We start from the raw sequence: 121,658 nt of genomic DNA on the forward strand, positions 1-121,658 counted from the left end.
TCACGCTGGGTGGGCCTTAATTGGCCCCCCCACCTAAAATGGCGCCACACCCCCGATCGGGGGCGCCGATCGGAGGTGCCCCTGTGCGCGCCCACACTTTAACTTCACCCCCGACGGGGGGGGAAATCCGGCCCAGTGTGTGTGTGTGTGTGTGCGCATGTGAGTTATTTTTAAACTCACATAAAAGCTTGCTGCTGGAAATATTTAATTGGGACACTCATGCTGAGGGAAAGCAAACACTCACTTCTTACAAACAAACATGCTGATCACAAACAGTAACAGATAAATTCTGTTCATAACAAGTGGAAGCAACTTGTGAAAAGTCTCCAAGCCCAGGTTCCCTTTCTCCATCCATTTCATCTTGTGGCCCAACGCATTTAATAGGTGGATGTCCAGTTACCAAATCAGGCAGTAGAAGACATTCTGTGAATCACAACTGTTTTATTGTTAAACTATAGTTCAGTACAATTATCACTTACCACTCCTCCCTTCTGGATCCTCTCCCCCCACATCCAGAAGCGACTCCCCGCATCCAGAAGCGATCCTCTCCCCCCCACATCCAGAAGCGATCCTCTCCCCACCACATCCAGAAGCGACCCTCTCCCCCCCACATCCAGAAGCGATCCTCTCCCCACCACATCCAGAAGCGATCCTCTCCCCCCCCATTTTCCAGAAGCAATCCTCTCCCCCCCGACATCCAGATGCAGTCCTCTCCCCCCATACAGAAGCGATCCTCTCCCTCTCCTCTCACCCTCCTCTCCTCTCACCCCCCTCTCTCTCCCCCTCCCCCTGTCTCTCCCCAGCTCTCCTCCCCTCCCCTCCTCCCCCTCTCTCTCCCCCCCCTCCCCCCTCCCCCTCTCTCTACCACAGGTCCCACAGATTTCTCAGCAACTCACCCGGACATCAGTGTTCATTGTGAGTTACACAATCTCCTTTAAACTCTGTCTCCCTTGTGAGGGGTTGCAAGTCTTCACTCCTCCCTTTTGAAGATCTAGCCTCATAATTCCCTCCAAAAAGTCGCTCTGAGTCGAACTGCTTCAACAACTGTCACTTCCCAAGGTTTCAGCCTCATCTCCTGAGATTCCGTTCCCCTGGATTCCCATGTGCGCACTCCAGCACCAACTCATAGGCACAACTTCAGCTCTTCAGCCATGCCGAGCAGAATACCACCTCTCCAAAGGATTACCTTTGCAGCAACAACCCAAAGCACGGAGTCACCAATTTTTCACTGCCTCTTCAGCTCTCCCGGGCTTCTCCCTAGCCCTCATTGCTTGGAACCTGCCATCCCAGCACCTCAGAGCTAAGAGCAGCACTTCTCCTGCTGCTGGCTCCTTCTCCGACTTAGACTGACTGACCCTTGAACTGCTCTTCGTTGAACCTTGAACTGATCTGGGTGACCTATCAAAACACTCCGAGAGGGTCCCACCATTGTTACTCGAAAGGATCAAATGTAACAAGTGTTGGAACGTCCTGTATTGGAACATCCTGTATTGGAACATCCTGTATCCTGAATGTTACAACCTCTGCAGATACTAGCTTCCAAAACGCAACGAGACAAAAAAAAAAATCGATACCTTGACAATAGTAATATGTTCCCTTAAAAAGTAGTGTTCTTCGAGTGCTGGGCGGAGCCACAGATAAAAACATTTTTATGATGCAGAACAACTTGTTGCAATAAGAAGAACCTCAGCCAAAACGCATGTATCCGATTTAAGGCATACGATTGCATCTCTTGTGGGGGTGGTGGGGGGGGGAGGGTTCTGACAGATTATCCGCTGTAAATTTTGTCCACCACGGTCGTTATGTTAAAATGCGACACCACACTCTACCTATGAGCTCTGTTGTCAGAATACACAACACCCAAATATAAACACATTTTGAGGAAGCAGCCAACAGACATCTTGCGGCTCAGTGTCTTGTTTACACAAATATTGGACAGAAAATGTGAAGCCAGCCTTGAAACCCCTGTGTCTGCGCACAGCGCAGCAATAAATAAAGATCAACTGTAGGATAAAAGCAGCCAAAAAAAAATCGACAGCACCATAACTAGACACAGTGCACATTGCAAGAATTTGAATTACCCACCAGCCATATGAATATGTTCATATCTGCCTATCACTCTACCTCTACAAGTTGTCCTCCTTACTGATCTGGGAGCTCATCTTACTCATAGGCACAAATGTTTTTGGCCTGCATTATCTCCTTTTTTAGTGTCCTCAACTATTCCTAGCTTATCATGTCAGCCATGACTCAATTGATAGCATGTTTGCCTTCAAAGCATAAAGCTGTGGTTTCAACTCCGACTCCTGGCAAGCCAAGTATAAGTCTAAGTGAACCCTCCATTGTAGAGGGTGCTGCGTTTGGAGTGAAATGTTAAACTCTCTGACCTCTCAAGTGGACGTGAAGGATCCCATGGCACCATTTTGAAGAAGGGCAGGAGAGCTCCCCACCAGGCCTGGCCAATATTTATCCCACAGCCAACATAGCAAAAAAAACAGGGGGAGTTTATCTGATCATTATCATACTGCTGGTCGTGAGACCTTGAGCTGCGCAAATTGGCTGCTGTCTTCTCTATATTATAACAATGACTATATTTAAATGGCTATAAGGCACTGTGTAATGATGTACAGCACTTAATTGAAGTTATGAAAGGCCATATATAAATGCAAGTCTTTCTTTCTGTAAAGTACCTTTGTCCTCGGTCTTTCTTTAAGCCTTGTGCCTTTTTAAAGGACTATTTATTACTTTTTTCTTCCTGGCCTAGTTTGCAGTAATTTCCCCTACTTTTTCCCACAATCAGTTTTAAAGCCTGTTCCCTTTCTTTCTCAATTTCTGCTAGTCTTTTTTTCCGAACTTGCATTTTCCCCCTGCTTTATTCTAGTCACCAGCCCAACACCTCACTTCTCAAACCACCCCAAACATTCGCTCCCCCCATTATTTGAACCACCCATTAATATCTCACAAGTTATCCCTTGCCATACTCTACTTCAAGTAGCAGCCAGAGCTCAAAAATTTTCAATATATTCTTCCTAATTCTTGCAATAAAACACATCTCCTCCCTTCCACTTAATCGCTCTCCCACCCCCTTTCCAAATTAAATTGTCGCCCACAAACAGTATCGTCTCACCTATCATCGCCAGATCCACTTCCTCACAAAAGGGTTTCCCGCTCTCATTCCACACGACAGTGTTACAGGAGGTCATCAGTAAACATTGTGAGTGTTAAGGATGCATGGAAAACACAGGCTACTCCTTTCCTGCTGTAGTTTCTCACAAGATATTCCTGCCTCATCCCCAAGAGTGGCAGCCATGGATCTGCCAACCTACAAAACTTCAGACAGTAATTGGCCTCTAATTGACCCTGGGATGTACAGCAATGGCACTAAATCGAGTCCAACCCAATATCCAGCCCTCTCACCCCAAACACTGCCATTTGGCTCCCAATAATTGTGCTCCGGAACACAAGCTGTCAAAGTGCCTCGAATTTTGTCCTTCTGTTTTATCCAAAGCTTGGTTGCTGGATGCTTAAATTCTTATACTTGTTAACAACTTCAAAATTCTGACAGGTAACAGGTAGTCTTTTATTCTGAATGTGCTTTTCTCTTTCTCTCCCCATGTTGATTCTCTCTCTCCCCTAGTCCCCTCTCTCTCCCTTTGTTTAAAAGCAAAGATTCTAGATCGAGATGAACGTGACAGAAAATGTGTAAATTTTGTAAAGTGGTGTAATTTAAGTGTAATATTTAAATTCCAACTGGCAGGGTGACTCTGATTGGTCAAGGCATTTCCCTGGAGAACGAACCAGAGAATGGCTATCACCTAATTTGTTTGGTTGAAAGAGGCACAATGGACGTACATGCTCTTTCTGTTTGCAAAGGACAGGGCCCTGTGTATTAATATTTGTAACTTCTAACAGGCGTAAATAAGCCATTTTACGAGCCCAACTGATAATCTTTGTGGCCTGGCTGGTGCATTCTTCATGGCAATGCCTCTGCCAATCAGAATCTACTTGCCAACCAATTAGCACTCTCTTCTCATGCAGTATAAATTGTTATTCCCTTTACATTTGGTATACTTGCGAATTGTCCTGACATGTGCAAGATGAAAAGTTTCGATAATATATCTTTTTTCAGCAATACTCAAGTTCTGTACTACCAAATGATTATTTGTGCAATATTTATAAGATATGTAAATAAACTTTATCTGATATATGTAATGTTTAATTTAATTGTTTCTTTTCTTGCCTCTCTGCTCTTCCCAATAAAAATTATTTTTTATTTGTTTGTTCACGGTGTGCAGGTGTCACCGGCTAGGCCAGCATTTATTGCCCATCCCTATTTGCCCTTGAGAAGGTGGTGGTGAGCTGCCTTCTTGAACCCCTGTGGTGTAGGTACACCCACAGCGCTGTTAGGGAGGGAGTTCCAGGATTTTAACCCAGGGACAGTGAAGGAATGGAATGGAAAGGAATGGAAATATATTTCCAAGTCAGGATGGTGAGCGGCTTGGAGGGGAACTTGCAGGTGGTGATGTTCCCATGCATCTGCTGCCCTTGTCCTTCTAGGTGGTAGAAGTCACGGATTTGGAAGGTGCTGTTGAAGGAGCCTTTGTGAGTTGCTGCAGTGCATCTTGCAGATGGTGCACACTGCAGCCATTTTGTGCCAGCGGTAGGGGAAGTGAATGTTTAAGCTGGTGAATGGGCTGCTTTGTCCTGGATGGTGTCAAGCTTCTTGAGTGTTGTTGGAGCTGCACTCATCCAGGCAAGTGGGGAGTATTTCATCACACTCCTGACTTGTGCCTCCTAGATGGTGGACAGGCTTTGGGGAGTCAAGAGGTGAGTTTGAAAGTTTGAAACTTACAGCTACAGTCAATGTCTCTTTCAGTTAATTCACTAGCTTTTCACAATTGAGCACACATCATCAAGCTGAATAGCAAGGTATTCCCGTACGAAAGTATTAGGTGGGTTCACTATATTTCCCGTGCATAAATTGAGCTGAGCTGGCGACAATCAGTGTCAACTCTTTCCGGCTGGGAAAAAGACGCAACTGGTAGCAATCTGGGTCAACTGTTGCCAACTGGTCCCGATTCCCGTTTGGCTACTGCTCCGGCCATTCCGGCGAGCTGTTTTCTCATTCTGGGCGAGCGATGCCATCTTTAAAAAGGAACTGCTGCGACACAAGGAGTTACCGACAATTTTGTGACTATTTCAAAAGCAAAGGAGAAATGAAACTGCAGAAACAAGCTACAATTTGATTTGTACTCGGTTAAGGAAATACAGCATTCAATCTCACCCGATCAAATAATCACATCGCGTTCAGAAGCAGCACAGCGATTTCGGTAACTGTGGAATTAGAACTGGAGAACTTGCATGGTTGACAGTTTTGCATTTATGAAGGATACTGGATAAGATGGTAAGTGCATTTAAGATTTCGTGATGACAGTAGCTCCTCTTCCAGCTGGGGTTCAAGTACAATTATAAACTTATTTTCCACTGCTCTGCAAAGTTCCACTTGCAGACAAAAATGGGGGAAATGGCTTTCCAGCTTTGACTTAGCTTCAAAAATTCAAAACCAAAATTATTGAATGAAATAAGTTCATATATTTATTATTTTACTTTACATTCTCCTCCCCCCTTTCCTTCTTCCTATTTAGAGTAAGGTCTCTGCTTTGTTCAGCTTCATGACCGAGACCTGACAGATGTACCAGGGTGGTGCTGAACTAGCCAGTTTTCCATTCCGTACGGCTTTAGGGGGTCCTGTCCTTCACTCCTATCACTCTATTCTGTCTCAATGGGCTGCACAGTAACATATGCCAGCTTACTTCTCCATCTCCAACCTGTCCTATGTATTACAACATGCCATGGACAATGCTACAGCGTTGACATTGAAAGTACAGGAGGGAAGCGTTTATTTTTAAATGACAAAAACATAGATCCACATAGGGAGAAAGCATTTCCTTTTGGGAGACAGAAGTCGCTGACAGCTGTGGCCTCTGGAGGCTGACAGTTTGGAAGGGCACCACGGGAAGAGGCAAGCAGGAACGAAAAGCTCAGCTTGGCCGAGAAGGGGGCCCAGAGAAAACAGAGGCCAGTGAACCATGCACCTTCTCAGCCCAGAGTCTTCCTCTGCAGCAAATGCGGCAAGAGACTGCCCATGCCAGAGCGCGCTCCTGAGCCACATCCAGGTGATGCTTAACACAGAGTTAACCACTGCAGCACAAACCACCCTCTTAGGAAACAGAAGGCTGCCACAGATTTCCATTGGTACAGGTGTCCAGAATAAGGGGGCCTAACTTTACAATTAGAGTTTGGTCATTCAAGAGTGGAGGGGTGTGGGTGATAAGTGGAGTTTTCTAAAACCCCAAAGTCTCTCTGCCCCTCTAACTCTTTTTAAGTTTTAATGTACAGTATCAGCATTTTATTCTTCTTCCTAAAATGCATCCCCTCATATTTCAGATCTATGACAGGTAGTATTATTCGTAATAATCCTACCCAAACAGCTAGATGTAGTAGATTAGACACGCTTAACCACACCGTCCTCCTTAAACACCTCCCCGCCCTCAACCCGCTGAGTGGGACTGGACTTGTATCGTTCCATCCTTATCTGTTCAGTCATAGCCAGATAATGGGTTTATTTTCCTGTTCCCTTATCTTTACCTCTGGAGTGCCCAATGATCTACCCAGGCCCCTGAATGGCTCCTCCACCACTCGTAGGATTATTGAAAGCAGGGTCAAATAGGCATCCCTTTCGTACAGGCTGCAAGTAACAGCAATGGTGTTGCAGGACACACTTCCGTCATTTGCAAAACACCAACCAATTAATCTTCGCAGATTTATCCTATACACTTTCACTGGGCAGATGATCCATCATTCTGTGCTCTGTTTTTTTAAGTGATGTTGGGTGAGAAATATATATTGTCCAGGACACCAGGGATAACTCCCCTGTGCTTCTTCGGTTTAACGTCTCGACTAAAAGGCAACACCTTAAATAGCGCAGCACTCCCACAGTACTGCACTGCAATGTAATGCTGCCGTTAGCTGCTTAAAACTCTTGAACGGGACTTGAACCCACAATCTTCTGATTCAAAGTGAAATGTACGATCCACTGAGCTATGATTGACAGAAGGAAGCTAGCTGCACAGAAATGCTGTTTGAGTATAGGAGCAAGGGTGCCTTGCTGCAGCTGTACAGGGCCTTGGCGAGACCACACCTGGGGCAGAATTTTCACCTCAGTGGGCAGGCGCACGCCCAACCCGCTTGAGCGTGAAATGACGTGCGCTGACGTCGGGCGAGCATCCCAGCGTCAGCGTGCTACCATGCGATATTTCGGCCAGCGGGCGCACGGAGAAATCAGCAGCGCGCCCGCCGATAATCAAAAGGCCTGTTAAGGCCATTAAAGTCATAACTAAATTACATTTCTCGCTGCCCGTCCATCCAACCTTACGGTCGGCGGGGCTAGGCGAAAGGGCCAAGCGGCCTTTGCACTTTTTGGAAAACCACATCCACGGGCGGGATGAGGTTTACAACAGCAAATAAAAATAAAATTTAAAAATTTTAAAATTTAAATAATAACATGTCCCTGCTCATGTGATACAGTCACGCGAGGGGACATGTTTTATAACATTTTATGTGCCTTTATTTATTTTTCTGAAAACCCTCCATCTCCCCGAGGCAGCTCTGTGCCTCAGGGGGGTTTACAAGTGCGCACTTGCCCACATGCGCAAAGGTCACGCTCGCACTCCCCCACCCTGCCCGCACAGGCAGCGCTGACTGCTGCCACTCGCGTTCCACAATGGGGCAGGCCTTAACCGGCCCGCTAACATGGAATCGCTGTCCGACACCGATCGCGAGCGGTGGTCAGCTTCCCGACCGCCCCCTCCCACCCCCCCCGCCAAGCCCACCCGACAAGGGCTAAATTCTGCCCCTGGAGTATTGGCCAGAATTTTTAGCTTAATGGGCGGGCGGGCAGCCGATCTCTGCCGCCGAAATGATATTATCATTTGCTGGGGCTCCTGGCCTGCCCACCAGCAAGGCATTTAACCAGCTTAATTATCCTGTCAATGGCCTCAAATGGCCATTGACAGGTCGGCGGGTGGACAGCTGATTTCACTGTCCGCCCAACTTCCTCACTATTTAAATGGACCGGGGTGACATCGGGGGTTCCTCTAAGTGCATCATGGGGTATGGGGAGAGAGTGGGAGTAGGGCGTTGAGATAGAGGATCAGCCATGATCATATTGAATGGTGGAGCAGGCTCAAAGGGCCGAATGAATGAATCCTGCTTCTATTTTCTATGTTTCTATGCTTGTATTAGATAAAGCATGAAAAAGATATATAATTTTCATTTTGCTTTCTGACAGGATATTTGCAAGAATTGCCTGAGAGAAATACTGCTTGTCCTATTCAATTGCATCCTTGTTTGGTGTCGCTTTCCAATTTACCTGCCTTGTGATAGTGTCCAGTTGTCCAGAATGTTTGACTGTAGCAACAGGGGTTTAACGTCAGTGCCAAGAATCATATCGGAAAATGCAACCACCTTGCTGCTGAACTTAAATCGGCTTCAGGAGATCAAGAACCAAGATTTCTCTGGTATCCCAAACCTTGAGACAATTGACCTGAGTTCCAACTGCTGTCCTGGGAAACTCCGCTCACCTGGTCAAGAATGCAAATTAACCATCAAATCTGAGGCCTTCCTTCACCTTCACAGGTTAAAAAGAATCGACCTTACAGGAAACAGTCTAACGAGCATCCCACCATTGCCTGCAAGCCTTAGAGTCTTGAGCTTGGTGCTCAACAATATAATCAACCTGCAATTTAGCAATATCTCCAAGCTGGTAAACCTGGAAGTTCTAAATGTTAGCGAGAACTGTTATTACCGAAATCCATGTAACAGCTCATTCACCATTGCGGAGGGCACCTTTAAGAACATGCACAGGCTGCGCATACTAGAGCTGAACGCCAATAGCATGATGGTGGTGCCCAGGGACCTTCCACGGTCTTTGACAAAGCTGAGCCTCTGTGAGAATAAAATCTCATGCATTTCGTCAGACGACTTTAAAAATCTCACTCATTTGGAACATCTTCTTCTGGCATGGAACTGCCAAAGATGTGATCATGCTGCCCAACCCTGTTTCCCTTGCAAAGGCAACAAGTCTATTGAGCTGGCCCCTGACGCCTTCCTCCACCTTAGAAAACTGAAGGAGCTAGTCCTCAGAGGCAACTCTCTTAGGTGCCTAGATGACCGGTTATTCCAACCTCTAGAAAGTTTGACCCAACTTGATCTATCAGACAACCTTCTTGCCCTTGAAATTCCAAAAGCCACATTTTTTGCAAACTTGCACAAGCTTGAGGTTCTCAACTTAATGTATAACTATGAGCCGCTCAGAACCTTTGAAAGTCTGCTCCTACCTCCTTCTTTTGCGCATCTGACATCCTTGAGAAAATTTCAGATCGATGGGTACTTCTTCAGCAAGTTAGATAAAGATGGCATATGCCCTTTACTCAAACTTCCCAATCTTAGGTCAGTAAGCTTCCGCATGAATTTTATACAGGAGGTTGACTTGAAACTCTTCAAAAACATGAAGACAATGAAATATATTGGGCTGTCGGAAAACAAAGTGTCTTTTCCACTGCAGAATTCCAACCACTTTGGTGGTGAAAATGACAGACTTAACACGGACCCCAGCGACTATCAGCAGAGGCGATTCCCTGAAAGAAGGGATAAATATGAGAATATCGAGATGGCCGGGCCTGAAGCTAAGGCTTCTTCTGAGACCTTTTCTTTTCAAAAATGTTCCTCTTTTGGAAAGACCTTTGACTTATCATCCAATAACATTGCAGATATTAAACCAGAAGCTTTTGAGGGGCTGGAAGACATTGAATGTCTTTTGATGTCTAGCAATTATTTGACACAGGCTTTAAATGGCTCACAGTTCAACAGATTGAAAAAACTGAAATATTTGAACCTCGCTCACAATAGAATTGATTTTTACTATGACACGGCATTTACTGAGATCCCAATGCTTGAGGTATTAGATCTCAGTTACAATAGCTACACTTTTGAAATGAAAGGTATGGGACATAGTTTCAATTTCATCACAAACCTCACTTCTCTTACGAACTTGAGTCTAGCGCATAACAAAATAGCGAAACGGGTGTCAAGTGAACTACGCAGCAGCTCTTTGAATATGTTAAACTTTACGGGGAACATGTTGAGCACCATGTGGGAAAGTGGAACAAACACGTACTTGAAATTTTTCTACAACCTTCAACATCTAACGTGCCTGGACATCTCGAACAATATGCTGAAGACAGTGCCTCCGGAAGCAATGGTTCAATTCCCGCCAAGCCTGAAAAATCTTTACATCAACAACAACCTGATTGACTTTTTCAACTGGGATAATCTAACCGCGCTGCCAAACCTAGAACTTCTAGACTTAAGCAATAACTTGCTTCACTCTTTACCCACAACACCATGTCACTTTCCCAAAACATTTTTCAAACTTATCTTGCGGTACAACAAGATAGCAGAACTTCACAGCGAATTTTTCTCTAGAGCCAAAGCGATGCGTTACCTTGACTTAAGCTATAATTATATAAAGATATTGCATGAAAACAGTTTTCCCTCACAGTTACTGGGAAATTTGCAAGAGTTAGCTCTGGGCAACAACCCTTTTAGCTGTATCTGTGACGCTGACTGGTTTATCCACTTCATCGAAGACACCAATATATCATTGCCACATCTCACCACGAGTTGGAAATGTGAGTTTCCAGAGTCGGAAGAGGGAAAGAGCATCCTTTCAACAGATCCCCTTTCCTGCCAGAAGGTTTACGGAAGTGTAAGCTTTGTCTTGTCTTTTCTGGCAACAACGATTTTCACAGTCCTACCGATATTAAATAAGTTGTTTGGTTGGGATTTTTGGTACACCTTCTATCTCTGTGCTGCCAAATTAAAAGGCAGTGCAACGAAGGACTCAGGAAGTCTGCAGTATGATGCATTTATAGTTTTCGACACCACATGCAAAGCAGTAGCTGAATGGGTCTATCACGAGCTTGTTGTCAATATGGAGAAGAAAGGACCATACAGTTCCAAGCTTTGCCTTGAAGAGAGAGATTGGATTCCTGGCATGTCATCATTACAGAACTTATACGACGCTATCTACCAAAGTAGAAAAACAATCTTTGTACTGACAAACTCTTACTTTGTAAGCGAACAATTAAGGCAGGCCTTCGTTATTGCACATCAGCGGCTATTGGATGAGAAGGTGGACGTCATTGTCTTGGTCCTTTTGGATCAATGTTTGAGGAATTCAAAGTATCTGCAGCTGCGCAAGAGGTTGTGCAAGACCTCTGTCTTAAGATGGCCCCACAATCCACGTGCAGAACCCCATTTCTGGCTCAAATTACAGAAAGTATTGACCAGAGACAACAGGTTACAATATGATCCAAATTTCAGTGAGAGCTTTTTATCCTTTGAATGTAGTTTAAAAAGCGTCTTTGTCACAAAGTGGCAAAAACTTTAATTTGAAGAACAAGAAAGGACAAAATATTTTGGTAACCTCAGCTGCAGCAACAGTGCTAATAAATCTAGAAATTCTAGACTTAAGCTACAATGTACTTCACTGGTTGCCCACAAAATAGTGCCCCTCTCCCAAAACATTTTCCAAACTTGCCCTGTGAAACAATGGGATAACAAAACTTCCTAGAAGTTTACTCTTTCAATACTGTCTGGGTAAATGGAACCAAGTCACCAGACATTACTAGGACAAAATGAGTCACTTCCTGCACATCTCCCATGGGTGACACAGGTTAATAATTCACTTCCTTCATAGCCCTAAGAGGTGCATAGAGTCATGGAAATGTTAAAATAAATCTTGTTAGAGCTACTGTTACAGTGGCAAAACTAAGAGAGAAATGGAGGAAAAGGAGATAATCTGAAGAACTAAAGACTTGATGAAAAACACAGCTCCAGAAGTATTATATTTAGCATGATTTTCATACTGATTTTGTAATTATAGGTTTAACTTTAAATTTTTAAAACTACTGCTGAATCAAGGTTGTTTTATTGTTGCAGTAAGGTTTGTTTCATATCCTATTGTTGGACAGGGAATTTAACAACAGGCCAATCTGGGATTCTGTAGGTGTTGGTTCTGTCCATAACTCTACTGAATATTCACTCCAACTTTTTTGATAAAACTACCAACAGGAGGAATTTCATTAATCCATGGGGGCTTTGACCTAAACTGTCAGGAAGATATAATAATGTTATTGGAGTTTGTTGTAAAATAGTAGTATCTGTGTCTATATGTCTCTGTGTGTGTGTGAGATGTAATTGGATTAAAGGCAGCTGGTCTGAAGGCTTTGATGCAGTCATGGTAAACATGGGGGAGGTTTAGAATGTAAGGTGTAAAGGGATATTTGCATTTGTAAATAAACCAGACTTGATTGTTTTCAAAGGAGGGGTGAAATGTGTCACCTAGCCAGGTGAAGTTTAGAAACAGTGTGTTTATTTTTCCCAAAGATTACTGGTAAAACTTAGTGCTATGACAGATTTTTATTATCAGAAAGATGAAGTCCAAAGACATAGTTAAACAATGGGAATTTGCATTCAAAGGGGAAAATATGTATAAAGGAGTGAAGGCTGTGTGTAAGGGTAGGCATTTTAAGATCTTACAAGTGTGTGAAAAGCCTTCAGCATCTATGCCTCAAGCTGCTGTCTTCAAAGAACTGAAATGAAGAAAACTCACCTTGAATTCGACTTGTTCAGGGTGTCATGTTTCTTTGCCTGGGTCTTTTAAAAGCTATGTGTCTTACTGTTGCCTTAATGAAAGTATAATTGGGAGTTAGATTAAGCAGGGGATTTAGAAGTTATTACAGTAGTAATTTGTAAACATATGTATGTGTTTCAAAATAATTTTTCTTGTTAATAAATGTTTAATCTAGTTTTGTAAAAAGCTATAAGACTTGATGGTCTTTTTACTACTGAATTCAAGGCACGCACCTCGAAATGTATACAAATTGCAGAACAAGTTGTGGCAGTTATTTCAAGGTTCCCTTTGGGATTTGAACAACTCAGCATTTACCATCAGCTGTGCCATAACAAAACCATGTGACACACAAAGATCTATAGGGGTAATTTTGACCTCCGGCAATAGTTTCATTGAATTCAATGGTGATGAAATGTCAGGAGAGGTGCATAATGGCTGGCTGAATTAATGACACCCATTTCACACCAAACCCCCAAAGTCAAAATGGCCACCTACCTGTCAGTAACCTTGCCCCTGATTACCACCTCCCTTAGACAGCCCAATTGAGATAGAGAACTCATTCAGAACTGTTGGTCTTATCCCTCCACAGCACACCCTAAGCCACTCTGGAAAGAGATCTTTGTGCATTTTAGTCTTATTACATAGTTTGAATTCATTGTTTTGTAGTTTATTTTGTCATCTTCTGTTTGCTTTTAATTCTTATGTCAGCTTGGCTTAGGGCTCTGCTATATTATCCCAGCACCTCGCAGCATCAAATTGTCCTTAAAGTATTGCTAAACAGAGGGGACATGGGGAGGTTCTACTAATTTATCAGGCTCATCTCTTAATGTGTCCAATTGCATTTGATTTTGAATATATCCCTATTATTGTCAAATGAAGGTCCCATTCCTAGGGAGCCTACTTGGAATGGACATAGAGTAAACAATTCCGGGTGCTTGCTCCTGGCTGAATGTATCTGATTGATGGCTTCCATGCCCCACAGAATTCATATATTCACAGAGAAATCACCATAGATGAAGAAATGGTGCACGGGTTCCTTGAGGAATCAAAGTAGGAATCCGATGTGAAATATAATCACAGATTATTTTTATACAGATTATTTTTGTGTTGAAGTGTTGCTTTGCTGCATTTATATTCAAAGATGGTTATCATTAGCCATCTCTTCATACTTTTTTGTACTCCTTCTAGGATATATAAAATTAAATTAACAAAGTCAAATCCCTGCCTGATCTCTCTCTCTCTCTCTCTCTCTCTCACCCCCTGTCTCTGTGCTTTACCCTGCTCACCAAATGGATTTTCTACCATCTCATCAACATGTCAAGCTGCAGAATTGAATGATTATATCAACTGAGGCACTGACAGTCCACAAACTGCAGTCTCACTGGTATATACCCATAGGAATCGTAGGAACAAGAGAAGGCCACTTAGCCCCCCACCAAGCCTGTTCCATCATTCAATTAGACCATTGCTTATCTTACCTCCATCTGCACTCCCCTCCATCTCAGTTTCATATCGCTTAATATCCTTGCCTAACTAAAATCTTCTAATGTTACTCCTGAAATTTGCAGTGGGACCCTCAGCTGCTTCTTGAGGGGAGAACATTGTGGATTTTCACTGCCCTTTGTGTGAAGAAGTGTATCCAGATATCGTGCTTGAATGGCCCAGCTCCAATTTTAAGGGGCTGGCCCCCTTGTACTGGACATATTCCTCCCCCACCGGCTCCGCCCGAGGAAATAGTTTCACTCTATATCTACCCCATCAAATACTTTAATCATCTTAAGTACCTCATTTTGGCTTGATAGTCACAGGAATGAAATAACTTAGGTATAAAAGGGAGATTAGAGAAACTAGGGCTGGATTTTCATTGTTGGGATCGGGTTGGAATGAAGGTGGGCGACAAAAAAAAACGTGAGCCGACGTTGTGCCAGGACGTCCCGCTTCCGTTCTCGCCCCTGCCGATTTTCACAGGGACGGGAGGAAAGCCGGGGAGGGGTGGGGGTGGGGGAGGGGGGGAAGGGAGGGGGGAGGGGAGTGAAGTCCCCCACATCGATAATCGGACGCCTTCAGGTGATTAAGTCGCTGCTCAAGAGTTTGCCATCTAAGGTCTTGAAATTTTGGCGGGTGCGGGTGGCATTTGGTAGCTGAGCAGCTCCCGCCCGTCAGGCGCGGGGTTAGCATCAAGGACCGAGTTATATTTAGTTGAAAATAGTGGAAGTTTGGAAGAAAATCAGTTCAAACGGCAATGAAATGTTAATAACGTTGATATTCCCCTACCCTCGCAGGCTCCAGCTCTCTATCTACCCCGGCCAAATTGAAAATTCAGACTCTTTCTTCTTTTTTTAAGACCACACACAAAAATGGCAGCCACAGCAATGGGCCTGCTTCCCTGGTGTGCCGCCTCTACTCCCACCCACCAACCGCAGCCCCCTGCCCCCTCCACCCCCCCCCGGCCGCCACTCCCAACCCCTCACCAATTAACCCGTCGCCTTCAATAGAAATCGGAAACTTCCCCTGTTTCCCGTCAGGGACAGTTTCACGACCCGGAAACGAACCCACCTCCTATATCCTGCCACCCCCACCCCCCCCTTGCCAAAGATCCACCCCCAGGCAGGTTTTGATCTGAGCATAACGTGTAAAAATGGACTAGGTTATTTCCAGTAGTTAGTGAATTGAGCAAAGATGCAAAGTGTGAGGATGGGCAGGAATTCACAGAATCACACAGTGCAGAAGAGGCCCTTCGGCCAATCGAGTCTGCACCAACACGTGAGAAACACCTGACCTACCTACCTAACCCCATTTACCAGCACTTGGCCCATAGCCTTGGATGTTATGACGTGCCAAGTGCTCATCCAGGTACTTTTTAAAGGATGTGAGGCAACCCGCCTCCACCACCCTCCCAGGCAGCGCATTCCAGACTGTCACCACCCTCTGGGTAAAAAAGTTTTTCCCCACATCCCCCCTAAACCTCCTGCCCCTCACCTTGAACATATGTCCCCTTGTGACTGACCCTTCAACGAAGGGAAACAGCTGCCCCCTATCCACCCTGTCCATGCCCCTCATAATTTTGTACACCTCGATCAGGTCGCCCCCTCACCCAAGTCTATCCAACCTCTCTTCATAACTTAAATGTTTCATCCCAGGCAACATCCTGGTGAACCTCCTCCGCACCCCCCTCCAGTGCAATCACATCCTTCCTGTAATTGATTCACGGGTGAGGCTTTTGTTAGGACACAGATTGCCCTATCAGAAGCAGTGATAGAAACAGCAGCTTTGAAAAGGAAAATGCACAAATAGGTCAAACAGGATAAATAAATATGAGGGTGTATGGGGAAAGGGGAAAGGAACGGAGGGCTAGCAAGGACGTGATGGGCTGACTGTCCACCTGCATATAAAATGCTCTGGGATTGAATATTCGCAGAGGTTCTCCTGATCACTCAGCAGAACCCCCAGAGAAACAGCATTCAATTCGTCCTCCCAGGTTCTCAGCAGATCAGCAACAACAACAACAATTTGCATTTATATAACACCTTTCATGTAGTAAAACTTCCAAAGGTGCTTGAGGGGAACATCATCAGTCAAAATTTGACACTGAGCCCCGTAAGGAAATATTAGCACAGGTGATGGGAGGCTTGTTGAAGATGTGGGTTCTAAGGAGCGTCTTAAGGGAGAAGAGAGAGAGAGAGAGGGAGAGAGGGAGAGAAGAAGTGGAGAGGTTTAGGGAGGGAATTCCAGATCTATGGAGTCAAGGTAGCTGAAGGCATGGCCGCCAAAGGCAGAGAGTAAGAAAACCAGGAAGCACTAGAGGCCAGAATTGGAGCAGCGCGGTGTTACTGAAGCAGGGTAGGTATTCGTAAGAACTTCTGTGGAAATTCAACTCACTTCACTTCAACTTTTTGGGGGGGCGGGGGGGGTCCCCAGAGATGAAACCATCTGAGCACAAAAATACATCTGGGGATCCCAGTCGAAATGGGGGAACTCCCCCAGTGCACGCCACAGTCCCAGTCCCACGGTCCCAGTCCTACATTCTGCCATCAAGGATGATGATTATTTCAACAGATACACGAGAACAACAGATTTACAAAAAATATATTTTATTTCAGTTGTGAGTAAAGACACTAAAGGCAAAAATCAAATACTTTAAAGTTCAAAACCAGAAACTTGGGACAGAAGGATTCTCTTTGCAGGATATTGAATTAATAACAAACCAAGCAAATATAAAGACAGACAAGTTTTTAACAAAATTTAGAATCTGGTACAAAATTCAGTGTCTTCTTTCCATATTAAAACCATTATACTGGTTCCTGCGAACCTTATAGGACTGTTCAGTAATAATTCAGTGCCCAGTCTGGTAGTATTTCAGAACAAGCTCGTTCCCCGAATGGAATCTGTCTCAATCCTACTCACATCCCTCACCCGCTCCTCTCTCTGTGACGCCATCACCTTTAAAACATCATGGGCAGAATTCTCCCCCCGTCCGGGGGGGAGGGTGGGGGGAGTTCAGGCGTGGGCGGGGCCAATTAAGGCCCGCCCAGCGTGACATCTGCCAGGAAGCGCTATGCGCTCCCTGTGCGGGCGGGGGGAGGGATTCCCTCAGCCGAGAGTGCGCTCTTGCGCGCACGCGCACGAAAGAGCCCACTCATCTCCCTGAGGCTAAGTGCTGCCTCAGGGAGATCGGCGCCAAATTCAAAAATGTTAAATATAGAAAAATAAAATTTCCCTGACACTGTCACGTGAGTTGAGACATGTCCATCACTTTTAATTAAACTTTTATTAAATTTTTAAAAACCTACATGAAGCCTCATCCCGCCCATGGATGAGGTTTCACGCTTTCTCTGAAGCCCGCCAGGGCTCCCGGGCCTGCCCGCCAACCTTTAAGGTTGGACGGGCAGGTCCTTTAATGAGTTCAATTACTTTTTAAATGGCCTCAATTGGCCATTGACAGGTCGGCGGGCGCACAGCTGATTCGGCTGAGCCCCCGCCGACCCGAAAATTGAAATGAGGCGGGATGACGCCGGGAGTTCTGCTCAACGTCATCCCGCGTCATTTTACGTGTCGGCGAGAGGGCTCCGCCCCCCCCCCCACCCGCTCGCCGACCTCAGTATCCTGCCCCATGAGTCTAGAAATTGTGCTGAGATGCTAAGAGGTGCAGAGAGTTAAGTGTCTGTCAAATACTTTTGCCAACTATTTTAATGGAGACATTACTCCAGTTGAAAAGGATGGGTTAATGCTTCTGAAATGAAAGGTGCAGCCATTTCGAGCAGGCTCAGGGTTCACAAAATAACCAGCGTCATTTCCAAGTTTAGGATTTTACGTCAGTGATGATAAAGTTGCTAAAAAAAAAAACCCTTTATCAAATGTCGGTTTGTTCTGATGAAAGATCGTTGATCTGAAACATTAACTCCATTTCTCTCTCCACATGCTGAGGTGTTTCTAGCATTTTCTGCTTTCGTTCCTTTATCATATGAGTCTGGCAGCCACTGTTTTACATGGTAAACACTCACTTAATAATGTCTGAGTATTGCAACAGGAGTCACAATTAAGTAGGCAGCCCAAACCTTAAGCCAAATCCTTCAGCTTAATGTCCTGCCCTGGAAACCCAACTCCAATATGCTTCACAGCGCATTATCATTGCTATTCCACTGGACACTCAAGAATGTAACATTAAGCATCTCACTTGATGTCAACATTATCTCCATGTTTAGAAGTGACACTGAAAGGGTGTAGTGTGTTGGTGTAGCGATGCACACTGACACCACAGAAAATATAGGAATTTCAGGACCACCAAGGTCCACCTAGTTTGGCTTCTACCATCCTGGTAGTTGCATGATGCAATGATAATGAAGTTAGTCATTAATCATAGTAACCAATCTATCAATTGGTCTACAAGAGACCTCGACAAGATGCAATGAAAATCGCCAGTGATAGAGAGTTTTGGGAACCATAGGACCAAAGCCACTGGTTCCTCCAAAGCACACTACACTGGCCAAACGTCACATCTCAAATTGCTGTATCCCAAGAACATTATGGTGTGGTTAACACCAACAGCTCCTCACAGGGAAAGTTCCTGATTCACAGGGTTTATGACTTAGGCAGCGGAGATGGAGAGGAAACAGACAATTTGTCCCAGGTCATTCTCGTAGAAGTCCGGAAGTGGAACAACTTAACCAGCCTGACGCGGGAGTGACACGCATGGAAGGGAAAGTGGGGAGGGGGGAATGGAAAACAAATAACACAATAATCGAACCACAGACCGAGAAACCAAAAACTCCATCTAGTTTCTCCCAATTGGGCTGTAACAATTCTGAGGGTCTGTCTGTGAATTCTGTGGAGGGCGGTGTGAGCTTTGCAAATCGCCTGTCTCATGAACACAAGAGTGGTCATAGGAGTCAAACACTTGCACAGGGACATAAGAACATGCCATTCAGTCCCTCAAACTTGCTTCTTCAATCAGTTAGATCAAAGTTGATCAGCTTGGTTTGATACATGATTTTAAAGAATGTATTACCTCATTTTTAAAGTCTACAAAAAGACATCTCATGAACGTATAATAAAGGGATATACAGCATCAAGTCTCCATGTGAACAGGGTGTTCAGACAGCCAAACACTCATGTCTAATTTACCTCTAGTAGCAGCTAATCAAATTGCTCCACTTGATTACAGGACCATAAACAACATCGTAAAAAATAAATCTATTTTCATAAAGGTAATTATTTTTTGTTTGGAATATATTGCAAGAGTTATGAAAGATATATTTATACAGCAGTAGAGCGACACAACATCACGACATAGGTCACACTTAAGAAACAGTATATTCTATAAGTCTACAGTTCAATGTATCTGGTTTTTGTGTGTATCACAAGAGCACAGGAACAGGAGCAGGGGCCAAGCCAATCAGACCCTGCAGCCCGCCCTGGCATCGAAAGAGATCGTGGTGGATCCCCATCAGGATCAGGACCATCAGTGCCGAGGGAATGGGACACTTTGCATTTCAGGCACCTCCCCAATGTCGTCGCCAGTCACTCCTCGTTCCTTCAACCCCGCTTTAACGAGGCCCCTCAATACCGCCCCTCAAAATGGGCGTCCCTCCGTGGTCCATCCCCCACACCAGTCACGGTGGAGCCTCTTCCGAGTGAGATCGCAATGTAGTGATATGAGACGAGCTTGGCTCAGTTAATAGCGTTCCACACTTCGGGATCAACAGGGGGAGTTTCCACCTCCGACCAAGTCTTGAGTGTGTAGTTTAGAATGATTCAACAGTACAGTAACAAACGTGGCGTTGCATTCTTGGAGGTACTGGCCTTTTAGGTACCAAATGAAGATCCCTCTGCTTGTTCAGATGGATGTTAAAGCTGCCATCGCATGATTTGAAGAACAATGAACTGTCCAATGCCCCTGCCCAGCACCCACCCCTCTCCACCCCACTCACTCACGAACTCCACCAGAAAACTAGGCTCATCCACAACTGATCTTGTTGCTGTTAATGAAAAGCCGCTGGCTCGTTTGCTAATGAAGGCAACAGTCACCGTATTCCAGCGGGAATTAACTTGGGTCGATTTTCATGTGGCCAAGTTGGCGATAGGATCAGAGGGGCGGAATTTTACGGCCCCTCCCACCAGCGGGATTTTAAAGGTCCCGCTTAAGTCCATGGATTTTGAATGGCTCGCCGCCCTTTTACAGCCCCACCCACGGCCGCCTCAGGACCGTAAAATTCCAGCCCATAGGATGGGTGCACAGAAGGAGGCCATTTGGCCCATCGCGTCCGTGCTGGCTGTCTGCGAGAGCAGCTCAGCTAGTCCCGCTCCCCCCGCACCCGTGACCCCTCCTCGCCCCCTCCCCCTCCCCTCACCCCCCCTCCACCATCTTTTCCCCGTAACCCTGCAACTTTATTCTCTTCAGATAATTATCCATTTCCCCTTTGAAAGCCTTGACTGAATCTGCCTCCACCACACTTCTCAGGCGGCGCAGTCCAGATCCTGGCCACTCGCCACGTGAAAAATGCTCTTTCCTCACGTCGTTGCTCGGACTTCCTTTAGCCAATCAGAAGCAGCGATGCCCCGAAAAGGGGATCCATAGGTTTACCGCCTCATTATCGCTGGCGCTCCCAGCTGCAGCCATCTTTAAACATCGAAGCATCCACCTTTTTGAGGAACGGGGCTTCTTATTACATGCCTGTCGGGGTCTAAAGGCGTACAAGGGACACGCATTGCCATTTTAGGACAGAATTGAGCAACGGTTTGAGCCACGCCTGTTCTTTTTTATTCATTCACGGGGATGTGGGCGTCGCTGGCCGGGCCCAGCATTTATTGCCCATCCCTAGTTGCCCCCTTGAGAAGATGGAGGTGAACTGCCTTCTTGAACCACTGCAGCCCATGTGGTGTAGGTACACCCACAGGATTTTGGCCCAGCGACAGTGAAGGAACGGCCGATATATTTCCAAGTCAGGGTGGTGAGCGGCTTGGAGGGGAACTTGCAGGTGGTGGTGTTCCCACGTATCTGCTGCCCTTTGTCCGACGGCACAGGCAAAAGAGGCCCTAGGGAGAGGGGACAATTAGAATCATGTTGGTGGGGGGCCAGGAGCAGGAGTGCTCCCTCCAGACCCCCACAAAAATAATGATACAATAGGCCAGGGTTTTTAGAAAGGCAGGGTTTCCCTTCCCACCATCTGAAGTGTTGGCGGAGAACACGTCCTTGCCGATACTGCCTGCCCAATAGCCACTTGGCGCTACAACGAGTGTTAACTGGCTTTGGGCAGGACTTCTGCCTCACTCGGAAGGGAGTCCCGCCTCAGAGGGCTGCTGGCTAATCTGATTGGCTGGAAGCTCTCTAGTCCCTGCAGCGCCAGAAGCTGTAGTGGACAGGACGGGGACTGCATGCAGGCCCCGGAGCCTAAGTCCCAGGGTCCAGGACCAGCTAAATGGGGTGGGGGTGGGGATGGGAGGGGAGGTGAGGCCCAAGGGGGTGAGCGGAGGAGGGTGGGGATGTTGGTGGAGAATCCGGGAGGGAGGAGGAGGAGGGAGGATCTGGAGGGGCCGGACATTGGTGGGGGAGGGGTGCGTGGGGAGCGCCCAATGTTAAAAGAAGGCTGCTGAAAATGGCACCTCCCCCCCCCCCCCCCCCCCCCCACCTCCCCCTTCCCCTTCCCACCCAAGGTCTGAACACCAGCCCTTTTCGAGATTCCCGCTGACCCTGAACCCTTCCCGCCAGCCTGAAAACTGAGGCTGGGCAGGAGACGGCCGATAAGCGGTCAATAATTGACCACTTAAGGGCCTCAATTAGGGGAAGGGCAGGCAGGGCGGCCTAGGCCTCGCCATCCCAGCATAAAATTGCGGCGAGGTCACGGGTGTGGGCGGGAGCCCGGTGGGGGGGCCGTCTGAAAGATTTTACAGTCAGCCCCTCCCACCCCCGCTCCCGCTCCCGTCCCCCCCACCACCCACAACCCACCGGCAGGGGCCCGTAACACTCTGCCCAAAAAATAAGTTTATTCCTGCCCCTCTGCTACCTTAAAACCACAACACTCCCGCCCACCCTGCCCCCTCCTAGCTGTGGGCTTGGGCAACGGCAACAACAATTTCCATTTATATAGCACCTTTTGACAAAACAAAACTTCCTAAGCACAGTGTCACGCCGGTCCGAATCCAGCAAGCCCCCAATGGGGAGATGCCTGCGGCTCGCTGATTCCGTTTAAATATGAGGGTTCGGGCCTAGTAAAAAGGCTTCAGCCTCTTCAGCCCCTTCCCTGAGGCCCGGTGGAGTGGTGAAGCCTACGCGTCCTGACCAAGGGTGAAAATCTCCCCCCGACTGTGTGACATTCTGGTGTCAGAGAAGGCTTTATACGAAGGTGAGTCTGTGCATCTTTCTTTTCACAAGATTACAATAGGAACGGGTGCAGGCCATTCAGCCCCTTGAGCCTAGTCTGCCATTTAAGTGGATCAAGGCTGATATCTAAGTCAATATCCTTTGATAGCAAAAATCTAGCTCTGATCTCGGTTTTAAAATTATTCCGGAAGAATACAATCTTTTTTTTTTAAATCAATAAATTTCTAAGTTCTTGTCTCCACCATCCCACATAGTCTAAGTGCTGATGACTATCACAAAAACCCACCCTAACACAAGTCGAAGGTTTGCCTCACCCGGGTCTCTTGTGCTGCTTTCAGGTTGACAAGGAAGCAAGAGTTTTCTTTAAAACGTGACCTCGCCACCCTCGCCGCCCTCGCTGCTGGCTGGACAGCCCAGGATTACTCTCCAAGGCCTGGCCACTGTTCTGCCGGTTTAGTTTGGTGGGACGTATTCCCCACTGACCCCCGTCGCCCTCCCACCCACCCTTCCACCAACCTGCCACCAACCCCTAGTCCTCACCATCACCCCCCCACCACCACCCCCTCCCCAAACTGCCACCAACCCCTAGTCCTCACCATCACCTCCCCACCACCAACCCCTCCCAAACCGCCACCAACCCCTAGTCCTCACCATCACCCCCCCACCACCAGCCCCTCCCCAAACCGCCACCAACCCCTAGTCCTCACCATCACCCCCCCACCACCACCCCCTCCCCAAACCGCCACCAACCCCTAGTCCTCACCATCACCCCCCCACCACCCCCTCCCCAACCCACCACCAACCCCTAGTCCTCACCATCACCCCCAGCGCCTCACCCCCCCACAAGCTAAATCAGGCCTCAAGTGATGTCGTCGGAGCCTGGCCTGCATATTTAAAGTAATTCCTCCCCCACCCCGATTTCCGGCAGGTGTCCCTCTTACCTCAGCATTGACAGCATTTCCCATACCCACTACCCCCTGGAAAAAGAAGGGCCACATGCAGATGGGGACACCGCCGCCTGTGAGTTCCCCTCCAGGTCCCATACCAATCCTGGTCTTGGAAATACGCTGCTGTTCCTTCACTCTGCCCCCACCCATGGGTGTACCTACACCACGCAGACTGGAGTGGCTCGAGAAGGTAGCTCACCATCGCCTTCCCAAGATCAACCCACTATGGTGGCTGGTGGAAATTAAATTCCATCGATAAATCTGGAATATAAAGCTAGTCTCAGTAATGGTGACCATGACAACTATCATCGATTGTTGTAAAAAGAAAAGAACCATCGGGTTCACTAATGTCCCTTTAGGGAAGGAAATCTGCCATCCTTACCTGGTCTGGCCTACATGTGACTCCAGACCCACAGCAATGTGGTTGCCCCTCATGAGTGCCCCTTGAAATGGCCTAACAAGCCACTCAGTTCAAGGGCAATTAGGGGATGGGCGGCAAATGCTGGCCTCGCCAGCGACACCCACATCCCATGAAAGAATAAAAGGGGGGGGGGAAAAAAACACAAGGGGCAGAGATGCCCGCATCCCACGAATGAATAAAATACACTGCTCAGAGGAGCAGGAAGAAAACAGAATGGGAGCAGCATGAGAGCACGGTCAGTATGGTTAAGTCCCACAGATGATTTTCACCGTAGAGCTGGAAGAAGGTTAAGTGGGTTCCTCACAAGTGCATATATAAAGTATTAAGTAGCATCGTTAAAGTGAACACGGAATGACAGTCAAATGGCCAATGGGACAAAAGGGGCATAAATTTAAATGAGTGACTCATCCATTTGAAGTCAATGCATCAGGAAAAGCAATGTTTACTCGAATGAGTAATTACTTAGGCAGACATCTTCCAAGTGAAATAGCGGAGTCCAAGACATTGGGACCATCCAATATGCAACTGGCTACTAGGCCGGTTAGTTTGAATTTTTGGACAGACAAGCTTTGATGGGCCAAACTGCTTTTTCCACCCTTGGCTCTTATCCAATGCACTTATCCCCATCACCACAAACATCATCACTGCCAAAGCTGTGGTGTAGCAATCACTGGTACCGTCAGCTCCCGATGAACCTCGGTTATCTAAATAGATCCCTCTTCCACACCCAGTGCGTAACAATATTACTCATTCCAAAATGTATTGGAAAATGAGACTGCTCCAATTTGAAGTGATAGGGCCTTACAGCCCAGGAGCAGGCCATTCAGCCCTTTAAGTCTATACCTGTAACAAAAACAGAAAATGCTGGAAAAACTCAGCAGGTCTGACAGCGTCTGTGGAGAGAAAGACAGAGTTAACGTTTTGAGTCCGTATGACTCTTTGTCAGAGCTACAGAGAAGGAGAAATGTGATGAAATTTGTACTGTTTAAGGGAGGGGTGGAGCAGGTGAAGTTGGATAGAAGGCCAGCGATAGGCAGAGGCAAAGGAGAGATTGACAAAGATGTCATGAACAGAAGGACAAAGGGGTGTTCATGATAGTGGTAAGGGCTAAAGGAGGTGCTGATGGTGGCATTAAGGTCAGAAAGCAGAATGCAGCCAGGACCATTACCATTAACACCCCTCTGTCCTTCTGTTCATGACATGTCAATCTCTCCTTTGCCCCCACCAATCGCTGGTCTTCTGTCTTCCACTCCCCTCAAACAGTACAAATTTCATCACATTTTTACTATTCTTTAGCTCTGAAGAAGAGTCATACGGACTCAAAACATTAACTCTGCCTTTCTCTCCACAGATGCTGTTAGACTTGTTGAGTTCTTCCGGCATTTCCTGTTTTTGTTCCCGATTTCCAGCATCTGCAGTATTTTGCTTTTATCTTAAGTCTATAGCGGGATTCTTCCTCCAACTGGTCTAGTCTCACTGTCCTGCTCATCTGTCACGACATCAATATTCCTCCTTTACGAGCATCTTCCCGATTCGCTTTGTCGCTAAGTTTCACCCTGCATCAAGCACAGTCTGGCAGCTAATTCAACATTCTAACCTGGGTATGGGTAAAGAAATGTTTTTATTTTATCACGCGCCCCCCCCCCTGCCCACCCCCGTTTTGAGTTCATGTCTGATTTTCTAGATTGGCGTTCCCTCCCCTGAGCGGTGCAGAATCTTTTGGAATGGATATTAGCAGAGGATGTGCACACACACCCTGGAACAACAGTGTAAGAACTCCCAGAGAGGCCTCTATCCACACACATACAGGGTCACACAGATCGTATGTATATGGGCACGGCGCACATACGAGGTGGGAGCTGCGTACTCCTTGCGGTCATCGTAGATGTCGGGAGCTTGAATTCAAACCCCCCCCTCCATTCACCTTAAAGTGCCAGCTCCAACATTATGGTAGCGTAGAGTTGCCCGATTTAGAGTGCATTTGTACAGGGACAGACACAGGGACACGTGTGCCAGCTGAGAATCAAATATCACGCTCACACTGTAAAGAGTTTTGGCAGCGCACAATCATTGGCATAACAGCAGTACCAATATTAGTGGGGTGGGGCGTGGGGGCGGGGCCTGAACGGATCGGACATGCGGCACAGGGGTTTAGGTCCGTTGCAAGACTAATAGAGGGTTAGCTGTCCAGCATGTACCCCAAACCCTGGCCAGCCCGCCCTGCACTGACAGCATCTCTGGGTGACAGGTGGGTCGCGGCTCTCGAGACGTCGGTCCCTGTGCCAAGAGATTTGTGCTGAAAAGGGAACTGGGGTCTGGAAGGTCGAGTCTGTTCAATCCATCCCGACAGCTCCATCACCCCTCCAGGGCCGATTGGATTCGAATGCGTCCGGTCTGGCCTGCGGTTTACAGCTGTAAATATCTCCTCCGGCGTCCCTGAGCTGGGTTCACGGTTTCTGCAGTGCCATTGACGAAAGTACCGGTGTTGACAATCCATCCATGGAGGCGACGGGGATGTGGATCTGTGTGTTGCCCGCTGAAGGAAACTGAAAGAGAAGAAGCCATTCATGACGTACTTACGCACACGGACACAGGAGGAGGCCATTCAGCCCTTCAGCCCTGTTCTGTCATTCAGTGAAATCAGGGCTGATCTATTTCTTAACTCTACCCACTTGGTTCCATAACCCTTTATACCCTTGGTCAGTGATCTCAGATTTAAAGTTGTAAACTTCCGTTTATTATGATGCTATTTTTCTTGTCCACTTTAGCTTCCCAACCCTCACGCCGCACTCCTCACATCATTAAATGGCCAAGCAATTGGCCTACCCTTGGCCGTCTATCTGAGAGCTGGAAGGTCAAGTGGTGCATGAAACAATCCCGGACAGAGTTCCTGATCGATTTTCCTTCCTTCCTTGGGGGTTTATGTCCAAACTTGCTGCCTTCCCTTGCTGCAGGATGAACTTTTGCTCTTACGTGTTGTGGCAGTGTGTGCCCACAGACACTGAGGCAGTGCCCGTGGGCACACACTGGTGGCATAGCTGTGATGTCATCGGTCCAGTAAATCCAGAAAGTCCAGGCTAATGCTCTGGGGACATGGGTTCAAATCTCAGGGCTTCTAGTGGAATTTAAGTTCAATTAATAAATCTGGGATTTATCACCAATTCTTGTACCCTCTAGGGAAGGAAATCTGCCATATCTGGTCTGTCTTACATGTGACTCCCAGCAATGTGGTTGACTCTTAACTGCCCTCTGAAATGGCCTGGTGCCAATCAGTTCAAGGGCAATTAGGGATGGGCAACAAATGCTGGCCTGGCCAGCAATGCCCACCTCCCATGAAAGAATAATTTCTGCAAGGTATCTCTTCATCTCTCAGTTGTAACTTTGGCAGAAACTGGGAAGGAACAGCTGAAATGGCTATTAGCACCGTCTCTCCAAACGACCGCCAATCTTACACAGAGTTACTCCCAGAGTCCTGTAGAAATTCTACCCTATAGAGTTCAGTGTTCAGCCTTACCTGGAACGAGAGTTTGGCAGGGCTCATTGGGGCTATCGGGCTAAGTGTGCTCCAGAAGTGAATGGCAGACGGCAAAGCATTTGGTGTCAGTATTATTGGAGTCTGTCAAAAAGAGAATAAAGGTTATTCGGTAAAATTAAAAACAGTTGTCATCATGTTTTGGCACCTGTGTCGGCATCTAGCATCCCCACGTCAGGTCTAGGGTAGGCCAGGTGCAGAATAAAGCACCTCCACCTGGCCCCAACAAAGATACCTTACCTCGAGGCTACATCAGCATTACATTCCCTTTCACAAACCAGACATCCTCTGCACTCTCTATGACTGCAGGTTCCCCATGTTTATTACCTACCTGCCACAATGATAAAAATTATTGGAATGTAGGGAGGGCGACAATCAGTTCTCAAATCTATTCTGCCATTTAATTAGATCATGGCCAAACTATATCTTAACTCCATCGACCCACCTTGGTTCCATAACACTTAATAACCTTAAATCTAGTCGTTTGGTAGTACAGAACTCGAATATTGCTGGAAAAATGCCATTTTGTTGAAGCTTTTCATCTGGTACTCATCAGGACAATCACAAGAACACCAGTGTCAGAGGAAGCAACAGCTTTATACTGTATGAGAAGGGAGTGCTGATTTTCACACAGTATCAAGTTGTTTCTTCCCCTGACATCTTGCGACTGTCCTGATGAGTGCAAAACAAAAAGTTTCGACAAAATGGCATTTTTCCAGCAACACTCAAACCTTAAATCTATCAATTTCAGAGTTGAAATTTTCAGTTGACCCACACCAGATCCGACAACTTAGAGTTCCAGATTTCCACTTACACCTGTGAAGAAGTGTTTCCTGACACCGCCCCTGAATGTCCTCGCTCTTATTTTAAGGTTATACCTCCCTTGCTCTGGGGCTGAAATAGTTTCTTCCTAACTTTCTTATCAAATCTATTAATCATCTTAAAAGTTACGCCATGGGGGACCGATGTGATCTTCCTTTTCATGAACAATATCTTGCTGTGTAATTGCAGTTAACTTTTGTCTGAAGACGTCAATTGTCAGAGGGCCGTCCAGTGTGCTGATGGTATCAGCCAGTTGCCGCCCCTGTTCTACTCCTGTTGGCTGTGACTTGGTTGGTAGAACACTCAGTTATGAGTCAGGAGTTTGCGAGTCGAACTAGGATGTAAAATCCAGGCTGACACGCCAGCGCAGTACTGAGGGAGTGCAGCACTGTCTGAGGGGCCGTCTGCCGGAGGCGACGTTAAACTGAGGGGCCGTCTGCCCTCAGGCAATGGATCCCATTGCACTGTTGCAAAGAAGAGCAGGGCAGTTCTTCCCAGTGTCCTCATGATGTTTGTCATTTAACCGATATGACCCAAAACAGATTGTCTGGCTCTTATCATGTTGCCATTTGTGGAGTCTCCCTGTGCGCAAATTGGCCGCTGCATTTCTTGTATTACAACAGTGACCACACTTCAAAGGGATTGTATTGGCTGCAAAAACACTTTGGGACATCCTGAAAGATGGTATATAAATGCATTTATAGCTAACTAGGAATGAAAGAGTCATGGCAACATCTAAGGATGCCCAAACTCTCCTTAGAATAAAAAAATCCTGGCAATAATCAGGTCCAGAGTGAGCACATATCATTACCAATGAAATCAGCACCCTGCGAGTAGGCGACTGATGCCACAGAAATAATACACATTTCCTAATCTCCCAGTGATACATTACAAGTGATACATGGCTCCCAATCTGACTTTGTTAATGAAACAAAGCAAAATTTCAACTACTTCTTTCTTTCTTCTGGAATTTGGGAGGGAAAAAAAAAAAAATCGATTAACCCACCCAGAAAATTCCAGGAATCAACAGTGAAAAACTATTAGCTGGTTAGTGGCAAAAAATCTGATTTTTCACCATCCCAACTGACCTTTAAGGAACTGATTGTGTCGCTGTAAAATATTTCCATTGAAATGACCCTATTGCCACCCTGTGGAGAAAATAATAACTGCAGGCAGCATTCATTAAAGGGCCGTGCAATGATTTTTAAATCAGAAACAATGTAATAGAATCATACAGCACAAAAGGAGGCTATTTGGCGCATTGTGCCTGTGTTGGATCTTGGAAACACCTATTTAATTAGTCCGGTTCCCCTGCCAATTTCCCCATAGCCCTGGAATTTTCTCCCCTTCGAGAATTTATCCAATTCTCTTCTGAAAGTTCCTACTGGATCTGCTTCTGCCACCATCTGTGGATGTGCATTCCAGATCAGAACAACTCACTGCAGTCCCTTCAATTTTACTGGATCTTTTGCCAATTATCTTGAATCTGTGCCCTCTGGTTACTGACAGCTCTGCCGCTGGAAACTCTCTCGAAAAGCTTCAGAGGTTTGAACTAAATATCCCCTTAACGTTATCTGATGTGAGTAATATCAGCTTCTCTAGTCTCTCCCACACAGCTGAAGCTCTCCACGCCAGTGACCGGTCCACTAAGTCTCCTCTACACCTTCTCCAAGGCTTTGACATCCTTTCCTAAAGTGCGGCGGCTAGAATTGGACACAATACTTCAGCTGAGGCAAAGCCAGTAATTTATAAAAGGTTGACCATAAATTTCTTGCTGTTGCATTCTACCCATCTATTTATAAAGACAAGGTTCCCTGGGAGCTCTTTTTTTTTAAAACCAGCTTCATCAACCTCCCATCGTCTTCAAAGATGTGAACGTCCCCACCCCCCAATCCCCCTTATCACCCCCCAACCCCGCCCCCCCGCCCCCAGGTCTCTGTTCCATCACCCCTTTAAAAATTACTAAGCAGGCTTGCTGTATAATGCTGTGGTAATTTGGTACAGTGGTAACTAAAATTCAGATGCCGTCTACGCTAAAAGAATTTGGGTAGCTTTGAAGTGATGTCACTGTTATAAATGCAAGCAGCAAAGTTGCACACAGCAAGATCCCAGGAGCTGAAATTCAATATACGAATTAGGAGCAGGACGAGGCCACTCGGCCCCTCGAGCCTGCTCCGGCATTCAATAAGATCGCAGCTGATCTGATTGTAACTTCAACCCCACATTCCCGCCTACCCCCCGATAGCCTTTCGTCCCCTTGTTAATCACGAACCTATCTAGCTCTGCCTTAAAAATGTTCAAAGACTCTACTTCCACTGCCTTTTGAGGAAGAGAGTTCCAAAGACTCACAACCTGCCGGGGAAAAAAAAATTTCTCCTCATCTCTGTCTTAAATGAGCGACCCCTTATTTTTAAACAGTGACCCCCCTGGTTCTAGATTGTCCCACCAAAGGAAACATCCTCTCCACATCCTCCCTGTCAAGACCACTCAGGATCTTAAAGGTTTCAATTAAGTCACATCTCACTCTTCTAAATTCCAGAGGATAATGACCAGAATGGTTTTTTTTTTGGGTGATGTTGGTTGAGGTTTAAATGCTTCCCAGGGCACAAGAGGGAACCTCCCGACTCTTCTTCAGACAGCGCCACGGGATCTTTTACTTCCATCTGAGAGGGCACGCAAATTTTAGGTTTAAGGTCTCCTTCCAAACACAGCAGCTCCCATGGCGCAGCACTCCCGCGGTACCACACCGGGGCGCCAGCCTGGATTTGGTGCCCGAGTCTCTGGAGTGGGGTTTGAACCTGCGGCCTTCCGACATGGGAGCGGGGAGACTAACGACTGAGACCCGGCCAGAGCCATTTTAGAAGGGCGTCTTTTACAATTAGTTCCAGATCCCAGTCGGACGGTGCGATGGGGGGTTGTAACTCCTCTTTGTAGGGGTGGGGGGAGGTGAGTTAAGATAGGATGTATCGTATCTCTAACCTGTATTGCTATTTGAAATGGTATAAAATTAAGGTTGTACCTGAACGTGCTGGGCAATCACTGTAGGGGTGACAGCACTGGAGGCGGGAAAAACCACCGTGTTCAGAACGCCAGCGTTACTTTTATCTGGAGGGGGACTATTTCGGGCAATCAGTAGCGTGGCAGGCAGCTCGAGGTCCTTTGGCTTCTTGGGTTTTGGTGGTTGAAGGCTGCCATTGTTTTCTAACCTCTCCTGACTGGGACTTGGCGCCTGAGGCGAATCATCACCGGCAGGTTTGGCGCCAAGGACGACACATTCAAACTCTTCAATGGCCTTCATCTTCACCTTGAAGTCCCCCTGGTGGAGGCTCCCGCCGCACGTTTCCATGGCAACGTCGCCACCAACTTGCTGCTGCTGCTCCTCCCCCTCCCCCTCCCCCTCCTCCTCCTCCTCCTCCTCCTCCTCCTCTCGGCGTTTAACCTCAGGCTCCTCGGGAAGCCTCTCGGGCCCCCGGGCTTTCCCCTCGAGGCCTGGCGTTTCCACAGCCCGCGGGGGAGAGTCGCTGGCCTCCCGGGACCGGTGGTGGTTGCTGCTCTGCAGCGACTGGATGGTGAAGGTTGAGTATAGGCCGGAGCGCATGTACTCGTTCCGGGACGAGATCCTGGTGGTGGGCTTCAGCTGCCTCTGCGAAGAGAGGCCTTCATCCTTCGGCCTGCTCGTCGCCCACTCGCTTTCCGCGGCCTCGTACTTCTCCGACTCCATCGCCAGGCTGTCCGGCAGGGACACAAACTTATAAACAAACTTCTGCCCGTTCACTTTCTTGATGATGTTCTGGAAAACAAATGATTTTGTGACAAAGTAAAATCACAAGGGACAGTGGGGGGTGTAAGGCCTTGACTTTTGTACCTTCAGTCAAGATGGGAAAGAGGCTTCAACTCAATATTGTTTGCTTCACCCAAAGTTAAAATGACACACCCCCCTCCTCCCCCCTCCCCCAATTTGTTGCTTTAAGGACAGTTTATAAATTCCCAAATTTTCTCCCTTCCTAGGGGCTCTGAGCCTTGCTTTGGGTCAGTTCTAGGCATGCTGATTATCTGTTATCTCACCAAGTGGGGCACTCTGCCTTTACCGCAGAGACTCATAATGGCACAGGAGGAGGCCGTTCAGCCCATCGAGTCCATGCTGGCTCCCTGTACGACACACCAAATCGGTCCCATCCATTGCCCCTCTCTATCCCCATAGTCCCGCATGGTTTTTTTTTTGTCCCTCGAGTGCCCACCCAATTTCCTTTTGAACTCATTCATCGACTCTGCTCCCGCCGCCCTTACAGGCAGCGAGGTCCAGTTCACTACCACTCACTAGTGTAAGAAACGTTCTTCCTCAACGTTTATTTTTTATTCATTCGCCGGGGGTGGGGGCAGAATTTTACGCTGATCGGGTGGGCGCCCAGCCCGATCGGACACTTAAGAGGCCAATTAAGGTCATTAAAGGCGCAATTGCCTCTGATTTTTCGTGGTCTGCACATTTCTTTTCCTGATTTTAAAAACTTGATTTCATGCTTTTCAGGTCTTCAGCTCCCTGAGGCAGCTCTCTGCCTTCGGGGAGCTTTCTGTCAGCTCACGCCCGCGCCCGCGCCCGCACTGACATCAGTGGCCTCCCTCCCCCCGACCCCACCCCGACAGCGCTGAGCTCCTCAGCACACGCCTCATGCTAGCCATTAATTGGCCAGCCAGCGTCAAATCGCGGTTGGGGGGGCCGATCAGGGTTGGCCCCAGCCAATCTGGACCCGCCTAAACCAATCTAAAAATCCTGCCTGGGATGTGGGCTTCGCTGCATTTATTGCCCATCCCTAATAGTCCTTGAGAAGGTGGAGGTGGTGGTGAGCTGCCTTCCCGAACCGCTGCAGTCCATGTGGTGTAGGTACACCCACAGCGCTGTTAGGGAGGGAGTTCCAGGATCTTGACCCTGCATCTCCAGCCCAAAACCTTAAATCTATGTCCCCCTAGTCCCTGTACCATCAGCTGCTGGGAACAGCTTCTCTTTGTCTATCTAAACCTTGTAACCCTCCCAGATCTCTCCTCAACCTCCAAGGTGAACAATCCCAGCTTCCTATCCTTGTAGCTAAAATCCCTCATCCCTGGAACCATCCTAGTAAATTTCCTCTGGACCCTTCTCAAGGGCTCTCACATCCTTCCTAAAAAAAGTGTGCTGACCAGAGCCAGATGTGACACTCTAGTTGTGACCTAAGCAGAGCTTAATAAAGGTGCTGTGCTCACCCAACCTCCACTCATGTTTACTTAGCAGTAAAGTTGACAGCTTAACGACCAGGGGTTGGGATCCCTGTCTCGGTGTTTTTTTAAACTCCCTAATCGGCTGAGGTCCATTTTGACATTAGAGCAAGATGCCTTGGCTGAGATCTGTTCACTCAGCACATTTCCGGGATCAAATCCTGAGACCCTCCCATGCTGCGATGCTCTGTTTCGTCCTCGGGGGCCACACTTACTAGTTGAAGCACGGGAGGTGCCTAAATTCTGGAATTACCCTGGGAGAAATGGTTTCCATGCCAAAACGCAGAAGGAATGTAATCTCTGTGCGCCGGGAGCAGAAAGCGGTGAGGTGATGAATGAGACAGAGACGGGCAGGAAGAAGATGGAGTCAGGGTTAATTTGCTGGAAGTATAATTATCAAGTAAGCCAATATTTATTGAGAATGAAATAGAACAAGCATCATCTGTAAGGGTCAGACCAGCCAATACTAGGGCCATTACTTAGAGTGCAAGGGCCCATTGTCGAAGTTGTACTTCCAGGCTAAGGAGACCTCTGTCCCAGTCAAGTGTAACTATTGCACCTTAAAATGAGATTAAATTTGGTAGCTCATCTTCTCAAAGCAGGAGTATGGTGCAATAGTCTCCACTTGCCTGGATGAGTACAGCTTGCTGATCGACACCATCCAGAACAAAGCAGTCCGCTTGTTCCACACCCTGTTCACCGCCCTTAAACATTCAGTCCCTCCACCACTGGCACACAGCGGCAGCAGTGTGTACGATATACAAGACGCACTTTAGCAACTCCCATAGGCTCCTTCGACAGCACCTTCCAAACCTGTCACCTCTACCAGCTAGAGGAATAACGACTGTAAACGCAGCAGAACACCACCCCCTTCCAGCCACACACCATCCCGACTGGAACATATATTGGCCCTTCCTTCATTGCCACTCGGTCAAAAGCCTGGAGTTTTCTATCTAACGGCACTCTGGGAGTGCCATGGAAGCTGGCTCACCACCACCTTCACAAGGGCAGCTGGAGAGGGGCAATAAATAGTGACGTTGCTAGAGATATTCACATGCCTGAGAACGAATTTTAAATATAAATCATGGAGAAAAGATAAGGCTGAAGCAATTGCTACAATCTTCAGCCAGACGTGCCAAGTAGGTGATCCATCTCGGCCTCCTCCGGAGGTCCCCAGCATCACAGATGCCAGGCCTCAGCCAATTCAATTCTCTCCACGTGATATCAAGAAACAGCTGAAGGCAATGGATACTGCAAAGGCTATGGGCCCTGACAATATTCCAGCAATAGTACTGAAGACTTGTGTTCCAGAACTTGCTGCGCCCCTACTGATCCAGTACAACTGCAACATGGGCATCTACCTGGCTAAGTGGAAAATTGCCCAGCTATGTCTTGCAGACAAAAAGCAGGACAAATCCAACAAGGCTAATTACCGCCCCAAGAGTCTACTCTCTATCATCAGTAAAGTAATGGAAGGGGTCATCCATAGTGCTATCAAGTGGCACTGGCTTAGCAATAACCTACTCACTGATGCCCAGTTTGGGTTCTGCCTGGGCCACTCAGCTCCTGACCTCATTACAGCCTTGGTTCAAACATGGACAAAAGAGCTGAACTCCAGAGGTGAGGTGAGAGTGACTGCCCTTGACATCAAGGCAGCATTTGACCAAGTGTGGCATCAAGGAGCCCAAGCAAAACTGGAGTCAATGAGAATCATGGGGAAAACTCTCCACTGGATGGGGTCATACCTAGCACAAAGGAAGATGGTTGTGGTTGTTGGGGGTCAGTCATCTCAGTTCCAGGACATCACTGCAGGAGTTCCTCAGGGTAGTATCCTCGGCCCAACCATCTTCAGCTGCTTCGTCAATGACCTTCCTTCCATCATAAGGTCAGAAGTGGGGATGTTAGCTGATGATTGCACAATGTTCAGTACCATTCACCACTACTCAGATACTGAAGCAGTTCATCTCCAAATGCAGAAAGACCTGGACAGTATCCTGGCTTGGACTGACAAGTGGCAAGTAACATTTGTGCCACACAAGTGCCAGGCAATGTCCATCTCTCCAACAAGAGAGAATCTAACCATCGCCCTTTGACATTTAATGGTATTACCATCACTGAATCCCTGACTATCAACATCTTGGGGGTTACCATTGACCAGAAACTGAACTGGACCAGCCATATAAATACTGTGGCTACAAGAGCAGGTCAGAGGCTAGGAATCCTGCAGCGATTAACTCACCTCCTGACTCCCCAAAGCCTGTCCACCAATCACAAGGCACAAATCAGGAGCATGATGGAATGCTCCCCACTTGCCTGGATGAGTGCAGCTCCCACAACACTCAGGAAGCTTGACTCCGTCCAGGACAAAGCAGCCCACTTGATTGGTACCACATCCACAAACATTCACTCCCTCTGCCACTGTAGCAGCAGTGTGTACCATCTACAAGGTGCACTTCAGGAATTCACCAAGGCTTCTTAGACACCACCTTCCAAACCACTGACCACTACTATCTAGAAGGACAAGGGAGCAGAGAAATGGGAAGATCACCACCAGAAAGTTCCCCTCCAAGCCACTCACCATCCTGACTTGGGAATATATCGCTGTTCCTTCACTGTCGCTGGGGCACAATCCTGGAACTCCCTCCCTAACAGCACTGTGGGTGTACCTACACCACATGGACTGCAGCTTTCAAGAAGGCAGCTCACCACCACTTTCTCAAGAGCAACTAGGGATGGGCAATAAATGCTGGCCCAGCCAGTGAAGCCCACATCCCGTGAATGAAAAAAAAAGACACATGCTAAATGTCATTGTGTTTTACCAACTTTGTTCCATAATGTTGGGTGATTCTAAAATTGTCTGCTAGGCCCATGGCTGGTTTAAGCGAAGCCAACTCTAAATACAGATTGCTCTTACCTTGTCGTAGTAATATCTAAGCGCCCGGCTCAGCTTATCGTAGTTCATGTTGGTTTTATTCTTGCGCATGCCCCACAGCCGCGCCACCTCCTCTGCATTACGTAGTTTGAACTCCCCATCTTTCGAAGTCCAGCAAATGAGGTCGCTCTTGTTCTCGTCCAAGAGCTGCCGTAGAAACTGCCACAAAGTTATCGAGTTGTCCATCGCTGAGCTGCAGGAGAGAACCAATCAGTGAAACCAGAGGCTCCATATGAGCTATAATACAAAGAGAAGCAAAAAAAATTACGTCTGTGCCTATAATACCTTGCCTCCTGTTGTCACATTTTCTGACAATAACACCCCTGTCTGCATTTTGGAAATTCTCATGTAAACATATCATGGCCCCGCCAGTTGACCCGTAACAAAGTGGTTCAATTTTGCCTTTCCTAGTTTGTAAATTTGCAATGAGATTCTGAATCTAATCCAGGGATGTAAATTTAGAAACAGTAGGAATCCTGACTCTAATGCCTGGGGCATTTGCCCACAGCTCCATATCAGCTGTGTTTGAGTTAGTAGCACTCTTGCCCTCTGAGGCAGCAGGTTGTGGGATAAAGTCCTACTGTAGGTCCTGAGCAAGGCTCACAGTCCAGTACCTAACTGAGGGAATGCTGCACTGTCGGGAGTGCCGTCTTTCAGGTGAGAAGTTCAATTATGAGTCCTAGTCTGCCCTCTCAGGTTGATATAAATGATCTCATGGCACTGTTTTGAAGGACAGCGGGCGAGTTATGTCCTGGACAATATTTACCCCTCAATCAACATCACAAAAACAGATGATCTGGTCATTAGCATATTGTCGCTTGTGGGAGCTTGCTGTGCGCAAATTAACTGCCATGTTTTGTGTGTTATAACAATGACCACGCAAAGAGCTTCAGGGTGACCTGTGGTTGTAAAAGGCGCTATATAATTGCAAATCTGTTTTTTCATCTTAATTCTTTTTAACAAGCTCGTTCCTTTGCTTCAATCAGTTTCTTATCCATTCCCAAATTTTACCCCTTCAATCCACACAATTTATAGCTTAACAGGTGGCCTTTTATTCAGAACTCTGTGAGACGGCTTTTGAGAGTCAAGATACAACACGTCATGAGATGTTCCATCAAAACGTCACTTCCTCAAAAAAGTCAGGGTGGTTAGTCGGGCTTTTCCTATCTAAGGGGTTATCATAATGACCACTGGTGATAATCCATTATTTAAGTTGGCATTGATGTTAGAATGGTGAGTAATTGTTGCCTGAGCTTGATTGTCAATATTTTGAAAACGAGCAATGTGTTAGCTTGTATTTTACCTATTGGGAATCTTCCCATCATTCATCCATTTATAATGTCTTTTCTCACCCCTCCCTTCCCGCCTCAACCCCACCACCACCATCTTCATTGTACAGAGACATATCCATTCCCGTGATGTATAAGTCCCGGGCAAGGTCACCATTTGTTGCCGATTCCTACTTTCCCTTTCGGTCTTCCTCAACAGCTGCAGTCCATGTGTTGTAGGAACACCCAAAGTGCAGCTGGGGAGGGTCTGCCAGGATTTTAACCCGGGACAGTGAAGGAACGACGATATAGTTCCAGGTCAGAAATGTGTATGACCTGGAGGGGAACATGGAGGTGGTGGTGTTCACATGGTGGTGCCCGTCCCCCTTGTCCTTCTAGGTGGTAGAGGTCACAGGTTTGGAAGGTGCTGTCAAAGGAGCCTTGGTGAGTTGCTGCAGTGCATCTTGTAGATGGTACACACTGTGCGTTGGTGGTGGAGAGATGCACTGTTTAAGGCATAGTGGAAAAGGTAATAATTTGTAACAGTGGTCACCATTCAAGTGACCATCAGGTCCATCGCTGATCACAATATACCCACTGTGTGTATAAACTGGGTAACTGTCTACCAGAAGATTTTAGTAAAGCAACACATGCCCAGTAAAGATACGTTCACTACCTTTCCACTAGCTAAGAGCAAACAAGGGCCAGGATTTAACAACCCTGCCGCAGCGCCTCCCACTGGTGGGTGCCGTGAGCCATTTACAACTCCATTCAGTTCGGCGGGACTGTAATACCCCCGCTGGGCGAGAGGGGGCGTACAATCCGAGCCAAAGGGTTTTTTTTTGCATTTAAACCTCTCCCTGCCCCAAACACTAAGCACACTCCCAGATAGTGTGATGGCAAATTGGGGGGGTGACATTGACTCAACTCTCCTCTCTCGCTGTGAAATGGCAGAGTGTGGTCATTTCATGCTCCAACAGGTTTCACCTGTGATCGACCAAGTAGCATGATCACGCCACCAACCGTGTGGTCACGTAACCACGGAGAAACCGAAACAAGGGTTGCGCCAACGCTGAAAGCACAGTCCTGCTGGGTGTTGGCAATGCTTCTTGAGCAAGCTCCGTTGAGCCTGCTAGGACATGTTTTGAGGGATGGGGAGACTAAACGCTTTTCGGGACGTACTGAAGCACAGCCCGACATTCACGCAAATCCGGGAGGTCACAGAAGCGATCCGACCATCGTGACACCCGCTAATCTGACGGGAAGGGGAGGCAACTTTGTTGTCCATCACACTGTGGCCAAGACAACGTCAACAGCAATGGCACCAGGAACAAAGCAACCAAGGCATGCACCACATGCACTGGAGGAAGCCCCGTGCCTCTTGCCTGTATCATCCAGCCCTGAGTGGATCCCAAGAGATCAGCAACTTGTCAGCAACAACTTGGGAAAGTGAAGTTGAGGCAGAAGATCAGCCATGATTATACTGAATGATGAAGCAAGCTTGAGGGGCCATATGGTCCACTCCTGCTCCTAGTTCTTATGTTCTTTAGACAATCATCTTCAATATGGCAGGGCAACCGATCATCCGTTGGGAGGTTGCCAACCCTCCAGGGTTAGCCTGGAGTCTCCAGGAATTGAAGGTCAATCTCCGGGACACTGTACAACTCTGAAGAATAATCATCGGGACATTTAAAAAAAAAACGGTCATTTTCTTTGAACATTTCTCTTTACCAGGTACCAGGTGGGGGAGAAAGGCTGTTTTGGCTGACAGTCAATCATCATCCAATTGGGTAATGAGTCTTTTTGCTTTCCAATTGGTGTAAGAAAGCAGTTCGTCACGAGGATGGCTGACTAATGGCTGGGGGGGTGGGGGGGGTGGGGGGGGCAAGTCATGTGGTGAATCCTCAAGGAATACACTTAATCGCAGTCGGCAGCTCTAGAATGGGTTGCAGTACACTGTGATGTTATGACGACTCACAACGTTACCATGGTGATGCAGGGCTTGTGGGGAGAAAGGCGGGAAGAAGACAAGTTAGACGTTTCCAACATGGCCGCCCTGACGCATGAACATTCTACCAGTGACAAACAACCGGGTCTGAAAACCTCACCCAGACCCGCTACCCAGTCTCAGCCACTGCATTTCAGAGCTGCCAGGACTAAAAAAAAAAAACAGGTTCATCATCGGAGGAAAGCTGTCAATTTAAAGCAGAGAAATGCAACAAATTACAGAAGCTGAGCTTTCCCCCACCCAGGGAATTGCTCTAGCAGAGGGAGCGAATAGCCAGCACTCTGAAACCTCCGTGCATATTCCCCAATGCTGGCTGCGATGATGGAGTAGTGATCACACTGTACTAGTTGCTGTAACTGCTATAAACCAGTCACTTATTTCTAAACGTGCAGCAGGTTTATTGACAAGAGTTTTAAAATAGCTCTGCAATCACTAAATGTTTGCACCATGTTTATCCCAGCTCTTGCTGCTAGTAAGCTTCTGTGTAAACTTGTTTACTTTGCGCTGAATCCACACCCAGGCTTCACCAATCAAGCACAGTGAGCATAGATCAGTAACCAGACTCACATAATTAAACACAGAACAATTGAACACTACACTGTATCTGCTGTAAACCTTTCACGATATGACTATGTGCGTGTGTGTGGTTTCTTTTTTTTATTTATTCATTGCCCATCCCTAATGGCCCTTGAGAAGGTGGTGGTGAGCTGCCTTCTTGAACCGCTGCATTCCCTGTGATGTAGGTACACCCACAGTGCTGTTAGGGAGGGAGTTCCAGGATTTTGGCCCAGCGACAGTGAAGAAACAGCGATATATTTCCAAGTCAAGATGGTGAGTGGCTTGGATGGGAATTTCCAGGTGGTGGGGTTCCCACGCATCTGCTGCCCTTGTCCTTCTAGGTGGTACCAGTCGTGGGTTTGGATGGTATAGTCTAAGGAGCCTTGATGAGTTTCTGCAATGTATCTTGTAGATGGTACACACTGCTGCCATTGTACGTCGGTGGTGGAGGGAGTGAATGCTTAAGGAAGGGATGCTAATCAATCGGGCTGCTTTGTCCTGGATGGTGTCCAGCTTCTTGAGTGTTGTTGGAGCTGCACTCATCCAGGCAAGTGGGGAGTATTCCATCACACTCCTGACTTGTGCCTTGGAGATGGTGGACAGTCTTTTGGGAGTTAGGAGGTGAGTTACTCGTCGCAGGATTCCTAGTCTCTGACCTGCTCTTGTAGACACAGTATTTATATGGCTAGTCCAGTTCAGTTACTGGTCAATGGTAACCCCCAGGATGTTGATAGTGGGGATTCAGCGATGGTAATGCCATTGAATGTCAAAGGGCAATGATTAGATTCTCTCTTGCTGGAGATAGTTATTGCCTGGTACTTGTGTGGCGTGAATGTTAGTTGCAAATTGTCAGTCCAAGCCTGGATATTGTCCAGTCTTGCTGCATTTTAACATGGACTGCTTCAGTATCTAAGGAATTGTGAATGGTGCTGAACACATTGTGCAATCATCAGCGAACATCCCCACTTCTGACCTTATGATGGAAGGAAGGTCACTGATGAAGCAGCTGAAGATGGTTGGGCCGAGGACACTATCCTGAGGAACTCCTGCAGTGATGTCCTGGAGCTGAGATGATTGACCTCCAACAACCACAACTATCTTCCTTTATACTAGGTATGACTCCAACTAGTGGAGTTTTCCCCCTTATTTCCATTGACTCCAGTTTTGCTGGGGCTCCTTGATGCCACACTCAGTCAAATGCTGCCTTGATGTCAAGGGCAGTCACTCTCACCTCACCTCTGGAGATCAGCTCTTTTGACCATGTTTGGACCAAGGCTGTAATGAGGCCAAAAGCTGCGTGACCCTGGCGGAACACAAACTGAACGTCAGTGAGCAGCTTGTTGCTAAACGAGTGGTGCTTGATAACCCATCCCTAATTGCCCTTGAGAAGGTGGTGGTGAGCTGTCTTCTTGAATCACTGCAGCCCATGTGGTGTAGGTACACCCACAGTGCTGTTAGGGAGGGAGTTCCAGGATTTTGACCCAGCGACAAAGAAGGAACGGCGATATTTATCCAAGTCAGGATGGTGAGTGGTTTGGAGGGGAACTTCCAGGTGGTGGTGTTCCCATGTGTCTGCTTCGAGATGGTAGTGGCCGTGGGTTTGGTGTCTAAGGGTGAATTCCTGCAGTGCATCTTGTAGATGGTACACACTGCTGCTACTGCGCGTCGTTGGTGGAGACAGTGAATGTTTGTGGAGGGGGGTGCCAATCAAGCAGGCTGCTTTGTCCTGGATGGTGTCCAGCTTCTTGAGTGTTGTTGGATCATAAACTGGAGTCCAATCAAGTGGTTTGGATGGCACTGCGTGGATTATCACTGTTGTCTAAGCATTTAAAATTAGAAGTTTTTGGTGCAAATGGAAGCCTGAGCCAGTTTTCATCGACAGAGTGATCTTGCCCTTCAATTCTTCACATAGGCATCCAATCCCCTTTTGAAAGTTTCTATTTCAACTTTTCTCTCTTGACCACACCTCGAAATCGCTGTTTGTGAGTTATGCAAAAGGGTAGTTTTTTTCTGGGAGAAGTCTCACCTGCCTGTTAACCATAACATTCTTGTTTTCAGCAACATGCACCATCTCTTCACCAAAGAACGGGCTGGTCAATGGAGCACAATGGTTCCTTAGACACCCAAGGAGCAGTTAAATGGCTTAAATGCCATTTAAACCCTTGTAGGCTAAGATTAGCCAGGGGTCAGCACTGGGACAATGCTGCAAATGCAAGTTACTTGAACAAAGATCAGATAACACTATAGTCCACAAGGGAGGTACCATAGCCATCTCTTTCTGTTACAGAAAGAGAAAGAGAGAGAGAGAGCGAAAGAGCAAGAGAAAGAAGGAGAAGTGGTTAGATAGCTTGAGGGGCACCATTCTGTATGAAGCACGAGGTAAGGCAAGGAGTCGGGCCACCATAAACTACCACAGCCAGTACAGGGATTGAATCCACACCACTGGCATTTCTCTACACCACACTCTAGCCATCTAGCCAACTGGACTAACCAAACTCTTAGCAAAGGTCATATGATTTGAGAATCAAACCTTGGAAAGGTGGGATGCCTTGTACAGAGTACAGATTCGCATCCTCCTTGAAAGCAGCTGGTTCATAGGGTTGCCAACCCTCCAGGATTGGCCTGGAGTCTCCAGGAATTGAAGATCAATCTCCAGGACACTGCTGTGTGCAACTCTGGAGGAAAATCAATGGGACATTTAAAAAAAAAGGTGGGGTTTTTTTTTGTCATTTTCGTTGAACATTTCTCTTTACCAGATATAAAAATATTGAAAATGGGAGGGGGTGGGGGCAGGGTGGGGTGAGGAGGGGGGTGGGGGTGGTGGTGGTGGGGTGGCTATTTTGCTGACAGTCAAGAATCCTCCAATTAGGTAATGAGTCTTTTTGCTTTCCAATTGGCATAGGAAGGCAGGACGTCACAAGGATGGATGTGTTGGCCGACTAATGGCTGGAGTCAAGTGATGAAATCTCCAGGAATACATTTAATCACAGTTGGCAGCCCTGCTGATTCAGGAGGAATGCCAGAACCACAGAATTTTAACAGCACAGAGGAGGCCATTCGGCCCATCGTGTCTGCACCGACTCTCCAAATGAGCATTATGAGCTAGTGCCATTGCCCTGCCTTTTCCCCATACCCTTGCACATTGTTTCTATTCAAATGATCATCTAATGCCCTCTTGAATGCTTTGGTTGAACCTACCTCCACCACACCTCCAGGCAGTGCATTCCAAACCCACCACTGAAGTTAAACTGACTGGTCTGTAATTGCTGGGCTTATCCTTACAACCTTTTTTGAACAAGGGTGTAATGTTTGCAATTCCCCAGTCCTCTGGCACCTCCCCTGAGTCTAGGAAAGACTAAAAGATTATGGCCAGTGCCCCTGCAATTTCTACTCTCACTTCCTTCAATATCCTTGGATGCATCTCATCTGGTCCCAGTGCTTTGTCAACTTTAAGTACTGACAGTCTATTCAATTTTGAACCTTCCAGTGACAGAGTTTCCTCGTCTGTCACCATGGCCTGGGTAGCATCTACTCCCTTGGTAAAGGCGGATGCAAAGTATTAATTTAATATCTCAGCCATGGCCCCTTCATCCATGTGTAAATTCCCTTTTAGGTCCCTAATCGGCCCTACTCCTCCTTATACCACCCTTTTACCATTTATATGCCTATAGAAGACTTTGGGATTCCCCTTTATGTTGACTGCCAGTCTTTTCTCGTAATCCCTCTTTGTTTCTCTAATATTTTTTTTACCTCTGCTCTGAACCTTCTGTATTCCTCTTGATTCTCAATTGTATTTTCTACCTGACACCTGTCATAAGCACACTTTTTCTTCTTTATCTTAATTTCTATTTCATTTTTCATCCAGGGAGCTCTGGATTTGTCCTACCTTTCCCTTTCAATGGAATATACCTTGACTGTGCCCAAACCAATTCTTTTTTGAAGGTAGCCCATTGTTCAGCTCCAGTTTTTCCTGCCAATCTTTCATTCCAGTCTATCTGGCCCAGCTCAGTTCTGGATCTGACCCATCGAAGTTGGGTCTTGTCCAGTCAATTATTCTTACTCTGGATTGCCTATCGTCCTTTTCTATCATCATCCTAAAATGTACAATACAATGATCACTGTCTCCTAAATGTTTGCCCACTGACACTTAATCTACTTGGCCCACCTCGTTTCCAAGAACCAGGTCCAACAGTGCGTCTTTTCTTGTTGGATTGGACACATACTGCTGTAGAAAATTCTTCTGAACATAATCTAGGAACTTTTGCCCCTCTCCACCCTTTACACTACCACTGTCCCAGTCTACATTTGGGTAATTAAAGTCCCTCATTATAACTACTCTATTAAGCCTGCATCTCTCTGTAATTTCCCTGCAGATTTGTTCTTCTACGTCCTTCTCACTATTTGGTGGTCTATAGGCTACATCAAGCAATGTAATTGCACCCTTTTTGTTCCTTAGCTCTAGCCAAATTGATTCTGTCCTTGAACCCTCTGGGCCATCCTCTTTCTCCAGCACTGCAGCACTCTCCTTAACGAATACTGCCATCCCTCCTCCTTTCCGTTCTTCCCTACCTTTTTTGAACACCTTGTACCCGGGAATATTTAACACCCAGTTCAGCCCTTCCTTGAGCCAGGTCTCCGTTATCGCCCCAACATCATATGTCCACATGGCAACCAGCACCTGTAACTCCCCAATCTTATTTACTGTATTCCGTGCATTCACATACATGCACAGTAACCCTGATTTAGGTTTTGTTACTTTCTCCCTTACCCGACTTTACCTTGTCCCTCCCAGTATTTTGTGCACTCTGGTATTCATCTAATATTTTCTCTTGATTCCCACGCCCCTGCTGAGTTAGTTTAAAACCTCCCCAACAGCACGAGCAAAACGCCCCACAAGGAACTCAGTCCCAGCTCTGCTCAGGTACAACCCGTCCGGCTTGTACAGGTGCCATCTCCCCCAGAGCCAGTCCCAGTGTCCCAGGAATCTAAAGCCCTCCCTCCTGCACCATCTTTCCAGCCACGCATTCATCTGCCTTATCCTCCCATTTCTGTACTCACCTGCACGTGGCACTGGGAGTAATCTGGAGATTACTACATTTGAGGACCTGCTTGCTAATTTTCTACCTAGCTCCCGAAATTCTAATTGCAGGACTGCATCCCCCTTCCTACCTAAGTCATTGGTACCAATGTGAACCACAACCCCTGGCTGTTCACCCTCCCCCAGAAGAATGTCCTGCAGCTGCTCTGTTTGGTTACAAGATCAATGCTGTTTGCAAGACCCAGCGGATGAGGATACAGCAATAATAACAACAACAACTGACATTGATATAGCACCTTTAACATAGTGAAACATCCCAATCATCCGAAGCACCTCAATTAGATTACCCCTTTAATCCATATTTTAAGAGAGTACCTGCCTGATCTATGCAACTTGTCTTCATAATTTAACTTTTTGGCCCCAGTATCATTCTGGCGAATTTGCGCTGCATCCTCTGGTTGATTTCATTCCTATGCACATAGCCTGAGACTTGTCAGTAGCCAATTCTAGCTTACTTACTATGCCCAGGTTCAAGGTCAGCTTATCAGCACAGACCTCGGCTCAAAGCTGGTACCTCAGGTACAGCTGGTCACAGGCAGCGCTTCTGCTCCCCGAGCCGCCAAGAGAGACAGATTATGTTGGTTTTATGTTTTACAAGAAATCACAGGAAAAAAGTGGGCTGACATCTCTGAGGAGCCTTTGCTAATAGCGTTGTGGAAACTGTGGCCTGCTAACATATAGAGATATTAAAAAGGAACCCAGCTCGTTCCCTTTGTTCAGCTCTGCACCATGAACCTTCAGCTTGGCAGACGAGGTGTGCAACTGCACAAAGGCTGGAAACGCAGAGGTATAAATAAAGCTTTGCCCTTTCTTAGCCAATCCCACAACAGGATGTCCTTGGTGTGAAGCGGCTCTTTGCAGCTTTATTCTAGAAACATTCAAAACACTGCAAACTCAATAGCACAGGCTTTCGATTGTCCGCTAGGGCAAAGCATCACTATTTAGGTTTACCCTAAAAAGATGAAGCCCAGTCCGGTGCATTGCCCAATCGACAATCACTTATTGTTTCCCCGGTAAACCCGTCACAATTTCATCATAACCGGTCAGCGTGAAGGTCACTGTGAACCAACAGCCCGTATAATACATTTGTTAAAACACGGGCAGGTTGCACCTGATCACACTGTCTACGCACTTCCCACAATTTTTTTTAGTGCAGTGATGATTATATAAACAGTCAGGACAAACTTACAGCCAGCACAGGGTGTGGTAGCGGAATTATTATGTTTTACCTAACTAGCAAACCAGGGACCTACGTTAATGATCTAGAGACATGGGTTCAACTCACATCATGGTGGCTGGGGAACTTAAATTCCGTCAATTAAATTAATCTGGAATTTAAAAATTAGTATTAGTTATGGTGACCATCAAACTACTGGATTGAAAACCCATCTGATTCAATGATAGTCCTTTGGGGGAAAGAAGCTGCCGGCCTTACCCAGTCTGGCCCACATCTGATTCCAGGCACACAGCAATGTGGTTGACTCTCAAGCCTGGATTTTACAAGAGGACATCCTGCTCGCTAATTCTCCCTCCCCACCCCCACCTCCACACCCACAGGAAGAAAAGTCGGTACCAAACCGACTGGCTTTTAAAAAAGGTCACCCCGCAGTGCTGAGGGCAGGCCTTAACGAACCGAGAACGAGACTTCCACACCTCCGTGGGAGGGAGTCCCACCCTTGACCAATCTGATTGGCCAGCAGCTTTGCAGTCCCAGTAGCGCCACGGCTCAGCGGTGGGCTCTGCCAGGACTGCGAGCAGCCCCCAGGTGAAAGGCCACGGTGTCCAGGCCCAGGTAAGTCCTGGGCTTTTAGGGTGGGGAGGGGTTGGCAACCCTTCGGAGGTGTGGGGTTTGGGGGTGGGGTGGGGTTGGAAAGAGGTGTTGGGGACTGGGTTATGGAGGCCAAGCGGCAAGGCACAAGGAGGGGGTATGATCTTGGGGGGGGTGGGGGGAGGTGTCCCCAATGCGCTCAGGGCACCCTCCAAAAGGATGTACCCACCCCGCACCCCGCCCTTCCTTCCCACCCTTATACCAATTTGGGTAAAAAAACAGCCTTCTCACTTCACCCGCCTGCCACTGCTCAGCATATTAGGGCAGTGGAGGCAGATGGAGGGCCTTATAAGGGCAATAATTGACCACTTAGGGGGCTCAATAGGCCTAAGGGCAGGGGGCTAGTGGGCGCCTTACCCATCCGCCCCTCCCCCCCTCGCCGTGTTATGGAGACTAGCTCAGTGTGGGCAGAAGGGCGGTGGGCTAGCCACCATAAGCCCCTCTGCATAAAATATGCCCGATGGCGGGTGGGGGCATAAAATCCAGCCCTTAACTGTTCTCTGAAATGGTATACCAAGCCTCTCAGTTATATCCAAGGCAGTCGCTCACCACCATCTTCTCAAGGGCTAATTAGGGATGGCTAATAAATGCTGGCCTTGCCAGCGACACCCACATCCCAGAACAAATGAAAAATAAGATGAGGAACCAGTCGGCTTATTATATGAGGGAGGAAGGCCAATCTGGAGTCTGCTCTTTGAACTGTGTCATGGATTTTTTTTTAAAAATATCTAGCCAAATTAAAACAGCTCCAACAATGCAGATTATTGTAGCTGAGCTACTAGCCTAGACTAAGGAAACAAATCTAGTCTCCAACCTCAAGGGCAAGACTGGTATCAACATGTCAAGCTGACCGTGCTTGGTATTGATGTCCGATGTGAGAGATGCTATCTACATACAATAAAACCATCCGTACATTTCATAATGCATAATTAAATTTTGTATGTAGCACACACCAGGGCCTGAATTTTCAGACAGAGAGGCTCTCCGCCTTAGCGAAAACGGCACCAGGAGCAGAATCTGGAAGTCCCGTCCCCAGCCCCCACCAGGTGGGGGGGAGAAGGGGGTGCGGCGGAGGTGGGGGTGGGGTGTAACAGATCTTATTCCTGCAAGGAGGGAGTGGGAAGTACGATGTGTGTTCTTTAGACCTGGTGGGAAAAGGTCTAAACTTTACTGAAGTAGAGTGCCCCTTCTGGAGAAGGAAGGTACCCTTTTTGGATATGATCCATGAATCATAACAGCATCGTGCCACTTTCAGCTTTGCGTTTCCTCTCACGCTACATCATCTTTAAAGAGGTCATGTTTACTACTATTCTCATTATTTTCACGATCATGCGTGCATCTATTTTTGAAATCCTCTGCCTTCATTAACTCCAGTCACCATATTCCAATTTATACAAGTTTTTGGGATTGCAGCTTTGACCAATGCGAGCTTTAACCACTAAACTCCGCCAGTACAAATCACTTACGACCAAAAAGGGACTACTGCGAGATGTGATTCCACGACTGGACAGCACTTGCTGAACAATCCTGAGTGCACTAACAACAACTTAAGATAATATGTTGAGCTCGTAACATGGCTCATTTATGCTTGCTAGAAGTGACATATATTCATATACAGGGGCTCATTCTCTGCAAACCAAAAGGAATATGTTCAAGCCTTGTGAGTTTTTTTGAATTACCCAGGAGGTTGGGGAACCTACAATTCCCCGTTGCTTTCTCCATGGCAACGTGCAGCCAGAGTCGGCTTGCCAACCAATCAGCACCCTTTCCTCCTGTGGTATAAATTGTTGTGATCGTTTGAAATTTGGCATTCTTGTGTTTGTCCTGATGAGTGCAAGATGAAAAGCCTCAGTAACATGTCTCTCTTTTCAGCAATAAATAGAGGCCTGTATGCATATGGTACACACATGAAGGATAATTCTAACCTAACTGGCTGAGCAGGAAACCCATGGGATATGAGGTGCCTAGGGGCATCTCGTGTTAGATTCTGTAACTGTACACCAGTGAGAGATCAGTACCTTAAGGGTAATGGTAATAGCGTACATTTTATAAAGATCTAGGTCACTTTCATTTGTAAAGCCAGAAACAATTTGGTTGAAGGCTCCTTACGCCCAGTTTCCTGAGGAAAATACTGAACCACAGTGTTGCCAACCCTTCAGGATTGCCCTGGAGTCTCACGGAATTGAATATTCATTTCCAAGACACTGAGGTGAGTAAACCCTGCGGGAAAGTTGTGGGGCAGGTTGGGTGGGCAAAAAGCAATCTGTTTTAAAGGTTTTCTTTGAACATTTTCATTTATCGGTTGTAAAAAAACAGGGGATGTGTTTGGCTCAGCTAGATGGCAAGCGTTCAGAATAGCTCTAACAGCCCAGATTCAATTCCTGTTCCACCTGAGGTAGATGTTGGGACTTGCCTCTGCAACCCTGCCCCTGAGGGTGGAAGACAATGGCAAACCACCACTGACAAAAACTGCCAAGGAAAACAGCTCAGGGGGCAGCATCAGCAGGCAATGAGCCAAGGACCTACCATCAGGCAGAGCCCACATGAATGAAGTTGTAAAATTATCCACACTAGGAATGGGGGTGGGGGAAGTAAGCTGTTTGACTGACAGTCAAGATTAATCCAGCTGGGTAATAGAATGCGTTCCTCTTCCAATTGGCCGTGGGAAGGCAAAGCACCCAGAAACTGGACCAATGGCAGGAAGTTGGGGGTGGGACAGTATGAGGTGAGAGGTCAGCTGATGAAACCTCCAGGAACACACTCAACCAGAGTTGGCAACCTGCCTGTACCATCACGTTATTGCCAGAAGCCAGTTAGCTACATGCAGTTCCGAATAAAACCAACTGTGCGAGTTCGTTTCCTGTTCTGGCTGAACTAGACTTGAGGCTGCCTCCTTACCTTTGTTCCCAGGAGTGGGAGGCAATGGCAAACCACAACTGACAATATCTGCCAAGTAAAGCAATTCAGGATGAAGCATCAGCAGACACGGTACCTACACCACATGGGCTGCAGCGGTTCAAGGCAGCAGCTCACCACCACCTTCTCAAGGGCAACTGGGGATGGGCAATAAATGCTGGCCCAGCCAGTGAAGCCCACATCCTGTGAATGAATTTAAAAAAAAGACAGAGAGCCCAGGGCCTGTCTTTAGTTGAGCACTCATCGCTCACTCATTGCGTTATTGTACTTTAAAACCACAGAAAGTAGACGTGGTCAGTTTGTAACTGCTGGCACTCAATGCACCATTTATTGTCTGCAATTTAATTATTAGTTCACAAGAAAACTGTATTCAAACTCCTAGTCACAGAGCAGGCCTTCCAACTTTACTACATCAATGTTGTAGAAACTCCTAAATAAACTCTGCACTGTAAACAAAAGCTGACATCCCAACTCAATTGGCCCACATCAGAGATTCCAACTGGATTGTTACACACCTGTTACTCTACTCGTCTGTGAAAAGGCCATGTATTATTCAGACCGACAAACAGTCCCAGGTCTGATGGGAATCCTACAACAACAAAAACAACTTGCATTTATATAGCACATTTAACATAATAAAACTTCCCAAAGTGTTTCACATGAGTGTTGCATTTTTTTTTTTGCCTCAGAGCTATGCAGAGATGACACTAGTTTATAAGCGTGTTACAGGTTTTGGGATCTTGTGGCACAGTGGGTAGTGTCCCTGCCTCTGAGCCAGAAGTTCCGAGTTCAAGTTCAAGACCAGGACTCGATGGTCAAGGAAAGTGCATTTATAATGTGGCCAAACAAGTGAAGTATCAACTTGTGAATCCTTCCAATATATGCCAGTTAGAGCAGGAGGGATTCCTGATCGGCCATGTGAGGAAAGAAATGGAAGCCTCCACCATCACTGTCCATAACTCCAGCCTACAACATGCATGTAAAAACGTACTTTGTCACAGCAACTCGGACTCCTTTGTGTTGGCTCGATGGCTGGTGTGGATCAGATTGGTGTCAACAGCATGGTGTTGGGTCCCCATTCCAGCTGGGGTGGATTCAGGACCTGCCTCCTTTCCCTACCCAGGGTGGATATTGTGGTGTTATGTGTTGGACCTGCCTTCAGGGAAAGAACTCAAGGCAAAGAAGAATCGGTTTTATTCATAGTGCTTTAAAATGCCCGTTCCGTACTCACAGATCTAGTTTCTAGCAACTTCTATAGTTTGCTTACTTTTCTCTGAGCCTGCACCCAGGCTTAACCAATCAAGACTGGTGAGCGTCAATAGTAAACAGACTCACATAATCAAACACAGAACAACTGAACACCACGATTACAAAACAAAATTTTGTTAACAAGCCGAATAAAGAAATATGAAGGCAGATGGTCAAAAACTTGGCAAAGTGGTAAGTTTTAATGAGAATCTTAAAGGAGGAAAGAGAGGCAGAGTGGTTTAGGGGGGGAAATTTCACAGCTGACGGCTATATATTTTCAAGTCAGGATGGTGTGTGGCTTGGAGGGGAATTTCCAGGTGGTGGTGTTCCCACCTATCAGATGCCTTTGTCCTTCTAGAAGGTAGCAGTCATGGGTGTGAGAGGTGCTGTCTAAGGAGCCTTGTTGAGTTCCGGCAGTGCATCTTGTAGATGGTACACACTGCTGCCACTGTGCATCGGTGGTGGAGGGAGTGAATGTTTGTAGATGAGGTGCCAATCAAATGGGTTGCTTTGTCCTGGATGGTGTTAAGCTTCTTGTGTGTTGTTGGAGCTGCACTCATCCAGGCAAGTGAAGAGTATTCCATCACACTCCTGACTTGTGCCTTGTAGATGGTGGACATGTTTTGGAAAGCCAGGAGGTGAGTTACTCACTACAGGATTCCTAGCCTCTGACCTGCTCTGGTAGCCATAGTAGTTATATAGCTAGTCCAGTTCAGTTCATGGTCAATGGCAATGCCCAGGATGTTGATAGTGGGGCATTCAGTGATGGTAATGACAGTGAATGTCAAAGGGCGATAGTTTGATTCTCTCTTGTTGAGGATGGTCATTGCCTGGCACTTGTGTGGCGCAAATGTAACTTGCCACTTGTCAGCCCAAGCCTGGACATTGTCCAGGTCCTGCTGCATTTGGACATGGACTGCTTCAGTATCTGAGGAATCGTGAATGGTGCTGAACATTGTGCAATCATCAGCGAACGTCCCCACTTCTGACCTTATGATGGAAGGAAGGTCATTGATGAAGCTACTGAAGGTGGTTGGGCCGAGGACACTACTGATAGGGGCACCAAGGCAGTGGTTTACAGAAGTTAATTTATTGCTCTCTGATATAGTGCTGGCCGCCCTTACCGGAACTCACAGGGGTTTTCCTGAATTAGTAATTCCCAGTGAGCCCTAGGCCCAAATTAGACCTGGTGCTGGGAGCTGCACACAATGGAGAATAGGAAACGCCTGATGACCTCTTGAAATGTCAAAGGAGAGACACAGCCAGTAAATGGGCGCACACAAGGGGAAAAGAAATTGCTTCAGCTTTTCCAAAAGCTGCAAGTATTTGAAATGTATTGTGCAACGGTTGGAAGATACTGTGCAGATGTGCTCGGGCAAGTGTTGGCAGTCGAACCATGCCAGCTGCTAATCTTGCTGGGTAAACCTCCGTTCATCCTGTGCCTCTTCAAATGTGACTGTACTGGAGCACTTTCAAATCCTAAACGGTCTTTGGTTTTAACTTGGCATTCTGCCAGTTTATGGGACGCATCATGTCAGGAAGACATAATAATTCACATAATGTTATTGGAATTTATTGTAAAATAGTGGTAAATGTGTCTGTTGAGAGAGACACTTCATTGGATTAAAGGCAGCTGGTCTGAAGCCTTTGATTTGCATTTGTAAATAAACTAGACTAGTTTGAATTTTTTATTATTCATTCATCAGATGTAGGCATCACTGGCCAGGCCAGCACTTATTACCCATCCCTAGTTCAGAGGGCATTTAAGAGTCAACCGTATTGCTGTGGGTCTGGGGTCACATGTAAGCCAGACCAGGTAAGGACTCAACCATATAGCTGTGGGTCTGGGGTCACATGTAGGCCAGACCAGGACAGCAGATTTCCTTCCCTAAAGGGCATTAGTGAACCAGATGGGTTTTTACAACAATCAACAATTGTTCCATGATCATCATTAGACTTTTAATTCCAGATTTTTATTGAATTCAAATTCCACCATAGCAGGATTTGAACCCAGACCCCCAGAAAATTACCCTGGGTCTCTGGATTATTAGTCTAGCAACAATACCACTACGCCATCACCTCCCCTTCAAAATAGGGAGTGAAATATTACACCTAACCAGCAGAAGTTATGAAACAGTGGGCAGAAATTTTCACTCGACCGGCAGGTGCATGCCTGGACCTCTTGAGCGTGAAATGACGCGTGTTGACATCGGCGGAGATTGCCGACATCAATGCGCAGTCGCACTATAGATCAGTCGGCGGGCGCGGACCTACCCACAATTAAAAGGCATGTTGAGGCGAAAAGGCCAAGCGGCCTTTATAATTTTTTTTGGAAACCTCATCCACAGGTGGGATGAGGTTTCCAAAAGCAAATAAAAATAAAATAAAAGCTTTAATTTTTCATTAGTAACATGTCTCTGCTCATGTGACTCTGTCACATGAGGGAACACGTTTTATTACATTTTTACACACCTCTTGCTCACTCGCACGCATATGCAAAGTTCGTGCTTGGCCCGTTCGCCCTCCTCCCCCGCCCCTTGCGCAGACAGCGCTCAGCGCTGCCGCTCGCGTTTCACACTGGGTGGGCCTTAATTGGCCTGCCAGCATGAAATCGTGGTGCGGTTCCAGTCATGGGCGGCGGTCAGCTTCCAGACCACAGAGATGCCAGTGGCACCCTAATTCGAAGAAAAATTAGAGTGTGCTTAATTCAACTGCTTTAAGTGTGTGTTAGCTATGGCTCAGTTGGTAGCACTTTCAACTCTAAAGGAGGCGGTTTTGGGTTCAAGTCCCACTCCAGAATTTAAGGCTACCACTTCCGTGTAGGAGTGATGGAGTGCTGAGGTGCTGCCTTCCGGATGAGATGTTAAACCAAGGGCGTCAGCCCTCTCAGGTAGATGTAAAAGATCCCATTGCACCATTTTGAAGAGCAGGGGAGTTATTCCCGGTGTCCTGGCCAATATTTATCCCTCCATCAACATCACAAAAACTTGGCCAGGTCATTATCACACTGTTGTTTGTGGGAGCTTGCTGTGCACAAGTTGGCTGCTTCTCACATTACAACAGTGATTATACTTCAAAAAAGTGCTTCGTTGGTTGTAAAACACTTTGAGACAACCGTTGGTTGTGAAAGATGCTATACAAATGCAAGTCTCCCTTTGAAATGTTTGGTAATATTGAAATGAAGCTCTGGTTCATTGTCTACAACATCAGTATGGCCACACTGAAAAGCCCCAATAGGAGATCACACTCGACACTAAAGTGATGTGGAGCCAAGGGGGTGGATTTGAGCCCGATTTTCCAATCCCCTGCATTAGTGTCAGGGAAGGGTTAATTGACAGGCTGGGTCTCTTCTCTCTTGAAAAAAAAGGCTGAGGGGTGACCTAATAGAGGTCTTTAAAATAATGAAAGGCTTTGACAAGGGATGCAAGCAGGATGTTTCCACTTGTGGGGGGGCGAGCACAACTAGAGGACATCAATATAAGATCGTCACCAAGAAATCCAATCGGGAATTCTGAAGAAACTTTTGACCCCAAAGAGTGGTGAGAAGGTGGAATCCACTGCCACAGGGAACAGTTGAAGTGAACAGCAATGCATTTAAGGGGAAGCTAGACACGTATATGAGGGAATGAGGGAGAAGGGGATAGAAGGTTGCGATGATAGATTTGGCTCAGGAAAGGTGGAAGGAAGCTCAAGTGGGGCATAAACAGCGGATCGCCTATGTAACCCTGTAAGTATAGCTCCACAAAAGTACCTGGAAGATTCAGGTACACAGCCAGTGTTGTGATTCAAACCATCGCATGCTGGGCATGAGGCTTTAACTATGTTTTCTTAACAACTCATTCGGTCAAAATCGCATTTTCACATTCACTTGTTTTGGTTTTGAAGTGGCCATAAACTAAGATCTGGAAATCCCCAGTGAAAGTCCCCACCTCCTACAGCTCCACTCAACTATTAATTTTCAGACTAGTCCAGGTCACATTTGCCCGCTGTGAGTCATTCCTACTGTACATTTGCCCAGAGAAAAGTGAGAATTGGTTAACACTTTAACTAATTCTCCGCACCCTAGCCTCCCTGTGCAGGCACCCTTGCTACACTCACGATTATACCAGTGGAGAAATGTCAAGTGCACCGACTGACTAGAAACTCTAACCAAAGTTGGAAACAAATCTTATCCTATGTACTTTAGCAAAGATGTGAGACAGTGAGGACAGATTGGTGACATCAGCAGCTTATCTAAACCGCATGCAACAGGTCAGCATCTATCCAATCTCACCAATCACTGATAAGGGGCTGGTATTCCATTAGCTCAGCCTTACCACATCAGCTGTATCTCCACAAATGTGCTACTGTCGGTTAGGAGCAAGTACCTCGATCGGAGGTGGGTAGCCAGGCTCATGTGGGTTCACTTTATGAAGAGGTAATGTACTTACATTTAAATAGCCTCTCTCACAATGTCAGGGCATTCTCAAACGCTTCATGGGCAATGAAGTACGTTTTGAGTGCAGTCACCATGGAAAACACGGTGACCAATCGGCGCACAGCAAGATCCCACAAACAGCAATGAGCTAAATGACCAGATGATCTGTTTTAGTCATGTTGGTGGAGGGATAAATATTAGTCGGGCCACCAGGCAGAACTCCCCAGCCCTTCCTTCAATAGTACCATGGGATTTTTTTTCAATCCTGAGAGGACTTGACTCGGACTCACTTTAAACGTCACATCCAAAAGACGGCACCTCTGACAGTGCAGCAATCCCTCACTTACTGCACTGGGAGCATCAGCCCAGATTATAGGGTCACAACTCTGGTGTGGGACTCAAACGCACAGCTTCTGATTCGGAGGCAATAGAGCTACGCGCTAAAATGGGAAACAAGCAGAAGATTCTGGGAAACCACACAAGTTCGACTGGTATCTGAGAATAGCAAGGGTGCCAACATTTCAAGTGAACATGCAAAGCTTAGAATAGGGAGAGGTTACTGGTACAGAAATATGGGCTTTAGTCAGCACAATGGAGCTCATGGGACTTGTCTTCATAATTTCTTGGCTCAACTGAAGTACTCTCACTCCTGAATCACAAGCTTGTGGATTTGAGCCAGGACATGAACTCACAACTAACCCTTTACATTCCAGTTCAATTTGGACAGACCGCAGTCTGTTGCAGTTAAACTGAAGGCCGGCTTACATATTCAAATGATTTAGGCGAGGGTTGCAGGTCCCATTACACTATTGAAAGCAAAGCAGGCAGCCTTGGTCAAAAGTTCTCTTTGCACCAACATAACCAAAACGGAATTAACCCCGGTCATTCATTTCATTGCCATCGCTGGGATCTTTCTGTGCACAGCACAGCTGCAGCATGCACCTATGTGACAAAGTCACTTCGCGCCAAAGTATATGTGACGGGATCTTCCTCGATCGACCGCTGATTCCTCAGCGGAAGTTCACCGGGCTATTCTCGGATGGACATGGGGATCCGGAACATGGGACAGAATTCCCAGAGATGGAGTGCTGACTAACTGATCTCAACCAGAGGTCCTTCTGAATTAGATGGCTGGGATGGGGCGGGGGTTACGGGGTGGTGGTGAGGGAGCAGAAGGAGAAAAATAGACAAGGTTTGCTTTAAGATCACTCTCCAGTGATTTGTAATGGAAAATGTATGTGTGGGAGTGTGGTGTTACACAGAATCAGGCTGAGCTGTCATAACTGAATAATTCGCTGATGCACGCTGACTATGCCAGCACATGAAGAGTTGGATGAGGTACCAGCACCCACTGGTACTGTATGCTGGCAACAGTGAGACAGATGCTGACACTGTACACTAGCACCAGTGCATGCTGACACTGTAAACTGGTAACAGTGAATGCTGATACTGTACACTGGCACCAGGTGGGTACTGACACTGTACACTAGCACCAGTGCATGCTGACACTGTACACTGGCACCAGGTGGGTACTGACACTGTGCACTGGCATCAGCGCATGCTGATACTGTACACTGGCACCAGTGGGTGCTGATACTGTACACTGGCACCAGGTGGGTACTGACACTGTACACTAGCACCAGTGCATGCTGACACTGTACACTGGCACCAGGTGGGTACTGACACTGTACACTGGCATCAGTGCATGCTGATACTGTACACTGGCATCAGTGGGTGCTGATACTGTACACTGGCACCAGGTGGGTACTGACACTGTACACTGGCACCAGTCCATGCTGATACTGTACACTGGCACCAGTGGGTGCTGATACTGTACCCTGGCACCAGTGTGTGCTGGCTCTGGACACTGGCGCCAATCAGCATCTTCTGGAGAGGAGGAGCGGAAATTGGAAAAAAAAAATAAGGCAACAATGCCAGCAAGACAACTCCACCTGGACTCATGAACGAGGGTAAGAGGCCCACCTGTTGGAGCATGAGAGAGAGAGTCAGGGACATTAAGTAATGTGCAGGAGATGGAGGTGAGCTGTTGCAACCAAGCACACCAAACATCTCCACTGCTATTTCAAGGGGTCAGTCTTTTGCCCACTTTTGTGCGAGGAAGGAAGCCGGGTGACTTGCCTGGCTCCAGATGTATCTAGTGGAACGTAACATTTTGATGAGCTCACCTGCCTCCATGTGAATAAACAGCATCACACTTACTAATGCAATGACTGTCACATTTAAGGGTTTCAGCCAGCTGCTCCAAAAGCTACCCGATAGGCAGTATAAGCCTGAGATGGCTGAAGTGCAAACATAAACATCCAAAAAAACAACTGGAGGTTTCCTCAATGAATCACCTCAAAGTGTCATTTACAAATTTACAATTTCAGGAGATTTTATGCAATCATCTTATCTCTACATTATTTAGTAACATAATCAGACTCCTCTGTGACTGGGCAGCTGCACTTTTTCAATAGAAACCTCAGAAAAACAAATGTCCTACTTGAAGTCATCTGATTACGAGGTTAAATGTAGTTTAGAGCCATCTAGAGATATGGAGCGAAGCTTTTATAGACTAGAGGACATGGGGAGGTCGCAGATGGATATAGATAGGTTGAGTGAGTGGACAAAAATCTGGCAGATGGAGTTTATTGTGGGAAGATATGAAGTTGTTCACTTGGGCAGGGAAAATTAAAAAAGCAGAGTATAACTTAAATGGAGAACGACTGCAGAATTCCGAGGTGCGGAGGGATCTAGATGCTCTCATGCACGAGTCACAAAAAGTTTGTATGTAGGTACAACAAGGAATTAAGAAGGCTAATAGAATGCTAACCTTTATTATGAGAGGAATTGAACATAAAAGTAAAAATGCTATGCTTCAGTTATACAGGGCATAGGTGAGACCACATCTTGAATACCGTATGCAGTTTTGGCCTCCTTATTTAAGGGGAGGATTTCAATGCATCAGAGGCAGCTCAGAGGAAGTTTACTAGATTGGAATGAGCGGGTTGTCTTATGAGGAAAGGTTGGACAGGCTGGGCTTGTTTCCACTGGAGTTTAGAAGAGTAAGGGGTGACTTGATTGAAGTATACAAGATCCTGAACGGCCTTGACAAGGTGGACGTGGAAAGGATGTTTCCATCTTGTGGGTGAGTCCAGAACTAGGGAGGCACTGTTTTAAAATTAGGGGTCACCCCTTTAGGACAGAGATGAGGAGAAATTTTTTCTCTCAGAGGGTTGTGTGACTTTGGAACTCTCTGCCTCAGAAGCTGGTGGAGGCGGGGTCATTGAATATTTTTAAGACGGAGGCAGATAGATTCTTGTTAGGCAAGGGAATCAAAGGTTATTGGGAGTAGATGAAAATGTGTAATTAGTAATACAAGCAGATCAGCCATGATCTTATTGAAAGGCAGAGCAGGCTCGAAGGGCCGAATGGCCTACTTCTTCTCCTATTTCATATGTACTAATTGATATGTTCACTTGCAACTATATAAAAATGTTTTTTTAAAATTGCTGATTTGCTGTCAGATAAAATAAAATTGGGTAACTTTATGTGATCATCTACATGCATCCAACTTCGAAACTAAGCCACCAAGAATGAAAGGGGCCTACTCTTTCCTCATATGGAGGAGAAGAAGATTTTAAGACCCATTCCACTACCCAACTCACATTTACCTCCCAGCTGACCGACTCAAGAAGGGCATCACTGACATTGGCCTGAGACCAGACCTTTTTTTATTCATCTTTGGGATGTGAGTGGCACTGGCCATGCCAGTATTTATTGCTCATCTCTAATTGCCCTCAAGGTAGTGGCGATTAGCGTCTTCCTGAACCACTGCAGTCCACGTGGTGTAGGTACATCCACAGTGCTGACAGGAAGGGAGTTGCAGGGTTTTGACCCAGCAACAGTGAAGGAACGGCGATATAGTTCCAAAGGCTGGATTTTTCGGCCCTGCCTGCCGCCAGGATTGTCCACTCCCGCCGAAATTCAATGGACTTTTGGCTAGGCCGCTGAATCTCCGGCGGCGTGTCCCACCACAACGGGGCCAGAAGATCCCAGCCCAAGTCAGGACTGTGTGCAACTTGGAGGAGAGCTCTCAGGCGGTAGTGTTCCCATGTGCCTGCTGCCCTTATCCTTCCGAGTGGTCACGGGTTTGGAAGGTGCTGTCAAAGAAACCTTGGCGAGTTGCTGCAGTGCATCTTGTATATGGCACGCCTCCTGCTGCCAGTGTGTGTGTGCACCCATGTCGGAGGGAGGGAATGTTCAGGGTGGTGGATGAGGTCCAGTCAAATGGGCTGCGCTGTTGGAGGTGCCATCTTTCGATGAGACGTTAAGCTGACGTTAAACATCTACCTTCTCAGATATCAAGCTCCTCGAGTGTTGTTGGAGCTACACCCATCCAGGCAAGTGGAGAATATGATATAATGTAGATGGTGGACAGGCTTTGGGAAGCCTGTTTAATCGATCTAGCAAGGCGTGTGCAGGACACGCCGAAACGCAAGAACAGGATTCCTCAAATTAGGAGGATACACGGGAAGACCTCATGGTCCATCATTCTCAGATGTCTCCTACCGGTCTTAGTCAAGAGCAATAGAGAACAGATCACCATTCCAGCCTCTCAGTCAGCAAGTCTTGTTGGCTGATGTAATCCATTGCCGCACTTATCACCCGAAATTTGTTGATGATTATCTTCGGGAGTTAGAGAGGAATGTTCCTGGGTTACCGTCCCCTCAATAGGCCAATGTTTTCCTTTTGCCTCCCCTAGGTGAAGCTGCATGGCTGCTGGTCAGTGAGAAGCTTTGCTCATGCAGTTTCAGCATAACTGAATGGTCCAGTTGGTCTTTATCAGTCCATCTTTTTCGTATTTTTTCTAATTTATTCTTTCATGGGAGGTGGGTGCCGCTGGCAATTCCAGCATTTGCTTCCCATCCCTAATTTCCCTTGAATTCAGTGGCTTTCTCAGTTATATTTCAGAGGACAGTTAAGAGTCATTGCTGTGGAGTCACATGTAGGCCAGACCAGGTAAGGATGGCAGATTTTCTTCCCAAAAGGACATTAGTGAACCAGGTGGGTTTTTAACCAATCGCTGAAAGCAAGCAGGCAGGTGCAGCAAGCAGTTAAGGCGGCAAATGCTATGTTGGCCTTCATTGCGAGAAGATTTGAGTACGGGAGCAAAGGTGTCTTACTGCAGCTATACAGGGCCTTGGTAAGACCACATCTGGAGTAGTGTGTGCAGTTTTGGTCTCCTTATCTAAGAAAGGGAGTATAGCGAAGGTTCACCAGACTGATTCCTGGGATGGCAGGATTGTCGTATGAGGAGAGATTGGGTCGACTAGGCCAATATTCACTGGAATTTAGAAGAATTAGAGGGGATCTCATTGAAATGTGCAGAATTCTGACAGGGTTGGACAGACTGGACGCAGGGATGATGTTTCCTCTGGCTGGGCGGTCTAGAACAAAGGGTCACAGTCTCAAGATACGGGGTAGGCCATCAATGGTAACCCCTACTACCAACATCCTCGGGGTTACCATTGACCAGAAAATGAACTGGATTAGCCATATAAATACTGTAGCTACCAGAGCAGGTCAGAGACTAGGAATCCTGCGGCAAGTAACTCACCTCCAGACTCCCCAAAGCCTATCCACCATCTACTAGGCACAAGTCAGGGGTGTGGTGGAATATTCTCCACTTGCCCGGACGAGTGCATCTCCCACAACACTCAAGAAGCTTGACACCAACCAGGACAAAGCAGCCCGCTTGATTGGCACCACATCCACAAACATTCACTCCCTCCACCACTGACACAGCAGTGTGTACCATCTACGTGATGCACTGCAGAAACTCACCAAGGCTCCGTAGGCAGCACCTTCCAAACCCAGGACCATCCAGTACTGCACTGGAGTGTCAGCCTTGATTTTTGTGTTCAATTCCTGGAGTGGGACTTGAACCTAAACATTTAAGGTTTTATGTTAATGGTAGCCTGGGATAGGACAACGTATGACCTAACTCCCTATACCTTTGCAATTATTTTTTCAACCACATGCCCAATCCCATTTTGAAAGTTAACACTGAATCTGCTTCCGCCATCCTTTCAGGCAGTGCATTCCAGATCATAACAACTCGCCGTCGGTAAAACAAAATGGTCCTCACCTCCCCACTGCTCCTCTTGAGATCATAAGAAATAGGAGCAGGAGTAGGTCATTCAGCCCATCGAGCCTGTTCCACCATTCAATAAGGTCATGGCTGATCGGAGTGTGGCCTTAACTCCACTTTGCTGTCTGTCCTCCGTAACCCTTGTCAATCAAAAAAATCTGTCTAACTCAGCCCTGAATAGTGACCCAGCTTCCACTGCTCTCTGTGGAAGAGAATTCCACAGACTGACTCTGAGAGAAGAAATTCCTCCTCATCTCTGCCTTAATTGGGAGACCCCCTTTATCTTCAAACTTTGCCCCCTAGTTCTTGATTCCCCCATAAGAGGGAACATCCTCTGAACATCCACCCTGTCAAGCCCCCTCAGAACCTTGTATGTTTCAATAAGATCCTCTTCTAAACTCCAATGGGCGTAGGCCCAACCTGCTCAACCTTTCCTCATAAAACAACCCCTTCGTCCTAGAAATTTTGCCAGCTGGTATAAATCTGTGTCCCCTGGTTACCGACCATCCTTTCCAGTGAGAATGCTTTTGCCTTATACCGTCTATCAAAACCCTTCATGATTTTGAACAACTTTATTAAATCTCAGAATTAAGAAGCAAAAAGAATATGTTAAAAATAAAAAAGGCTGGCCCAACTCGCAACTATAAAATATAGGAGTTATAGAACAGAAACAGGCCATTTGGCCCAACGCCTGAATACAGGTCTTCAAGCTCCAAGTAAGCCTCCTCCCACCCCTCTAGCTATCTAACCCCATCATTATAACCTTCCACTGCTTTCTCCCTAATGTGCTTATCTAGCGTCGCCTTAAATACATCTGTGCTATTGGCTACCACTGGGAATTCCTGAAGCAAATTCCACATTCCAACCATTTCTGTGGGTTTCTCTTGGATTCCCTCTTGGATTTATTGGATGTCCCAGATTTTTTTGGTGTTCGTATCATGGGCCAGAAGTTAGGAGGCACTGCTGTCAGTGTTGCCACCTCACCAGCCTACAATGTCTCTGGCTCAACTCTAAAAAGACTTTGAACTGCCATAGCTGTGGCTCCCTTAGCCTTGGAGTCGGAAGTATGTGGATTCAAGAACGACCCCATGGTTTGAGCGCAAAAATCAAGGCTATCGCTCCGGCGTAGTGAGGGATTGCTGCACTTTCGGAGGTTATGTCTTTCAGGTGGATGTTAAAATGAGGCCCTGTCTGTCGTCTCTGGTGGACATAAAGAATCCCGCGAACACTATTTCAAAGAGCAGGGGAGCTATTCCTGATGTCCTGGTCAATATTCATCCCTCAATCAACATCACAAAAACAGATTATCTGGTCATTATTACATTGCTGTGCCTGAGACCTCGCCATGTGCAAAGTGGCTGCCATGTGTCCTCCATTCCAACAATGACTATATTTCAAAAGCACTTCCTTGGCTGTAAGATGCGTCAAATCTTCTCTGCTTGTGATAGGTGCCATATAAATGCAAGTCTTTCTCTTTTTTTTAATGGAAGTCTCACTTAATAGATATGTACAAAGCTGATAAAGGAAACTCATTCTATTAGGGCCACGTGCACCCCCAACTTCCCAATCATTTGTAAGGCATCTCCTGGTGGTGGTGGGGTGGGGGCGCAAAGGAGGAAAAGCAAGGGGGAAAGTTGTGGCCAATTTTAGGAAAATCGTTCGGAGATTCCTCTTGTACTCACAAAGGCAATCAATACTAAGCAACCAAAGGAAAATATTTAAAAGGTATAACTTGTAACAAAGTACAAATCCGAAACAGAATGAAAGCGAGGCAAAATTACCACAGTTTAAGATTTCATCACACCACAAAAGGTGTCAGCGAAAAATATCAAGAACGTTGTCACGACCGTGAGACCAAACAATACAAATCACCTGCAGGCGGCCGCTCAAGAACTTTAAGAGTTGGTCAAAGGCACAGGTGTTGATGAGGCTTTTAATGGCAGGGAGGGTGACAGCAAGATAGCAGAAGTGGTTCGGGGAGAGTGTTCCAATAGAGCAGGGCAGTGGCAATAGCGCTGCCGCTGGGCAGGTCACCAGAAGTATCGGGATGCAGAGGAGACCAGAGCACAGCAGTGCACCAGCTAGAGGTTGGGCTGGAGGAGGTTGCAAAAGGTAAGACAGGGAAAGACTGAAGGTATCTATAAGCCTGGACAAGGATATTGAATTTTCCGTGTTGGGGTACACTGGGAATCAGCAAGGATGCAGCTGTGGTCAAGTAGGAGACAAGCAGAAGTTCAGATGGATTGGAACTTATGTAGGCTGGGAGTCATTAAGCTGGTTAAGTGGAGCGATGGAAAAATCAAGCCTTGAAATAACGAACATATGAATAGGAGTTTCACTGGAGCTGCATTGGAGGTGGATGCAGGTTTGGAGGCAGTATTGCAAAAGTTGTTATAAAGCACATTCCAAATCTGTGATCTCTATCATCAAGGCAGCAGGCACATGGGAACACCACCATCTTCAAGTTCACTTCTAAGTCACATATCATTTCGACTTGGAATTACATCACCGTTCATTACAGTCACTGAGACAAAATCCTGAAACTCCCTTCCTAACACACTGGGGTGCACCTACAATACATGGACTGCAGCGGTTTAAGGCAGCAGCTCACCACCACCTTCTCAAAGGCAGTCAGGGATGGACAATAAATGTTGGCCTTGCCACATACTATGCCACATACCATGGATGAAATGTAACATTTCCAAGTTTGCAGATGACACAAAACTAGGTGGGTATGTGAGTTGTGAGAATGATCCAAAGGGGCTTCAAGGGGATTTGGACAGACTCTGAGTGGTCAAGAACATGGCAGGTGGAATATAATAAGGTCATCCACTTCGGTACGAAAAAGAGAAAGGCAGAGTATTTCTTAAATGGTGAAACATTGGGGTGTGTTGATGCCCAAAGGGACCTGGGTGTCCTTGTGCATAAGTCACTGAAAGCTAATATGCAGGTGCAGCAAACAATTAAAAGGCAAATGGTATGTTAGCCTTTATCACAAGAGGATTTGAGCACAAGAGTAAAGGTGTTCTGCTTCAATTGTATAAAACTTTGGTTAGACCACATCTGGAATATTGTGTACAGTTTTGGTCTCCTTAAGGAAGGATATACTTGCCATTGGAGGGAGTGCAGTGAAGGTTCACCAGACTGATTCCTGGGATGGCAGGATTGTCATATGAGGAGAGATTGAGGAGGCCGGCCCTGTATTCTCTAGAGTTTAGAAGAATGAGTAGTGATCTCATTGAAACTTACAAATTCTTAAGGGGCTGGACAGGGTAGATACAGAAAGGATGTTTTCACTGGCTGGGGAGGCGGGGGGAGTGGAGCTAGAACCAGAGGACGCAGCCTCAGAATACGAGGCAAGCCATGGAGGACTGAGATGACGAGGATTTTTTTCACGGAGATGGTGGTGAATCTTGGAATTCTCTACACCAGACAGCTGTGGAAGTTCCAGTCATTGAGCATGCTCAAGACAGAAATCAATAGATTTCTAGATACCAGTGACATCAAGGAATATGGGGAGAGCACAGGAAAATGGCATTGAGGTAGACAATCAGCTATGATCTAGTTGAATGGTGGAGCAGGCTCAAGGGGCTGAATGGTCTACTCCTGCTCCTATGTTCCAATGAACGAATAAGAAAATGTAAACGTTTGTGACCTCAGTGGGTTTGAAACTCAGGGTCGATACTGCAACTAATTTATGTGCCATCTGGTTCAATCATATCTGGTTCAATCCAAGAGGGAGGCAGCTAAAGTTGGGGGAGAGGATAAAGGGGGTGAAATTGTCCCACGCCAGTATCATGAAATGTACTGATAGCAAGTTGACAGTTCTTTGTGCACTGCACCAGATTTACTTTTCCCTTGAAGTTAGTGGGAGAGAAAATTGGGTAGAGAGCAAGGCAGGCTGCCCATTCAATACATGCAAATTTCCAGCATTGACCAATTTCACCCCCATGGTTCAGTTAGAGAAGGATCTGGTTCAGTCACAACATGAGATCAGATAATCAGAATGGTTACACAGAATAACACCGGTCAATGAGTCATGGGTGGTGATAAAGAGATCAGAGCTCTTTCATTAGAACTAAGATGATTAAAAAGAGTTTCGAAAGAGGTAATCAAAACGATGATGACGACATTTTAAGGTAAATAAGACAACGTTTCAGAGTACTTAGAGGAGTCAATAACTAAAGGCCATAAAATTAAAATCTTCGTCATAAAAAAGGGAGGAGATCAAAAGAATGTTTTTTTAGTAGAGGGCTGTACCATGGAATGGCCTGAGCATATATTATGATGGAAGTAGAATCCATTTAGCTTTTTAAAGGGAAATGGATCAAAAAATTAATTCAAAAAGGTCTGGGGAACAGGAAGAAAATTGAGCCTAGTTGGACAACTCCTTCAGAGCAGCAACCTATCCACAGGCATTTAGAAACACAGCCATCTTAATTTCTGTAAAATCCAATAGGGCCAGATGTTAACTTCGTCAAAAAAAGTTAATGAAAATCAAAGCTAGGAGAGATGTAAAATGGGAGGCCCATTTAACATGACTGTACAGTTAAACTGCTTCCCATTGACTCTTGTATGTCTTTTAGATATGTACATGTGTTACAGAGATATAGCAGTCCTATGCATGGATCATAAGAGTCAAAGAATAGTGAGGCAGTAATCCAGCCCATTAAGTCTGTACCAGCGTTTTTGAAGAGCAATCGAATCCAGTTAGTCCTACTCTTTCTCTATATCCCTGCAATCGTTCTCCTTCAAATATTTATGCAATTCTCTTTTGATGGATACTATTGAATCTGTATCCAGCACCCTATCAGACAGTGCATTCCAGATCCTCACTAGTCATTACATAAAGAAGTTTTTCCTCATGTTGCCTCTGGTTCTTTTACCAACCATCTTAAATCTCTGCTCTCTGGTTATCAAACCTCCAGCCATTTTCTCTTTATTTACCTTATCTAGGCCCTTCATGATTTCACGCACTCTATCAAATCTCCTCTTAACCTTCTCTGCTCTGAACAGAATAACCGCAGCTTCTCCAGTCTATCAACGTAGCTACAATCCCTCATCCCGGGGGTCATTCTAGTATATTTCTAGTGTGGCCTCTCCAAAGCCTTCACATCCTTCCTAAACTGTGGTGCCCACAATTGGACATACTACTCCAACTGCGGATGAACTTAGTTTTACATAAGTTTAGCATAATTTCCTGGCTTTTGTACTCTATTTATAAAGCCCAAGGTTCCTTAGGCTTTATTAACCTATTAATTAACTTGTCCTGACACCTTCTCACTGCTCACTGCCTGACAACTCACTGCCTGAAAGGGTGGGTGATTGAGTCAGAAACTCTCAGAACATTTAAGAAGTATTTAGATATTCCCTTGCGTTGCCATGGCCTCCTGGGCTATGGGCCAAGCACTGGAAAATGGGATTAGTGTCGTCAGATCTTTGTTGACCAGCATCGACACAATGGGCCGAATGGCCTCCTTCTGCGCTGTATACATCTATGAGTCTTCAAAGATTTGTGCACCAACACCCCAAGATCTTCTTGCACCGGCTTTAAAATCATACCATTTAGCTCGTATTTCTCTGCTCATTTTTTCCACAAAAATGCTTCACCTCACACTTTCCTGTACTGACACATTCCCATTCCACCAGCCTGTCTTTGAATTCTGCTCTTCACGGCACTTCCAAGTTTCAGGTCATCTGCAAACTTCAAAATTGCACCCTGTGCCTCAAATCCAAGTCATTAATGCATTTCGAAAAATCCGTGGTCCTAGTATTGCATCTTGGGAACTCCACTATCCACCTCTCTCCAGCTCGGAAAACAGCCATTCACCACAACTCTCTCTTTTCTTTCCCCTAGCCAATGTTGGCTATGTGGTGCTATTCCCCCTTCAGGTACCATGGCCTAAAAGGGCATTGGCGGACATGGACTTCCATTGGACTGGTCCATGATTATGCTTGGCAAAGTACTGCAGTGGCTTTCCATTGCCTTCTGCAGTATGGCTGACCAGGAAACTCTCCCATTCTTACCACCTGCCCTCAGGCACATTGGAAGGATTTACAGGCTGATAATCGACGTGTTTGGCCGTACTACGAATGTATATTTGGTGCTCATCAAGTCCTGAAGTGGGACTTAAACACAGAGCTTCTGACTCCACAGTAGGAGCACTACCCACTGCACCACAAGACCTGTGTGCTACTACAGTCTCTTTTATTCCATGGGCTCCAATTTTCCAATTTGATATTTGATCGCACATTGCCTGTGCACTTTACAAACATGTTAAAATTCAGGTGAGGCTAAAAATTCTTATGTATTTCAGGAAATGACACACAGCACAATAAGGAACTCACGTCAATTTGAAACCACTTGAGCTTGATCGGTACCGTATTCTCTCAAGCTTGAGATGAGTTTACATCTTTATAACACAGACCAGCTGTTTATAAAAGTGTTCAAAGGCGGAAATTCCACAAGAGCTTTATTTGTGTTTTCTGACAGGATGCTTTTTTTACCTGAGGCATCAAAGGGTGGACACCAATTTTCCACATTTTCCAAGGTTCATCTGCCAAAGCTACAAGAGACGAGCAGGAGAATCGCCTCAGAAGTTCACCCCAAAATATCATGGCAGCCAGCAACAGATAACAGGACCCTCTACTCAAATGATTAGATTTGTACAATGATAACTTCCGCATTCTGCTTTCTTACCTTTATGCCACTATCAGCACCTTTTCAGTCTTCACCACTACCATTAACACCCCCTTTTGTCTTGAGTCCATGATATTTTTGTCAGTCTCTCCTTAGCCCCCACCTATCGCTGACCTTCTATCCAGCTTTACCTGCTCCGCCCCCCCTTAAACAGTATAAATTCCATCACATTTTTACTTCTCTTTAGCTCTGAAGAAGGGTCGTGCAGACTTGAAACGTTAACTCTGTTTCTTTCTCCACAGATGCTGTCAAACTTGCTGAGTTTTTCCAGCATTTTCTGTTTTTTAATTCCGCGGTGATGTTTAGTTTCATTTCACTCAGTATCGCAAGACAATAGCAGACCTTGGCTGCACAAGGAAGGAAGAACTTGCGTTTGTAAAGCGTCTTATCCCAACCGTGGGATATTCCAAAGCATTTCACCTCCAATGAATTATTATTGAAGCACAATTACTGTTAACGTTGACAAATGCTTCCCCTAAAGAATGAATAAGTGATCGGTTAATCTCTCTTTGGTTGAGGAATGCATGTTGGCCAGGGCTCTGCTACTCACTTAAAATGGCTGAACTCAACCTCAACAATGGTGCAGGTGCTACAGTTGGGCTTCACCAGCCCTGGGTTACGGAGTAGTCGCTGTTTGCGCCTCAGTGGTCCCAGCTGGGCAAGGCATAGATTGGGGTTTGATCAGAGCAAGTTAATGAGCGATCAGAAAATCTAGGCTTCAAGGTGAATGGCAGAGATGCATTGTAGGGGAAGCTCAATTAAGTACAAGGAGGGAAATTTGAGATGGTCAATAAATGCTAGCGTTTCCCACAATCCCAAGAACAAATACAGGAAAAGGAACAGAAGGTTACGCTGATAGGGTTGTGTGAACTAGAGTGGGAGTGTGAAGCATAAATACCAACAAAGCACATTGCATAGCTCTGCCTTTTTCAGAAATAAATACACTTATTTTAAAATGTAAATAAGAGAAAATGCCCTGTTATTACTCAGCTCCATCATATTTGACTAAAAGTATATGTTCTGTAAGTAACCAGTATTTATCCCATGCCAACAATTATCCTGTTCATATACGGTACAAGAGGCATTACTCCTCAGATGTATTTCATTGGCTATGAAGTGCTTTGGCATTATTTCAGTTGAGCCAAATGGCCTGCTCATAGGAAGCACTGGATCATAGAAATTTACAGTAAGGAATGAAGCCATTTGGCCCATCATGTCCATACTGGCCAACAAAGAGCCAGCCAGCCTAATTCCAATTTCTAGCTCTCGTTCCCTAACCTTGCATAAGTACATTTTAAACATTATGAGGTTTTCCACCCTTTCAGGCAGCGAGTTCCAGATCCCCGACATCCTCTAGGTGAAAGCATTTCCTCTTGAATACCCTCTAAACCTCCTACCTTAAATCTACGCCCCTGGTTATGGACCTTTCAGCCAATGGGAAGATGGCCTTTCAGTCCACTCTATCTAGGCCCCTCATAATTTTACACACTTCAATTAGATCTCCCCTCACCCTCCTCTGTTCCAAAGAAAACAGCCCCAGCCTATCCAATCTTTCCTCATAACTAAAATTCTCCAGTGCTGACAACATCCTCATGAATCTGCTGGAATTTCTATGTAACGTCTCGACTCACATGATACACAAGGACGTGATACCCGTGGAGTTGTACCTCAGAGTGGAATCAGTACCTTCAGGAGACAGGCGCAGAAAACTGAAGGTTTAAAAGGACATAACAATTGCTCAAATGACCTTAAGCGAATTTATGGTCTTCCTCCAAATACTAGCACATTCGGCATTGCTCCCCAAGCTCTCAATAGACTGGCACGTCAACATCACCATTGTGAACCACTAATGAGGTAAAAATAGGATGTGGTCGACACGCAACGGAAAATGATGGTGACTATCTCCCTGTACTACGACCACAGATTCCATTCAACGCCGAACGAGATCAAACAGTATTGGAAACAAATGACACCTGCAACCTGTACGTGTGTTTGAAGTGCACTCTCCTGCAGCTGCTGCTTTTGCAGGCTGCATGGAGTAGATATGTGCTGTACAGCTGCAGGCTCTATCGCGTTACTTGTTTCTTCTGGCTTTCACACCGTTAAAGATGTTTATGTAAAAGAAAAACCGCCCTGTCATTGTTCAGTGCTGTTGAATATCCTGTTTCATACAGGCCACAGTGAAACAAAAGTGTATTCCATAAGTAGCCAATACTTATCCTTATATAGATCATAATCTATATGATCTGATTCGCATAGGTTACAACATGGACAACATTTCAAAAGTACTTCATTGGCTCTAAAGTGCTTTGGGATGTGAAGTTGTGAAAGGCGCAATATAAATGCAACCCTGTCTTTCTTTACTGAAACAGTAATTAAATATGCCAAACTCCTATGTTATTACACACTGCATAATCTGTCTGGACAATGAAAACATCAACACTTTTGTTAATACTGCAAGGAATAACTTTTCTCTCATTTAGATTTTAGTTAAGGGCTGGATTTTGAGGTTCGGACGGGCGCAGTGGGCGGGTCCGGGAGCGGCCGGAAAATGGTCCACCACCCGCGACTGGGCCACGACTCGGGTGTGCCCTGCAAGGTGTTCCTCAGGTGGGGTTGGCCAGGCTGCAATGGCGCTGCAGGTAGAGGGTAGACTAATCAGTGCCCCCCCTGTTGTTTCAGGAGAAGGAAAGCCATAACCAGACAGAGAGGGCAAATAGGCGGAGGGCAGCCCAACCTCCTGCTGCTCAGCAGGTTCAAGCAAGACGCCCTGGAGCTCCCCGTGCAACCGGGTTTGGAGAGGCGGGGGTGCCAGACCAAGGGAAGAGCACAGTGCACACAGGTGAGACCTTTGGATTGTGCAACCTTTCTAGTGCAGTCTTTTCATTGATGTGAGCCTCGAACCTGGAGTCCCCATTGATCATTGAAAGACAATGGTACCATGATGTAGATCTGCGTGGTCTCACCCGGGTGCCTGGTATGCACAGTGACAGTGTGATAACTAACGGCATGTCCTTGATCTCCCTTTCAGGTTTGCCAGCAGGCGTTCGCTCTGCAGACCCCGAAGGGCCACCCCTGACACCAGAGGACCACCGGGCTTCTGTTGAACCTGCATCATACCCAGTCTCTGAGCCAGGCACCAGCGCAGATACCAACACCTCAGTGGGCATTAGATTGACAGCTAGTATCTCGGTGCATATTGGCGAGGGCACTTCACACTCGCTTGAGGTTCAGGCGGAGGCAGAGAGTGCCCAGGGCGCCGTCAGTCAGAGGGCTACTAGAGACCAGGACGATGCTCAGTCGAAGGCTACTGATGGGCCTCTGGAGTCGTCCATTAGGCAGCAGATGCTGGATGTCCAGTAGGGTGTGCGGGAGGATCTGGTGGAGATCCATGAGGGTATACGTGCCATGATCTCCCTGATGGAGGAGTCCATGTGGAGCGTGAGCACTGCGTTGACCACGTGGCCGAGTGCACTGGCTCCTCCACTGAGAGAGTAGCGACTCTCATGGAGATGCAGCTCCAGGGACAGAATCAGGAGTTTCTGGGGTTGCGCTCGGACCTGCGAGCCCTCACACAGGCACTGACCTCAGGCGGTCAGTGTCAGTGTGAGAGATGGATGAGGCACCCAGTGTCCCAGCTAGGTGCCCATCCATCAACGGTGAGCAGGGAGGTCCAGAGCGACCTCACATTGGCGCACGAGCTGCCTGTCATCTCTGCGGGCTCCTCTCAGCGCACCCTGGATGACGGCAGCAACTCCCCCAACTTCTGCCAGTGACCGTCACATCTGATGAGGCTGCGATGACTGGGGAGTTGCCAGCCATGACACTGGCCTCTCCCTCCCAGGCGGGGCCAACACAGGCTCCACTGGCCAGAGAATGACCGCCAAGGTCACCAAGGCCAACAGCACAGCAGAGTCAGCAGCCTGTCTCCAATGCCGGTGCCAGCAAGGGGGGAGCATCTAGACGTGGCACTCACAAGTGCAAGTTAAAGGCACCATGAGCACAAGAGGGACAGGTCACAGGTGATTTTATGTTCATTTATGTTTACTTTACTTTACCAGAGAAGTTTATGTAAATAGTTTGGAATTGTCAAAATGAGATCAATTTTGCTTTTGTCATCATGGCCTGAGTACGCTTCACCTTTTTATTTTATTGGTGAAGAGTATGCCAATGTGTAACGCTGGCCGTAGGTGGCTCTGAGCTTTATTGAACAGGCACTAGGTGTTCTTTGTGTTCAAGTGAAAGGGCCCTTTCAGACACCTGGGATGGAGGCAGCAGCCCTGGCATGTGTTTGAAGCTGATCTTTGGTAGCCTAGATGAAGGAGCGTTGGATCAAGGTGTCCCTGCCTCCCTGGAAGTTACCAAGGTTTGCCTCCATGCCCTCAATGTTCTCCTCACCATGCTCCTCTTCTGACTCACAACTGGATTCATCATCTGTGGCCTGTGCAGCTGTGTTAAGAGCCTCTTCCTCCAGGGGGGTCCCCCCTTGCTAGTGCCAGATTGTGGAGAGCACAACATGCAACCACTATCAGTGACACCCACTCTGGGGGGTATTGTAGTGCTCCCCCTGAACGGTCCAGGTATCGGAAGCGCAGCTTGAGAAGACCTATGGTCCTCTCTACCACCGCCCTTCGAGGTATGACTCGTATTGTAATGCTGCTCTGCCTCTATTCTTGGGTGGCGGAGAGGCAGAGAGCCACCACTTCAACGGATTTCCTACAATTTCCATTAGTAAGAGAGACTAAAACCCGAGCGCACAGCCTGAGAGTAAAGGGAAGACCTTTTAGAACAGAGATGAGGAGAAACTTCTTTAGCCAGAGAGTGGTGAATCTATGGAATTCATTGCCACAGAAGGCTGTGGAGGCCAGGTCATTGAGTGTATTTAAGACGGAGATAGATAGGTTCTTGATTGGTAAGGTGATCAAAGGTTACGGGGAGAAGGTGGGAGATTGGGGTTGAGAAACTTATCAGCCATGATTGAATGGCGGAGCAGACTCGATGGGCCAAATGGCCTAATTTCTGCTCCTATGTCTTATGGTCTTATGGATAGCCCTCATCACCCAGCAGCCATTTATCCAGTCAGGCTGGAGCACTGAAGAGCCTCGGCACCTGGGAGTGTCTGAGGATGTAAGCGTCATGGGAGCTGCCAGGGTACCGTGCACAGACTTGTAGAATCAGCATCCTGTGATCACACACTATCTGCACATTGACGAAGGCACTGTGTGCAGTCGATTGCACCCTGGACGCAGGGGAGCCCAGCAATCGCTGCAAAGCCTCTGGCTCGCTCAGCCTGGCTGGCCTTGTCTGTATGGTAAAGAATAAAGATCAGTACCCGCCTGAACAGAACTTCTGTCACCAGCTTGAAGCAACTGTGACAGCTGATTGGGGCACTCCACACAGATCCCCCACTGATCCCTGGAAAGAGCTGGACGCTTAGAAGTTGAGGGTCACTGTGACCTTCAGAGCCACTGGCATGGGGTGTCCACCCACACAGTCAGAGCTGACCTCAGGTGAAATCATCTGGCAACTAGAGGTCACACTCTCCCTTGAGAGGCGGAGCCTCCTTTGGCATTGCACCCCAGACATATTGCATCGCTGCCTGTAAACCCTGGAACGTCTTCTGCAGCCCCTTCCGCCTTGGACTTCCTGCTGGCCCTGCGCCACTTGTGCCTGCGCCTCTCCTCCCACAGGTCCCTCCCCTGGAAGCTGCACTGGGACATGTGGCCTCCTCTCCCTTCTGCCCCTCTCTTCCTCCTCAGAGGAGGTGCCACCAGCGGAGGCCACAATCCCCGTTACCAGGGTAAGGGAAGGCTGTCTGATACCTGGAAGGGTCCACATGGTCTGAATCCTCCGAGGATCTTGCAGACATCAATGAGTCCAGAAATGAAGCTGCCAAGCACCAATAAGCAACCAGCAGCAAACTATCTCCAAAACTCCTCGCTACTCACACTGGCAATGCTGCTGACCCTTTTTATCCTGACCTTGGATGAGGTTTGTGAAAATGTCAACTGGCCGGCTGCCCGTTTTGCCCATGTGACAAGCCAGAAATCGCACAGGCCAAGGAAAAAATTGCATTCAACTGGACTCTAAAGGGACTTAAGGGGCCGTTTAATTAATGGCGGGTGCCGCTCAGGCGTCCGCACACGCCTGCTGCGCGAAATCGCAATGACAGCAGGACGCACGCCCGACATCATCGCGTGCTGTTTTATGCTCGAGCGTGTCTGGCGCGCACCCACACACCCAGCGAAAAATTCTGCCCTAAGTGTTGTTATTTCCAAGGAGACACAATGGCACAGCCCCACGGTCTGCCGATGCCAAGATGCGTTATTAGTGGAGTTACGAGGCTCTGTTTATCTGCACTAATGCTCATTGATACAGACTAGGGCAGACACAGATTGAAATCCCAAACTGCTCAGTAGGCCCAACCTGTATCCTGTTGAACTGTGCTTTTCTATATTATATTATATGCTGGGGGTAAGGTGGTGGGGGGGGGAATGCAGAGGGAACCTAACTGCAGGAGACAGCAATGACAAGGATATGTTGCCGTCTAGCAACCCGGGGACAGGCCAAGGTTCCCACCCTTTCAGCTGCAGTGGCTCCTGGTCAGGCGGACAAAAGAAATAAAATTTTAGAACAAGGGGCTTTGCCCAATGGCTACACCATACGGACTGCAGGGGTTCAAGAAGCCGGCTCACTGACCACCTTCTCAAGGGTAATTGGGGATAGGCAATAAATGCTGGCCTTGTCTGCGATACTGAAATCCCAAACACAAATTTAAAAATTGCCACGTTAACAGAGAATCATACAGAGCGTAAAGAGGCCATTCAGCCCATCGTGCCTCTGTCGACTCAAGCTCCCAATGAGTCCCAATCCCCTGCTCTTTCCTTTAGCCCCGTTTCCTTTATAAGCATACGTCCAAGTTTGAAAATTACCTGCCTGGCATTTTTTGCAATTATCTTAAATCTCTGTCCTTTGCTAACAATCCACCCGCCAGTATGGTTGCCAGCTGTGATTAAAACAGGAAATGCTGGAAAAACTCAGCAGGCTTGGCAGCATCTGCGGAGAAAGGAACAGAGTTAACATTCCGAGTCCTTTTTGAGAAGTGTCATACGGACTCGAAACGTCAACTCTGCTTCCCTCTCCACAGAGGCTGTCAGACCTGCTGAGTTTTTCCAGCATCTTCTGTTTTTGTTGCAGATTTCCAGCATCCACGGTATTTTGCTTCTATCCGAGTGATTAAATGTATTCCTGGAGAGTTCATCACATGACTTGCCCCCATACTCCGGCAATTAAGTTGGCCAACTATCAATCCCTGTGATGCACTCCCTTCCGACGCCAATTGGAAAGCAAAAAAGACTCATTACCAAATTGGATGATGCTTGACTGTCAGCCAATCTGCCTTTTCTCCCCACCCACCGCCCCCCGCAGTTTTCAATATTTTTATATCTGTTAAAGAGAAATGTTGAAACAAAATAGAAAACAATCTTTTTTAATGTCCTGATGATTTCTCTCCAGGGCTGCGCACAGCAGTGTCCTGGAGATTGATCTTCAATCTTAGAGGGTCTGCCAGTGAAAACAATTTCTCCCCCAGGGTGTTAAAAAAAGTTTCCATGTGGAATACATCTATTCAAAGAAACATTTGCAGTATCAGACTGCAGCTGATGTAAAACCAACTGACCGATTTTCAGCTTTGTGTCAACAGAAAGTCAGAGCGACATAATCCTGGTTGCAGTCCTAACCCCTCCCACGTCCATTGTGCAAAGTCCTAACTCCTTCATGTTTGCACTATTGGGAAATTAAAATACATTAGCCTTGGATTGGCTAATTCCCCGGCCAAATATGTCAAAGATGGTCCTGTAAGCAAAGTCCCACCAGGCTTAGGGCTTGGAACACAATCTCTTCCAAACACTAGCAAAGCAGATCTAGTGAAGCTCGCCTTGAATAACCGTACAACAGCAGGAATCAATAGAATGGGCCTGGCTGACAAAACGGCCTTTGTAGTTTACACAGAGATAAAAAGACAATTGTGTTCCAAAAACAATTGATTTTATTCCTGTACACAGTGCAGCCTTTATGCAAGAACAAAGCAAGAGGGAGTGAAAAGGGAAAGGATTGAATTTAGATTTTTCTCCCCAACACTTTGAGAGGTCGGATTCCACCCCCCTCCCCCCACCCCACCACACGCTGCTCCTCCCCACCCCCGCCAACCACCCACCCCACCCACCCATCCCCCTCCACCACAAGCCCAGCATTCATCTGACATTTCTGAAGGAAAAGCAACTTGCTACACAGAAAGGCTGAAATACCCAGCACGCATTCCAGTTTTGGATTTCTGGTGCCAGGGAGAGTGTTTCATCTTGCAGTTCCTGAAGACTCTTGGGCTCTTCCTTCAAGGCTTTGAACGTTTGAGGGCAAAACACTGGGTGTTTTGTCAAGTAGGTCAAAAAACACAGGAACTCTCATTACTGGGAATAGCAAGGAACCTGTCAATGGGATTCCAGGGTAAGAAACGTCAGGCACCCAAAAGGAAACACCCCGGAAGAACTGAGTCCTCTGCAAGACACCGCATCCAACATCCTGCGTATATCATAACTGTGTCTCTGGAAGCACTGAGACCCATATCACAAGGGCTGGGCTAGTGAGGGGCATTTCAAAACAAAGCCTAAACAGCAACAGCACCGACTGCCAATTTTTCCCCGCCAACAGGTGGGACTCTCCGTTCAGCTGGGCAGTTCAGCAAAAGCGGACTCTCCATGGAATCTGACTGTTAATGCACAAGATTATCGTTGCTTTGCCACCGGCAGTGTGTCTGCACCTTACAATGTGAATGGAGCGAGTCTGCATCACTGGCAGCCTATCACATTATTAAGAGGAGAATACAGATCTTCCCAACCTAATAGAAATGATCATTTTACATGTTAATGTGACACGTCACTCTGGGTGTCATGCGCTCGGCCATGTAATGACACAAACTGCAACCATGTGGCTTTGTTACATCATCTTATGGCTTCTAGACAAACAAGTTTTGTTTTAATCATAGCCTGTGTAAAAAAAAATGAATGTTAAGAACAGACCAGGTGGACCAATGAGTGAGACTTTGTTCTTGCACTTCAGGACCCAACTCAGGACAGAATGAAGGTCTCCCCAGCTTGTCTGCTGGATTTAAGTGTCACATGTGAAGTGGCAGTCTTAATTCAATTTGCTAATGCACACAACTGTCCCTAATGTGACATTATTGACAATGTCAATCAGACTCTCCAAAAGGAGAAAAAAAGAAAAAATACCACATTTGCACAGTAGTGGGCACCTTTATGCGCTACTCTGCATCTAGTTGTGCTATACCTAACCTGTGAATGCTTGGTACTGACAATGGAAAATGTTCCAGTCAAAACACTAACATAACTCATGTTGAAGTGCATCTTTTTATAAAAACAAAGCATTAAAATCAGCTGAATAATAATAAAAATAAATAATGTTCCTGGAAAGTTTGTGTCATGACCAGCATAGATGGAAACCAATGACTAAAATTGAGAAATCCTGAACTGGATCTGAATGGAGTCTACAAGTGAAAAGGGGAATGAGTTCTATTAATGCATAACTTTTCAAACTATCATCCCCAGGTCCTTCAAGTAATTAAATGCCTGGGGGATCATAGGTTTCATAAATAAGAACAAAGTGGTAGTTTTGACTTTGTGCGATAACAAGTCGGTAGCTTCAATGGAAGTAAAACAGGTGGCCATTTCCTATCACCCATTGTACCCAATCTTATAGAGTCAAAATTACCATGCAGCTAACAGTATAGGCTAAATCTAAACAAAACATCAGTTAAGTCGCAATTGGAAGGTATGTCCTTTTTTTATTCGTTCCCGGGATGTGGGCATTGCTGGCTAGACCAGCACTTGTTGCCCATCTCTAATTGCCCTTGAGAAGGTGGTGGTAAGCCACCTTCTTGAACATGTGGGGTAGGTACATCACCGTGCAGTTAGCGGAGGGCGGGGAGTACCAGGATTTTGACCCAGTGACAGCGAAGGAACGGCGATATAGTTCCAAGTCAGGATGGTGTGTGACTTGGAGGGGAACTTGCAAGTGGTGGTGTTCCCATGCATCTGCTGCCCTTGTCCTTCTAGGAGGTGGAGATCACAGCTTTAGAAAGCAGTATCGAAGGAGCCTTGAGAAACCTACTTTAAGAACGGCCTGGAGAGAGTTTTGCTGATCAAAGCAGAATTGGGATGCTATATTGATGAGGAAAGACGAGAGAAACTAGGGTGCTTTTCACTTGAACAGGGGATATCTGAAAGAAGTGCTCAAATTTGGCTTTGAAAGAAACACAGTGGTTTTTCAGGACATGTAAAAGCCCTACCAAGAACAGTGGTGGAGGTAGAATTAATAATAGATTTTAAAGTGGAAGCATTAAGGTGTCAGGAAAACAAAAATTCAAAGGCTTAGGAAAAGGACATTTGGGCCTAAGTTGCTAGGGGAGGGGGTGCAGCTAGCTTAGATGACTAGAGTGTGGATCAGATAATGCCAACAGCACAGAGTTCAATCCCCACTCTGGTTGAAATAGGCTTCAAGCCTATCTCCTCACCCTACCCACAGTAAAATAAAACATAGCACTTAGTAGTGTTTCAGCAAATAATGGGCCTGCCTTTAGGCAGAGAGCTGAAGAATTTGCCAGCTGTTTGAGGAAGTTGAGACAAGTGCAATGGGCCAAATGGCTTCTTAGACTAAAACTGTCAGACAATCTCAGGGGTTTGTACAGCTCGTCATTTCTGTTTTGTCCTTTAATTGTTAACTTATCAGCACATTTGCTGTATACCAGAGATGTCCAAGCTGTAGCCCAGGGTCATGGGCAATGATGGAGTCAGGCAATTCAGGCATCAAAGCCCAGTCAAGTCACTCCTACTGCGATTACATTTCTTACTCACTGTCTTGTCCTGATTGACTTATATGAGTCTGGAGATTTAGAAAGGGTTGTTTTAACAGTTGCCTTATTGGTGGATCAGATCATCAACATCTGTCACCAACATCTGTTTGTGTCTGGCCTCTTGAACATCCCTGATTTTCATCGCTCCATCATCAGTGCTCATGACTTCAGCTGCCCGGGCACTAAGCTCTGGAATTCTCTCCCTAAACCTCCCCACTTCCCTCTTCTCCTTTAACACCTACCTCTATGACCAAGCTTTTGCTGTCAAATTTTGGTAATGCTCCTGCGGGTACCTCAGGACATTTTACTATATCGAAGGCGCTACATGAATGAAAGTTGTTCTTGTTAAATATATAAAGATTAATGAGAAATGGATTTAAATTTTATTTCTGGCCTTTGAGGCCCTGTGAAACTTAACTATATAGTCCACAAAGACAAAACACGTGGACATCCCTCATCTGCACCAGTAGAAAACACTTTCTGCAATGACTTCTGTTTTTTTTGGGGAGGATCTGACACTAAGATTTTAGCATTTAGTATTTTAGCAAACTCTGAAAGTTTGCTAAAAATAGATTGAGCATTTAACAACCTCTGCACTGGTACATTGCTATCCATGTTGTTGCAAAAAAAAAAGTGAAATAAATATCAATGTCATCGGTGGCAGAGACAGGGCTATATTGTCGGTGGTGCTATCCTTTGGATGAGATGTTAAATCAAGTGGCCCTGAGCGCTTGTCAGAATGGGCGTTATTAGAAAACGAGTAGCGGGGTTCTCACAGTGTCCTGTCCAACATTCCTCTGTCAACCAACACCACCAAAAAGCAGATTAAATAGTCACTTGCTGTTTATGAGGGCACGCACAAATTAATGTGTTTATCTACATGGCAAAAGTGGCCGAGTTAATGTTTCAGGTCCGTGACCTTGCGAGATCATTGACCTGAAAAGTTGGCTCTGTTTCTCCCTCCACGGGTGCTGCCTGACCTGCTGAGTATTTCCTGTTTTTATTTCAGATTTCCAGCATGTGTTTTTGTATTACGCTGCACTGTGGCAATGGTGATTGTTGGACAAATTTGAGGCCTCTAGGACATAAGATGCTTTCTAAATATCTAGTTCTTCCTTCGACAAAATGGGCAGAGGAAAGGAAGGAGTCCGGTGTGATGTTGATAGGAGGAAAATAATCTTACACGTTAACAAATGCTAACTTCGGCCAGGGTTGGTTTGGAAATTGAGGCACTGGCCAACACTAGCCAAGCTGCTTTGCTGCATATAGCAACACACATTTCTTCTTTCACTTTGACCCATATGTAAAGTGTGGGAAGGTTAACAGTCTTGTGTCAATACACAGAGAAACTGGTGGCCCTTTCATCTGTCCAAAACACTGGAAATTTCACCATATGCCTCCAGATCCCCAGGGAAAGAAGCTTGGTGCCTTCATCCCCTTTATCACATGTTTAAATCCACTGCTACCACAAATCAATTTTATGTGCTCCAGTATTTCTTGATCAAACCAGCAATAGAATGTTAGGTATACCTGCTGCTTAAGCCATGGCAAGGCCTGAGTCCCTTTGCCTTTCACTGTATCTAATTGTCTCAACCCTGGGAGTTCTTATCTGACTCCGATCAGAACTTGATAGGGTAGATACCAGGAGGATGTTTCCACTTGTGAAGGAGGCTAGAACTAGGGGATACAGTTTAAGAATAAGAGTTCTCCCATTTTAGACTAAGATGAGGAGATTTTTTTTTCTTTCAGAGAGTCATTAGTATGTGGAATTTTCTTGCCCAGTGAGCAATGGAGGCTATTCAAGGCAGAATTAGACACATTTTTGATAGACAAGATAGTCAAGGGTTATGGGGTTGGGGGGGGGGGGGGGGGGGGGGGGGGGGGGGGCGGAATACGGAAAAGTGGAGTTGAGGCCATAACAAGATCAGCCATGGTCTTGCTGAATGGCAGAGCAGGCTCGAAAGGCAGAATGGCCTACTCTTGCTCCTAAGTCCTATGTCTTATTTCCAAGAAAATATGAAATATTTTACTTCCTCACCTCGATATCTTGAGCTGAAAATTCACCAAAAAAAAACATACACATAAGCTGCACAGACTATTTATCAAATTTTATTTCTGTAAAACTGGTTAAGGGTTATGTATAAATAAATGTCCTGTCCGTAACTAGTTACTATGTATGCTCTTAATTAACATCAATGCCACAAATGTTTCTAGAATTCCCAAAAGAGGGTGGAAATAGGAAATGATAAGATATCCTGGAATTCAATGGCTGAATTAGTCATCCACAGTCATCACTATGACAGGCATTTCATCTTTCCTGCTGTGTACCACAGACTATGGCTTGCCTTGATGCATTACAGGTAACATTAAAGAAATACATTACAATCCATTAGACCATAAGACATAGGAGCAGAAATTAGGCCATTCAGCCCATCAAGTCTGCTCCACCATTCAATCATGGCTGATAAGTTTCTCAACCCCATTCTCCCACCTTCTCCCCGTAACCTTTGATCACCTTACCAATCAAGAACCTATCTATCTCCGTCTTAAATACACTCAATGACCTGGCCTCCACAGCCTTCTGTGGCAATGAATTCCATAGATTCACCACTCTCTGGCTAAAGAAGTTTCTGCTCATCTCTGTTCTAAAAGGTCTTCCCTTTACTCTGAGGCTGTGCCCTCGGGTCCTAGTCTCTCCTACTAATGGAAACATCTTCCCCATGTCCACTCTATCCAGGCCTTTCAGTATTCTGCAAGTTTCAATCAGATCCCCCCTCATCCTTCTAAACTCCATCGAGTATAGACCCAAAGTCCTCAAACGTTCCTCATATGTTAAGCCTTTCACTCCTGGGATCATTCTCGTGAACCTCCTCTGGACCCTCTCCAGGGCCAGCACATCCTTCCTGAGATACAGGGCCCAAAATTGCTCACAATATTCTAAATATGGTCTGACCAGAGCCTTATAAAGCCTCAGCAGCACATCCCTGCTTTTATATTCTAGTCCTCTCGAAATAAATGCCAACATTGCATTTGCCTTCCTAACTACCAACTCAACCTGCAAGTTAAGAGAATCCTGGACTAGGACTCCCAAGTCCCTTTGCACTCCAGATTTCTGAATTCTCTCCCCATTTAGAAAATAGTCTATGCCTCTATTCTTCTTACCAAAGTGCATGACCTCACACTGCCCAGCTTCGCCGCCACCACCAACCCCCGCCTCACCCACCACCATTCGCAAATATTCAATGGGCAGAGGCACTGCACGGCATGGTATTTAGCAGTACAGACCAGACACGTCATGTTTAATCCTGCACCTTGTTGGGCTAGCTGACCCCAGCAAGAGTTGCAGTAGGAATGCTGCAGTTGGATGCACCATACCTGGGCGAGGGAGGGGGGGAATTATTTCTCAGCCCTAATTGCTATCCAATAACACTTCCTGGAATACACATGTGATGGAAGCTATGGGGAAAGAGGAGGAGGGTGGGAATAATTGGGTAACTCTTTCAAAGAGCCAGCACAGGCATAATGGGCTAAATGGCCTCCCTCAAAGCTGCCTGATTCTTCTGATTCTATCAAGTGTCAAATACGGGAAATTTGTAGTATAACTTTTTAGACCACTTTAGGTAGACACAGAAATGTGACTTGAAGGCTGGTTACAGAGCAGCTGTACCTTTAAGGCATTATCACTGACTCTGCTTCAGTGGAGTGACCATGATACAAAAAACTCTGCCAGTGCAACTAGTTAATTTCAGTTAAGAGTCAACAGTCCTGTGTGGTTTCCTTAATAGTTTTGCATATACTCAGAAATGAACGATTCCAGAAGCTGTCATGATAACCTTTTTGGTTATTAACAAATTCAACACTGCACACTGAGAGAAGCAAACTAACTCATTAGGGGTGAAATTTAACTTTATGGGAGAGGAGGGGAGGACAAACGGACCATAGTGAATTGGCCACCCAGTATACACCCCACCCAATTCTCTTTCCCATTAATCGAAGTGGGCGGAGTAGTCCAATTAAAAACAAAATATAGATATATATATTTGGGGAGCTGTTTTAACACCCTGAACACTCCTCTCCCCAACCTGTACATTGTAACCTTCCACCTATAAATGAATTGCGGCGACTGTCACGCAGGCAAACAGTCATCCTGCACACAGCAAGATCCCACAAACAGTATGGGTCACCCGCCAATCTGTTTCTGGTTCTCCTGAGGGAATAACGTTGGCCAAAGAGAATTCCCTGTTTCCCCTTAGAATAGGAATAGGGTCCTCATCCTCACCAAAATTGCCATAAGGAGATCTTTTGGCTCAGTCGGAAGTGCCGACTGCCTCTGAGTCAACATTTCTGGGTTCAAGTCCCACTCCAGGGCTTTCTGGCCATGGAAGGAGTGTTCCTGACATGGTTCAAACTGGTTAAAATCAGCCTGCTAACCCTTCTGAATCTTTCCTCTTACCAACCCCCCCCCCACCCCGCCCCCCTCCCCCCCGCCCCCCAAAGGAAGAAAAAGTAAAATGTGTGAAGATAGCCAACATAAACTGAAAGCACCAATTAGTTCTTGACTTAATGTCTCATTGAGCTATTCCAACGATACAGCAAATACAGCATCCTCCAGTAGTGCACTGGAGCATCAGCTTGGATTCTGTGCTCAAATTCTGCAGCAGCATTTAAATCTACAGTCTCTTGAGTCATCTCAAAACAGATACCAACTGAGTCAAACTGGTACTCAATTGCATGTGACATACAATTTGTAGTTCGCTGCTCTTTGAAGTAGTTTAAAATGATTTGTACTTAAAAATTCTGGCCGTGCAATTGTAGTCTCATCGGAGGCATGGGATTTGACTGACAAACTGTGCAAAGCGCAGAGCGTGTATAATATCAGAACCATGATTGGCTTTGAGGTTTGCTGCTGGCATCACCATTAATGCAACTGAGCCACCAGCACACTTTGCACAATTACTTGCCTTAAGTTTTGATCCATCTTTTCTAATGGGTTTGACAGCCCGAGATTCATTTTGATGCAGCATTAACACATCATTAAAAGAAAGTTCTCTCGCGGTTTCTGGCCAGCACAAACCGCTGAATATCATATAGCTACCTTAGGAGGGAGCAACCTCTAAGCAACACTTTTCCCTCTCTACTTACAGTTGGGTGCTACTAAGACTAAGTCATTGAATCACTGGCAATACAGGGGCTGACATCCCACATTCAGTTTCATGAAAAAAACTCCTTTTAACCTCGTAGCATTTTTGTAGATCCACATTTCTTGGATCTACATTGTCAATGCCTCTAATCTAGAGTCATTTATAACTCTATAGGCAACAGAAAGATACCCACATACCTTTTGTCAGATGCAATCCTACAATATGCAGGAAAGAAAAACTTGCATTTATATAGCACCTATCACAAACTCAGCATGTACTAAAGAGCTTTAGAGCCAGTAAACTTTTGAAGTGTAGTCACTGTTGTAGCGTAGAAAATGCTACAGCCAATTTGCGCATCACAAGGACCCACCAACAGCAATGCGATAATGACTAGTTAATCTGTTTTTAGTGATGTTGCTTGAAGGATAAAAATTGGCTAGGACACAGGGGAGAACTTCCCTACTCTTCTTCAACAAGGTGGCAGTGGGAACTTTTGAGTCCACCCGAGAGAGCAGACGAGGCTTGGTTTAATGCCTCATCCAAAAGGCAGGACCTCCCAAAGCACAGCCCAATCCACTTCATAAATCAGAAGTACCCCGCCATCTTTTTTTTGCTGGCCATAACCTCAAGCGGTGACTTGTGCCTGAGTCGTCGCACTCATAACCTGCCATAAAACAGCTCAAATCCTTTTCTTCCGTTTCTGACAAAGCATCACTGTCTGATCTTCACAAGTTCTGGCAGACCCACTGGAAGTTTCCACTTTTTTCATATTTTTAGTCAATTTCTAACTTTTTTTTTCCGCAAACTGTGTTTTCCCTTCCCTCCCAACACCAGCAGCTTTCTTGCAGTCCTGTGGTTACACAAGGCACTACATAAATGCAAATTATTTCTTTCACAACAATACAGTGCAATGAAAAGTGGTTAATGGATTCTCAGCATACAGGAACTGTTAAGATTTTTGAGTCTGGCTACAAGGAAGCCTGCCTGGGGGCCTCGTCCTAATATTTCCCGCATATATTATTGCGCCCAGCGTGGGACTCGAACTCACGACCCTGAAATTAAGTGTCTCATGCTCTACCGACTGAGCTAGCCGGTATGCCCCTAATATTTCCCACATTCGCAGATAGATAGTGTTAAATGAAAACCATCGAGCAATTGTGAGCCTCTGCTGCCTAGAACCACCAGTACTTTGTCACACATCTAAGTGACCAGGATAAACATTAAGGACATGCATGCTAATGTCATGCAAATTGGCCATAAGTCAGTGAATAAACATATTGTAACCAAAAAAAGCATTTAAACTTTAAAACCAAAATATATCAGGCAATGACTTGTCCCTATTTAGTACCATTAATGTAGTAAAACATCATACAGCACTCTGCAAAAGAGAAAGAAAGAGGGACTGAACACCCAATGGCAGTTTGAGACAAGGGTTAGCAGAGGTGATACTCAACAACCACAGAAAAAACCCTCTGCAATATAAAATAGCCAATACCTGGCAGTGAGATATAGCTGGAATCTAAATCGAGGGGCTTGACATTTATGTCAAAAATAACCCATAGCTGGGAATGAATTACAAGCTAGAATCCAACCGAGGGATTTAGGCAGTTGATAATATATTAAATAATAGGTACCTGGGAGAGAGCTACGAGCTGGAATCTAATCGAGGAGTTCAGATGATTTATCTCTAGAATCATACTGGATACCTGGAATGAATTGCAGGCCGGAATCTAGTCAAGTGAATCAGACAATACATAATATGTTAAAGAATAAGTACCTAGGAATGAGTTACAAACTGGATTCTATTCAAGGAGTTCAGACAGTGCACTATGTATTAAATAATAGACACCTTTCAATGAGATACAGGCTGGAATCTAATTGAAGGGTTCAGACAGGAGATAACATATTAAACAACAGATACCCGGAAGTGAGTGAGTGAGGTGGTTTTTATGTGGAATAATGGATACTCACGAGTGAGTTACAGGCTGGAATTTAATCAAGAGGTTTAGACAGTGTATAATATGTTAAGTAATACTTGGCAGGAAGTGAGTAACAAGCTGGAATCTAACTGGGGTGTTCAGAGGTTTTATATCTAACATAATGATGGATATCTGGGAGTAAGGTGTCAGCGAAGATTACACTGTGATCATCAATGAGGGAAATCAATTCAAACCTTATCGATTCACCCATACAGTGCTCCATCACCCTGTCATCTGTTGCATGGTCCTGGAGAGGGAATATGAGGTGTCCGCCGGAACACTTAAGGGCTCTGGCGGCCGATAGGCACCACAGGGAATAGGGCATCATAAAGGGAAAATAAACATTCAATTGGCATGGCTCCTTTTGCTCTTGTTGAGAATTTGTAGCTTATTTTGGCATCTTTTAGTTCAATTGAACCATACATTTGTTTATTCAATCACTGGTACCCTTAGAAAGAGCACTTGTGATGATTCTTGTTCGATGCCACTGGAAGCAACTCACTGACACACTTGCTGATCCACCAAAATAGGGCCAATTGTTTCTTAAATGATTTGCAGTGATTTGGCCTCGACTACTTATCTACCAGAAGTCCATTTCATGCGACTGTCATTCTGCAACTAGAGCCTCTTTTCCATAGTCCGAAACTGGTCTTTCACTTGGGCTGGAATTTTCCAGGGCCCCCTCCCCCCACCCCACCCCACCCCACCCCCCACCCCACCCCACCCCCCACCCCACCCCCCACCCCACCCCACCCCCCTCACCCCCCTCACCCCACCCCCCACCCCACCCCCCTCACCCACCACCCACCCCCCCCCCACCCACCCCCCCCCCACCCACCACCACCCCCCCCCCCACCCACCCCCCCCCCACCCACCCCCCCCCCACCCACCACCACCCCCCCCCCCCCACCCACCACCCCCCCCACCCACCAACCCCCCCCCCCCCCCACCCCACCCCACCCCGGTGCAGTGGGGCTGGCGAGCCATTGAAATCCCCGTTATCATCGATGGGACCAAATGATCCTGCCGGTGTGAGGGGCTGGAAAATTCTGGCCTTAACGACTGTTGCGCTCCCTTCCTGTTTCCACTATTATGGTTTACTTTGAGCAATATCCTGGCTTTACATATCTACGGTGCAGAAACAGGCCCTTTGGCCCAACTGATCCATACTGATGTTTACACTGCATAATGAGCTCCCTCCCACTCTACTTCATCCAACCCTCTCAACATATCACTTTATTCCTTTCCTCCTGGTATACTTTCCTAGCTCCCCCTTAAATGGATTTATGCTATTTGCCCCTTGCGTTTTCCATAACTTTCATTTGGAAGGCTGTGGATTCAAGTCTCATCCCAGAGAAATTCATTCATGAAATGGGCATCACTGGCCAGGCCAGCATTTATTACCCATCCCTAGTTCAGAGGGCATTTAAGAAGAGTCAACCACATCACTGCGGGTCTGGAGTCACATGTAGGCCAGACCGGGTAAAGGTCATCTCTGGACCAGATGGGTGTTTAAACAACAATCATTTCACGATCATCATTAGACTTTTAATTCCAGCTTTTACTGAATGCAAGTTCCACCATCTGCAGCAGGATTCAAACCCAGGTCATTACCCTGGGTCTCTGGATTACCAGTCCAGCAACAATACCAGTACACGCCATCGCCTCCCCTTAAGCACAAAAATCCAGGCTGACCCTCCAGTGCAGTTACTTGGGGGGGGAGTGCTACTTTGTGGGAGGTGCTGCCTTTTGGATGAGTTGTTAAACTGAGATCCTGTCTGCTCTTTCAGGTGGACGTAAAAGATCCCATGACATGATTTCGAAGAAGAGCAGGAGGGTTGGGGGGGGTGGGGAGTAGAGTCCTCCCCCGTGACCTGGCCAATATTTATCCCTCAATCAACATCAGCAGAACAGATTATCTGGCCATTGTGGCGTTGCTGCTTGAGTGTGAGCTTGCCGTGCCCCAACCGGCTACATTACAAACAGCGACCACCCAGCCAATGGAGTACTTCTGACGTCAAAGCGCTTTGGGAACGCCCTGAAATGCGGTCGTGAAAGGCGCTAGGGAAATGCAAGCCTTTCATCGCCTCGGCTGCTTCCCTTCACGGCTTCAGCGGTATATCTTTATTCAGTTTCACCCCCCACCACCCCCCTCTACACCTGGGAGATCAGACTGCAAGAATCCCGGGGGGTGGGGACCAGGACCGAATTGCAGGCAGAAATCTCACTGAACCTAAAAGGTGCTGAGGAAAGTTTCAGCAGAGCGCATGGTGACACCCCTCTGTTTAAAAACTTGTCTCATTCACCCCAGGAGTTATCTTATACCCTCTCTCGGTTACTCTGCTCGCCCTTGGGTTGGGGGTGGGTGGGTGGGTGGGGGACACTGTTGACCCTTGAAATAAAAGTACGAAAGCTTTTGATGTCGCTGTTACATAAACACACACACACGTTCAAACACACACGGACAAATCCCGGGATATATGCCAAGGGCGAGAGTTACAGACGGAAGCCTTTCAGCTCTGGCTTCGAGGGTCATTTTTCTTTCTCTCTGCCAGTACAGAGAGGTGAACATTATCCCCCAAAAGTTTTACATATATATATATACTTTTTAAAAAGTTTCACCGTCAACCAAACATAGCAACCCCACACCCCCACCCTGAAAGATAATATGTCTTTATTTTTTTTTAAAAAGGCACAAATGTAAAAACAAACGCTAAATACTACGAATGATAGCAAATCTGAAATAAAAAATATGAACATCATCCTGGCATATTTACCATGTTTCACCCCAAAAAAAAATCTTGCCCAATGTCTCGAAAGAACACTGTAGGTTATGTCAATCATGTTACAGTTTAAAATTGCTACTGTGTGTTACCTCGATGGCCGGTGGCGAATGGAGACGTTCCCTCCCACCCCTTAAGTGCACATGACAGCCAGAAGTTCGCCGGCTTCCCCTCTCCTCCTCCTTTTTAAGCCGATGAGTAGTAAAAAAAAAATTGGCGAATTTAACACATGGGCTGAAATCCCAGCGACGCTGGGACCGTCTTGTCGGTATCAACTCGTCAGCCAGCAACACACACACACACTCAAAAAGCAACTCCGCCCCCCTCTGCTATTATTCCTGGTGTGTGAGGTTTCAGACTCTGCCACCGACACGCCCCTTTCCCCCTTCAGCCAAATAAAAAAGAAAGTTTGTCTTCAATGACTTCGAGAGTCGAGAAGAGGAATAAAACAACGCGCAGGGCGCTATATCTCCAACTGGACCGAACATCAGTTTCACTCCATTGCCCAAGAGTATCATTTCAAACTTTCACTCCACTCTCCGGAACTTCTGGGGCGAGTTATATTCGGGGGGCATTCAGTGCAAAAGTGAGTTTTTCCCCCCTCGTGCCTACTTGCATGGAAGGGCAGATTAATACCATAAATATCATGTTACACAGTTTAATACGCCCGGAATTGAGAGCGCAACAGGGTATGGGAGAGTGTTCCTGATCCGGGGCTTGCTCAACAGTTTGTGACATTTTAGCAGGGCCCTCACAACTCAAGTTAATGGATACACCGTCCATTTATTGGATGGTTTTAGTTGTGCGTGTGATTTTGGCTGATTTTGTGGTTTGTACCAGCTCGGTGTAGCGTGTCAAGGGGTCCCTGCCTTAGTGTAAAGGTTTTTGACAAGCAAGCGCCTTGTGTATGATAGTGAAACGGAAACAGAAAATGTTGGAAATACTCAGCAGGTCAGGCAGCATCTGTAGAAAGAGATAAATTAAACACACTGAACGCCATTGACCTGAAACATTAACTCTGCTTCCTCTCTCCGCAGGTGCTGCCCGACCCGCTGAGGCTTTCACAGCATCAGAATTGTTACAGCGCAGAAAGAGGCCATTTGGCCCATCGTGTTGCCACTGACTCTCCGAATGAGCAATTCACCCTGTGCCATTTTCCCCCCGCCTTCTTCCTGTGATCCTGCACTTTCTTCCTTCTCAGGTAAATCAAATTCCCTTCCGAGTGCTCCGATTGAATCTGCCCCCAGCACACTCTCGGGCAGCACATTCCAGACCCTAAACATTCATTGTGTGAACATTTTCTGTTTCAGATTTCCAGCATTGGCAGCATTTCGCTTTTGCGTAAGCAGTGAAATTGCTTTGAATTCATATGGGCCTTTGAAATTATACAAAGGCATGGTAATGCATGCTGCATTTTTGTTTAAACATTAATTCATTCACTTTAAACAACTCAAGTCTCCACTATAGCTTACAGGTTTTCCCATGGCTAGTTTTTCTTGGAATAGCTCATTAGACTGTTGCCAGAAGCTATAACATCAAGCCATAGCTAACCAGGTGACTCTTCCCTGGTTTCCAGTCATATTGGAAGGATTTACAGGCTGATAATCAGCCTGTTTGGCCACATTATCTACACACCTTCTGTGACTATCAAGTTTCAAGAGGCAAGGACACTACCCACCGCACCACAGGACCTCCTTCATCTGTTATGACAGCCAGAGAGGGATTTCAGTAGACAGCCATACAAGCATAGCTGACAAGGTGATATCAAAGCCATTTAACCTGTCACCTGTAGCAAACCACTTTGGGGGAAATTATGAATGGTTCTGACAGAAGCTACACCTCAAACATTAACCTGTCCCTACCTGCTGGATATTTACAATATTTTTCATTTTTATTCCCGTTTTTACTTCTTCTGTCGTTTTTTTCTAATTCACAAAACAACATCAATTGCCAAGCACTCCTTGACACAAAGGTCAAAGTGTCAGCCAACAAGATAAAGTAGTCAATACTGGGGAAGACTGCAAGAAATTGCAGGAAGACATGAATAAATTTGCGAAATGGGCAACTAATTGGCAAATGAAATTGAACACAGATAACTGTGAGGTAGTACATTATTACTTGGAAGGTTCAAGTCTAGGCGGGGTTAGAGGAACAAAGGGATCTCAGAGTACAAATGCATTCATAAATAAATGTTGTGACACAGATTAGCAATGCCATTTTAAAAATGCTAATGAAGCCCTAGGCTTTATTTCTAGAGAGATAGGATTGAAAAGTAGGGAAGTTATACAAAACCTGTATCAAATCTTGGTTAGACCACACTTAGAACACTGCATGCAGTTCTGGTCGCCAAGGATAGAGAGGCACTGGAGAGGGTGCAGAGAAGGATAATGCCAGAAACGCATGGATAAACAGATCAGGAAAGGATTGATAGGCTGGATCTCTCCTCTCTTAAAAAAGGAGATAGAGGATGGAATTGTCCCAGATTTGCATAAGGTACGGTAGTGAGTGGGGAAAAAGGATGTTTTACCCGTTGGCTGCAATGATGGGTTTTCATGCCATATTGTCCCATTCCCAGCGCATCCCGCCTCATTAATAACGCATTCCCAGAAAACACGCCGGATCACTAGCAGGGCAGCCTCTGATTTGCCCGCCCCACCATCACCTCAGGCCTTCAGTAATCCAGGTGTCATATATAAAGGGCGCCCCTGCACAGAGCTAGCTCCCTCTAAGGGATCAGAAGCTGCTGCAAAGTCATGGCTGCCAAAGGGAGGAAACACGCTGCCCCCAAATTTATCGATGCCACCCTCGGGGGCCTACTGGACGCAGTGGAGACCCACCATGAGGTCCTGTATCCCCGCCCTGGGTGAAGACCAGCAAGCATGGTCAACCAATCCAGTATGGGAGGCGGTGGCAGGGATGGTCAGTGCCAACACCCTGAAAAAGAGGACAGACAGCCACCCAGTGCCAAAAGGGGATGAATAATCTCCTGTGTTCTGCCAGGGTAAGTCACTCTTCTCATCACCGTCAACTCACACACTCACAAACCCATCACACATCCACAGGGATCTCACTCACTGCCAGTTCAAGGGACATCACCATTCACTCTCTCACACACACCTTCATCTGCCCTGTGGATCATGTTCTCATCCCATCCATGGCACCACTCATCACCCACACATGCCAGGCATCCTTCTCATCTGGCCTGGCAGGAGTCCTGCTTATGCTCTCTCCATCTGTCTTCATGCAAGACAAGCTGGCACACAACAAAAGTCAGGGGTTGCAGACTGGTGAAGGAATGCCTGACATCAAGGTCCTCACAGATTTTGAAAATAGAGCCATCCAGCTGGCCGGCGAGGATCTGGACCGGTCCTGTGCTGACAGTGAGGTCGGTGGTGCTCTACCAAGTGAGGATCCAGCAGTGCAACATCCATCAGACAATCAGTTCCCCTGTTCCGCAGTCCCCTGCCATGCACTAATTATCTCTCCTTGCTTTCGCAGGTACGGCTGGGATGCGTCCGAGGGGGTTCACAAGTCAGATCCTCGACTGAAACCCCGAAGACACCTTAGAAGAAGAATCTAATGACACCCTCATTGAAGACCCTTCACAGCGCTCATCCACACCATTCACCAGCGCAGAGATGCACACTTCGGTGGGACCTAGTTCTAGAGTAGCCACGGGATCACAATCTGGTGAGAACATCGCCCTGTCTGATCCACAACAGGAAGAGGCAGGTCTTCCCAGGTTTCCAGCACTTGGAGGACTGCTGGAGGCCAGAAATCTGCTGAGCCTGAAACTGATGACGAGCCCCTGGGTGACCCGGTCATACGTCAGTTGCTGGAACTGCAAAGGCAAGCTCAGGAACATCAGGAAGGGATGTCCACTGCACTCCTCAGATTGCAAGGTACGATGGAGGAGTCCATCCATCTTCAGGCTGAGGTGATAGCGCCGACATGCCAACGCACCGAGGTCAACACTGGTAGGATGGCAGCTGCCATGGGGACCTTGGCCCAGGACATCGGTCCTACACTGCTATGCGGGCTGAACTCCATTGCTAACATCATAGTTGACCTCCAATAGTGTCAACACAAGAGGAGTGCAGGGCAGCTCGATCTCACTCCAGCTTCCCCTCCTCTTCAAGGAGTCAGCCAGGGGCCTTCAGGCACCCATAGGAAGGAGGATCAGCAGCTGCACACCCTGGGGCCATGCATCCAGGTGACTCTGGCCAATCTGAATTACCTCCTCCTGTGACCCCAGCAGCTCCAGTTCCAAAGGCCAAGGACGGTGCCACTGCCACACAGCAGGACCCCGAAAACAGGCCTGGGCCCCCCAGAGGTCATCACAGACAGGGTGTAGCAGTCAGCAGGCTGCCTCCACCTCCACTGTGGATGTCGCGGGAGCACCAAGATGGAGAGGCGGAGTTAGGCAGGTTAAGAAGATGTAGTTCCACAGCCTGGGCAATCGTGTTAATCACTTGTTCTTAATGTTCACTATTGTAAATAAACTCCCAAGAATGTCTTGTTGCCTATGGCTCCTTGTTATAATGAGCAGTGTTTGTGTCACTCAGATGTGAAACCTTGGCTCCTGCACAAGACAGGTGTCCCAGTCTGGGGCATCTTCCCTGTGCAGTGTGTAACGTCCAGACCAAAGTTATGGTCCAGCTTCACACTCACTGGAAACATTACTGATGCCTGCCCCTCGATGGTGCTTGTCATTGCTGCCAGAATGCAATGGGCAGGCGTCACAGAGTTCCATCATTCTCTCTGTATGCTCTCAGCACCTTTAAGGCGGGGCTGGCCCCCATCTCTTCAACATCTGTGACCAGTGATGCTGTGCTCCTGAAGGGCTCAGGTGCTGAAGGCAGATAAAGGACCAGGTGCATTTAAAGTTTCATGGCCGCATCTCCATGATATGACCCTGATCACAGGCGCAAGCGAGCTGCCCTCAGCCAGACAGGGGTCAGACATTCACAGAGGCTGTGTGAAGATCTATGGAGTGTCCTCACTGCATGTCGTCATCATCCTCCTGGAATTGAGTGACTAATATGGCCTCCACTGCGTCTCCATGGCATGAGCCTGAGCACTGAGGGTATGTGCGCTGCCAGCAGCCACACAGGAGTCAAATGTTCACAGATGCAAGGTGAGGATGTCAGGACTGCCCTCACCGCATCTCGTCATCATCCTCCACGAATCTTGCGGCTATGAGGGCCTCCCGAACGCGCCTGCCTCGTCTGGCCAGTGCAATATCCTCATTGCCGGCATCATCGCCTTCGAGGACCTCATCATCATCATCCCCTTCGACGTCCTCTTCATCAGAGGACACGTGCAGCTCCTCCATCTCTTCCTCGGCCAGGTCCCCCCCCCAGCCGTTGAAGTGCCAGGTTGTGGAGCGTGCAGCAAGCGACGATGATGCACGCCACTCTATGGGGACTGTATTTCAGTGGCTCCGCCAGACCTGTTGAGGCACCAGAATCTCATTTTCAAAATGTCTGTCATTTGCTCCACCAAAGTCCAGGTCGCGGCATGAGCCTCATTATACCGTTGCTCGGCTGCAGTCTGAGGCCACCACACGGGCGGCATCAGCCACGTCCTCTGCGGGCAGCCCTTGTCCCTGAGGAGCCAACCTTGCAGCCTCTGTGGACCCTGGAAGATGTCAGGGATCTGAAACCAGCTAAGGATGTAGGAGTCATGAACACTCCCTGGGAATCATGCACAGACCTGTAGGATGTGTTTGTGGTGGTCGCACACCAGCTGAACATTCAGCGAGTGGAAGCCCTTGTGGTTGACGTAGTAGACTGCTTGTTGCCACGGAGATCTAAGTGCCATGTGAGTGCAGCCAATGGCACCCTGCACCTTTGGGAAACCTGAGACCTGCACAAATCCCAGTGCTCTTGTTTCCTGGCTTTCCTGATCCTGAGCAAAATGCACAAGGTTCAGTGCCTTCGTGAAGATGGTGTCCATGACCTTCTGGATGCATTTGTGTGTGGAGTCTTGTGAGATGCACACAGGTCACCTGTGGAGCCCTGGAAGGAGCCACTGGCGTAAAAACTGATCACCGCGGTCTCTTTCACAGCCACCTGCATCGGATACCCTCCATGTACCCATTGTGCCAAATCCTGCAACTGGTGGCAAACGTGACCAACCAGTTCCCTAGACATGCACAGTCTTCGGCGACACTGGTTCTCGGTCATCTGCAGGAAAGACAGGCGTCATCTCTCGGCCCTGGGTCTAGCAAGGCACCTACGAGTGACAGCTTGCTGTGGATCTTAAGTTGTGTGTGTAACAGGCCCTGTTGCCCCTTCATCTTGAGGGAGATGCACCCCCCTTTGCCAAGCCAGGTGGCTCCGCCACTCTCTTCTTCTTCTTTGCTCCCTGTAAACAATGAGGCCGACCGCTAAATCACCAGGCTCCATGATCCTGATGTTCTCCTCCTGCAGGATCAAATGTGTGGGTTAGCATTTGTATGCTAAGAACCTCTCTTGGTTAAGTTTGAAGGCCCCTTCGCGCATGCAGGGGAGTGCTGGCCACCACTTGGATGGCCAGTGTGCAGTGCGCTCATTGGTTGTCTGAAACCCCACCCACCTCTGCCCCACTCCACTTGACCAATTGGTGGCAGCTTCAGCCACTGGACTGGATGCTGTGCTCTCAGCTCAGGTGCAGGCATTCTCCTAACCCGCACTGCAAGGCTGCACTATAAGCTTGAACCATGGGGGAGACTGGTCCAAACCTTAATAAAGACGTTACAGGTACAGCAAGTAATTAATAAGGTTAATTGAATGCTATTCTTTATTACCAGAGGAATTCAACATAAAAGTAAGGATGTTATGCTTCAGTTATACAGGGCATTGGTGAGACCGCACCTCGAATACTGTGTGCAGTTTTGGTCTCCTTATTTAAGGAAGGATGTAAGTGCATTGGAGGTGGTTCAAAGGAGGTTTAATAGATTGATACCGGGAATGAGTGGGTTGTCTTATGAGGATAGGTTGGACAGGCTGGGCTTATTTCCAATGGAGTTTAGAAGAGTGAGGGGTGATTTGATTGAAGTATACAAGATCCTGAATAGTATTGACAAGGTGGACGTGGAAAGGATGTTTCCTCTTGTGGGTGAGTCCAGAACTAGGGGGCACTGTTTTAAAATTAGGGGTCGCCCTTTTAGGACAGAGATGAGGAGAACTTTTTTCTCTCAGAGGGTTGTGTGACTTTGGAACTCTGCCTCAGAAGGTGGTGGAGGCGGGGGTCATTGAATGTTTTTAAGGCAGAGGTAGATAGATTCTTGTTAGGCAAGGAAATAAAAGGTTATTGGGGTTAGATGGGAATGTGGAATTCAAAATACAAACAGATCAGCCGTGACCTTATTGAATGGCAGAACAAGCTCAAGGGGCTGAATAGTCCACTTCTGTTCCTATTTCTTATGTTTGCAAGGGGCTCTGAGCGCCTCCAGCAGTGACTGCGCCATGGCCACCTTTCACAAAGGGATTGTACAACTTGCCCAGTTGGCCAATGCTCTGCTGCTCCCTGAAACGCACATTAATTTGCAGTCTGCGCCCGGGGGGTGAGACGCTCTGGAACATTTGGGGCATTTTCATGCTTTTGCGTTGCTTGAGTGGGCAGAAAAACTTCAAAGGCCTGACTCCAGGCATGTCAATGAAGCTGCAGCAGAACGGTCTCCGCTGCGGAAGGATTCTCACCTTTGGCAAAAGCTTTTCCAAGTGTGTGACTGCTTCTCTTTCCCCGCCAACCCCTCGCCCCACACCCCTGACATGTGCTTGAGTATGTCCTTCAATCTGTGCTGCCCTGCCTCCCACCAACGTCCTCCCCACCCCCCAAGCCTGACCCGCACTGGAGCCCTTCTCCCAGCACTGCACTGAAAGCCAGCTGGGAAAAAGCAACTTGCCTGTGCCCTAACGAACGCACGACGCCGCTAATGTTCTACAGGCAACGCTCACGAGCACTGTGCAAGCTTGTGTGCACTCGCCTCCGGGTTCCCCTCGAAGTTCAGGTCGCAAAGTGCATGTCTTTTAAAGGTAGCCGTGAAGCACGCCGTTCTGAAGTCACGCCGACGTGGGTGGTAAATTTGACGTGGGGGGGTGTGGGGGGTGCTGATCCCGGTGAGCAGGGCTTATAACCAGATGCAAAGGTATTAAAATGACATTCGCGAAGTGCGCTGAGGGGAAACGCAGCCACCATTGGCACGTTGAGCGGATGAGCACAAACTGGTTTCACGATAGGCATAAAACAATTTTTGACCTTCTCATCGTATTGCTCCCCGCCCCTCCCACCACCCGCCCACCATGAGGCCCGACGCCAACAGGGCTGGAAAATTCTGGCCTGAGGGGTGAACTAATAGAGGTATTTAGAATGATGAAAGGGTTTGATCGAACGGATACAGAGACAATGTTTCCTCTTGTGGGGAAGAGCATAACTAGAGGACATCAATATAAAATAGTCACCGAGAAAACCAATCGGGAAGTCAGAAGTAAGTTCTTTACCCAATGAGTTGTAAGAATGTGGAATTCGCTACTACAGGGGGTGGCTGAAGCAAATAGTACAGATGCATTTAAGGGGAAACTGGACAAACACTAGGAGAAGGGAATAGAAGGTTACAATGATGGATTTAGATGAGGAAAGATGGGAAGAGGCTTGAGTAGTATATGAGCACTGTTATGGACTGTTATGGTTGGACCGAGTGGCTGTTTCTGTGCCTTATAACCTTTGTAATCCTATGTACTTTGGCCTTTTGTGCAAGGGCATGGGAGGTCTTCATCATTAGGAGCTGTTAAAGTAAAGGCTGTTGTGCCCTTTAGAGAGAACTCAATAACTATTCTTAAGTAATGCAAATAGAAGGCGAGAAGATGACAAGTCACCTATGGCTCAGCTGGCAGCAATCTCAACTGTCCCACTCCAAGAGATTTCATTACAAAGTCGAAGTTGATAACCCAAGTGCAGCACTAAGAGAATGCTGCATTGCCAGAGGTGCTGCCTTTTTAGCTGAGGTGTTAAAACCGGTGCCACATCTGCCCACTCAGGTGGACGTAAAAGATCCCTTGGCACTAGTTTGAAGAGCAGAGGAGTTATCCCCAGTGTCCTAGCCAATGTTTGTCCCTTAACCAACATCAAAAGAAACAGATTATCTAATTATTGTCACGTTGCTGTTTGTGGGATCTTGCTGTGCACAAAATGGCTGCTGCATTTCCTACATTACAACAGCGACTACACGTCATAAAAAAAGTACTCCCTTGCAGGTAAAGCACTTTAGGACATCCTGATATTGTAACAGGTTCTATATAAAAGCAAGTCTTTACTTCATCGAGATAGAACAAGAAATTAGGATTCTTGTTCTAGCAAAGAGCCAGCACAGATATCATGAGCTACAAGATCCCCTTCTGTGCTGGAAAGTCCGACGATTATAATTACAAGGGAACCTATAAATGAATGCAAATAAAATACATTGATAAAAGACTTCCTTCACAGGTCTAGCGAGTAGGGGCATCAGCCAGTGGAACATTAAGCCAAACAGACCAGAAGACCCCCACGCTCAATTCCTGGGCTTTTGTTGAGTTTGCTAAAGGTGTGACAATTGTCCCCAACTCCCCCAGCTAACAAGGCGAGACATGAGCAAAGAATCCCTTTTCAGGCCAGTGATCCCTCAGGTGAAAAGTATGGAATGTACAGACCATTGGGAGCAGACAACAACAAACAAACAAGAGCAACTTGCATTTATACAGTGCCTTTGGTGTAGAGAAATGACCCAAGGTGTTTCACAGAGGTCTTATCAGACAAAAATTGACACCAAATCAAAGAAGGAGACAGTGGGTCTCTTTATCTCTGTGACCTCCTAGAACCTGACAGCTAACAACATGCATTTATACAGCATCTTTAACATTGTAAAATATCCTAAGGCACTTCACAGGAGCTCAATCAGACAAAATCTCCAAGAACTCTACATTCCTCCAGCTCTCGCCTCTTGTGCATTCCCCACTTCTTTTGCCCCACGATTGGCGGCCGTGCCTTCAGTTGTCTGGGCCATAAGTGCTGGAATTCCAAACTGCCCCGCCTCTCTCTGCTCCTTTAAGACTCTGCTTAATCCTATCACTCTGACTGTGCATTTGAGCACAGGATCAGAGATCTCTGTGTGATATACCCTACGATAGGAGAACCTCCTGCCATTCACTCCAAAGAGTCATCGGTTGTCCCTCAATTCGAGGATGACGAATTGCTCAAGGTCAAACTCAAGTTTCTGCTTTGCGTCTTCATGTGACTGAGCAGGCCAATTTTTGGCCCCACAGATCTTTGGGCGCGTGGGGTAGGGCATCCCATGAGGTAGTGGGATCCGGAGTGCAGGATTTGCTTCCTTTTCCTTCCTTCTCTGCCGCCGCTCTGCCTCATCATTAAGGCCTTGTGCCTTGAAGCATGATGTAGCTTGATGGACAAGTTGTCACCATTTTGAACAATTGGTAGCAAGCTCTTTCCAGTCAATGCTGACACACTTCAAGTAGAGCTGGACAGCTTCAGCGCTGTATAGGGTAGGCACTTGAGCACAGTTAGGGTTACAGATACCAGAAGAACTTTACCCAAGCATATCAAAGGGGGAAAGGAAAGAGAACGTGGAAGAGCAGAGAAAAATTTTCAGTGTAAATATATCTACAGCAATTGGCAGCATGGTAACATCTGTTCACCTTACTGGTGGCTGCCCCAGTCAAATCTTCAGGCTTTGATCTTGTGAACTGCGTTCAACTCCAGTTTAGCACTCCTTGCACGTTGCCTGCTGAGTTTAAATGAAACCGGAGCCTCAAAGTGACGAGGGGGTGGAAGGGAAGGGTACCTCTTTGCTGCCGGAATGGACTGGGCAACCGAAAGACCAAAACGTGCCCTAGACTAACGGGTGTAAACGGCAACTAATGTCCAGGATTTCCGCCAATCTTCCACCAAAGTGACGCTGGGCAATTTGAAGAAGCACTGTGGAAATTCTAAGCGTGTTTGTCTTTTAGAGCAAGGTGGAGAGAGATAGAGGAAAGAGGAAAAACAGAGGTGAGTGGAATACAGACGATGTGAGTGAGAAACCACAGCGAGATCAAACACAGAGTCAGAATAATATAGAGAAAAACAGGGCGAGCGACAAGTAACAGAGAATAACAATCAGCTCTGGACTTTCCTGACATTTACTTTATGTGAGCAACCACAAAATATAACATTGCACCTGCCTTGAAGAAAATCTGTTGTTTAATAACTGGTTTCCATGATTTGGTGACACCAGGTATCTCTAAGCTCACTGAACCAAACATACAACAGCAACTTGCATTTACACTGTGCCTTTAATATATTAGAACATCCCATTGTGCTTCACAGGGACACTATAAAACAAAATTTGACACAAGTTACATAAGGTAAAGGACTAAAAGCTTGGCCAAAGAGTTAGCTTTTAAAATTTGATTTTAAAATGACTGATTTGATGATTACTTGTTTATAAATAAGTTCCTTTTACTACACGGAAAATAAAATAGCCTCTCATCTTCTACTGGATCATGTAAATACTTTGTGATTTGTGAGTGTTATCACCATGGCTAGGACTGGAACTCATGTGGAGAACCAACTATCAATTGTCCTGGGTGCATCTGGACTGGTGGGAGGTGGGGAAATGGCGAATTACTTGATCACTATTCACTGATCCCTGCCACAAAGGTGCATGTGCCAATGCCAGTCGTCGGGTTGGACTCAGTTGTGATGCCCCTCATTGTCTCACGGCTTCGAAGCACTCACTGTCATGGCAGCAGCATGAAGAATGGTCATTTGTTGATGGAGTAAGAGGATCCAGACACCAAAGTCAATGGGTTAGATCTTGACTTTGTGCGATTGTGTACAATAGGTCATAACCCAAGCAACTTCAATGGAAATAAGAAGTGGGAGAGATGTAAAGCGGACTGCTGACCCACTATCCCCCCTGTTACCCTATCTCACAAAGTTAAGATCCTCCCCCAAAGTATTCAGGACAGGAGGGCAGAAATGGTGGGGATGGAGTGGGGGTGTGGAATATTACAACAAAGTGCCTCACTCAATAAGCGTGCTGCACCTTTAAATTAAAAACAAACTTTAAAATGGACGTTTGCATTTTACAGTGTAAGGAAAGCAAACAAAACAAAATACTACTGTTGTGTTTTGGGATGCACTTGAGTTGGCTACAACATGTTAGATTAAAGATTAAACGTGCGGTTGATTGCCTCTTGCGACAGCTAGTTTAATGCATTAGTTATCCCTGGAATGTAGGCACAATACAAATTTATTTTTAATGTCTTCACTGCTAAACGTGCATCGGAAACAAAAAGCTGTGTGACTGCCCTGATAGACTCCTTTTTTAAATCTTTCACTTTTTGGTCTTTCTAACAATTGTGTTTTTTTTTTATTATTTATTGTGTCTGGCATTAGGGACTGTTAACCTTAATAATTGGAATAACTTTACATTTTGGTCATCGATGATCAACAGGAAGCACTGACAAATGAAGCGTACACTGATCTAATAATGCTTCTTAACCCCCATCTTAAAAATAACGTTCCCCAATTTCAGAGTTACAACTTTCTCTTTTCCCATCCCAGCCATTTTTAGTGCCTTACTGTCAGCCCCGGTCCAGTGGTAGGAGGCCCGCCTCAGAGTCAAAAAGCTGTGTGCTTAAAATCCCATTCAGAGACTTGAGCACTTAATCTAGTCCAGTCAATATTCATCCCTTAACCAACATCACCAAAACACTTTCTCCTGTCCGTTGTCTCACTGCTGCTTGTGGGGGCTTGCTGTGCACCTATTGGCTGCTGTTTGCCACAGTGAATGCACTTCAAAAAATACTCCATTGGCTGCAAAGCGCTTTGGGTATCCTGAGTTTGTGAAAGGCATTACAAGTTCTTTCTTTATGTAATGTCACCAGCCCCCCCCCTCTCTATCACCACTGAGAAGCTGTGTGACTTTCTCAAGTTTCCCCGAATGATAATCACTGCGAGAGCTGTTTAGAAAGTTGTTCTGCGAACAATAGGAAGGGAGAAGTTGCATGTATGTAGTGTCTTTCGCAACGTCAGAATGTCCCAAAGAGCTTTTGAAATACTTTTGAAGAGTAGTCACTATTGTAATGTCGGAAACACATAAATTAGGCGGTGGGTGATTGAAAGTTGAAAATGTTTAAAATGCTTATTCCACATTTGCCTCAGCTTGGTTAAGTGAGTAAGCATTCTTGAGAATCTCTCTGCTGAAGTTAAACCACAACTAGTCGAGAAACTAAAGGCTGCATTAAAATGTGCTGGTTCTGACTAATTCATGAAAGAATTCCAAATTTTGGTGAAAGAGAAAGTCTGTAGAGTTTTGTGCTGAAAGTGGTAGATGTTTGTCAGTAAATGCATGTGGGGTACATGTACCTGTATTGTGTGAGTTTATATAAGGTGTGTATTATAGGGTGCTGGATACTATTCGGTAGGTCTTAATGAAGTCTTCGTAGTCTTAAGTAGGTTAACTGCATTTATTCACTACAAGAACTATGTACAAAATACAGTAAAGGGTTCAAGCACATGGCCCTGTCCAATACTAGACTGACTCCTAGGTGGGGGGGTCATGTGTTCTCTGACATCACTGTGTGGGCGGTACTGTACTCTGTCCCACGTTAACCCTGTATGTGCCAGACCCTTATACTACACCACCCCTAAGTCTTTATCCAATGTATTTCAAGTTATTCTAGTTTACCCCATGTATTTGCATTGTTATTACTACCCCTTTACCTCCCTTTAAGTTTCAGAGTTCATAGGTTCAGGCGGTCTGAAGGTTTATAACCCTTCCATATCTTGTTTGCAGGAGTGGTAGACTCTGTCGTTGCAGGTAAACTCTGTTGATTTGGAGGTTGTCTTGGCACCTGGGTATCCTTTTATCATCTTTTTCCATTCCTTGGGATTGAACCGCTCTTTGGCGATTTGGCAGTTTTGGTGATCGGTGGTTGTTGATCCATCCCGTTTCTTGCTGGTTAAGTGAACGTTCCATCCCGTTTCTTGCTGGTTAAGTGAACGTTCCATCCCGTTTCTTGCTGGTTAAGTGAACGTTGTGCTTGTCTTCGTGCCATTTTCTCCTCTTCTTTCGTCGCGTGGGTCATCGCGATATCGTCTGTGATGGAAGATAGCCAATCCTGTTCTGAGGATGTAGTTTTTTTTACTAAGCTCATCTTTGCCTTTGGCTAGGTGGTGTGCTGTCAGCAATGGACGGCTGATACTTAGTTTCAGCATCGTCTGTGGCCCTGTCATGCTGGCTGGGAGTTGCAGCGTTTGCTCTGTGGTCACACTGTTGACCTCATCAACAGTCGTCGGAGCCGGAGGTTGACACTCTTCTGGCTGATGGTTGCTCTTGTCTATCCTCCATTGGAGGCGTCATGGTAACCATCTGAGCAGTTGGCAAGGTCTGACCAGTGAGGGCTTTCCGGCACCTATAATGAAAATGGACAAACCTGCTCTGAAAAGAGAGAAGACGGTTCAGAGCTGAAGTCCCAGTCAGGATATTCCTTCTTCTTTGAGTTCTCGGGAACTTGCAGTTCTGTATAATTTACAATGGGCGCTGTCTTGACATCTTCTGCCATTTTAAGGAGATTCAGGACTACACAGGCATCTCTGCTCAAGATAGAAAAAGGCTAGTTACGGATGATGTGCATCAGCTCGAAGATTAGTTTGCCGCCATATCTTAGTGGTTCCAGAATCATGTCTCTGACAGAAAGTTGGATTCCTCCGGGCCCATAGATTGGTGTGGCTGTTGTTCGAAGCCAGAAGTCTCTCAGCCACAGTTCTTTGTCCAGTAGGACCGTAACACTGGCTCCGTGTCCAATTTAAAGTTTGTGAGGTGACCATTAACCTAAATGTCCATATTCCAAAATGAAAATCCAGGATCTTTGACCTTCCCCAAGAAGCATGGCTGCGTGTCCGCTTGGTGTGCAGTCTCGCCCTCATGAATTATCTGTTGGTCTTCTATGTGTTTAGATGTTTTGGCCTTGCACATTTTGCCGAAGTGTCCAATTCTGCTACATTGAAAGCATTGGCTGAAATTGTAGGACATCGATCTCGCCTGTGGGGGCGCTTTGCTCCACACCGCTGGCAATGGTCGCTCTACTGGTCTGTTAGGGTATTGCTTCCCTTGGCCTGGAGTGTCCCTGTTTCTTTGCTGTTTAACTAGCTGGACTGTGGGGTTTCCTTTGTACCACAGTTTACTTTCTCCTCTTAAAATGTCTTTTTTCCTCTTTTTTTGGCCGGAGCAGACATGATGGGCTGAATGGCCTCTTTCTGCACTGTAACTTTTCTATGGTTCTAAAATGGATCTGGGCTGCACACAGAGTTCAGACTGCCTAACTATCTGCATAGCTTTTTCAAGGGTTGGATCTTCTTTCGCTTGCAGTATGTCTGAGAGTGCTTTGTCTGCTACTCCTACAACTATTCTATCCTTGGTAAGTTCAGATTTTAGGGTCTCTGTATTCGCAGCCTTCGGCCATCGTATACAACTCATTAATGAAGGAGTCAACAGGTTCTTCTGGCTGCTGGACATGCTTATAAAATTTAGCTCTTTCAGGGATTTTGTTACTTCTTAGGTTAAAATAAGCATCGAATGATTTTAGTACTTTTTCAAATTTGACAGATGGTTCGTTGATTCCTTGTCCACTATTGGGTCTACCAACTAAAGCATTGTGTTAACTTGTTCAGCTTCTGTCTTTTTATCCAGACCTGGAGCAATTGTGTACCTTAAGGAATCTTTTTTTCCAAAGTCTCTATTTATGTGATTGATCTGGGCCTTGGATAATCCAAACTGATCTGGAAGAGTGGATTTCCTGTCCATGGTTAAAAAATATTAAAGTGTAGGCTCAGCTTTAAGAAGCTGCTGAAATTCAAGATGGCGCCATCGTTCATTTGAAGACAAAGGGACTACTCGAGCTTGCCAGTTTTGGCAGGCTCCCACTGCAATGGCGCTCATGCTCAGTGTTGAAAAAGTTTTAAACAATGGCTGCTTGGACCAACTAACTGCAGACTACTCCATTTCAGCGTCATGCTTTAGGGTTGTGAAAGCATTGAATCCTGACCTTTGCTCGTCCTTAAAGCTGATTCTTTAGTCGCGATTTTTCCAAACTAATTTTTTTTTCCTTCTGAGACTCAGCCCGAATGCCACGTGTTCAGGTGCCGACTTGGGAATCCAGTTTTTCCAACGGAGTTTTTAAACGGCAATTCCTGACCACTGAGCTATTTTTTTTTAAATTTCAGGTTTCGCTTTAACCTGGAATTTAAAAGTTTTAGCTCACCCCTGCTAGGTTTGCTGACTCTGCACTCTGGGAATTGAAACTGCACAACCAAGCGATCCTATAGAATCCTCTGGTGCAGTGAGGGATTTTAAATTTCTACCTTCAGCTGCCAGAGGGCTTTTCCCTGGCGATTTTCCTCTGTGCATCTGCTTCCCAAGCATTTCTTCAGGTCAGACTGCTTCTTTTGAATGTTTCTTTAATCTTGCAGGATTTTAGTTTATCTTTGCATTTTTTTTACGAGGTTTTGGGGTTTTCCATTTGCTGCCACCATGTTGTAGGGTTTTGGATACCATTCAGTAGGTCTTAATGAAGTCTTCATAGTATTAAGTCGGTTAACTATATGCATTTATTAACTACAAGAACTATTTACATATATAGAGTAAAGGGTTCAAACTAGACTGACTCCTAGGTGCGGGTCATGTGTTCCCTGACATCACTGTGTGGGCGGTACTGTACTCAGTCCCACGTTAACCCTATATGTGCCAGACCCTTATACTATAGTGTGCTTCCCACTAAAGTTAGCACATGTGGCTAAAACAGTGCCACCATAGCCCCAGTTGCAGCTAGTCAGCGAATAATGCAATAAACGATGCTCTTCCAAAGTTGGAGGTAGGTATCTGGGGATCAAGTAAAAGAGCTTTTGTCAACATCAAACCAAAATCATAAATCTCTGAGTGTTCATTCCTTTTACCGGCAAGATATTTTTGTCAGCTCTAATACTCAGGTGTCAAGGAGGGTCAGATTCTAAGTGAGATGCCTGATTGGTACCAATCATTTTTGTAGACAGTAACAGTGTGCAATTTAGAAGCAGTATATCCCCATGAAGCAGACCTAGGTCAGCTATTCATAATGGAACAATGTGAATTATCCCTCCCCCACCACCCCAATCCCCCTCTTTTTACTTCACAGACATTTGCTTGACATTATGAGTCATTGCAAAGTACAAAAAGACTGCCTTTGAATGCAGGCAACCTCCTGACTGCCGATCAAGTTAAAAAGATTTGAAAAAACAGCCAATGCTGGAAATAATCACAGAAAATGCTAGAAATATGCTTTAATTCTATCTGCTACTGGAAAGGGGACAGACAGGGTTCATGTTTCAGAGTCAGGTTCTTTCTCACCTGATCGATCTGCCTGTATATTTCAGCGTTTGCTGTTAAAAGAGTTAATCTTTTTACAGCTCAGGAAGCTGTGACAGACGATTAGGGAAATGGGCTGCAGGTAAAAATAAATTTAAAAAGGAACTGCTGCTGCTCATCTTCATGAATAATATTCCTTATCCATACGTCCACTTTCTAAACTGTACGTTTACTCTCAGTGTAAATTGCACAATGTCAATTATTTACGTAACGAAGGACATCAAGAAGACAGAATGATCTGTCAGGAATATAACAGAAACATAACCATAAAATTAAAGAAAAGCCATTTAGGAGGGAAACCAGGAAGCATTTTTATCAGACAAAGGGTGATAGAAATCTAAAATTCCCTCCCCAGAAGCTGGGACAACTGGAGGTTTCATGACTGAGATGGTTAGATTTTTTTTGGGTTAGGTAAGGGTATAAAGGAATATGAAGCCAAGGTGGTGAATGGGGTTGAGGTAGAGATCAGCCATGATCTGATTAAATGCCAGAGAAGCTTGAGGGGCTAAATGGCCAGCTCCTTTTCTTATGGTTCTAGAGAGCAGTTTCCCTTTTGAGATCTTTTAGCTAATTTTCTGATAAGTTTGTTTAAGAGGGCAGAAATCTATGTCTCTGAACCCTAAAGTAAATTGATATAACATCTGCTTCCAAAGAAATGCAAAGAAGGGAGACTATTCAGCCAATCTGGTTCATCCCCCATTGCCTCTTGAATGATTCCAGAGGTTTTTTTTTCCCTCCACTATCTGACCAAGTCCATTCCAGGCACTGCACATTACACACACTGGGAGATGGTGATGTAGTGGTAATGTCACTGGACTAATAATCCAGAGGCCCAGGCTAATGCTCTGGTCACAGGTTCAAATCCCACCATGGCAGCTGATGGAATTTAAATTCAATTAATCAATCTGGAATTGAAAGCTAGTAACAGTGACCATGAAGCTATCATTGATTGTCATATAAAAACCCATCTAATTCACTAATGCCCTTTACAGAAGGAAATCTGCCAATCCTACCTGGTCTGGCCTACATGTGACTCCAGACCCACAGCAATGTGCTTGACTCTTAACTTGCCCTCTGAAATGGTCCAGTAAGCCACTCAGTTCAAGGGCAATTAGGGGTGGGCAACAAATGCTGGACTTGCCAGCGATACCCATATCCCATGAAAGAATAAGGGAAAAAAATTCCTTATGGATATTCTGAACTTGCCTGTTAACAGTTTTTTATGTCCAGTTATCCTGCAGATAATAGTTCAACATAAAATAGTTGTCCAGGTTTCTCTATGATATTCTGCATAGCATAAACTTCTATAAGGAAAGCCTTTGTTCAAGGTGGAAAAATCCAAGTGGGTAAAATTTGCTATGGGCAGTGGTGTAAAACAGATGTTAGCAAATTGGCAGCCGATCTTACACTAGACCCATTATTTTTCTTTACTTTGATTGGTTTTCCATTCACTCCCAATATTCTGCATTAGTTGTGACTAAAGTTACACGCTCACTTAAAAAAAAAACAATAAAGACACTGGCATTAGAACAACAACAACTTGTATCTATATAGAGTCCTTTATGCCCCTAGGCACTTTTTTTAAAAAAATTATTCTCTCGTGGGATGTGGGTGTCGTTGGCAAAGCCAGGATTTGTTGCCCATCCCTAATTGCCCTTAAACTGAGTGGCTTGCGGGGCCATTTCAGAGGGCAGTTAAGAGTCAACCACGTTGCTGCGGGTCTGGAGTCACATGTAGGCCAGACCAAGCACATTAGTGAACCAGATGAGTTTTTACAACAATCAATGATATTTTTCATGGTTACCATTACTGACACTAGCTTTCAATTCCAGTTTATTTTTATTAATTGAATTTAAATTCCACCAGCTGCCATGGTGGATTTGAACCTGTGACCCCAGAGCAATTCGCCCAGGCCTCTAGATTACCCGTCCAGTGACATTACCGCTATGCTCCCATCTCCCCACAGGAGCATTAGAAAATGAAATATGACACCGAGCTGCATAAGGAGATATTAGGCCCAATCACCAAAATCTTAGTCAAAGAGGTAGGTTTTAAGGAGTCTCTTAAAGAAGGAAAGAGAGGTAGAGAGAGACAGAGAGGTTTAGGGGCAGAATTCCAGGGCTTATGGGGCCTACGCAGCTGAAGGCATGGTCACCAATTGTAAAGTGATTAAACTTGGGGATGCTCAAGAGGCCAGAATTAGAGCACAGATATCTTGGTGAATTGTGGGGCTTGAGGGAATTACAGAGATGCAAAGAGGCAAAGTCATGGAGGGATTTGAAGATAAAGATGGGAATTAAAATTGAAATGATGCTTCACAGGAAGCCAATGTAGGTCAGGGAGCAAAGGATGAACGGCACTTGGTGCGAGTTAGGACATAGGCAGCAGAGCTTTGAATGTTGACAAGTTTACAAAGAGTAAAATGTGGGAGGCTAGCCAGGAAATAAAAGGGCTTCATCCTATTTTGAAGTTGAGGTTGAAACATTATTGGGACAGAGCTTGGGAACCTTTATTCTACATCCAGTTCATGAGATGCATGATCTGGCAACATTAGGTGCTGATGCGCATCCCTAAAACGTTTCCAACTCCCCAGCGGTGACAACACCCGTCTTAATAAGCACAACATATACGCTAAAAATTTTTTTTAAATTGACATAATGTAACACTGTACTTGTGAATACAGTCTTTGTATGAATTATATAAGCAAAATCTGACTGAGCTTAATTCACACCCTCCATGTGCCACAGCAAGTCAAATCCCAACTGAGTCATAGTTGGCAGCTCTGTAACATTTACGTCCGCTTCAATCTAAAAGCAGTTTTCTTGGAGATAATTCCAATCAGCTCATCCTGATGAGATCACAAAAGAATACATTATTTACAACTCGATCCAGTAAGATAGTAAATGTGTATCAACTTTTAACTACAATGAAAACATAAGCATGTCAAAACATTTTGGCTCCTTCAAAGAGGTACTGTAGCATTAATGTCTTAAGTGTCTGGATGCGCACTGCTGCTGGCTAAGACTCCCAGTTGGCAGTCAGAAAATCACACCTCTCTTCTCTGAACAAACTTGCCAACTGTTAATGAAGGTTTTGAGTGTGTTGGTTCAAAATGCTGTTTTTGGTCCGGTAATACCGTACTTATAAATAGCAAGCACACAACAGCGCAGCTATATGAGTACAGCAGACTAGTGGTTATGACATTGGACTAGTATCCCAAGGATTGAGGCAGGCTGTGGTACTGAAATCTGGCAACATATAGACTGGTCAAATGACTGTGAGAGCTATAAAAACCTAGCTGGTTTTACGAATGTTGATTAAGAGTAGGAGACCTACCAATCCCTAATAGGTCTACCCTACATGTAAATTCAATTGGAGGGGGCAATTTCTGTAGTGTCTATTCATCCAATCTGTATTCTGCCATAAATGTCTCACAATTGCAAGTGTATTAATTCTATTATTTTACTCCTTGTGGAAATTTCTTGTAATCAAGTAAAAGAAAAATCATCTCTAGTTTTCTCTATTCTATGTACAGATTCCACATTCAACAACAGGACACCCACTATGAGTGCCTCCATAATGTTTCCGTTCACCAGTCACTACAGCTTCCCAATCCTTCTTGTGGGGAAGTGTCCGAATCTTCACTTTGATCCTGAAAGCACGGCAGACAGCGTGAGCTCATTACATGGTGAAGCGTAGAACCATTGACTTTCAAAGCACAAAAGGAGGCCATTTGACCCATCATACCAATGCCAGTAATTTGTCAGAGCAATCCAGAATTGCTGGGCCATTGAGTATATTCAAGGCTGAGTTAGGTAGATTTTTGATAGACGAGGGAGTCAAGAGTTATGGGCGGCAGACAGGAAAGTGGAGCTAAGAGCACAGCCAGATCAGCCATATTGAATGGCGGAGCAGACTCAAAGGGCTGAATTGCCTACTCCTGCTCCTATGTGCTATGTTCCTAAAATAAATCCCACTGTCTTGTTCTCTCCCAATCAACTTGCCTTCTGCTTAAAATGTTTGTCCAACCTTCTCTTTAACAAAGCAATGATGCTGGCCTCAACTATTCCTGATAACAATAAGAGTCAGGAACCAGAGGGCACAGATTTAAAGTAGTTAGCAAAGCAGCCACAGATAACATGAGGAGGGGGGGGAAAAATCAATTTATGCAGCGAGTTCTTACCACCTGGAATGCACTATCTGAAACGGCGGTGGAAACAGATTCAATAACAACTTTCAAAATTGGATAAATAACCCAAGGGGAAACATTTGCAGGGTTATGGAGAATGAACAGCGTGAGTGGAATTAATTGGATAGCTCTTTCAAAGGGCTGGCAGAGGCACAATGGACCAAATGGCCTCCGTCTGTGCTGTTTCATTTTAGGATTCGATGATAAGCAATCCAATATCTAACAAGCATCCATATAAAGAAATTTCTCTAACATCTTGCTCCTCACTCTCCTCATAACAAGTTTAAATTGATGACACTTGTTCCTGATTACCCAACGAGGGGAATTAGAATTTCCCTACCCAGCCTATCAAAACCTTTCAGAATTTTCAAAGTCCCTTGTAAATCTTCACTTATCCTTTTCAATGCAAACAATCCCTCAACCAAAATCGCTTTCCATAACTATAGTTTCTCACCTCTGGCATCATCGTGGATATGAAAGTAATTCTATGAAATGCTTGTGTCCACCAAGTCGACTACAAATCTTACTTTCCAAGCAAGGACAAGCACATAATCCAGGCGGGTGTGAATATTAGCACTACCTTGCAGCCAATTAGTTGGGGCAAAACTTGTGGTTTTAATTTACAGATTCTCCAAACTCATGACCTAAAGTACATCAGACTGTCCCAATAAAAGTAGGATTATTTCTCCAGCAAAGTGCAATAAGTGGAGGATGGTAACAAAATGCAAATTAGGTGCTTAAAGTCAATCCCAGTCACTTACAACAGTGCAACCTTCAGGCATGATTGATGGGTGATTTACCCCAATCATCCCCATTCTGCCCAGGACTCGTGGTATCACTTTATGCCACCAATCTGGGTTGATACTCCTTTGTACAGTAGAGAGAGAGGGCTGCACTGTCTGAGGTGCTGCCCCGAGAATAATTAAACCAAGGTTCTATCTGCCTGGACAGCTATACAATGTGGCAAAGATTAGTGGTAAGCCAGAGATTTGGGCAAGTTTTAAAAACCAACAAAAGATGACCAAAAAAAATAAGAGGGAGAAAATAAACTTTGAGGGTAAACTAGCAAGCAATATAAAAACAGACAGTAAGAGCTTCTTTAAATATATAAAAAGGAAGAGAGAGACCAAAGTGAACATTGGCCCCTTACAGAGTGAGGCTGGGGAAATAATAATGGGGAACCAGGAAATGGCAGAGGAGTTGAATAAATACTTTGCTTCAGTCTTCACGGTAGATGACACTAATAGCATTCCAATACTAAATAATCAAGGCAAAAAATAGGGTGAGGAAATAAATACAATAACTATCACTAGAGAAGAAGTACGAGGGAAACTAATGGGGCTAAAGACCGATAAGTCCCCTGGACCTGATGGGTTGCATCCTAGGATATTAAAGGAAGTAGCTACAGAGATAGTGGATGCGCTGATACTAACCTTTCAAGAATCCTTAGATTCTGGAAAAGTCCCAGAGGATTGGAAAACTGCCTATGTAACACCCTTATTAAAAAAGGGAGGGAGACAAAAAAACAGGTAACTATAGGGCAGTTAGCTTAACATCTGTCACTGGGAAAATATTTTAGTCTATTATAAAGGATGTAATAGCAAAGCATTTAGAATTATATAATATAATCAAGCAGAGTCAGCATGGCTTCATGAAGGGGAAATCATGCCTGACAAATTTATTAGAATTCTTTGAGGAGGTAACAAGCAGGATAGATAAGGGGGAACCAGTAGATGTAATATATTTGGATTTCCAAAAGGTGTTCGATAAGGTGCTGCATGTAAGGTTACTTAATAAGAGAAGAGCCCATGGTTTTGGGGGTAGTATAATAGCATGGGCAGAGGATTGGCTAACTAATAGAAGACAGGGAGTTGGGTTAAGTGGGGCATTTTCAGGATGGCAACCTGTAACTAGTGGAGTGCCACAGGGATCAGTGCTGGGGCCTCAATTCTTTCTAATGACTTAGATGAGGGAAGTGAATGTACTATCACAAAATTTGCGAATGATACAAAAATAAATGGGAAGGCAAATGGTGAGGAAGACACAAGGAGTCTACAGAGGGATATAGATAGGTTAAGTGAATGGGCAAAAAAGTGGCAGATGGAATATAATGTGGGAAAATGTGAGGTTATGCACTTTGGCAGGAAGAAAAGAAGCTAAATATTATTTAAATGGAAAAAGACTGTAGAAGGCTGCAGCACAGAGGGATTTGGGAGTCCTCGTGCACGAATCCCAAAAAGCTAATATACAAATTCAACAGGTAATAGGGAAGGAAAATGGAATGTTGGCCTTTATTTCAAAGGGAATGGAGTATAAAAATAGGGAAGTCTTGCTAAAACTATACAAGGCACTAGTGAGACCACACCTAGAATACTGTGAACAGTTTTTGTCCCCTTATCTAAGGAAAGATATATTGGCATTGGAGGCAGTCCAGAGAAGGTTCACTAGGTTGATTCCGGGGATGGAGGGATTTTCTTATGAGGAGAGATTGAATAGGTTGGGCCTTTATTCATTGGAATTTAGAAGAAGGAAAGGCGACCTTATTGAAACATATAAGATTCTTAGAAGGCTTGACAGGCAGCTGCTGAGAGGTTGTTTCCCCTTGTGGGAGGTCTAGGACCAGAGGGCATAATCTCAGAGTGAGGGGGCGCCCATTAAAAACAGAGATGAGGAGGAATTTCTTCTCTCAGAGGGTAGTTAACCTGTGGTATTCTTTATGGCAGAGGGCTGTAGAAGCTGGATTGTCAAGTATATTGAAGGTGGAGATAGACAGATGTTTAATCAGTAATGGAATCAAGAGTTATGGGGAAAAGGCAGGAAAGTGGAGTTGAGGATTATCAGATCAGCCGTGATCTCATTGAATGACAGAGCAGACTCGATGGACCAAATGGCCTACTTCTGCTCCTACATCTTATTGTCTGTACATTAAAGATCGCACGGCTTTATTCCAAGAAGGTAAAGAGCTCTTCCAGTGCCCTGGCTAACCTTCCTTCCTCAACCCTACAATAAAACATTAGCCAGTCATTCATCTGATGGGATGTTGCTGGCGCTGATTAACTGTTGCGTTTACCTACATAACAGGTACTGTGTGACGCACTTTGAGGCATCTCAATAACATGACAAGGAACTTCCAAAGCATTCCAGTCGACTAATGCCTAGGAAGATGATCTTTAAAAAATGAGCAAAACGGTGCCATAATCAGGCAAGGGAAGTATGAAGTCACAGCAAATCACAAAGAGAGTTTTGTTAAACAAGCAAATGTTCAGTCAGATCACTGTCTCAGCTCAGACATGTCTCTCCAGCTCGAAACGCTCAATTTAAAAGTGTGCAGCCTTTAAAGGAAACATCTTAAAACACAACCTATAGAAGGATTTTATGCAATCATGATCATACAGGAACAATGGCTAGTTGACTAACTACAGAAAACGCCAGAGTTTTCTTGAGAATGTTTTTTTTTTGATGAGCAACCAACTTACCAGAGTTCAAGTACAGCAATGAATGAAAACACAGCGACTCACACAATCAGGCCAGTGTTCAACGGGAGAGATAATCTTCTCCATATCCAGGAAGTGAATAATTTGTGCTAACAGCTGCTGTGTGTACTGACCTCTCTCTCTCTCCCTCTCTCTGCTGTTCTCCAGTTTACACTTTCACCTCTCCCTTATTTCACAATCAAAGAAGATTGTGATTTAAAGTGGCAGGGTGAAACTGTGCATCCCGGCTTTTGAACGATGGCCGGAGAAAGAGACATTTCTAGAAATACGATGCTCAGTAAACACAAAAAGTCCCCCATTGTCCCGCGCAACCTATCAAATATGTTTCTAAAGAAAATAATTTTACAATAGCAATCCTTTCTGAATTATCCTCTGAGTCCTTAACAAAAGTCATGTGTCAGGCACTGAAATTTGAGCTTGGCATGAAAAGTGTAAAACAACATTTGGCTGGGACCATGGTTTCATTCATTTCTCTGTCCCTCTTCTCCCAAAGGCCTGAGTCATGCTGACGTGCAGTTCACCAGCACACTTGATACCTCACCAAAGATGGGCCTCAACAGTAAGCGCTGCAGGCTATTCAACCACAGAGGCTTCACAGCTGAGCCAGTCCTGGCTTTCCCCAATCTCCACGCTTTGGAACAGGAGTTACCTGGTAGCAAGTAGGAACAGAATCCCTGGCTGATTTACACCCTCATCAACCCCTCTCCTCCTGCCTTCCCTAACCCGGTGGCACTGAATCCAACTGTAGCACATCCAACTTAGCCCTCGTTGAAATAAAAACAGAAAATGCTGGAAATACTTTACCAGTTGCACTGCGGGAACTCACCAAGCCCCCTTCAACAGCACCTTCCAAACCCGCAACCTCTACCATCTAGAAAGACAAGGGCAGCAGACCCATGGGAACACCGCCACCTCCTAAGCCACTCACCATCCTGACCTGGACCTATATTGCCGATCCTTCACTGTCTCCTATTTTTATTCTTCTTCTCTCAGTTTCTCCAATTTTACTTGGGGTCACCACAATGCTGGTTGACCTCCCTTCCCCATCTCCTCCTGTCAGTCACACATTCCTCTTCCAATCCCATTGTGTTTAAGTCTCTCGCCACCGCATCTTACCACCTGGTCTTGGGCCTTCCTTTTCCACTTCTTCCTGGCAGTCCCATCTCCATCATATGCCTCGCCACCCAGGACAGATGTCCATAATCACTTCAATCCCTTCTTGGCTACTTTCTCTGATGCTCCCACAATCTTCACTGACCCTCTGGTGTGCTGATTCCTGGTTTTGTCCTTTCTCGTTACTCCACACATCCATCTCAGCCTCCACATCTCATTAATATCCTATCATTCTTCCTTTTATCTTGATGTTGCTCAAGTTCCTGCCCTATCCAACAAGGCTGGTCTTGTAGGTTTTTTCTTTCAATTTCAGTGTTACTTTTCTATTACATAACACTGCACTGCATCCAATTACTCCAACCAGAGCCACCCCTTCACTGTTGCTGGGTCAAAACCCTGGGACTTCCTCCCTAACAGCACTGTGGGTGTACCTGTACCACATGGACTGCAGCGGTTCAAGAAGGCAGCTCACCACCACCTTCTCAAGGGCAAGTAGGGATGGGCAATAAATGCTGGCCCAGCCAGCGACGCCCACATCCCGCGAACAAATATTTTAAAAATGGTAAAGAGTGGAAGGTGGGAGTGGGGTCAAGGTAAAAGATGAAGATAAGGAGACCAGTCTCAACATTGGATTCAGAGGAGTGAAATAGTTACAGCAGAATGGCTGAACTGGAGGGAAGTATTGGAAACTGGAGTAAAGGAGAATTCTGCCTTGGCCCTTGAATGAAGGAAATCAAGTGGACCCCAGCGGTATAGTCACCCCATTGGCCATGTACAGATGGAGAAGCCCCCACTCCAAGCACAGATCCACACCTTTTCCACTCTGAATGGCTCTAATGCAGCCATCCTTGCTATCGGTAGCAGAAAGTTGGAGGGGTGGGTAAGGTGAAAAGTGGTTGAACTCAACGTTAGGGCCAGAAGGCTGAAGCTCAGCACAGGCCCAGCAATCGAAACTGGGCATCTTTCCATGCCAAGGAGCTGAATATCGCCTCAGGTGGTGATCACCCACTAAGCCACCAGGTAGCTGACACCCAGGGGAGGGATGTCTACCTGAATTAGAACATAACATAAGAAATAGGAACATGAGTCGGCCATTCGAGCCTGCTCTGCTCTTCAATAAGATCATGGCTGATCTTCTTGTGTTTCAATTTCCACATTCCCATCTAACCCCGATAACCTTTGATTCTCTTACCCAACAAGAATCTATCTACCTCTGCCTTAAAAATATTCAATGACCCCGCCTCCTCCACCCTCTGAAGCAGAGAGTTCCAAAGTCGCACAATCCTCAGAGAGAAAAAAATTATCCTCATCTCTGTCCTAAAAGGGCGACCCCTAATTTTAAAACCCGCAAGATGAAACATCCTTTCGATGTCCATCTTGCCAAGGCCGTTCAGGATCTTGTATACTTCAATCAAATCGCTCCTCACTCTTCTAAACTCCAGTGGAAACAAGCCCAGTCTATCCAACCTTTCCTCATAAAACAACCCACTCATTCCAGGTATTAATCTAGTAAACCTCCTTTGAACCGCCTGCAATGCATTTACATCCTTCCCTAAATAAGGAGACCAAAACTGCACACAGTATTCAAGGTGCAGTCTCACCAATGCCCTGTATAACTGAAGCATAACATCCTTACTTTTATGTTCAATCCCCCTCCTTACTTTTATGTTCTGTTCCCCCAATCATTTCTCTTATCATTGTTGCAGGTCTTGGATGGGGGTGGCCATGTTCTGGATTTACAGATACTGCTGGAGGCAAGGCAGTTGGTAAACTTCACCTTTTATTGAATATTCTACTACCTACGTACAACACAGGCTTAGCACGAGGCTCTACATAGAACTATCTCTCAGTATATTCTGTTGTCATGTGATCTTACATCACTGATGATGTAGACAATTTACATATTTAGCACTAACCCTTTATACTACACCATTCACTGTAACTTTGATGGAAGAACAGCGGAAACCCCAGGAAAATGGCTTAGGTGCTGTTGACAATGATTTCCCCAAGGTTTCCATAGCTCTGCTAGTGAAGGACAATTGGGAGAAGCTCTACAGAAATTCACGTGCTCTATTCTTCCTAAAAGGATTTTATTTTATTCCATGACATGCCACTAGGCTCACCTTATTGCCTGTGGAATTTAATTTGCTTTTATTTTGTTTGGAGGGTGGGGGTGGTGGTGGGTACAGAACTATTAACGATGCAAGTTACATCACCTTCTAACACAATAATGAAGCATTCCTGTAGAAACAGTGCCCCTTTAACAGCAAAGTACTGGAGAGAGAGGGGAAGAAAGGGCATGGTGTAAACATTAAATATTTTTATTAATAACCAAATAACTTCCCAATTTTCTGAATCTTAAAGAACGTGTCTATTATGTTAGTAGAGTTATGTTAAATAATTCCTGCTAAATTTAAAGGCAGTAGCATTTAAAGATGCATCAGAAGCAGTCAGAGTTAAAGGAGAGCTGTCTGAGACTATCAAAGTTAAAGGGAAGGTGCCAGAGAGTGTCAGAGTTAAAGGGAAAGTGCCAGAATAAGGAAGACATGATAACATACAAACTAGGAGCAGGAATAGGCCATTCAGCCCGCTCTGCCATTCAATAAGATCATGGCTGATCTGATTGTAACTTCAGCTCCACATTCCCATCTACCCCAATAGCCTTTCACCCCCTTGCTTATCAAGAATCTATCTAGCTCTGCCTTAAAGATATTCAAAGGCTCTGCTTCCGCTGCCTTTTGAGGATGAGAGTTCCAAAGACTCACGACCCTCAGATACAGCTTCCCACTTGGCACCACCAAAACTTCGACTGGATAAGCCAGCTGTCGGGGAGAGGAAAGGGCATGGGAGGGGGAAGAGAAGGGTTCTAAACAGTGGGGCCGGGCCCAGTCTGACCTGAGTACGTGTGTGTGTGTGTGGCGCACATGCTTGAGACCAAAGTGGAGAAGGCTCATGTGGGAAGGCACCAGACACATCAAGAGACTGAGAGACTTTGAGGGAACATGCAGAGGTGAAGTCAAAGCACTGGAGGGAGCACACAAACCTCCAAACAACCTAACTACTCTAACCTTCAACGCACCTGCCCCTCACATGGCAGAGTCTGCAGATCACACTTTGGACTTAGTCATCTGGGAACACATCGAACCGGAGTCATCTGCGATCCCGAGGGAACTGCCGAAGGAGAAGCGTGCGTTTGGGCAGCCAGGACAAACACTCCTGGCTGCACAGAAACTCTAAAAAAACTTCTCTAACTTTTTTTTTCAAAAATTGACCTGTCTCCAGTAACTCCTTAAGAATTTCTGGTCAAGTCCCAGGACAACTAGGCAAAGCGTATTGAATGTAAGCACTGCTCATTTGCTGGTCCCAATTATGGTCAGGCCCCATGATGGGCACTAGGACACCAACTCTCAGATGCAAGGTGCCCAATGCCCATTTCAGGCAGGCATCTGTAACATCTAGAAGTCACCAGCCAACAAGCTTCCAGAAAAAATTGGGCCCAGGAGGTCACAACCTAGGATTCAGAGTTGTGAAGCAGTAGCTCTTCACACAGTGGGTGACCAACATTGAGAGCAAATTTCCTGGAAGTATGATTGAGACTTGTGCTCATTTAAGAGGCAGTCAGATACTACAAGGATTAGATCAAAAGGGCTGAAGGGACATCATGGCGATCTTGCAATGCATTAGTACTGCATATGATATTTGTAGTGTATAACAGTCTTAATGGAGGGAAAATTATAAATAAAAAGACATCAGCCTAACTACAGTATATATTTTTTAAACAAATGAGGCATGATGTTTCAATGGAACTTTTGATTGTAGTCAGAAAGTCTTTTGGAGGACAGATTCTTCTTGAACAAAGACTGGCTGCAATTAGCTGCAATTGGAGAATACTGGGCAAGCCTTGTTCAGCGTTTGTTAATATTTTTGAATGCATTTTGGGGGTGACTTTACTAAATTACACCAAAAAAATTGACATGTGAAACTCAGGGAGCATAAATCATGCAAATGTGGATCACAAATTAATTGTGTTCACCAGACTCATTTACAAATGCAAATTAACCAGGTTTGCCCTTACATGTAAAATTTGAAAACTTATGCTAATGAAATCAGAGGCTATTTTGGTTCTTGTGAAAGAGAAATTGCTAACCGAACATACTAAAATTGATTCAGTTTATGTATGTGGATCGTGTGGATTACAGAATAGGTTTTCTTGTATTTACCTGTTTTAAACAAAGTAAATGCCCATTATCACAACATTGGTTTTTTTTTTAAAGTTAGATTGAAACACTGAAAGAACAAATCAAATGGACTGTGTAGACTGGCGTCCAGCTGCTTTGTATTGCGATAGACTGAAGTATGATTTTGTGTCCAAAGCGATAATGTAGCGGGGGCTGGGGGTGTACCTCCGTTGCTGATCAGGTTGTTAACCCCCCCCCAAGGAATTGAAGATCAATCCCCAGGACACTGCTCTGTGCAATACCGGAGAAAGAGTCAAGACATTTAAAAAAAAATGTATTTTTAAAAATTTCGCTGCACATTTCTCTTTACCAGATACAAAAATGCTGAACATGGGGGTAAAAAAAAAAGGCTGTTTGGCTAACAATCAAGCATCAGTTAGGTAATGAGTCTTTTTGCTTTCCAATTGGTGTAGGAAGGCAGCACGTAGCAAGGATGGGTGTGTTGGCTGACGAATGGCTGGAGTTTGGGGGCAAGTCATGTGATGCAATCTCCAGGAATACATTGAATCACAGTTGGCAACCCTAATAGCTGATAAACTCGCTGGAAACAGCATGAAAAATGTTGTACTTCCTAATTTAAGGACAAGTAGCATTCTGATGGTCAACATATCTCCAGCTTCTAAACCACAAATAACAAAACCAATCAATGGCAAAAACAGAAATTCCAATGGATTTCTCGAAAACCTACTGCAGCATTTTAATTCCTTCTCATGAATCATAAGCATCTTAAGTTTTGATCACTCTCAAACCTGACTGTGCAAAAAAAGTTTGTTTTAAAAATAGTTCTTTTCCACTAGGCTAGCTCATTAATTAACTTGTGAAACAGAAATTCACCAAAAATGCTTTGATTTGAGACTTTTTTTTCCCCTCTTTGAAGAGTTAATTGGGAGAAATTTCAAAAGGACACCGCTTTTCACCATCAAAAAGCTCTTTAGTGAAACTTTCCTTTGTTCTGGTCTTAAACTTCCACTCCCCTCATTTATTCCGTCTGGCCTGATGTCTTTTGCTTTCTAGTCCAGCAACAGAAACATTTTGTACTATCATTATTTTAAAAAGTGTTAAACATAACTAGGCTGCACGTTACTTTTAATTGTGAAAACTCTCTTCATTCAAACTTATGTATTTGAAAGAGCATTAGCAATATTACATTCATCTCCCCCCCACCCCGCCCTTTTCATAATCAAACATTTTCCAACTGCATTTTGCATGATGTACTTTGTATACATTCTCAAGGGTCAGGAAAACTTAAAAGTAGACCCGAATGCTGTATTTCAAATACCTTTGGTGTTGAAATTTCCCATCAGCTGATTGGATTTAGAAATCGGCAGCAGAGGCAATATGAAAGGGACATAAGGGTAGAAAGCCTGAAAGTGACCATGCACAAATCGCTCGCGCACAATGGCTCTCAGTCAATTATCTATTTTGTTGCTATGCTGAATCCACGGTTTCACATATTCCCCAATGTCAGTGCACAGTGGTTAAATCTAAGCTTCCCCTTTCTGCAGCTAGAGTTTGTACTCCCTTGTGGTAACATACAGTGCAAGATGTCCTGCAAATTTAGTACATTGAACAGCCAAAAGGCAGATCAGTGAATCCCTCCATGCCATAATATTCCCAGCCTTTCATTCGGTTGTGCTCTGTTCCATTCCCAAGGTTATCGACTAGCAACTTGTTGCGAGGCCTGTGCTGCTGTTAACCGTTG

The 121,658-nt window shown here is 45.9% G+C and overlaps 2 protein-coding genes and 1 long non-coding RNA gene across 5 annotated transcripts; 1 reads left to right on the forward strand and 2 right to left on the reverse strand.

Moving 5' to 3' along the window:
- The first annotated feature begins 5,247 nt into the window (after positions 1-5,247).
- On the forward strand, positions 5,248-13,961 carry tlr9 (toll-like receptor 9). The gene is made up of 2 exons (XM_078543162.1): positions 5,248-5,404; positions 8,351-13,961. Exons 1-2 carry the CDS (start codon positions 5,402-5,404, stop codon positions 11,510-11,512), a joined length of 3,165 nt encoding a protein of 1,054 aa, XP_078399288.1. The 5' UTR covers positions 5,248-5,401; the 3' UTR covers positions 11,513-13,961.
- An 11,328-nt stretch (positions 13,962-25,289) lies between these two features.
- On the reverse strand, positions 25,290-114,691 carry LOC144681521 (ETS domain-containing protein Elk-1-like). 3 transcript variants are annotated; one of them, XM_078543165.1, is made up of 6 exons: positions 114,588-114,691; positions 50,667-50,740; positions 36,458-36,712; positions 31,316-32,086; positions 27,457-27,558; positions 25,290-26,488 (listed from the first exon to the last, which is right to left on the reverse strand). In XM_078543165.1, exons 3-6 carry the CDS (start codon positions 36,659-36,661, stop codon positions 26,390-26,392), a joined length of 1,176 nt encoding a protein of 391 aa, XP_078399291.1. In that variant the 5' UTR covers positions 36,662-36,712; positions 50,667-50,740; positions 114,588-114,691; the 3' UTR covers positions 25,290-26,389. The 3 variants fall into 3 exon arrangements, with proteins under 3 accessions (XP_078399291.1, XP_078399290.1, XP_078399292.1); XM_078543164.1 differs by lacking the exon at positions 114,588-114,691 and adding an exon at positions 89,590-89,797; XM_078543166.1 differs by lacking the exons at positions 50,667-50,740; positions 114,588-114,691 and adding an exon at positions 89,590-89,797.
- On the reverse strand, positions 107,329-110,125 carry LOC144681299 (uncharacterized). Its single transcript, XR_013576754.1, has 2 exons — positions 108,499-110,125; positions 107,329-108,461 (listed from the first exon to the last, which is right to left on the reverse strand). It is a non-coding gene; the product is annotated as an uncharacterized LOC144681299 (long non-coding RNA).
- Positions 114,692-121,658: the final 6,967 nt, after the last annotated feature.

The sequence above is a fragment of the Cetorhinus maximus genome, chromosome 6, assembly GCF_964194155.1.
Source record: "Cetorhinus maximus chromosome 6, sCetMax3.hap1.1, whole genome shotgun sequence".
Taxonomy (NCBI): domain Eukaryota; kingdom Metazoa; phylum Chordata; class Chondrichthyes; order Lamniformes; family Cetorhinidae; genus Cetorhinus; species Cetorhinus maximus.

Excerpts from the sequence above, each read along its gene's own strand:
- LOC144681521 (XM_078543165.1), bottom strand. The coding sequence starts at position 36,661 with ATGGACAACTCGATAACTTTGTGGCAGTTTCTACGGCAGCTCTTGGAC. Across the intron at positions 27,559-31,315 it reads TGATTGCCCAGCACGTTCAG|ACTCCAATAATACTGACACC; the intron begins GTACAACCTTAA and ends TCTTTTTGACAG. Across the intron at positions 26,489-27,456 it reads CTGCCAAACTCTCGTTCCAG|TTTCCTTCAGCGGGCAACAC; the intron begins GTAAGGCTGAAC and ends CTTCTCTTTCAG.